Source organism: Mobula birostris, chromosome 31 (genome assembly GCF_030028105.1).
Source record: "Mobula birostris isolate sMobBir1 chromosome 31, sMobBir1.hap1, whole genome shotgun sequence".
NCBI classification, from domain to species: Eukaryota; Metazoa; Chordata; class Chondrichthyes; order Myliobatiformes; family Myliobatidae; genus Mobula; species Mobula birostris.
In genome coordinates, this window is record NC_092400.1 from 25678884 (window position 1) to 25823062 (window position 144179).

Below are 144179 nucleotides of genomic sequence, written 5' to 3' on the forward strand. Positions count from 1 at the left end.
TGGAGAAAGGGGTTGAGAGGGAAAATAAATCAGCCATGATCAATGGTGGAGCAAACCTGTTGGGCCAAATGGCCTAATTCTGCTCCTATGTCTGATGGTTTAGGAGGGCGGGCCTGAGATTTCTGTACAGAAGTGATGGTCTGCTCCTGAACTGGAGGGGGGACTAATATCCCAGCGGGAAGGTTTGTTAATGCTGCATGGTGGCGTTTAAACTAGAGTTGCAGGGGGATGGGAACCAGAGTGCCAGAACAGTTAGCGGAGAGGTTGTGGAGGCAGATGCTGGTAAGACGTCAGGCAAAGTTAGGAAGCCAAAGTTTGAGCATGGTGCAACTAATATCCTTCTTTTTTAAGCGTGTCGTACCAGACACTCAGCCATCCTTGTCTGGCACATGGCGTCAGGATTAACCGAGTCATGTTATGAATGTTCCTGACTCGACCCTTGTATTTTTTACGAGGCCGAGTGACGAACTCGACACTCAACCCGGCACAGATGGAAAGTGTGCTCAGGGGTGGCCCGACCTGGATTCGAACTCAGGAACCTTTGCTCCGGAGTCCGGCACTGATCTCACTGCGCCACCAGCTGCATATATTTCAGTACAAGAAGTATCGTAGGAAAGGTGGGTAATAGTGCTGAAGATGAGGTAGCTGGCTTACAGACAGAAGCAATGTGTAGTGAGGAGTGGCTGTTGATAGGGCAAAGTTGCGGTTAATAGGATGAGCTGTAACGTAAAAGGCAGACAAATGGAAAAGGATGAAGACAAGATTGAAGGTGCTGTATCTGAATGCGTGCAGTATACGGAATAAGGTGGATGAACTTGCAGCACAGTTGCAGATTGGCAGGTATGACGTAGGCATCACTAAATCATGGTTGAACGAAGATTATAACTGGGAGCTTATTGTACAGGAAGGCAGAGGGGCAGCGTTGCTCTGTTGGTAAAAAATGAAATCAAATCATTAGAAAGAGGTGACATAGGGCTGGAAGGTGTTGAAACATTGTGAATAGAGCTAAGGAACTGCAAGGGTAAAATGACCCTGATGGGAGTTATACACAGGCCCCCAATCAGTAGTAAGAATGTGGCCTACAAATTACAATGGGAAATAGGAAATGCATGCCAAAAGAGCATTGTTACAATCCTCATGGGGGGGGGGGGGGGCTTCAATATGTAAGTAGATTGGGAAAATCAGGTTGGTGCTGGATTCCAGGAGGGGGACTTTCTAGACTTCCTATGAGATGGCTTTTGAGAGCAGCTCGTGGTTGAGCCCACTAGAGAATCAGCTATTCTGGATTGGGTGTTGTGCAAAGAACCAGAATTGATTAGAGACCTTAAGGTCAAAGAACCTTAGGGGCAAGTGATCATTATATATGATCAAATTCACCATGAAATTTAAGAAGGAGAAGCTAAAGTCAGTTTATTAGTACTACGGTGGAATAAAGAGAATTACAAAGGCTTGAGAGAGGAAATAGCCAGAATTGATTGAAAAGGAACACTGGCAGGGATGACAGCAGTGCATCAATAGCTGGAAATTCTGGAAGCAATTCGGAATGTGCAGGATATATACATCCCAAAGAGGAAGAAGCATTTTAAAGGAAAGATGACATAGCCGTAACTAACAAGAGAAGTCAAAGCCAACATAAAAGCCAAAGAGAGGACATATAATAGAGCAAAAAATAGTGGGAAATTAGGGGTTTGGGAAGCTTTTAAAAACCAACAGAAACCAAATAAAGAAGTCATTAAGAAGATAAAGATGGAATATGAAAATAAGCTAGCCAATAGTATTAAAGAAGATACCAAAAGTTTCCTCCGATACACTTAAGTGTAAAAGAGAGGCAAGAGTGAATATTGGACCACTGGAAAATGATGCTGGAGAGGTGGGGGACAACAAAATGGCAGATGAACTGATTAAGTATTTTGCATCAGTCTTCATGATGAAAAACACTAGCAGTATGGTAGAAGTTCCAGGTGTCAGGGGGCATGAAAATGAAGTGTGTGAAGTTACCATAATTAGAGAGAAAGCTCTTGGGAAACTGAAAGGTCTGAAGGTAGATAAGTTACCTGGAGCAGTTGGTGTGCACCTCAGAGTTCTGAAAGAGGTGGCTGAATAGATTGTGGAGGCATCACTAGATCCTGGAATGGTTCCAGAAGACTGGAAAATTGCAAATGTCACTCCTCTCTAACGAAGGGAGAGAGGCAGAAGAAAGGAAACTATAGGTCAGTTACTCTGACCTCAGTGGTTGGGAAGATGTTGGAGTTGATTATTAAGAATGAGGCCTCAGGGTACCTGGAGGCACCTGATTTAGTAGATCACAGTCAGCACGGTTTCTTCAAGGGAAAATCTGGCAGAATAAATTTTTGCAAATACTTTGAAGAAATAACAAGCAAGTTAGACAAAGGAGAATCATTTGATGTGTACCTGGATTTTCAGAAGGTCTTTGACAAGGTGCCACCCATGAGGCTGCTTAACAAGCTATGAGCCCTTGGTTTTACAGGAAAGATTCTAGCATGGATAAAGCAGGAGCTAATTAGCAGGAGGCAAAGAGTGGCCTTTTCTGGTTGGCTGCCGGTGACTAGTGGTGTTCCACAGAGGTCTGTGTTGGGACTGATTCTTTTTACGTTACATGTCAGCTATTTGGATGATGGCATTCATGGCTTTGTTGCAAAGTTTACAGACAATATAAAGATAAGTGGAGGAGTACATAGTTTTGAGGAAGTACAGAGACTACAGAAGGACCTGGACAGATTAAGAGAATGGGCAAAGAAAAAGCAGATGGAATATAATGTCAGGAAGTGGACGGTAATGAACTTTGATAGAAGAAATTAAAGGGTTGACTATTTTCTAACTGGAGATAAAATACAAAAAACTGAGGTGCAAAGGAACTTGGGATTTTCTTCAGGTTAATTTGTAGGTTGAGGCCATGGTAAAGAAGGCAAACGTAATATTAGCATTCACTTCAAGAGGATGCAAATATAAAAGCAAAGATATAATATTGAGACTTTATAAAGCACTGGTGAGGCCTCATTTGGAGTATTGTGAGCAGTTCTGAGTCCTTTATCTTAGAAAAGATGTGCTGAAACTGGAGAGGGCTCAAAGGCGGTTCACGAAAATAATTCCAGGATGGAATGGCTTGTCATATGAACAGTATATGATGGCTCTGGACCTGTATTCACTAGAATTCAGAAGAATGAGGGGTGACCTCATTGAAACCTATTGAATGGTAAAAGGTCTTGATAGAATGGATGAGGAGAGGATATTTACTATGGTGGAAGATCCTAAGTCCAGAATAGAGGGGTGTCCTTTTAGAATGGAGATGAGGAAGAATTCCTTTTGCCAGAGAGTGGTGAATCTGTGGAATTCTTTGCCACCAGCAGCTGTGGAGGCCAAGTGTTTATGTATATTTAAGGTAGAGGTTGATAGAGTCTTGATTGGTCAGGGCATGAAGGGATACGGGGAGAAGGCAGGAGATTGGGGCTGAGAGGAAGAGTGGATCAGCCATGGTGAAATGGCAGAGCAGATTTGATGGGTCAAATGGCCTAATTCTGTTCCTATATCTTATTGTCTTAATGATCTAATAAACATTATTCATAGAACAGTAAAGCACAGAAACAGGCCCTTCAGCCCACAATGTAGAGCCAATCCAAATAAGAGGAGATGGCGACACGACGCAGTGCACAGCGGCCACTCCAGTGATGAGTATCTGTTATTTGTCAAGTAGGGTGCCGTGCACAATCCTGATTTGATGGAGATATACGTGAGAAGCACGGAGGAACATCTGGTGAAACTTCTGAAATATCTGTTTCGCTGCAGCTGCTACTGTGCGATCCAGAATCTCCGGAGGGGAAGGCCCCGAGTCCTCGGCTTTGCCTGTTGCTTGACGGCCGGGGCCGGGGTCGAAGCGCTCGGCAGAGATGGAGCTTGGCGTTCGGTGTTGGAGGGCTGGTCAGAAGCTCAAAGTTTTCAGACGGACTCAGAGTCGGCTGTGGTCTGGTGCTGCATCAGCAAGTTTGTGGCGCTGGAGGTTCATGGCAGGGAGAGTTTTCTTTCTTCTATCGTCTGCGTGAGATGACGGGGCTATCGGGACTTTGAGACTTTTTTTTTTTACTGTGCCCATGGTCTGATCTTTATCAAATTACGGTATTGCTTTGCAAGTTGTAACCTTATGTTATAATTATGTGTTTTTGTCAGTTTTAGTCTTGGTCTGTCTTGTGTTTCTGTGATATCATACTGGAGGAACATTGTATCATTTCTTAATGCATGCATTACTGAATGACAATAAATGAGGACTGAATGTCCTCATAATCTAATCTAATCTAATACATTGGTAATCAGATTGCCAACTAAACTAATCCCCTCAGCCTACACAATGTCCGTATCCTTCCATTTCCCTCTCATTCATGAGACCTAAGAATCCCGAATGCGTCTGCGTCTACCACCACCCCAGGCATCACATTCCAGGCACCCTCTGTGTGCAATAATAAAGAACTAAAGTTCCCAGTGTGCAATGCAGGTAGTTCACCCAGGACCATCGGTGACCTTAGTGAGCTGGTTGCAAGTGCTCAGGTCGAGCTGAAGCCACAAGCTGGGCACACGCGCTCGTGTCGGGCTGAAGCTATATTACAGTTAGTAAATATGTGTTAGCATTTTCACCTACCCTGTTTGTCTTTATTAAGAACAAACATAATATGGTGTCAGAAGTCGGCGTGACATCTAAACACAGAGCGTAAATGAATACCACAAGCAACTAAGAAAGAGACGCTAGTTCTGACGGGGTAAAAAAGACTGCACTAGAAGCAAGTGAGATCAGCGTGGCCAGTGTGGTGACACAGCACATTATTCCAGAAGACTACCGAGAGATTAAGGTGAGAGTTGCTGAAAATCCCCACAGTGGATAACCTAAAATCCTCCTGCACCTATGCAATTTACCAGCAATTTACCAGATAACTGGAAAAGGTTCAAACAGCAATTCAATATATATTTAGCAGTAAGCAGAGCTAGAGGGACAAAGGAAAAGATTAAAGCATCTATCTTTCTACATATAATTGGTGAAAATTCTTTGGACATCTACAACAGCTTTCAAATTGATGAGACAGCCTTTACATTGGACACCCTGATGAAAAGATTTTTTTTGTCCCAAGTGAAATCATCATGTCTGAGAGATATATGTTCTTTTCCTGTGGAGGTAGGCACTTCCCAAAGACGTGTCCTACTTATGGAAAGTCCTGCAATAACTATAGGAAGGAGATGTCATAGGAGATATCATATCAAAAGACGGACTGGAGCCTGACCCAAGAAGGCTGTCAGCCATTGAGAATGTGGAGATGCCCCAAAACAAAGAGGAGATGAGTCTTGTCATGGGGATGGTGACTTATCTGGCTAAGTTCCTCCCTGAACTGTTGGCACCAATTAGATCATTTCTGGAGCAGCGAAATGAGTGGATTTGGTCTCGTAAGCAAGAAGAGTGTTTGCAGAGATCGAAAATTATCCTAACTGAAGCAAGAGCCCGTGCTGGTTTTATGATCCAGAAAAGTGTACTAAGATCTTGGCCGATGCGTCCCAGTACGGCCTAGGAGCAATACTACTGTAGCAGAACAATGACACAAGGGAACCTGTGACCTATGTATCAAGGGCTTTAACAAGTGTGGAAGCCGACGAGGCAAAGATAGGGAAAGAGCTTCTCACCAGCACATATGCATGCAAAAGGTTTCAATCAATATATCTTTGATCAAGCTTTTGAAGTGTAGACAGACCATAAAACACTGGTCTGAATTATATCCAAACCACTGATTGACTGTCCCATGAGGATACAGTGCGTGTTGATAAGGCTGCAGAAATACGATGTGAAGATGATCTACACACCAGGAAAATATATGTTTGCTGCTAATGCACTGTCTCAAGCAGTCAGCAAGAAGAAAAAGAGCGACCAAGAGATTAATGCTGATATGCAGGCCGACACTGAGATGATTATCACCTCTATTCCAGTACAGGTGTCCCCTGCTTTTTGAACATCCGCTTTACGATACCTTGCTGTTACGAAAGACCTACATTAGTTACCTGTTTTCACCAACAGAACGTGCTTTCACTGTTACGAGAAAAGGTAGTGCGCGAAAAAAGCAGCGCACAATAAAAGGCAGCGCGCGCCCCGAGCAGCCAAGCTCCTCCCCCGGAACTGCATTCTAGCCGGCATTGCTTAAACACGTGCCTGTGAGCAGCCGTTAGCAAGAGGAGTTCTAAAGTATCGGAAAAGCCTAAAAGAGCTCGTAAGGGTGTTACACTTAGTGTAAAACTAGATGTAATTAAGCGTTTCAATCATGGTGAACAAAGTAAGGACAAAGTGAGTTTGGCTTGTGGAAGTTGACGAAAATGATGTTGAAGAGGTTTTGGCATCCCATGACCAAGAACTGATAGACGAAGAGCTGATGCAATTGGAAGAGGAAAGGATAACAATCAAAACTGAATGCAGTAGTGAATGGACCGAAAGTGAAGTCATCCAGGAACTGAACATAAAGCAACTGCATGAGATTTTCGCTGCAATTATTGCGGAAAAGTACGACTTTAATTTTGAAAGGGTACGTCGGTTTAGGGCATATTTGCAAGATGGTTTGAGTGCTTACAAAGAACTGTTTGATAGAAAAATGTGTGAGGCTAAGCAGTCAAGCATACTGTCGTTTTTCAAGCCTTCCACATCAGCCACAGCAGACGACAAACCTCAACCTTCGACATCGAGGCAGGCAGACATAGAAGAAGATGACCTGCCTGCCCTGTTGGAAACAGACGACGATGAGATGACACCCCAGTGTCCCACCACCCCAACCGCCGGGCTGCAGAAAGATACATTGCCGCGGAGAATGCAACAGTAGCCGGGACGCACCCAACACATCTTTAAAAAAAAAGCTGAAATAAACAAGCTAATTAATTAGGTGCCTCCCGGCATGTAAATGTCGGCCCAGATCAGAGGCGATTGTCGATTGTGTCACCTCTGATCTGGGCCAACATTTACGTGCCGGTCGGCACCTAATTAATTAGCTTGTTTATTTCGGCTTTTTTCTTAAAGATGTGCTGCGTGCGTCTCGGCTACCGCTGTACCCCTGCATGCTTCACGGACTGGTATCGGTTCGCTGCCCAGAGGTTGGGGACCACTGCACCATCCCAACCTCCGACGACTCAGCCTAACACGCTATCAGTGTGCAGGGCGCTGTCTTCCCGATTCCGGTAAGTGATACTGCACTGTACATACATTATTTCTACTTTATACAGGCTGTGTACTTTTATGTGTTATTTGGTATGATTTGGCAGCTTCATAGCTTAAAGGTTACTGGAGAGAGTGTTTCTGCCGAGAGCATCTGCGTGAGATTTTCGCTACGGAGAACAGAGTGGCATTGATCATAGAAAAGTATTTCTACTTTATATAGGCTGTGTATTTATCATATCATTCCTGCTTTTACTATATGTTACTGTTATTTTAGGTTTTATGTGTTATTTGGCATGATTTGGTAGGTTATTTTTTGGGTCTGCAAACGCTCATAAATTTTTCCCATATAAATAAATGGTAATTGCTTCTTCACTTTACAACATTCCAGCCTATGAACCGTTCCATAGGAACACTCTACCTTCGGATGGCGGGGGAAACCTGTATCTCCTGATAGAACAAAGAAGTTTGGGAAAGCAACAGGGACAGATGAAATAATCAAAGTACTCAAAGAGACAATACAGAAAGGATGGACAGCAGCTAAGAATGACTGTCCAATGTGCATTCAGGAATATTGGGCATGCAGAGCTGAAATGCCAGTCGTGGAAGATGTGGTCTTCAGAGGGAACAGGTTTGCAATTCCAGTGTGACAAGGAAATGCTCCAGAAGATATGTGAAGGGCATCTTATTGGGCAAAAATGTAAACAAAGAATTTGTGAAATGATGGACTGGCCAAGAATGAACCAAGACATCAGCCAGATCACTGCCTCATGTGAAATTTGTCTTACATACAGACCAAAGCAGCCAGCAGAACCACTTACATCACACCCTGTACGAGGCAGGTTGTATTTCAAAGTTGGTGTGGATGTGTTGGTTTGTAATGGGAAGAGTCATATTATAGTAAGAGACTACTTTTCAAATTACGCAAATGGTGCAACATTGCAATCAACATCCAGCAAAGCAGTCATCAATTTCCTGAAAACTGTGCTCATGAGGCATGGAGTTCTATGTGAAGTGGAATCAGATAATGGGCCATAATTTTCGAACTGTGAATTTGAGTTCTTTCCCAGTTATTTGGGTTTTGACATGTAACTTCAAGCCCACATCACCCAAATTCTAATGGCCTAGCAGAGAGTTTGGTCAAGGTGGTTAAGGGTCTCATAAAGAAAGTGCAAGATGGACAAGAAGGCTTCCACAGAAGTCTGATGATTTACAGAAGTGAGCCATTGCAGAATGGCCTTTCACCAGCCCAAATGCCAATGGGCCAACACATATGCACAAACTTTACAAACCATGAAAACTTGTTGACACCTAAAGGAGCACACAAGGTCAAAATGACTACAGAGAAAGGGAAAGGAAAACAGAAGCAGTAAACCTACCATTCCTGAAGCCTAGAGACAAAGTGTGAATCCAAGATCACAATTCCGGCACATGGTCCATGCAAGGATATATGCAAGAGGAAGTTGCTCCACATTCCTACCAGATCCAGACAGAGTGAGGAGTACCTCTGAGAAGGAACCATGTGGATTTATGACCACAAGCTCCAACCCAAAGCTGTGATATGTCACCTGTCTGTGCACAAAGGGGCCAGCAGATGTGAAAAATAAACTTGTTGTTCAGAATTCACAGAAAGACACAAATATTAACACACCAGGTGAAAACAATATAACTGTGGAGACAAATAGAAGATGAAAAAGGATCATCAAACCACCTCAGAGACTGATTAAAAATTGTTGAGTGAATAAGGGACTGTACTTGCTCATTACAATTGAAGTTAATGTAAATACCTTTGTTGGAAATCATTATTGTTTCTTGCAGGTTTATGAAGACATAATATGGTGTTTGGCTTTTCTTTAAAAGGGAAAGATGTGTTATTATGTGTGTACATAATAAAGAACTGCAGTTCCCAGTCTGGAATGCAGCTGGTTCACCCAAGACCAGAGTTGATGATAATGAGCTGGCTGCAAGTGCTCAGATCGAGATGAAGCCAGGAGCTGAGCACACATTCTCGTGTCAGGCTGAAGCCGTATTACTATTAATAAATATGTGCTAGCACTTTTAAACACGTTGTTTGTCTTTATTAAGAACACACATCGCACCCACCACTCTCTGTTTAAAAAACTCCTTTGAAATTACCCCCTCTCACCCAAAATGCATGCCTTCTGATATTAGACATTTCATCCCTGTGAAAAAGATATTGTCTGTCTGCTCTATCTATGCCTTTCATAATCTTATAAGCCTCTATCAGGTCTCCCCTCAGCCTCCGACGCTCGAGAGAAAACAACTTGTTTGTCTAACCTCTCATTCTAACATGTGCCCTTTAATCCAGGCAGAATTCTGCTGCACCTCTTCTGCACCCCCTCCAAAGCCTCAACATCCTTGCTACAGTGCCTCGACCAGAGCTGTAAGCAATATGTCAAGTGCAGCTTGATTAGAGTTTTACTAGAGGAGGAGAAGATGGCGACGCAACGGCAGCGTGCGCAGCCTCTCCGGTGATGAATATCTGTTATCTGTCAAGTAGGGTACCGTGCACAATTCTGATTTGATGGAGATGGACGTGAGAGTACGGAGGAACATCTGGAAAACTTCTGAAATGCCCGCTTCGCTGCCGCTGCTACTGTGTGGTAACCAGAACCTCCGGAGCAGAAGGCCCCGAAATCCTCGGCTTTGCTTGTTTCAGCAGCCGGGGCTAGATTGAAGGCGCTCAGCAGAGGATGGCGCTCAGGAGGCTGTATCGGAGGGGCAGGTCAGAGGCTCGAAGTTTTCGGACGGATGGACTCAGTGTCCGCTGTGGTCGGCTGTTTCCAAGGCATCGGAAAGTTGATGGTGCCTGAAGGTTTACGGCAGGGAGTTTCTCCCTTTTACTGCTTGCTGTCAGGGACTCGGGAGTCGATCGACTCGGGGACTTCTGAGAATTTTTTTACCGTGCCCATGGTTTGTTCTTCATCAAATTATGGTATTGCTTTTCACTGCTGTAACTATATGTTATAATTATTGGGTTCTGTCAGTGTTAGTCTTTGGTTTGTCCTGTTTTCTGTGCTATCACTCCAGAGAAACATTGTATCATTTCTTAATGCATGTATGCATTTCTAAATGACAATAAAAGGGGTCTGAGTGTTCTCATAATCTAATCTAAAGCTGCAATATAATTCCTGAATTTTGAACTTTATGTCTCTACTAATAAAGCCAACCATGTCATAGGACTTCATAACCACCCTTTCTACCTGTGTCACCACTTTCAGGAAGCTATCAACTTGGACTCCAAGCTCTCTCTGCTCATCAACACTGCTAAGGGTCTTGCCCCTACCAATGTACTGTCCCTTTACATTTGACCTGCCAAAGTGCAACACTTCACATTTTGCCAGGTTAAACTCCATCTGGCATTCCTCCGTCCATATCCGTAACTGATCTTTGCCAGTCATCTGCAAACTTATTAATTCACCTGTGCACATTTTCTTCCAGCACTGTGCAAAGTCTTAGGCACATATATATACAGTGCTGCTATAAAGTTTGTGGACCCTGTAGAATTTTTTACAGAACCTCTGTGGTAATGCCTTCTACAAAAGCTATTTGGAGTCGGGCATTCCAATTAATGAGATAAGGTGGGTTGTTAAAATGCCCTGCTCTATAAAATGACACACACAGTCAGGTTGCTGACAGAACTGCTCTTCTCAACAAAGATCTGTCTATGTGTATCATGTCTTGATCAGAACAACATTCAGAGGACTCTCGAAGAAGAATTGTAGAGATGCATCAAGCTGGAAATGGCTACAAAATCATTTCTAAAGACCTGGGTGTCCATCAGTCCACAGCAAGAGAAATTGTCTACAAATAGAGGGAATTTGGTACTGTTGCTGCTCTCCCTAGGTCACACCAAGTGCACAACATGAAATGTTGAAGGAGGTGAAAAAGAACCCAAGGGTGGCAGCAAAAGACCTGCAGAAATATCTAGAACTTGCTAAAGTCTCTGTTCATGTGTCTACTTAAAGAAAAATACAATAAGAATGGTGTTCATGGAAGGATACCACGGAGAAAACCACTGCTCTCTAAACCATATTGTTACACCTCTCAAGTTTGCAAAAGACCACTTGGATATTCCACAACACTTCTGGGACAATGTTTTGTGGGCAGATGAGACAAAAGTTGAACTTTTTTGGCGGAAATGCACACCGATATATTTGGAGGGAAAGGGGTACTGTACAGAAGCACCAAAAAGTCATCCCAATTGTGAAGCATGGTAGAAGGAGCACCATGGTTTGGGGCTGCTTTGCTGCCTCAGAGCTTGGACAGTTTGCAAAAGTTGAGGGAATAATGTATTCAAAATTGTATCAAGACATACAGGAGACTGTTTGGGTAGCAGTCTATCACCTGAAGCTTAATAGAAGTTGGATAATGCAACAGGACAATGATCAGAAAGACAAGAGTAAATCAACAACACAATGGTTTAAATAGAAGAAAATCTGTCTTTTGGAATGGCTGAGTCAAAGTCCTGACCTTAGTCCTATAGAAATGTTATGGAAGGACCTGAAGCAAGCATTTCATTCAAGGAAGTCCACCAACATCCCAGAGTTGAAGTAGTTTTGTAAGGAGGAATGGCCTAAAATTCTTCCCTACCAATGTTCAGGACTGATCAGAAGTTATCTGAAATGGTTGAATCCATTGCTTACGAGGGGGTCACCCAGTTATTGAAAGCAAAGGTTCACATACTTTTTCCAACAAATATTGGATCATTTTTCTCAATAAATAACTAAATGAATAAATATTAGATCAGATTAGATTAGATTATGAGGACACGCAGTCCTCTCTTATTGTCATTTAGTAATGCATGCATTAAGAAATGATACAATGTTTTTCCAGAATGATATCACAGAGACACATGACAAACCAAGACTGAAAAACTGACAAAAATCACATAATTATAACATATATTTACAACAGTGCAAAGCAATACCATAATTTGATAAGAACAGACCATGGGCACAGTAAAATCACAGGGTCTCTCGAAAGTCCCATCACCTCACGCAGACGGTAAACCTCCAGCACCACAAACTTGCTGATGCAGCATCCTGGAAGCATCCGACCATAATCCAACTCCGAGTCCGTCTGAAAACTCCGAGCCCCTGACCAGCTCCCCGACACTGATGCAACGAGCATCATCTCTGCCGAGCGTTTTGACCCCAGCCCCGGCAACAGGCGATACGCAAGGCCGAGGATTTGGGGCCTTCCCTCTGGAGATTTTCGATTGCGCAGTAGCAGCGGCAGCGAAGCAAGCATTTCAGAAGTTACTCCAGATGTTCCTCCGTGCTTCTTCACGTCTGTCTCCATCAAATCAGGATTGTTTTATTCTGGAAAATATAATGTTTTTTGTGTTATTTAATTTGGTTCTCTTTATCTGGTTTTAGGACTTACATAAAGATCTGATCACATTTTAGGTCATATTTATGCAGAAATAGAAAAATTCTACCAGGTTCACCAACTTTCTAGCACCACCGCAGCTAGGGTGCTTTACTTTTTTTGCACAATACTGAAATAATATTATGTATTGCACTGTACTGCTGCTGCAAAAGAAAAAAAACATCATGATAAATAAGTGATGATAAACCTGATTCTGTTATGGATCTCTATTGTGGACTGAGTGGGAAAGGGGCAGGGAGAGGGGAATCATTGTGGGAAAAGGGGAACTGAGAGGGGAGGGAGTGGGAAGCACCAGAGGGATATTCTGTGATGTTCAATAAACCAATTGTTTAGAATCAAATTAGCTTGCCTGGTGCCTCAGGCCTGGGTGTGTCTGCACCTGTGTCCCACCCCACTCCTGTCACTCCTCTTTGCCACCTGCCCCACGCATCTCCCATGGTGCTCCACCCTCACCATTCCCAACATTTGCTCCTGCCAGATTTACAAACTTGCCCTCAGCTCCATATCGACAAATACAATACTGTGCAAATGTCTTAGGCACGCTAGCTATATATATGTGCATAAGATGTTTGTACAATACTGTAAATACATCACAAACAGCAGAGGTCCCAGTACAGATCCCTACGGAATACTGCTAATCACAGTGCTTGAGTGTTTTTTGGGTTTAGGTCATTTACATTTAGCAAATGGCTTTGGCTATCAGTCTTCTGTTCCTTGAAAATGTATTGTGGATTTAATTTGGAACAATGGATTCCTAAAAGCTGTGAATCCCAGTCCAGACAATGCTGGCGTCTGTGGGATGGATGTGAATCATGAGTTAGGAAGTTTGTATGATGTTTCAAAAGAAAGCATTGCCTATACTTAGTAAACATGAAATTGTCCTTTGTGTTTAGCACATAAATATCGAGCCCCACATTCGGCCAGTGGACCTTTTCACCGAAAGCATCTCCAAATGATGCCTGCTGTACCTTGTTTTGTCGAATAAAGAAGCTGCTTTGTATGTATCAGTAATTTTCTCTGGCGATTTCATTCACGCAACAACAAACAGACGTCCAACTCAAAAATGTTCCTTCAACTACTACACTCCGTCTTCTACTGACAAGCCAGTTCTGAATTCAAATGGACAATTCACCATCAGTCCCTTGTATCTCAATCTTCTGGGTGAGTCTTTCATGAGGCACCTTGTCAACTGCCTTACTAAAACTCATGTAAACATCTACAGCTCTATTTTCATCAACTACCTACATCACTTAGTCAAAAACCTCAATCAAGTAAGACAAATATGACTTGCCCTTCACAAAGCCATGCTGGCTCTTCCTAACTAGGCCATAGTTTTTCAAATTCTCAATAATGCCCGAAGAATTCTCCCCAGTAACTTCCCTACCACAGACGTGAGAGTCACATATCTAATGATTCCAGGATTATTTCTGGATCACTTCTTGAATAACAGAACAACATTAGCTACTCACCAGCACTCCGGGACCTCTCACATCAACGTGCCCTGAGTCCCCTCAGAGTGTTTCAATATTTACATCTCTCATTCTTGTAAATTCTACGCTCTTTATGTCTAACCTACTACATCTCTGCTTATGGTTCAAATCCCCAACTCGGGAATCATAACTAAAACTGTGAATAAATCAGTCCTGATGAAGGGTCTCAGCACAAAACGCTGACTGTTTATTCCTATCCATAGATGTTGACTGACCTGTTGAGTTCCTTCGGCACATTGTGTGTACTGCTCTTGAATTCCAGCATCTGCAGTATCTCTTCTGTGTGTAAATAAATTTAGATTATGAAGACACGCAGTCCTCTTTTATTGTCACTTAGTAATGCATGCATTAAGAAACGATACAATTTTCAACTGTAAGTCAAATCTGAGGACTCAGAAGAAGATCTCAGCCCAATATGTGGAAAACAGCAGTAAACTGATTGCTAAGCAAACTGCTGGCTCATCAATGTTTAACTCTGAAGCAGGACACACAAAATGCTGGAGGAACTCAACAGGTCAGGCAGTGTCCATGGAAGAGAGCAAACAGTTGACGTTTCAGGCCAGGAAGGGTCTCAGCCCAAAACATTGACTGTTTACTCTTTTCTATGAATACTGCCTGACCTTTTGAGATCCTCCAACATTTTGTGTGTGTTGCTTTGGATTTCCAGCATCTGCAAGTGTTCTCATGTTTGTGCTTAACCCTAAAGATGTTTTTCACCTTCAATAAAAAGCTCCATGTCTCCATCCTTTACAGTGGTGCAAATGTGTCCATTTGAAATGTTTCGGCAGGTTGACTAAGAGTGGACAGTTATTGTCACGCAAAGTATTGACATGTAACAAGTTTTATTTACAGAGCAAAGGCAGGATAAAGTATTTGAGAGGGATAATAAATCAGCCATGTTGGAATGATGGAGCAAGCCAAATGGGCTGAATGGCCTTATTCTGCTCCTATGTCTTATGGTCTATAATTCCACTTCTTAACGTTACCAAGAGAGAGAGTATGATTGATTTTACTTTGCTAATTGAGAATAAGTTATATAAATACAAATTGATGTCCATAAATCAATACAAGATAGCCTGAAAGTGTGGTGAAAATGAGATGCAATATTAACTTTCAAACAGCAATTAAATATAAGCTCAAATGGAAAAATGCACAGGGCTGTGGGGAAAGGATAGGAAAGAGGTGCAGCTTCTACCAAGGACAGAGAAGATGTTTCCAGTAGTCAGAGAATCTAGGGCCAGAGGGCTCCACCTTGGAACAGCGGGACATCCATTTAGAATCGAGATGAGGAGGAATTTCTTTAGCCAGAGAGTGCTGAATCTGTGGAATTCATTGCTGCAGGAAGCTGTGGAAGTCAAGTCACTGGGTATATTTAAAGCAGAGGTTGATAGGTTCTTGATTGGGCAGGGCATGAAGGGATATGGGGAGAAGGCGGGAGATTGGGGCTAAGAGGGAAATGGAACAGACTGGATGTGCCAAGTGGCCTAATTCTGCCCCTATATCTTATGGTGTTGTGTTCGTAAGGCAAGAGAATGGGTTGAGAGGGATAATAAATCAACCATGATGGAATGGTGGAGTAGATTCAATGGGCTGAATGGGCTAATTCTGCTCCTATATCCTTTGGTCTAATCACTTCTGTGGGTACTCATCTCATGTTAAACTCCCTTGACAGCCAGGTCTTGCTTGTGGCTCCAGCGTGCTAGTTAAGCGTTAATATCCAGGGTGCATTAAAATGCTGTAAGGAATGAAGGGGCAACCAGTCTCATAGCCCTGCGACTGGCACTGAGGTCAAAGCACAGAACCTCTAATTGACATCTCACTGCTGCTCCTCGCGCCTGTTGCCAGTATTTTTGTGGGTGTTTGATTTTGGTACTGTATCATGGGTAAATGATACAATGGAGGAAACTGTGTGTTCGGAAACCCGGGATCTTATGAAATGTGCACAGAAGTAAATTCAATTCCTAGTGCACTCAAACCCTGGTATTCCACTGTCCAGAAAATTTGAATTCTTTATTGTTTCAGTAGATGCTCATCAGGAAGTGTTTGGAAAGGAAAGTACTGATCCAGATTCCAGATAACAAAAAACATCCAGAAGCACCACGCATGTTTTACATAAATGATGTATAAGTATTAACAGGTTGCATATGAGTACAGACTAATGTCTCATAACTTGAGCATAAGAGGAGTAGAAATAACAATAAGAATGGTCTACTTAACCCTTTGGGTCTTCAGAATGTTCATTCAGAATCAGAGTCCAGTTTATCATCACTGATATGTGTCATGAAGTTTGTTATTTTGTTGTGGCAGTACAGAGGAACACGTTGAAAAATTACTGTAACTTACTATATATATATGTGTGTGTGTGTGTGTGTGAAAAGAGGTTAATGCTCATGGATTCATGGACCATTCAGAAAGCTGATGTCAAAGCAGAAGAATCTGTTCCTAAAACATTGGTTGTGGGTCTTCGAGCTCCTGTAACTCCCCTTATGTTTGTACATCAGTAAAGACTCCAATAGATTTCTACAGGTGTACTGTGGAGAGTATTCCAACTGGTTGGTATAGAGTGGCCACTGCACAGGATCAGAATAAGCTGCAGAAAGTTGTAAACTCAGTCAGCTCCATCACAGACAGTAACCTCCCCAGCAATGAGGACATCTTCAAAAAGGTGATATCTATCATTAAGAACCCCCATCACCCCAGGACATGCTCTCTTCTTATGACTACCATCAGAGAGGAGGTACAGGAGCCTGAAGAGGAGCCACGCTCAATGTTTTAGGAACAGCTCCCTTCCCTCCACCATCAGATTTCTGAATGGACAATGGTCAGTTTTTTTATGCAAAGAGTGATGAGTGCGTGGAATGGGCTGCCGGCGGCGGTGGTGAAGGAGAAAACGATAGGGTCTTTTAAGAGACTCCTGGATGGCTAAATGGGGCTTAGAAAAATAGAGGGCTATGGGTAAAGCTTAGGTAGTTCTAAGGTAGGGACATGTTCAGCACAGCTTTGTGGGCCTGTATTGTGCTGTAGGTCTTCTATGCTCTATGTTTCTATGTTCTATGAACACCACCTCACTATTTGTTGCTCTCTTTTTGCACTACTTATGCTATTTAATTTTAGTATCTAGTTATTATTGTAATTTATAATTTGTTTATGTGTTGCACAGTATTGCTGCCATAAAACAGATTACACAACATGTCACTGACATGACAGGAACAGTTATTACCCCTTAGTCATCAGGCTCTTGAACCAAGGGGGATAACTTCACTCAACTTCACTTGTCCCATCATTGAAATGTTTGCACAACCAATGGACTCACCTTCAAGGACTCTTCATTGCATGTTCTCGATATTAATTGCTCATTAATTATTATTACTTTTTCTTTATATTTTTTGTATTTGCAGCTTGTTTTCTGCACACCGGTTAAAGGCCAGTTGTTGCGGTCTTTCATTGACTACGTTATGGTTATCATTCTCTGGATTTATTGGCTATGCCTGCAAAAAGGTGAATCTCAGAGTTGCATATGGTGACAATACTTGATAGCAAACTTACGTTGAACTTTAAATCCGATTCTGGTTCTGACGGTAGAAATGAGAAGAGGACACAGTATGGATGGTGAGTGCCCTTACTTGCCACCTTCTTGAAGCATTTCCCTTTGAAGATGTCCTTGATGGTGGAGAGGTTTGTGCCGATATGGAGCTGGCTGAGGCTACAGCCCTCTGCAGCCTCTTCCACATCTGGCAGTGACGTAACCAGTCGGAATGCTCTCCACAATACATTTGTAATAAATAAGGTCATATCTGATTATCTGATCCATATCAGCTTCACCCTTCACATAATTACCTTATTCTTTCATTTCTTTAATATCTAAATTCTATCATCCTCTAGTAAGTGACCTTTCAAAGGCCTCTAGAGAATTCCATAAATCATAAGCCGTATGATTGAAGACTTTTTTCTTCCCCTCAGCAGTTCAATTTACTCTTTGAGGGTGAGAGACTCATCGGTCCCTGCATTCCCCTGAGTCCATGGTTGCCTTGTCATCCTGAGACTCCCTAATCCCCATACACCCTGAAGCTTATCAGGTTCCCTGTGACATCTTTAAAATCTAATAAGAAGTGTATTGTGGAATTAACAGGAATGACATCCAAACGTCCAGAAACTTCGCTATTCCGGTACCACAAAACGTGCCATAAATGTCAGATTATTAGACTTTTACTGTAGGCACAACTTCAGCCATGAATTATCATGATCACAATCTAGCCCAGGGAGAACAGTTTTTTATGCTGATTTCCATTAGAAAGAGTACAATGGATTCAATTTTCAGTTTATAAGCTGGTTAATAGCAAATCCCTGTTAATAGCAAGCAGACTAGGTGCCTTTAGCATTGATCAAATGGCCTACCTTATAATTCCAATTAATTGTCTCAAGTTGATGTAAAAGACGTCATGATACTGTTTTGATTGAGATCAGGTGAGTTTTCTATGGAGTGTAAGGCAATACTTATCCTGAAATGAAAATCCTAGAGCAGATTATCTCATTGACATAACATTGCCATTTGCGGGAGCTTTCGGTATATAAACTGGCTGCACATTTGTTACTAGACTTCAAAAGCATTTCATTGTTTGTAAATTGTGTGGGAGTGCCGTGGAAGGTGTTAAAACTGCCCTTTCTTTCATCTGTAATTGCTTGACACTAGCACACGGTGGTGCAACAAACTATTAGTGGATACAGGAAGTCTCAGCATAACTGGGCAATGAGCAGATTCAGAATCACCAAAAGATGGTGTTTGCCTTTTGCCCTTATCACTGAGAGCCCCACACTTCGTTACAGTCAGAACCCACCAATGAAGTGTTGTAATGTAAAGGGGCATAGCAACCAACAATGTGAAAAGATACTGAAGTTCTCCTGTAATGCTATCTCTGGGCAGAAAAATATTGATCTGGATATTGATAGGATGTTTTACATAAAGTACGCAATTATAGTTAATATCGGTATTAACAGGTTGTGTATGAGTGTCGATTAGTATAAGACAACAAGTAACAAATAGCAGGACTAGAGAACTTAGCCTTGTGAAGCTTCACAATATTCATTAACATAATATCCAATTAACCTCAGATTCACCCTTCACACTATTGGTATTGGCATTGGTTTATTATTGTTGCATGTATCATGATACAGTGAAAAGCTTGTCTTGCATACTGTCTCTAAAGATCAACTCATTACACAGTGTGCATTGAGTTAGAATCAGCATCAGATTTAATATCACCGGCATGTGTTGTGAAATAATAAAAATGCAGAATGAAGTTTAAAAGCTACTGAAAAGGTGCAGTGCATATTAATGATCAAGTGGAAGATGATATGGAGGTAGATTGTGAGGCCAAGAGTCTATCTTATTGACAAGTAATCCATTCAAGAGTCTGATGTTGATGGAGGGAAGCTGTTCTTATGCCTGGTGGCAAATATGTTCAGGGTTTTGTATCTTCTGCCCAACAGGAGAGGAGAGAAGAGAGAGCAACTGGGATCGGCGGGGTCTTTGATTATGTTACTGCTTTACTGAGGCAGTGAGAATTATAGACAGAGTCCACAAAGGGAAGTTTGGCCCTCGTGATGTGCTCAGTTGTGTCCACAACTCTCTGCAGTTTCTTGTAGTCGTATGCAGAGCAGCTGTCATACCAACCCATTATACATCTGGAAAAAAAGTTTTCTGTGGTGCGTCAATAAACTATGGCTATGGTCGACAGGGACATGATGAACTTCTATTGTCTTTCCTTGTCCTTTCATTGCTTTGATGTCTTCTATCACTTGTGCTCTTGAAAATTGATGCCTCAAAAAGATGGTGTCCATCATTAAGGACACCCATTACCTGTGTCATGCTTTGTTCTCATCAGGAAGGAGGGACAGGCGCCTTAAGGCACACACTCAATGACTCAGGGGCAAATTCTTCCCACCTGCCATCTAATTTTTGAATGGACATTGAATCCTTGAACACTACCTCACTACTTTTTTAATTTCTATTTTTGGATTCCATATCTAATTTAACTATTTAATATATATATACTTACTGTAACTCATATTTTTTCTATTATTATGTATTGCATCATATTGCCACCATAAACACAACAAATTGTGTGACATATGGCCGTGATATTAAACCCGATTCTGATTCTGAACTTACACTAGAGCATCAGCTTGCAAAGACCGCTGGGTTCGAGAATTCTGAAAATCATAAACCGCCTATGTGCTACTAGTGCAGAATGTTTCAGGAAATAACAGAGAGTTTAACAATAATAAAAAGGGATTATTGACTAAAGTGACATCGGGGAACTCCCATAAAATAGTAAAAGGAGTTTATACAACTGAACAAAGTTACTGGAAGAAAATTACATAGATTAAGAGAAAGAAGAGGATTTAATTTGCTAGTCATTGTAGCACAGAGATGAGATTAACAGATTATATGAAAAATAGTCTGGGTTATTCTACTATTGGGTATATTTAAAGTGGAGGTTGATAGGTTCCTGATTAGTAAGGGTGTCAAAGGTTATGTGGAGAAGGCAGGAAATTCAGGTTGAGAGGGAGAATAAAACCAGCCATGATGGAATGGTGGAGCAGACTTCATTGGACAAATTGCCCAACACTGCTCCTACGACTTATGGTTGACCATTACAGTTTACCATGTTTCTCATGGTGCAGAGGAGGGAGGTCTGCCCCCGAGCATGCCCGCCCCTTAGAGACACGTTTAATATCACTGACTCATGTTGTGAAAATTGTTGTTGTGTAGCAGCGGTACAATACATAACAATTAAAGAAGACTGTAAGTTACAATAATTATATAGTATATGAAATTAAAATTTAAAGGTAGTGCAAAAAAAAGGTGAAAATTGTGAGTTAGCGTTCATGTATTCATTGTCTGTTCAGAAATCCAACGGAGAAGGAGGAGGAGTTCAGCACCCGTGGGTGCCATGGTAGTGTGGCGGTTATTGTGACACTATTACAGCTCGGGATGTCGGAGTTCAATTCTGACGTCATCTGTAAGGTGTCTGTACATCCTCCCCATTGATTGCACAGATTTTCTCCGGGTGCTCTGGTTTCGTTGGCCCATGAATAGGTTAGGGTTAGGTCAGGGGCTGTCGGGACTGCTGGGCAGCACGGCTTGAAGGGCAGGAAGGGCTATTTCTCCAAATAAATAAATAAATTGGCTGTTCCTGAAATGTCCAGTGTGTGTCTTCAGGCCGCTGTACCTCCATCTTGATGGTAGCAACAAGAAGAGGACTTGTCCTAGGTGATGGGGGTTCTTAATGATGGATGCCACCTTTTCAGGTATCACCTACTGAAGATGTCCTTGATGCTGGAGAGGCTAGTGACCATGATGGAGCAGACAGAATTCACAACTTTCTTCAGCTTTTTCCGAAATTGTGCATTCCGGACGGCGATGAAGCCGGTTAGAAGGCTCTCCACTGTATATCTTTAGAAATTTTTGAGTGTCCTTGGTGACATACCAAGTGTTCTCGAACTCCTAATAGACTATAAGCTGCTGCTGTGTCTTCTTTGTAGCTGCACCGATATGTCGCACCCAGGATGGTTCCTCAGAGATGTTGGCACCCAGGAGCTTGAAATTTCTCACCCTTTCCACTTCTGATCCCTTAGTGAGACCTGGTGTGTGTTCCCTCAACTTTCCTGTCCTGAAGTCCACAATAAATTCCCTGGACTTGCTGACGTTGTGGCTATAGCACATCTTAGCCAGCTGATCCACCCATCTTGCTCCTGTACACCTCCTCGTATCCATCTGAAATCTGCCAACAATAGTGGTGTCCTTGGCAAATTTATAGGTGGAATTTGAGCTGTGCCTAGCCACACAGTCATGGGTGTAGGGAGAGTAGAGCAGAGGGCTAAGCACACATCCTAAAGGTGCGCCAATATTGATTGTCAGCGAGGAGGAGATGTTACTTCTAATCTGCACAGACCCTGGTCTACCAGTGAGGAAGTCAAGGATCCAGCTGCAGAGGGAGTACAGAGGTCCAGCTTTTGAAGCTTGTTAATTAGAACTGAGGGTATGATTGTGTTGAATGATGAGCTGTAATCTATAAACAGCAGCCTGTAGTGGGTATGTAGTGTATCACTATTGTTCAGGTGAGATTGCATCTGCTGTAGTCCTATTGCGGTGATAGGCAAATTACAGCATGTCCAGGTCTTTGCTTAGGCAGGTGTTGATTCTAGCCATGGCCTACCTCCCAATGCACTTCATCACAGTAGATGTGAGTGCCACTGGGAGATAGTCATTGAGGCAGCTCACCCTGCTCTTCTTGGGCACCCATAGGAATGTCACCCTTTTGAAGCCGATGGGAACCTCTGACTGCAGCGGTGACAGACTGAAGATGTTCTTGAGCACTCCTGCCAGCAGGTTGGCACAGGTTTTCAGACCCCTACCTGGGACTCCATCAGTGCCTCCCACACTCCCGTCCAGCTGTCAGTCTGGTTGACCATCGGGCAGGATCTCACCCAAAATTGTTCAGCTGAAGCCCAGTGCAGATCCATGGGCCTGCTTTCACTGAGTCTGTGGACTACCACTGGGCCAACCTGTACCCAGCTATCCTTACTGAGCCATTGTTACCGTAACCAGCCAAGAATGGCTCCAACTCTTGGATAACAGTATGCAATTGAGATCCATGTGTGCATTCCTTAGAGTTCTTTATCAAACTTTATTGAAAAGCAGATTCAAAGGTGATCTAGAAATAAATAATTTCTTTTGCAGACACAAGATGCTGCAATCTGGAACAACAAACAACCTGCTCGCGGAACTCAGCCGGTCAGGCAACATCTGTGGAGAGAAAGGAATGTACAACATTTTGGGTCGAAACCTCGCAGGTGACTTGGTGAGTTCCACCGGCAGTTTTGTAAACGATTTGCACATCATTTGTTTGAGCTTAGTTCTTGAAGGAAACCCTATTGATTTCGGAGAAGCAGCCAGTGTTTGCATTCTGACTGCTGCCTCCTCTCCCCAACGATGGCCCCGGTTAGTATGCCAAGAGCTCCCAAAGAAAAAACTGCAACTGGAGAATTGGGTTTCCTCTCGGTAGTCACCCTTCCTGGGGCAGACTGCTCCTCTCGTGCCGGGGTTCCAACCTGGGGTTCGGGGACCTCTGGGTTAATGACAGGGTTAATAAAGGTTGGGAGTCCCAGCTCTAGTCGTTTCCGGGTGTTGGGAGTTTGATGTCACCAGTCTGAAAAAGCTGTGTCTGAAGGAAAAGTTGAGGGATTTGACAGCAATGGCTCATTCATTCTGGACATGAACCAAGCATCAGTGCACAGCAATTTACTTAGTAATGATGAGACAAGAGGCTGTAGATGCTGCGATCTGGAGCAACAAACAATCAGCTGGAGGAAGTCAGTAGGTCGAGAAGCATCTGTGTGGTGGGGGGGGGGGAAGAGGAACTTTGCTGACATCTCAGTTTTAGTCCTGATGCAGGGTTTTGATTCCTCCACCCCGCCCCCCCAAACAGATGTTGCTCGACCCACTGAGTTCCTCCAGCGGGACTGTTTTCACTTCTTTCGCACTTGGATTTTCCAGAATTTCCGCCGCCACGAGACATCGCAGCGTCATCCTGGCAAGAGACGGAGAGCACTTGGCCCAATAGGTCGGTGCCAATCCCACGCAGAGCAATCTGTACATAACGTAAACGTGTCAGACCTGCTCAGAAAACGTTGGAACTGCCTAATGGGGCCTGAGGAGATTTCTGGGATTCTGAGCACCAGCCAGGCCCACACTAATTACCAGTAATTGGTTCACACACACACACACACAGTGAGTGCCAGAGCTCAAGCAGGAGTGATTGAATTCACAATGGCAACCTCTGAGCAGGATGTACTGAGTACTACAGAGACGTTCATTAAAATTGCAAGCTTGGGCTGAGAGAAGTATATACGTGTTACTGATGAAGCAGCAGGTTCCACAGCACTGTTACTCCACATTATGGCTTCTTCCGAGGCTGCTAATGCCCTAAACAATTGTGGGCAGCACATCAGTGGTTCGTACAAATAAGCTGATGACATCACTAAACGAGACCCTTGACAGCACCTACGTGTTAAACATCCCCATTGCTTTATTTTTAACCATGCCACGGGAGGTGGGGGTGGAAAGTGCCTTGTCTGCCGAGGCACTCCCATCGCCAACCATCTGCCAAAGTGAGTTTATGTTTTCATAGAAACCTAGAGGCACAGTGGTCACAAGTTAATTGCAGTTACCTGCACAGGGGAGAATGGTTTCCACAGAATTTGAGTGAGGATCGAAGGAGACCAAAGGGTAACCTTCTACACAGGAATACATGCAGCCATCATTATCATCATCATGTGCATGTCATATGACATCATCACTATGTGCCGTGTCGTATGACGTGGGCGATCATGGTCTCCATGCTCATGATTGTTCCTGGCAATTTCTTCTACAGAGGTAGTTTGCCATTGCCATCTTCTGGGCAGTGACTTTACAAGATGGGTGACCCCAGCCATTATCAATGCTCTTCAGCAATTGTCTGCCTGGCGTCAGTGGTCGCATAACCAGGACTTGTGATGTGCACATGGAGTGGAGAGTCAAAATCTATTTCCTGTGGCAAAAAAAAACAGGAGGGTGTTACTTTAAAGACAGAGACCATAAGACATTAAGAGCAGAATTGGGCCATTCATCCCATCGAGTCTGTTCCACCATTCCATCATGGCTGATTTATTTTTCCTCTCAACCCCATCCTTTGCCTCTCTAACTTTGAAGAACCTAATCAACCCCTGCTTTAAATTTACCCAATGACTTGGCCTCCACAGCCATCTGTGGCAATGAATTCCATGATTTCCCCACCCTTTGGCCGAACAAGTTCCTCCTCATCTCTGTTCTAAATGGATGTCTCTCAAGTCTGAGGCTGTGCCCTCTGGTCCTTGACTCGCCCACTACAGGAAACATCCTCTCCCTGTCTACTCTAATGTATCCAGGCCCTTTAAGATTGAACCAAAACAATCAGATTCCCCTCCCCCTTCTTCTAAAGAGAGGGAGGAGTTCTAAAACTGACAGATAAGTTTTATTCTTTTTACAGAGAGTAGTTGATATCTGGCACTCACTGCAGGAGGAAGCCATTGGATCACTGTTTATTTTACAGTACAAACAAACATACAAATACTAAGCAAACTAAGTAAAGAGTTGAGAAACAATGCTGAGGTAAATAACAACAAACAGTGTGAAGACAAAAAAAAAGTAAAGAAGAAAAAAATAGCTCTTCTGAAAAATCCATCAATTTTATGACTGAGAAGAGAAATTCCTTAAACACGATGAAATCTGCAGATGCTGGAAATTCAAGCAACACACACAAAAAATGCTGGTGAACGCAGCAGGCCAGGCAGCATCTATAGGAAGAGGTACAGTTGATGTTTTGGGCCAAGACCCTTTGTCAGGACACAAAAGAAATTCCTTAAATAGAAATAAGCTAGTTAATAGGCTACATAATAAGAATTAAATCATGTGGGTAATATGCTAATACTTATCTAATGAAAATGAGAAAGGAGATGAACTGTCAGTTAAGCTGCTATACCACTTTCTGCCAGTGGGTGGGGATGAACCACCACATACTGTGGAAAAATAAATGAGTTTGCTGGAAAGTACAAATGTTATATTATTTAATCAAAAACACAATGGCTTCCAACAAGGTGTTGAAATCAGATCCAATCACTACATCTAAGAGGCATTTCAGTGGATTCAATCCAAATGTGGGCAAATGGAATTAGTGCCCAATGGCAAAAAGGTCAGCACAGACACAATGGGCCAAAGGGCCTCTTTTGGTGCTGTACAACTCTGTGCACAAACTCCCTCTGACAGATTTTCCATGTTGCATTCACAAGGATCCGTAACATTGGAACTATTGTTTGTGCGGGTGCTTGGTTGCCTGTTCTAAAGTGTCTCTATGGGATTGAATTGACTTTATTACCTACATCCTTCATATGCATGAGTAAAAATCCCTTACGTTATGTCTCTGTCTAAATGCGCAATATGCAATTAATAGTAATTTGTAATAAATAGTATGCACAACAGGTCAGTCAACATAACACAGAAATACAGATGTGTCAGCATGAATTAAGCAGTCTGATGACTTGGTGGAAGAAGCTGTCCTGGAGCCTGTTGGTCCTGGTTTTTATGCTGCGGTACCGTTTCCCGGATGGTAGCAGTGAGAATAGATTGTGGACGGGGTAACTTGGGTCCCCAGTGATCCTTCAGGCCCTTTTTACTCACCTGTCTTTGTAAATGTCCTGAATAGTGGGAAGTTCCCATCTACTGATGTGCTGGGATGTCTGCACCACTCTCTGCAGAGTCCTGTGATTGAGGGAAGTACAGTTCCCATACCAGGCAGTGATACAGCCAGTCAGGATGCTCTCAATTGTGTTCCTGTAGAAAGTCCTTAGGATTTTGGGAGCCATACCAAACTTCGTCAACCGTCTGACTTGGATGAGGCGCTGTTGCGCTTTTTTCACCACACAGCCGGTATGTACAGACCATATGGGATCCTTGGTGATGTGTATGCCAAGGAACTTAAAGCTGTTCACCCCTCAACCCCAGATCCATTGATACCAATAGGGGTTAGCCTGTCTCCACTCCTCCTGTAGTCAGTCCACAACCAACTCCTTTGTTTTGGCAACATTGAGGGAGAGGTTGTTTTCTTGACACCACTATGTCCACATTTAATGTCCAGTTCAGTTTATATTCTGGCAAAATAATTTTGGATACTATACTGTAGCTGTTATAGTATTTTGATGATTCTGATACCCTTCCGCAGCTGGCTTAAAGCTAATCACATCCCCTGCACAATCTGTGCCCAATCAAGTCTGTCCATGACCGTCTTACACAAGGACTGGACGACTCTTACCCTAAAGCAGAGGTTCCCCAACCTTTTTAACGTCATGGACCTCCTACCATGAATCGAGGGTTCTGTGCACCCCAGGCTGGGGGCGCCTGCGTTAGAGGATGGCACGGTGATGCAGTGAGTAGCACTGATGCTTCAGAGAGCCAGGCTGTGTCCGTGCGGACTCTGCGCGTTCTTCCTGTGACCGCGTGCGTTCCTCCTAGCCATCTCATCCTACCACATCCCAAAGATGTGCGGACTGATACTTCCATTTGCCACTGCATAATTGCCCTTATTGAGGGGTAGAATCTGGGGGGAGTGGACTAGCATGTGGGGGAAACATAAAACTGGGATTATCACAGGATAAGTGTAAAGTTGGTGGTGTAGGCTCAATGGGCTGTGGTGCCCACCAACTCCATGACTAAATTGGATCTGTGACCAATGACACAGCCACCAGAGTAATTCACGTGGCAGGGTAACAGCTAAGCTTCTTGTTTTCATACTTCATTACACAGTTATGGCTAACAAGACCAGGATTTGTCACCCAATTCCACCGACCCTAAAGAAAGTTGTGGTCACCCACCTTTTTGAACAGCTGCAGTCTTTCCAGTGATGATATTTCCACCACGTTGATTGCGAAGCTTGTGCTTTAGACTTAGTGACGACAAAGGATCAGTGATGTATTTTTAAGTCAGAATGGTGGGTAAAACGTGGAGTGGAACCTGCAGGTGGGTGGTGGGTGGGGGTGTGTGTGTGTGTGTGTATATAAAAAAAATGTTTTGTAACTTCAAACTATTACACTAATTCAAAGGAAGACACGGGGAGTCCAAAAAGCAGGTGTAACTTCCAGTTTTCTTTAAGCGAGGCACTCACACGTCCCTTGTTAGCATGCAATTAATGTATTCATACACACACACACAAAAAGGGTGAGGCCCACTCTGGCACAAACAAGGCAAGAAACTGCAGTGTATGTTGGCGATAGTACACCGAACAGTCTAAACTGCAGTGTTACCATCACAACGATAAAGATTAACTCTATCTCAAACCTACTTGAAAATAGGAAATTGTTGCATGATAAAGAGTGACATCATTGAGGGAAAAAATAAATATTTGTATTATACTGTCTTTTACAACTCCTTGTAAAACAGGTTTTTACATTGAATTGTCCATAGAGCACATTCCTGTCAATAGAAATATGATAACAACCTGATAATCTGCCTCAATGATGTTGGCTGAGATAAACACTGGCCAGAACAGGAGGAAGCTCTCCAAGAAATAAACATAAATGCTGGAAATCTGAAAAAAGTGCAGTACACACTCTCGTCAGATAAAAATCACTCTGGGGAAAGCAGAGGTAAGCATTTAGGGAAAATATCTTTGCTGAGGATTTTCCTAGTTCTGGCAAAAGGCCTTCAATTTGAAACATTAACCCTGCTTCTCATTCCTCAGATACGGCACGACTTACAGAGTTTCCAAGAATGAGCTTGTATTTCAGTAACTCTCAAGTTCTATGTTTGCGTCATATACACAACTGCGACATTTACAATCTATGCCTGTATACAGAAATTGTTGGAGTGGAATACACAAGGTGCATGCGTTTGAGCAGTTCTCCTCATCTCCTGGTGGCCTTTTTCATCCTAGAATAAGCACCAACATACATAATTGGTATGAAAAGCACAGACAAATACAATCCATAGAATTATTGTTCTGCAAGTTTAAATCTCCTCCTTGACTTCTCAATATTCTGAATTTAGTTTAAAATACTAAATTAGTTTAGTTAAAGTCTTAAGAGCGTTATTAAAACCTAACATTAATACTTGAAGGAGATTAGGGTGACTGAAATCTTTCCTTCCCATCCACAAGGTGCTGGTGGAAGAGATAGGAGGCCATTGAGTTGGTGCCCCCCCAAAGATGACCTCCTTGGAGAATACCTTAGACAGCAGGCAGGGGATATGGAAATAGATTAGGGTGAAACAGAGCCAGAGGACCAGAGGCCATGGCAGGACAAGCCACTGTACCGTCACCAGACATGAGAGGTGGCTAACATAAGAACGTCCTCCCAATGGCTGGAAACGGCAGGGCTGAGGGACAGCACAGAGGCACTGCTCGTGGCTGCACAAGAACAGATGCTGAGCTGGAAAGCAAGAGAAGCAGGGGTCTATCACACCAGACAAGACCCAAGGTGCAGACTGCGTAAGGAATCCACTAAAACTATCCAGCAAGGAGTAGCAGGGTGCAAGATGCAGGCAGGAACAGCATACACTGAACAGCACAAGCAAGTTGCAGGAATTGTGTACAGGAATACCTGCACATAATATAAATATTATATATATGGATTGGACACTCCCAAGTCCAAATGGGAAACACCGGGAAGGTAGTGGAGAACGACAGAGTGAAGATACTGTGGGATTTTCAAATGGAGACCGATAAGCAGGTACTGGCCAACCAACTGACATAGTAATACAGCACAAGGAAAGGAAGAAAGCAATAGTAATCGATGTGGCAATGCCGAATGACAGTAAGATCAGGAGGAAAGAGTACGAGGAGCTGGAGGAATAGCAGGGCTTGAAAGAGCAGATGGAAAGGCTGCGGAAGGTTAAAGCTGGAGTAATCCCGGTGGTGATAGGAGCACTCGGAGCTGTGACACCTGGACTGGGAGAGTGGCTCCAGCAAATCGCAGGAACAACATTTGATACCTCAGTCCAGTAGAGGAAAATACACATACACATCACCCATAAGGGGTGAGGAAAAGAAGAAAAATCTTATATATACATACACACATTATATATATATATATATATATATATATATATATATATATATATGAGAGAGAGAGAGAGAAAACGAGAACACGAACGAACATAGTACAGCACAGTACAGGCCCTTCGGCCCACAATGTTGTGCCAACCCTCAAACCCTGCCTCCCATATAACCCCCCACCTTAAATTCCTCCATATACCTGTCTAGTAGTATCTTAAACTTCACTAGTGTATCTGCCTCCACCACTGACTCAGACAATGCATTCCACTCAGCAACCACTGAGTAAAAAACCTTCCTCTAATATCCCCCTTGAACTTCCCACCCCTTACCTTAAAGCCATGTCCTCTTGTATTGAGCAGTAGTGCCCTGGGGAAGAGGCGCTGGCTATCCACTCTATCTATTCCTCTTATCATCTGTACACCTCTGTCATGTCTCCTCTCATCCTCCTTCTCTCCAAAGAGTAAAGCCCTAGCTCCCTTAATCTCTGATTATAATCCATACTCTCTAACCAGGCAGCATCCTGGTAAATCTCCTCTGTACCCTTTCCAATGCTTCCACATGCTTCCTATTGTGAGGTGACCAGAACTGGACACAGTACACCAAGTGTGGCCTAATCAGAGTTTAAAGAGCTGCATCATTACATCGCAACTCAAACTCTATCCCTCGACTTATGAAAGCTAACACCCCATAAGCTTTCTTAACTACCCTATCCACCTGTGAGGTAGCTTTCAGGGATTTGTGGACATGTACCCCCAGATCCCTCTGCTCCTCCACACTACCAAGTATCCTTCCATTTACTTTGTACTCTGCCTTGGAGTTTGTCCTTCCAAAGTGTACCACCTCATACTTCTCCGGGTTGAACTCCATCTGCCACTTCTCAGCCCACTTCTGCATCCTATCAATGTCTCTCTGCAATCTTCGACAATCCTCTACACCATCTACAACACCACCAACCTTTGTGTTGTCTGCAAACTGGCCAACCCACCCTTCTACCCCCACATCCATATATATTTAAATATACAAACTTGATTCTGATTCAAGTCCTAGAGAAATGTAGCATGAAGACCATCTCCTCCATGCTGACCAAAATGTCCATTCAAACTAGTCCCATTTGCCTGTGTTTGACTCCTATCCCTTTACAGTTTATGCCATGGACCCCTAACATTAACTGAGGAGTCCACGGACTCTAGTTTGGGAACACTTGCTAAACTTTTCCTATCCATAGAGTAATAATATTCAACATTATGCCTCCATGGAGAGTATCCAGTCAACATTTCAGGCCAAGACTCTTCATCATGATCAAGAAAGATCTCAGCCCGAAACATCATCTATTTATTCTCCGCCATGGATGCTATCTGACTTTTCTCAGTTCCTCCAGCATCGGCAGAATCTCCTGCTTGACATGGGATTTGCACTGTAAGGATCAGGAGACGGTGTGTGAAAGACAACTCCATCGCTTCCTGAACTCTAAGCACTGGGTTGGGGGGGATGCAGAATGCTGTTCAGAGACTGCCCAGAGGCTTCTTACAACTGGCACAATGCCACCTTTCGCTTCTCTGCCCACTCAACTGCAAGCAAAATGAATGATAGGCTGACACGTGCCGGGCTGTGTTGTATTTAACATCCCCAGAGAGGAAATGCTTTTAAGCAAGTTGATTTTCATGTCAAAGATTAAGATTTACTGCAACAGAATTGATAACTGATAATATGCTCATTTTAGATCAGTGGTTCCTAACCTTTTTTTATGCTATGGACCAATACCATAAGAAAGAGGTTTATGGACCACTTATGTCTTATAGTCTAAAACAGCAGAATCAGGCAATCTGCCACTGAGCCTGCTCTGCCATTTCATCCATTTCCCTCTCAACCCAATTCTCCTGCCTCCTTCCCGTAACCTTTCACACTCTGACTAATCCAGAACCCATCAACCTCCGCGCTACACACCCAAGGGCCTGCCCTCCATGGCCACCTGTGACAACAGATTCCAGATTGACCACCTTCTAGCTAAAGAAATTCCTCTTCAGCTCTGTTCCAAATTGACTCCACTCCTCCTCCCCACCCCCGCCACCATTCTGATGCTGTGTCCTCTGGTCCTAGACTTCCCCCAACACAGGAAACATTCTCTTCACATCCACTCTATCCAGGCCAATAGGTTTCAATGAGATCCCTCCTCAGTCTTCTAAATTCCTGCCAGTAAAGGCTCGAAGTCAAATGATCCTCATGCAATACGGCTTTCATTCTAGAATCATTCTCAGGAACCTCCTCTGAACTCTGTCCAATGTTAACAGATCCTTTCTTAAATAAGGGGCCCAAAAGTACTCATAATACTCCAACTGAGGCCTCACCAGTGCCTTATAAAGCCTCAGCATTACATCCTTGCTTTTATATTCTAGTCCTCACAAAATGAATGCAATTCAGATTGAGGACTCCCAAGATGTTTTGCACCTCAGAATTTTGAATTTTCTTTCCATTTAGAAAACATGCATGTTGACAGAATAAAAGTAGACTGACCATACACTTCCCACACTATATTCCATCTGCCACTTCTTCGCCCATTCTCCTAATCTGTCCAAGACCTCCTGCAGCCTCCCTGTTTCAACACCACCTGCCCCTCCACCCATCTTCATTATTATCCAAAACCCCAGCTACAAAGCCATCACACCAGCTCTGGGTTTTCCCCATTGGGATTTACTCCTGAAACCTCCCCCATGAGTGGGTACAGCCTCAGGTAGCGGAGGTTTGAAATTAAGAGTTTTCCTTCTCCTAGATGAGGGGCTAACCACAACTGACGAGCCCCATCTGCCCGGAGCGACTGGTTTTAAGGCTCCAGTCACCTGCATTTGCCCCTTCTCCTGTCAGTAGAAACAGTTCTGCTGGGCTTAGTAACTAAGCTACACGTGAAGGCCAGAAGCAAGACATAATTGCCACAGGCTATTTGAGATGCACACTAGTGGGCTTTCAATAGGTAGTGGGAGCTTATCCCAACTAACACCCACCCCCCACCCAAGCTATGGCAACCAGATTGTAAAACAGATTGAAGTTTTTAAAATATATGTAGCATCTCACTTGTCATGGACACCAGGGAATTTGCAGCACCTATTCATAATTAACTTGCAGACGGCTTAACAGATGTTCTTCTTCTCTAGGAATGGGGAAAAAATACAGGATGGAACACCAAAGATGACAAAAACAAAAACAGTGGAAGTAAGCAACTACATGGGCTACACCGAAACCCCAAGCACTGGGTTCCTTACAAAGAAACTGCTTCCATGAGCCACCGTTCGCAAACTAACCCCAGCGAGAACCAGCAAAGCTACTCAGTTAATCGAAGCCCTTGGGTATCCAGTTGTACCTTGTTATCAGATGACAGTACAACATTGGATCCACATTTCTGGCTGATAGTTGACACCTTGCTCCTGATAGTACCAGCCCTCAGCATCTCCCTGGATTTACAGAAAGGACCACTTCTTCTCCACCTCCCTCCCCCGCCCAATATACTAATCTGATCCAGCCCTTTTTATCCTCATGCCTCAATTTCACCCCAATCCCAAAAAAGTAAAGGACAATTTAACACCTTCCTCGGCTAGCAGGAAGAAAATTACTGTAACAGTACAGCAGATGAGACAACTGCTTAAGTGGTCCTGTCACGATCAGGCCTTGCCCCAGACTTTTAAAGAATCACTCATCCTGCTGCCGGTATTAAAATTCCCCTATATAACCTGGTGACTGAACGCACTTCTTAGAGAAAAGGTGAGCCATTTCACTGAGGTAGATCAAGAGGAATCTCCAAAGCACTGCTAGGCAGTCCACAATGCTTTATCAATTCAGATACATGAACCCTACTTCAACATGACAGTCAAGAGATAAGAGCAGCAGGTGCACTGTAGACAGTAGGTATCTGAGATGGGAACGGTTGCTTCCCCACCATGACCATCACCGTAGCCTACCTGCTTCTATACTAGATTAGAGCATTCAAGAGCTGAAAAATAAACTAAAACTTGAGGTTGGAATTTTGCTTCTCCCTCCACAGATGCTGCCTAACCGGCTTAATGCTCCCAGCACTTGATTGTCGTCCACATCTGAAGAACCTTGCAAATCGTCACACAGAGCTGGCAAGTCAGGATGTGAATTAAACCAAGTGATCCACTCTTTGCTTGGGTTAGCTCTGCCTACGTCACATGACAAGTCCTCTGGTGTTTACTTTTACAGTATCGTGCTCCAAGTTAACCGAAACGATTCATGCATTTGTGATTCAAGTGCAGCAAAGTGCTTTAATTCTGCCAGCCTGGGAGAGAAGCTGCACAGAACTAGTTCACAGGTCAGAATAGGCTGTGATCCTTTTGTGCACAATGCAAGGCCTTAACTTTTGAGTACAGAATGCAGGCCTGATTTGTGCAGAATGCAGGCCCGATTTGTGCAGAATGCAGGCCCGATTCTGCTTGCAGTTACATCTTGATTCAAAATTCAAACATTTCACGTAATAGAATCTGAGGAAATAGCAATTACTTAGTCCATTACCAATGCTGACAGCCGGTGCTTGGTAATTATATACTGTATAAACAAATGTATACTTTATACTTCAGTCATGTACATTTCAAATGGAGAATGCTGTTTGCATGGCTTTGCACACAGCAAACAGCTTGTGAAATGCCCTTGGCATTCAGTCCATAATCTACATCTCGTTTTAGAAACCACTGCTGCTTATAGAAGAATTATGAAAGGTTCCCCCCGCCCCCATCAAACAGTGGAGCCCTCTTGCTTTCCCTGACAAGTATAATACATTAGAGAATGGGGGCTACCTGCACAAGACCAAGATGGCAAACAGCCATAGTCAACTTTTCTCATATTTAAAAGAAAACCCTGAAAAGTGATTAAATTTATTTTTTTTAAACCATAAACTTTGTTTGAGGGGCAACCCAATACTTTGAATAACCCGAATCGAGTCACAGAACCGCACTCCCTTCCCCACACCTCCGAAGCGTCACATGCAGAGATCACATAAACTCCTTGCCAGCGGCCGCCCTGGAAACCCGATTCCACGGGTCTCTCTAAGAGACGGGGCTGAATAGTTCTCCCTTCACGATCCTGCGTTTCAGTTCATCCCACAGGAGCTGCCGTTCCCGCTGGGTTCCCGCCACCATGCCCTTGTTTTCCTGGGCGCGTCTGGACAGGTAGGGAATAACTTCCTCCACTGGACCGTAGGGGACGTACTTGTACACAGGGTAGCCAGCATGGCCTGTGAGGGAGAGATAGAGGGTTAGCTTATAATACGGTTCCAAAGCCACAGTTTAACACTTCTCACATTATTAGCAGCACTTCATTCAGAATCAACTAAACCTGGCAAAGGAAATGCCTTAAGTTTTCAACGTATCAATCCTGGATGCTGGAACACGCCCCTGCAAATATCACGGACACACAGACCCAACAGGAGATCTGGCCAAAACTGAAATTAAAAGAGACCCTATATGGTGTTGTGTGACACTGAAGAGACTCGGGGTGTCTGTTACGAGAATATTACCTGGACTGAGGAAAAAAAGATTTGCATAACATCATTCTCGCCCTCAGGCCTGTATTGGAATATCAGGCTAGATCTAATGGATCCATGTTATCAACCTAGGGTCCACGTGCACAAGTTTCTAGGGTAGGTGTTGAACCGACAACCTACAGACTTACAGTAGGAGGCCAGGTCATTAACATCTGAGCTATATGAAAGTTTGCATTATCCCATAGTGGGTTGTAGGTTCGCAGATTTAGAGCTTACATACCAAGAGGGAAACTGATCTGATCAGACATGCCCAGCAACTGGCCGAAGTAGATTTTCCTCTCTGATGGATGAAGGCCCAGATCATGCATCCTAGGAGGAAAACAACTTGGAATTAGGAACTAATGGATGGGTACACACCAGCGTAGCGAGCTCCAGTGTCTGGAGAAGCTGCATGCACTGTGGCTTTACAATCTCCAAAGATTCCCTCCAACCACTGACACTTTGATTATAGATTCCATTAGCCAAAATCATGGGTGCACTGCCAATTTTACATCACAGCCTAAAGCATCACACACAATGTGAACACACAGCAACAAGAATGGCAACACGAGGAAGTGCAAGCTGAAAAAATATATTTTTCACATTTACCCAGGGAGAAGTACCAAGGAACGGCAACGAAAGATAAATCTCCAGCAATAACTACGCTGCCCAAAGCAAACACCACGAAGGTCTCGCTCCAGGCAAGAGCTGGAATTCCATTGGAAACAAGGTGGGGCAGCGGAAACCTGATTGGAAGAGGACTAACCAATCAGGAGGGATGGACGATGGGGATATAATACCATCGGACTAGACATGCCCAGGCATCGTCCCTGATGAAGATGGCAGAGTTTACCAGCAAGAAGTCAATTATAAATCAATACCTGTACCTGACTGGAAGCCTGAGAATTTTTATTTGTCAAACACTGCTTGTTCTTGAAAGCTCCTGTAGAATTGTGTAAAGGTTAGCGGGGGGAAAAAAACTATATTTAGAGATAGAGTACAGTTACAGGCCCTTCCAGCCCAACAAGTCTGCGCCACCCAATTACACCCATGTGACCGATTAACCCAATAACTCTGATATCTTTGGAATGTGGGAGGAAACACACATAGTCACGGGAGAGATTGTACAAATCCCTCACAGAGAATGGCGGAATTGAAAACGCGTCAGGGGCTCTACAATAGAGTTACGCTAACAGCTATGCTACTGAGCCGGCCGAATTTTAATCACGTCACCACAGCACATGAAGAATGAGACTGCACAGAGGGAGAGGGTGGGTACAGTGCTTTCAATGGAAAAAGAAAGCATGCGGATTGTTCTTTTAAACAAAAGAGGCAGAGTGGAGATCCTTTGGATGTTTATAATTGTAAAAACGAGCTGAGAGGGATCAACAACCACGGAACACAACTTTTGTCTCAGAAAACAGATGCAACAAGTTGAAAGGAGTTGAACAAAGGTCTTGGCACTGTGGGAGTGGTAAGGGTCTGGCAGAGATTGTGTTGCCCTTAAGGCATTTATTTGACTTTGTTGGGTCTACGCTTTAAAGGATTTGATTGCAACTATTTTCTAGTTAAAGTTAAAGGTTGATAATTAAATTACAGTATCACAAAGGAAAATTCATTGTCTGCGGTATATCGCGGTAGGTGATGACATCACCTCCGGTTTCGCCGCGTCCCGGTTCGGAGAGGGTGCAAAGGTGGGTGCCATGCGTGCAACATGATCGTGAAGAGCTCCGTTTCTACCCACAAAGAAACATTATAGAAGCAACGCCGTAAGTTCATAAGAATGTATTTGAAGTAAAAATATTAACGCGGTTTCTGTTAAGGAAGCAGCGGTTGGGGCGGCACGCGTGCCGGCTTTTCAATTTCAAACGTGGGGTGGGCTCAGTCCCAGTGGTGGTTTGACGGGACCCCCTCGCCCGCTACTCGGGGTGGCTGGAGACACTCGCTAAAAGAAAAGAGCGCGCCTGGTCTCCAGAATGAAACAGACGCTGTATATGTTTGTATTTTTTTATCAACTGTTTTCACCATACAATGTTAATGTGGAAGAGTGAACAGTAAATGGTTAACCTTACTACGACTCTGTCTTCATTGGCTCCGGTTTAACTTGGTGTTTGGTCAGAGTTTCAACACACTGCACGAGAACACTATAGAGATATCAAAAGGTAGCCCTCACCACAATTAAAGTATTTGAAGGGATAATCTGCACTGACCAGTAGTGAATTGGGTCTAACTAGCTCTCTTTCACAGCTGGCATGGGCACGAGGGGAAGAATAGCCAAAACTTGATGCATAAGCTGTGATGATCCAATGGCCGATATCTGTGATCTGTAGTGAGGTGTCCAGAGAGAACACATCCTGAAAAAGCCAATGTCAATGTGGCTGAAATGCCAAGAATCTCCCGTTCCACTGGAGGTTAAATCATGTTGGGCACAGATAAAAATAATCCCACTCCGTTTGCATGTTATGAATGCAAGTCGTGTTACTTAAAGACAGGATGCCCACAAGGGGTTTCCAACCTACTGTCCACAGAGCAACCCCCTTGAATAATGGTAAGGGTCTGTAGCAGAATAAAGGTTGGGATTCCTTGCCTAGAGGCAAAGGAACCAGAAGGGGTGGGGGTGGGGATACAGGCAGATAAAAAATTTTTCAGCCATCAAGTCTTCAATTCATGTTGTATGTGATTCTGGGTTCTGATTACTCCTTTTTTAAAATTGCCCTTTTGCGCAATTTTGATCCGGTTGGACTGGCTCTACGGCCTACACTCAATGAACGACACAGCACTAAACGGAATTGAACTGAACATTCCTGGACAGCTTCTGTGGTTTGAAAGTTAATATTCTGCATGCCATTCTCTTGTTTTTTTTGCCGTTTGCCTGATTTGTTCGGTGCTCATTTTTTGCAATTTGAGTGTTTGGTGTTTCCACGGTGGTTCTTTGTTTCGTGGCTGTCTGGGGGGAAGACAAATCTCAAGGTTTTATATTGCATATATATTTTGATAATAAATGTGCTTTGAATCTTTAAACTTGCCTCAGCGAAGAACAGAAAAGAAGAGGGAACAATATATCAATCACATATTTTACACGATCGCCAGAACAGAGGGTTGTTAGCTCAGCAGCAAAGCAATGGAGGAGGATTTATTGCACGATGAAGTTAGAGCACCTGCGTGGCTCACAACCATACCTCTGCAGCGTGTAGGTGACCGTCTGCTCATTGTGGGACGCCACCATCACACTGGCCTGTCTGCTCCCTTTAATTTCATCCAGGATGTAATCCAGGCACCTGCAATGCGAGAAGAGCAGGAGCCTCAGAAAACCGGGAGACACGGACACACGGGCAACAGAAGTTACATCACCACCCCAAAACTTCAGTTGGTGGCGGGCTACAGTGAAGTTTGATTCTACTCGTTCGAGATGGAAACCTGTGTTTTTTTTCTTTGGATCGCCAGCTTGCAGCCCACACTGTGAAAGCATGAAGGGGGAGGCACGGAAGCTAGGCAGAGGGATGTCAGCCCTTTACTGTGCCCCATTTATAACCCCATGGACATCCGGCACTGCCTTTCTGGTTAATAATTTTTATTTTTTATTTAGAGATATAGGTGGAACATGCCCCTCTGGTCCAATGAGCTACATGCCTATTTAACCCTAGCCTAATCACCCAACAACTTACAGTGACTACACAACCTACTAATCTGCATGTCCATGGTCTGTAGGAGGAGATCGGAGCACCCAGAGGAAACCCACGAGGCCACAGGGAGCACGTACAAATTCGTTACAGGTAGTGCTGGAATTGAACCCCGAACTCTGACCCCCCCCCCTCAAGCTGCAACAGCGTCGTGCTGACCGCTACGTTACCATGGTGCCGCGATGATGGAATTCGGTCTCCAGCCTGAAAGCTGGGCGGTACGGATGAACCAGCCAAAGGAGCTGCAGTTACCACCCCAGCTTCAGCTGACAGTTTCTTTGAATCTGAGAGTACAACAGCATTGTCAGGAGAGGCAGGACATATGCCACCAGCTAAGGAAATTCATGAACTAGCCTGACTGCCTGTTAGTGATTACGGAGAATTTCTAAAAAAGAAATGGCACTATCACCCATCGATTTACCCAGAGGATCTTCTCTCTGTGGGGCCAAAAGCAACTTCAGCTCTCCTCCTCCTCTGATTAATGAACATACACAGACAATACCTGTGGTACATAGCATTCGTTGTCTCGTAGTTTTTGTTGATGGGATCTTCGTATCCTATCTCTTTAGCACGCTTTCGTTCCTGGTCCATGTATGCTCCCCTCACCAGCTTTGCCCCAAAGTGCCAGGTTTCTCGGCGAGACAACTCCACGTCCACTGTCACGTTATCGTAAGCATCCTGGGAGCAGGCGGGAAAACAAGGACAGTGGATAAAGCATCACGGCCAGCCCTTTTCGCACAGAGAGTATGGATTAAATAAGGCACTGGATGTTAACTCAGTGACACAATTAGTCCTGTGCAGTGAGTTTCTCAACTGCTCCCCCCCCCAACCCCTGTGATCTCTGCAACCTTCCCTTTCACCATGTGCTCATCCAGACCAACCTATCCTTCCTGGGGGAACACGTCTTTGCCATCATCTTGTACCACATGGCTTCCACGCCAGTTTTCAAGCTTCCCTCCAAGGACCCCACTTACTCGCTTCTCCCGCCACGCCATGCTTTCCCCAATGACCATCTCGTCTAACAATCAAATTCTCAGCTCTTTATTTCACTCTCTCCTGGTTTCACCCTTCACCTACTACCTTGTACTTCTTCCTCCCCTCCCCCCTTCTCCTCTTCTTCCCCCCAGTACTGATGAAGGATCGCGGCCTGGAACGTCGACTGTTATTCCATAGATGCTGCCTGACCTACCGAGTCCCTCCAGCGTTTTGTGTGTGGTGCTTTGGATTCCCTGCAACTGCAGATTTTCTCGTGTTTGTGAACCTCTCTATCTATTTCAGTGACTCAAGGGATTCTGCAGATGCTGGAAATCCAAAGCAACATGCACACAAACTGCTGGAGGACCTCAGCAAGTCAGGCAGCGTCTATGGAGGGGAACAGACAGTCAGTGTTTCGGGCTGAGACCCACTGCCAGTCTTGAAGGGTCCTGGCCCGAAATGTCAACTTTTTAATTCCTCTCCATTGACGCTGCCTGCCCTGCTGAGTTTCTCCAGCATTTTGTGCATGTTGTTCATTTCATTGGGCAGTTAGCAGCCAATCACATTGATCCATCAGGGAGTCACACGTCGCTAAACCAGGCAGAGCTATCTTTCAAGTTTCACCATTAGTGAACAAAATCGCTCTTTATAACAGCACAGTAGCTCATGTTCTGGAACGCTATTCCAGTTATCTTAATTAAACTCCCAGCTACAGTGAAGGGATTAGAATACCCTTCCCAGATCAAAGCCGATAATTTAATCATTGCAGCACTGTACCCCTACAATAACCATGCTGGATAGGTATGGGGGATGGCTTTCCTTCTGTCAATCTCCTTTGTGCATGTATGTAATGATGAAAGTATGAGCCATCAGCATATTGTGCTGTGCAGTACCCACAAATTAATCCACACATCCAACAGTTCTCTGGATGCTTCCATCTCCACCATTGCCGATTGCCTCCATGGTTCACATCCCTAGCCGGTGTCCTAATGCTGTAAGCTGTAGTCACACCCTAGCGCTAGGTAACGTGATGCAGACTGGCACAGCTCCCAGAAGTTGATACATTGAAGAGGTCTCAGAAGTCCTATCTGAAGCTGACCGCCTGTCTCCTAGGGGTCTTGGGGCGTTGAAGGTCGAAGTTTAATTCTGTCTGTAAGGAATCTTTGAACATTCGCCCTGTGCAATGCATGGGTTTTGCCCAGGTGTTCCAGTTTCCTCCCACAGACCAAAGACGTACCGGGTAGGATAACTGGTCATTGTGAATTGTCCCATGATTATGTTAGAGTTAATCGGGGCTGTCGAGGGTTGCTGGGACGGTGTGGCTTGAAGGGCAGGAAGGACATTTTCCACGCTGTTTTGCTAAAGTAAAATAAAAATTGAAGATTTCACAGTGTGGACGGGGAGCCGAGAGTTGCTGGCCGACGTTCATCGCTGTTTGAGGCAGCTGCCGGAGACTGACCTGGCTGTCACGTTTCTCACGGTACAAACACGTTTGTGATTCACATGTACATTGGCTGTAGAGCTCGCAAGGTACACCGCAGTCACAAAAGGTATGAGATAAGGACAAGTCGCTATTCTGCTCTCAAGTCTTGCCCATTGCCAAGCTGGGTAATTTACTATTGTCGATCAACATGATCGTCACTGCACAAGAACCAGGAAGTTCCTTTGGACATCAGAAAGGCCTGCACCAGAGGCCTTGGAGAAGGTCAGGAAACAGAAGGTTCTGAACAGTAGGAAAGGGAAACCTGGGATGCAGCTTCTGAGCTTACCTTCAGGTAGCACTGGTAGGTGTTGAAGATGACAGGCTTCTCCGTGTTGAACTTGCGTTGCATCTCCAGGGTCAGCCTGCTGATCGCTGGCTGGAAATAGGTCTGCTCGGCATCAACCATGAGGCACACACCCATCTCCATGGCTTTCTGTAGTAGGCACAAAAGGTTCATCATTGTTGACCCTGCCCAAAAGCGCTGCCACATTTCCAACTGACTCCTGAGCCCAACTTTACCGGTGCCACAGCAAGGGTTGGCAACTGTCCCGTATTAGCCGGGACATCCTGTATCCATACAGGACCACCCTTGTCCCGTATTTCCCCCGCTAAGGTAGAGCATTCCTTTGAAACCTTTCACGCCGAAATGGCGTAAAGCAAAGAACCAGTTACCATTAATTTATATGGGAAATATTTTTGAGCATTCGCAGACCCAAAAAATGACCCACCAAATCATACCAAATAACAAATAAAACCTAAAATAACACTAACATACAGTAAAAGCAGGAATGATATGGTAAATACACAGCCTATATAAAAGTAGAAATAATGTATGTACAGTGTAGTCGGGAAGATTAAGCCACAACCGATTTGTGGAAAAAAAAATCGGCATGTCACACATGCGCACACAGGTGCCCGCGCAAGGCTTCATGGTCATGGTAGTCTTTCTCGGGGTAAACACAACTGTCCTGTATTTGACTGCTACTTTTCTCCCTTATTTGGGAATGAGAAAGTTGGCAACCCTAGCCACAGGGCCTTTTAGTGTCCTCTCTCACTAATCGTAGCAATTGGTTTACTGAGATCAGGCACAAGCTTCGTGAAAATGAACACTTCCGGGCATCAGAAATATAGTCACATGTCCAGGGATTTATAAAGTCAAAGGGACCTGTATAAGGATGGCCACAGGCAAGTTCCCCAGCATATGATAGTCCAAAAACTATAGTCTGCCACAAGCAAGACTGCCCAGCGGCCAAACATTTTAATTCCCATTCCAACTTGGCAGTCAATGGCCTCCCCCTTGGGCCAAAATGAGGCCACTTTCAGGATGGATAAGTAACAGGTTCTCTCTGGCTGGTCTCCAACCTAATGGCATGAATATTGATTTCTCCTTCTGGCAAACAGACTTCCTCCCCACCCCCTCCTCTGTTCCCCATTCTGCCCTTCTACCTCTTCTCACCTGCCTATTACTTTCCCCCTCCCCCCAGATCCACTCCTCCTTCCCTTTTCTCCTATGGTCTACTCAATTTCCCATCAGATTCCCTCTTCTCCAGCCCTTGATCTTGCCCACCCACCTGGCTTTGCCTATCACCTTCTAGCCAACCTCCTTCCCTTCCACCCATCCCCAATCTTTTTTATTCTGGCATCTTCCCCCTTCCTTCCAAGTCCTAAAGAAGGGTCTCAGCCCAAACCGGTGACTGCTTACTCATGTCCATAGATGCTGCCTGACCTGCTGAGTTCCTCCAGCATTTTGTGTGCTACAATAGGACATACATTTAAAATATGAATGGAAAGGGTGTTGCCCTTAAGGCATTTATTTGACTTTGTAACTATTTTCTAGTTAAAGTTAAAGGTTGATAATTAAGTTACAGTATCACAAAGGTAAATTCATTGTTTATGGTATATCGCGGCATGTGATGACGTCACCTCCAGTTTTGAAGCGTCTTATGTGTAACCTCCGGTTTGGAGAGGGTGTGAAGGTGGGTGCCAGGCATGCAGCACAATCATGAAGAGTTCCATTTCCACACACAAAGAAACATTATAGAAGCAACGCCGTAAATTCATAAGAATGTATTTGAAGTAAAAATATTAACGCGGTTTCTGTTAAGGAAGCGGCGGTTGGGGCGGAGCGTGTGCCGGCTTTTCAATTTCAAACGCAGGGTCAGCTCGAGCCTGATGGTGGTTGGACAGGACCCCCTCGCCCGCTACTCGGGGCGGCTGGAGCCACTCACTAAAAGAAGAGAGTGCAATTGGTCTCCAGAATGAAACAGATGCTGTATATGTTTGTATTTTTTTTATCAACAGCTTTCACCATACGATGTTAATGTGGAAGAGTGAACAGTAAATGGTTAACCTTACTGCGACTCTGTCTTCATTGGCTCCGGTTTAACTTGGTGTTTAGTCAGAGTTTCAACACACTGCACGAGAACACTACAGTGAAAAGGCGAAATGATTAGACGTTTCGACAAGTGGTATGATGGCTTCGCGATCAAGCATCAAGTCACTTGCACTCAGCGCCAAGAGCAGTAGGACGTCAACAAGTGTGGCTGCGCTCGCAGGAGCTAAAGCAGAAGCTGCCAAGGTGTCAGTGTCATACACTAACCAAGAAGCAAAACTGAAAATGGAAAAGGCTGCCAGAGAAGCGGAAAACCAGTTGGAAAAGGCAACGATGGATATAGAGTTAGAAGTGCTGACGCTACAATGAGAAGCTGATGCGGGCGCGGTGGAAGCACAAGTGTTGGAAAACACTGAAGAAATGCACGTTCCAGATGAAACAGGAAAATCTGTGTCAGAAAGGGACAAATTGGAATGCACCAGTGAACATGTCCAATCTCAAATTGACCTGCAGGTTCATTCTCCCTCTCCATACTTGCCCGTTGGCGTCCCGTCTCATGTGAAATCACAGGGAAGCTTTGTTGCATCGCGTCCACCTGGGGAAAACAACTCACAATTGCACCTTGCCACAAATTCAAGTATGAAAGGGCTGACTACGAATACTTCCCGACACCAAACTTACCAGATCCGGCGAGATCAACGACAAAGGCTGAAGTCAGAACATCAAGTCACATCATGAACGTACACACTCGGTCATATGTCCCCCAACATATTCCCTCAGCCTGCACGCCACTTGCAGCAGAACTCTTGGCACAGTACTGAGCATGACCAGACCTCGTCAATTCAGGACTGTACCAGTTTGACAATAAGCCTGAAAATTACCGTGCGTAGTACTCCTCATTCACCAGTGCCACTGGCGGAGTCCAGCTCACAGCAACCCAAAAGTTGGATCTTATGACTAAATGGCTGGGAAAGGAATCAAGTGAACAGGTGAAACGCATACGCTCAGTGTACATCAACAACCCCAAGCTAGCTAGCCTTACGCAAAGCATGGGAAAGACTACGGGACTGCTATGCGGCCCCTGAAATTATTGAGAAGGCGCTGTTTCAACGGCTGCACAATTTTCCTCGGGTGTCAGCCAAGGACCACACTAAATTACAAGGACTCGGAGATTTACTCATGGAAATTCAAAGTGCTAAAGAAGACGGCTATTTAACTGGCCTGTGGTATCTGGATACCTCACGCGGAGTTGGACCAATTGTGGCTAAGCTTCCATTTGGGCTGCAGGAAAGATGAGTGTCTATTGGCTCAGAGTACAAGGAAGAGAACCGTGGTCGATTCCCTCCCTTTGAGTATTTTAGTAGATTTGTGTGCAAGGACGCGAAGAGGCGAAATGACCCTAGCTTCATGAATCAAGGCAGCACCACCACTCACACCAACCCAGTCAAACACATTTCGAACAATTTTGTCATCAATAAACCTGTCTCCGTGCATAAAACCAAAGTCTCTGCAATCAACGATCACTCTTGCAAGAATTGTCCATTGCACAACAAACCCCACTTCCTCAAAAAATGCAGAATGTTTCGAAACAAACCCTTTGATGAAAGAGAGGCCCTTCTCAAGGATAAAAGAATATGTTTTAAGTGCTCTTCCTCTACCTCCCACCTCGCTAAAAAGTGTACATTCTCCGTAAAGTGCTCGGAATGTACAGCACTAATCACGATGGGGCCATGCATCCCAGCCCGTCACTACAAACTGCCAAGGCTCCTCCACTCCCACAAGAGGATGGCAGAGAGGGAGATACAATTATTGTCAGCTTGAGCTGCACAGAAGTTTGCAGTCCAGGTCCGTCAAGCCATTCGTGCTCAAAGATCTGCCTCACTAAGGTATACCCTAAGGGAGGCAAAGACAAGGGCATCAAAGCCTATGTAATTCTGGACGACCACAGCAACCACTCACTAGCGAGACCATAGTTCTTCGAGTTGTTCAGCGTAAAGGGTAATCCATTCCCATACTACCTCAGAACTTGCTCTGGCATCACAGAAACCTATGACAGGAAGGCCGAAGGCTTCCAGATCGAGTCGCTGGATGGCAAAGCCGTCATCAGTCTCCCTCCACTCATAGAGTGCAATGAGATCTTGAATAACCGATCCGAGATTCTGACGCCAAGCGCAGTGCTACACCAGCCCCATCTCCACCACATTGCCAAGCACATCCCAGAACTGCATCCAGAAGCAGAAATACTCCTGCTACTCGGAAGAGATGTTCTTAAGGTGCACAAAGTCAGGCAGCAGGTCAATGGACCACACAACGTCCCCTTCGCCCAACGTCTGGATCTGGGCTGGGTGGTGATAGGAGAGGTAATTAAGTTACAGTATAACAAAGGTAAATTCATTGTTTATGGTATATCGCGGCATGTGATGACGTCACCTCCGGTTTCACCGCGTGTTATGTGTAACCTCCAGTTCAGAGAGGGTGTGAAGGGGGGTGCCATGCGTGCAGCATGATCGTGAAGAGCTCCGTTTCTACCCACAAATAAACATTATAGAAGCAACGTCGTAAGTTCATAAATAGTAAAAATATTAACGCGATTTCTGTTAAGGAAGCGGCGGCTGGGGCGGCGCGCGTGCCGGCTTTTCAATTTCAAACGTGGGGTGGGCTCGGTCCCAGCGGCGGTTTGACGGGACCCCCTTGCCCGCTACTTGGGGCAGCTGGAGACACTCGCTAAAAGAAGAGAGCACGCATGGTCTCCAGAATGAAACAGACGGTGCATATGTTTGTATTTTTTTTATCAACAGTTTTCACCATACGACGTTAATGTGGAAGACTGAACAGTAAATGGTTAACCTTACTACGACTCTGTCTTCATTGGCTCCAGTTTAACTTGGTGTTTAGTCAGAGTTTCAACACACTGCACGAGAACACTACAGAAAGACTAAAGAAAACTAGATCGGAGAGGCTATCTTTCCTTGCTCAAAGTGGATGGTGAGTATTTGGAACGAACTGCAAGAGGAGATGGTAGAGGGCAAGTCCAATTAGGGCTCATTTAAAAGAGATTTCGATAGGAAAGTTTTCTAGAGCAGGGAAATGGAATTTGCTCAGTTAAGACAGTTTTGTCAGCACAGACAAGTTGAGCCGAAGGGCCTGTTTTCCATGCTATATATTTTAAGACTTTGTTCTTTTGAATAAAAGACACTGCAATTTAGATACCCACGCTTCACAATAAAATTCCTTCCCTGATTTTATCCCTGGCACCAAAGACTTGATTGGGGCCTTCAGAAAGGGTAAGATGAGGGAAAACACACCAGTCATCATTAGGGATCCGAAGTGGAAAGAGTCAGCAATTTCAAGTTCCTGGGTGTCACCACCTCTGAGATTCTATCTTGGGTCCAACATATCGATGCAGCTACAAAGATAGTATAACAGCAGCTACATTTCATTAGGCTTTTGAGGAGATTTCGTATGTCACCAAAGGCACTCGCAAATTTCTACAGATGTACCATGGAGAGCATTCTAACTGGCTGTATCACTGTCTGGTGTTGGGGGTGGGGAGGGGTGTGGCTACTGCACAGGATTGAATTAAGCTGCAGAAAGTTGTAAAATGAGTCAGCTCCATCATGGGCACTGGCCTCCGTAGTATCAAGGACATCTTCAAGGAGCGATACCTCAAAAAGGTGGCTTCCGTTATTAAGGATCCCATTACCCAGGACATGCCTTCCTCTCATCACTACCATGAGGAAGGAGGTACAGGAACTTGAAGGCACACGCTCCGCAATTCAGGAACAGCTGCTTCCCCTCTGCCATTCAATTCCTGAATGGACATTGAACCCATGAACACTACCTCACTACTTTTTTTAAAATTTCTATTTTTGCACTACTTACTTACCACGTGGCCAAGTGGTTAAGGCGTTCGTCCAGTGATTTGAAGGTCGCTAGTTCGTGCCTCGGCTGAGGCAGCGTGTGTGTCCTTGAGCAAGGCACTTAACCACACATCGCTCTGCGACGACACCAGTGCCAAGCTGTATGGGTCCTAATGCCCTTCCCTTGGACAACATCGGTGGCGTGGAGAGGGGAGACTTGCAGCATGGGCAACTGCTGGTCTTCCATACAACCTTGCCCAGGCCTGCGCCCTGGAAACCTTCCAAGGTGCAAATCATGGTCTCATGAGACTAACAGATGCCTAATTTTACCACACATAAAGATATATATAGATACACACACAGTAATTATTTTTCTATTATTATGCATGCATTCTACAGCTGCCGCAAAGACAAATTTCATGACATATGCCAGTGATATTAAACCCAATTCTGATTCTTCCTACCTTTGCCAGAATATCCATTCTCTGCAGCATCCTTTTCATCTGCAGCTCTTCCTCCTCTGTGAACTTCAGGAAGAGTGGTTCAACCTTGCCTGTCTGCAAAAACACCACAGATATTACCTCCGCCCCTCCCCAGAAACACCCATTCTTCCTCAATGCAAGTTACCCAGAACAAATGCACAGTAAAGTGAAGCAATTCTGCAGCACCCAGCCTAGCTGGTCAAAGCACAGCGACCAGTTGTGGAATGAAGTGGGAGGCCCAGAGCCCAAAAGAGTACTGGAGCCCTGAGTTTGGAGACCACAGCGACAGGGAATAGCAAAGGCATGAAGAAATCAAACACAAGAACGAAAATCTGACTAAAATTTGGTTTTGGTTGTCAATCTTGTCTCAAATGTTGAAAGGCGATTGTTTTTAGAAGGTCAGTAAGGAAGGCCTCAGGTGAATAAATACATCCCAAATTTATTTAATCTAACCATCATTTAGTCTACATGAGCTGTTCAGGCAATTCTGTTGGACTGGTGCAAATTTACACCTACTTCAAATCAAACCATATTTAGGAGTGCTTGAAGGAAAATTGTGATGGGCATTTGATTTTGCATTCAAAACAAAGACCAGCCAGGGAACTGGAGTGAAAATAAGCAAAGTGAATGCAGAGACAACTGAAGAAATCTGAAAAGGGTATGGAACAGCACTATTCAGGCATTGGTTTTGAAGAGCAAATAACCCTATGTTAACTACAAAGCCTACTGGGATTTGGTCCCCTCTAATTGTTGATTTGTAAATTCAGAGATTGTCAAAGGCCACCAACTTGCCTTGTCCAGTATCAAGACATGGGAAAGAGGTGACCTGGAGGCCTGGGGAACTTGTGCCAAGAAGATTCTGGGCCCAGGAAAATGCACGTCCAACATTCATGACTGCTCTTACCTGCTGTTGGCTTAAAATATGAAAATTCAGACTATTCTCCTTCCGTTTTAAAGTCAAAAATATTTTTGCTTGTTCCCTTGAAAATTGTTCTAAATACTGACAACACTGGTGACCATATTACCTTCATAAATATTACTATTCTTTCAAAAATAATCTGAACCTAATACTGGTCCTTGTCAAACTTTTGTTCAATTTCACCGAATAGCACAGTGTGTTATGACCACTATTACTTAGATGCTCCATCTTACAAATACAACACTGATTCATCATAACCTGAAGACAAATCCTCCTCCATCAGAATTAATACATGCTGTGTGGGACGCGCCTTACAGTTAATGATATCTTTACCATTATTAATACACAATATTCCCAAATATTTATACCCATGAGCAGGTATGCGTCACTTAACGCCCACGATACGTTCTGTGAAATCGGACGTTATGTGATTTGGACGTTGTGCGAACACCATTATATACTTAGCAAACCTATATGGAGTACTGCAGTGCACCTGAATTGACTAAATCCATGTTATTAGCAATTTCTCCATATCCGATTATAGGTCCCTCTCGCGTTTTTGTCAGCCTTGTAGTTTTCAGTGAAGCTGATCCTTTAACAGCTTCGAGAATTTTTTTCTGTTTTTCAGGATCGTCGTGATTGTCGAGTGCGACATGCCTAAATCCCGAGCAATAGCATTCACTGGTTTTCCACCTTCATATTGTTTAATAACCTTTTGTTTTACTTCCAAATCAATACTTCTCCTTTGCCTCCTGCTGCTGCTATCACTAGGAGTGGTTTTGCTGTGTTTGGAACTCATGATGTACTTTTTTTTTTAAATTTTATTTTTATTTGGATAAGGAATTCACAAATATCATGTACTTTTTTCACCCATATAACCTTTTCTATTTTTTTTATATGTATAAAACTACAATTATTTATACATTCTTAAGTACACATTGAGATGATATAAAAGGAAAATAAACATTTAAATAGATAATTATGTACTGTGGTAAATCTAACCTATTAGGCTAAGTAATGGAATTAGTTGTTAAGAAAAATGGTAATAATAGTTTCCATATAACCCTTCTGGACCATTTCCACTGGTCCAAAATGTTGTATATAAGCCTATGTATCAACCATTGTAGGTGTTTATATCCTAATTTATTCATGCTTGCTCCTGCCCGCAGACATAATTATCCAATCCCTATGTACTTATTTACTTAATTTTTTCATTTTTTTAATCCCTTTCCCAAATCTTTCCCTTTACTTGTGTTAATTCTCTATTTTCCAAAAGAAAACAAAAAAAATAAATAAACATTTAGACTAGGGGTGCTTACGTTAGCAATATTACTGTGTTGATGAGAAGAGCAGTATAAATCATTAGGAAAGTCATCTAAAGTCTGCTTGCATTGGGGTTATATATTCAATCCATTTATTCCAGATTTGATAAAATTTTTCTTTGAGTTCTCAGGGAGTAAGTCAACTTTTCCATTTTAAATATTTCCAAGATAATTTCGTACCAATCTTCTAATGTAGGTGGTATTGGATTTAGCCATTTTCTAGTGATTGATTTCTTACTTGCCGCTAAGAGGGCCTGCAGCAACTTTATATTTTCCTTCTGTTCAAGAAACAATACATGCCCCAAATAGAGCGTCTCAAAGTTCAGAGGTATCTGGGACCTAAGTACCTTAACTAATGTTCTATGAATACCTTCCCAAAATAGACTTAATTTAGGGTAATCCCAAAAAATATGAAAATGATTTGCCTCCTTGGAGCCACACCTTCTCCAACACATCACATTTGTGTCTTTATATTTTTCCTGATATGGGGTCTTGAAGTATCTTATAATGTTTTTCCAACAATGTTCTCTCCAAGTCAAAGAATTAGTCGAGGACCATTGAAAGCTGCAAATTTTCTCCCAAGCCTCCTCTGAAAGTACCAAGCCCGCTTCTTTCTCCCACTTCTCTTTAATATACAGTGTATTTACATTTTTAGCATGGGAGAGTGCATTATATAATCGAGAAACTGATTTACTAGGTATTGAACTGCAAGCCAAATTCAGAATCTTGAAAAATTCTAATTCTACTGTTGATAGGTCTGTATATCTACAACTCTGGTTAACATAGTTTCGTACTTGAAGGTACCTAAAAAAGTCATTATGTTCTAGGCCATGTTTGTCCTGCAGGATTTGGAAACTTTGTAATACTCTTTTATCTATAAATGAGAGGTAGGTTGTAAGACCTTTCTTTATCCATAGCTCAAATCTTTTGTCTCCTCTGTTGGGAAGGAATTCGGTATCATATGCACACCATCTAAAGAGTTTTAACATGTTATTAATTCCACATGAATTAACCACCTTCTGCCATACTTTTAATGTAAGATTTATCCAAGCGTTTTTAAATTTTTCCAACTGGGCCATCAATCCTTTGTCAGCTATTGAGGCCTGAAGAGGAAAACTGTCAACCAATCCAAATTCCATTTCCTTCCATCTAGCCTTATATTCCCTATTACACCAATATAACAGAGGGGTTATCTGTGAGGCATAAAAATAATTTCTCAGGCAAGGAAGAACCATACCTCCTCCTTCCTTCCCTAACTGTAAGGTGTTATATCGAATTCTAGGTTTCTTTCCTTGCCAAATGAAGCCGGAAATCCATTTGTCCCATTCCCTGAATTGATTATCATCCACCTCCACCGGTAAAGTACGGAAAAGATACAATAACCAAGGAAGAATATTCATTTTTATAGTATTTATCCTTGAATTTAAACTTAAAAAGGGGATAAAATTCCATCTATGCATATCTGCTTTTATCTCTGAGATTAATGGCCCATAATTTACCTGTGACAGTGTTGAAAGATCCTTCGGCAGGGTTATTCCTAAATATTTTAATGATTTAGCTTCCCACTTAAGATCATATGTATCCTGCAATTTTTTGGATGGTGTATAATTTAGGGACATAACTTGCGTTTTCTTTACATTTATTTTATAACCTGTTATTTTCCCAAAGTCATCCAACAGTGTAAACAATCCTATAAATGATTTTTCTGGTTCACTCAGATAGACCAAAACATCTGCGAATAACGCCACTTTCTATTCAATCCCTGCCACCTTGATACCTTTTACGGTTTCGCTCTGTCTTATTAGTTGGGCAAGCGGTTCAATATATAGCGCAAAAAGGAGAGGAGAAATTGGGCATCCCTGCCTAGTGCCTCTCTCTAAGATGAAGGAGTCAGAGAGGTCCCCATTTATCTTAATTCAGGCTGTAGGGCTGTCATATAGAGTCTGAATTACTTTAATAAACTTTTCTTGAAAGCCAAATCTTTCTAACACTCTGTATAGGAATGCCCAACTAACCGAATCAAAAGCTTTCTCAGCATCCAATCCTACTATCATTGTCTCTGTCTCGTTCTTATTAACCTGTTCTAATATGTGCAGAGTTCTCCTTATGTTGTCCTGTGTTTGCCTTTGTTGAATAAATCCAGTCTGGTCTAAGTGGATTAGGACAGGTAAAAGCTTTTCCAATCTGCGCGCTAATATAGATGTAAATAGTTTGTAATCTAAATTAAGAACACTAATTGGCCAATAATTGCCACATTCTAGTTTATCTTTACCCTCTTTAGGAATAACTGAAATATCGCTTCTCTCCAGGAAGGTGGAGTTTCTCCTCTCTGCAAGATCCAATTAAAGGTGTTAAGTAGTAATGGGGCTAACTGTGTCTTCAGGGACTTGTACCACTCTGAGGTAAACCCATCAGAACCTGGGGACTTTCCAGCCTTTAACCTAGAGATGGCCACGTTCAGTTCTTTGACAGTTACTGGTTCTAATAAACTTTCATTTTGTAAATCTGTAAGTTTAGGTAGATCTAAAAAATTCAATACACTGTCTATATAGGGCTCATTGGGGGCCCGGGGTTGGGAGTACAGCTCTCGATAATATGTTTCAAAACTCTCTTGAATTTTCCCTATTGTACTCTCCACAAGCTTTGTCTTTGGATTCTTTATTTTATGAATTGTATTGTCTGCTTGTTGTTTTCGTAATTTATATGCTAATAATCTAGCTGATTTACCTCCTACTTCATAATTCTTTTGTCTCAGGTAAAGAAAATTTCTTTGAGTTTCCAACGTATAAATATCGTCAATTTCACTTTGCAATTTCCTAATTTCCTGTTTTCGATTTGGATTACTTTTGTCGCTATCTACAACTTGAAGTTGTTTTAATTTTCCTTGAAGGTCTGCTAATTTTTGTGCATTGATTTTTTTTCATGTGAGTGGTAATGGAAATAATTTTCCCTCTCAGTACAGCTTTCAATGTATCCCATAAGATCACTGGTGATGTTTCTCCCGTGTCATTAAGGTCTAGATATTCTTTGATTTCTCCCCTTAATCTCTCCATTACTTTCGGGTTATTGAGTATATGTGAGTTTAGCCTCCATAGTGTTTTCCTCATTTTCCTTTCCAGGATTAGAGACATAGAGACTGGGCTATGATCCGACAGATCAATTATTGCAATATTACAGTTTTTTATCCTGAGTCTATCTGTATTAAAGATAAAGAAATAGTCCATCCTTGAATAGGCTGAATGAGGGAAAGAGTAATATGTATAATCTTTACTACTAGGGTGTAATTCCCCCCAGACATCTATAATTCCCAACTCCTCCATCAATGAATTCACTTTCCGAGTCAGAGGTTTATTCTGAGTAACTATTCTTTAAGAATCTAATATAGGATTTAAATCTAATATTAAAATCCCTTCCACAAATTACTACCCCTTGAGAACTGACCATTAGGTCAAAAATGTGTCTATAAAATGTCCATTCACAACCTGGAGGAGCATAAACATTCAGCAATGTTATTTCTGTACCTTCTATTCTTCCTGTGATTTTTACCAACCATCTTTCTTTGTCTCTAGTCTCTGAAATATGTTTATAATTAAGAGTACTTGATATTAAAGTAGCTACCCCTCTTTTGTGACTCAATTTATATGATGAATAAAATACATGCTTAAAGCCCATTCTTTTTAATTTTCCATGTTCAGATTGGCTGATATGTGTTTCCTGGAGGAAAGCTATTTGTGCCCTCTCTTTTTTCAATTTAGACATAATCTTATTTCTTTTAATTGGATTCAAAACCCCATTAACATTATAGGAAATTATTTTTACCAATTCAGTTTGCATTTTTCTCTAGTAGAAAAAAACACTCTCCTTTTCTAACCAAACAGTAAGCAATCCCTTCTCAACAGTAAACCAAGACATATAACCACACCCTAGACATTTTTGAACGTGTAACATTTGAAAATTTTTCCCGACTTCCCACAGTGAGGCCTGAGCACCGACCCGCCTCAGTTCAGAGGGATAACCTCTATCTTCACCCTGTGTTAGAGGGCCCTCAGCAGTTTGAATAATAATAGAGAATTTTCTCCTATTTATGTCTCGACCATATTGCTATCATTCAAGTTATTCCGTCTAGTTTATTTTCAGTTACCAGTTTTCATTTTACCTTTAAGTCCGATTTACTCTTTTCAGTCATTTCTCTTAATTAATCTGTGTTCTCTGTACATTCGCGTCTGAATATTTGCAGCTTTTCCTTGTAGTTTGACACTCCGGTTCGTGTGGAGCGTCCTCGCCCCACTAACTGCCACGACTTCTGCCGAATCCTCTCCAGTAGCGACTCCGGTTGGGTGATAACTTTAATAGGTAGTCCCCGGTCCGCCAGGTCCAACGTTGCCTCCTCCACCGTAGCGCAAGTTTTTGTCCCTTCGTCGTAAAAGACCCTCAGCCGAGCTGGATACAGGGTCTGGAATCTGATGTTGTTTTCCTTCAGGACTCTCCGTGTTTCTGTATATTCCTTCCGTCTGGCAAGAATCCCCGGTGCGTAGTCGTGGTCTAAACTGATTTTACAGTTGTTCCACATGAAACCTTTCTTTTGCCATGCCCTTTTAAGCACCTCTTCCTTCGTTCTGTAACTGAGAAATCTGACCAGAATCGATCTGGGCTGGGCGCCTGCTGGAGGCTGTGGTGCCAACGCGCGGTGAGCTCTTTCTATCTGTAGGTCTTTTGCGGCCGGTATATCAAGGTTCTCTCTAAGTAGCTTCTCCACGAAGGGAATCATCAATCCGGGTTTACCTTCAGTTCCTTCGGGAACTCCGTAAATCCTCACATTTTCCCTTCTCCAGTGGCCTTCTTGATCTATTAGTTTCCACTGGAGCTGGTCTTGCAGCTTCAGCACTTCTGCTATCACCTCCTCTGCGTTTTGTAGCTTCTCTTCAATTCCAACAATCCTCGCTTCGGCTTCATCTATCTGCGAGTTAGTTTTTACTATTTCTCCTTTAATATCTTCCAGCTGTTTGCTGTTATCTTGTCGGAGCTCGCGAATCTCTCCGAGAATCAAGGACAGAGTCACCGATTCCCCCTCATTATCTCCGTCCTGGCTTGCCATGGGGGAGCTAGGCCCGTCGCCTTGCTGCGTCTCTTTATGTTTATCAGCCTTCGGAGCGGACTTTTTAATCTTGTTCTTAGACATCATCCTTGCCCCTTCTATTAATATAGTTATGCAATATTTATTTGCCTAAATTCGATTATGGGGCTGTTTACCTTCTTTTTTGTCGAGAGACCTTTTCCTTACGCCGCTATTCCCTTGATGACCCGGAAGTCCCCCCGGAACTCATGATGTACTGTATGGTAATATTTTCCAAAGAAAATTAAACAGAGAGATAACCCTACTACACTCAAGAGACGCACGATACATGAGATTGATTACGTCCGCTACGTCACATTCTCCGATCGGGACTACGGATGTATACGCAACCAGACGTTGTCCAAATGAATGTTAAGCGGCGCACACCTGTATTCATATACCATACAAAATAAGCCCCATTATCTAGACACGTCCAGCAATCTAAAGATATCCCACACAAAACTCTGCACTTAGGATTTCTACCTTCAGATTTGGAAACACAAAGAGCTTGGCAACTTTCGTTCGGTTGTCAATCAAATTGTTCCAGTCCAGGAAGTCCACAGTGCTGAAAACAAAGAAAGAGCAAATAAAGGTTAATAATATGCTGTTGGCCATACCCAGGCCAAATCAGTCCTGCAAACCAAGATTAAAGGACATGCAGGTCTTTAACTTCCCCATAGGAGATGGTCCTCCTTCGACCAGATCAATTTCCATAATTCGCAGCCTTCTCTGCTGCATGTTCTTATAATGACACAGAGCACAGTTATTCAGCCCACTGAGTTCATGATAGCTTCTCAGGGACCAATCCCATTTCCTCTTCTCTTATTAACATAACAATTCTCTCACACAAGCCTATCAACTGCCCTTAGATTCTTTTTGCCAAATGACCTACCAACATTTGTTTCGAAACCAGAATGCTCAAGGGGAAAACTCACGAGGTCACAGGATAAACATCTTTTCCTGCAAGTTCCAGCAGTGGTTAGCAGATATCAGCAATGGGGCATCCATGTAGAAGATTAATGACTGAAGCATGGAAGAAAATTGGGCGACGTGGAATCAAATCAGACACAAAAGAAATAGAAAAGACAAAAAATGACTGAATAATGAAAAAAAAAACATGAAAGAAAGAAAATCAAAATTTTAAAGTAAATAATCTCTAAAATCCACTTAGCACCTGTAGCATTGAAACTCCAGAGATTTAGCAATAAAGACCATAATATATACAAGCAGAATTCAGCACTAAGTTTGCTCCGCCATTCCATCGTGGCTTGTGCCTTCTCCCCACAAGCTCTGACGCTCTTACTCATCACAAACGTATCAATCTCCATTTTATATACACTCAACCACGTGGCCTCCACTGCCGTTACTAGCAATGAATTCCACAGATTCACCACCTTCTGGCTAAAGATTATCATAATAGCGTTCCCCCTCATCCCTGCCCTAGAGTTAACTCCTTCTATTTTAAATTGTGCCCTCTGGTCCTTAGACTCCACCGCTATAGAAAGCAAACTCTCTCTATTTAGGCCTTTCAATATTCAATAGAATTTTTAAAAGGATAAGATAAAACTCAGCGCATGCCAGAGACACAGAATGACAGAGCACTAATATCGACGTACTTACACTTGAGTTGCTCTACCTTCCTTAGATACATGTCAATTACTGCGGCAGCTTCCTGGAAGATCAGAGACGACCCGCCATTTACACCGGTACAATCATCAGAGGAGTGCAAACCGCCCACCAGCTCTTTGCAATTCACCGGGTATTTCTCCACGTTTCAAGTTTGGGGAGAGTTTGCACTCCGACAACAGACATCAGAAGCTCACTGTTCCCCTGGTACCAAAGACTTGGGCATCATAAAATCACTTGTGACAAAAACTCATAATAAATGCAGTTTAAAAAAGAAACTCTGCAGCAGGCCGCTTTGTTAAATTTTTAACACAGCCAGTGGGTTCCCAGATGGTGGAAGCTGCACAGCAGATGTCACCCAAATCCACTGCGTCCTCCAACTGCAGAGTAACTACGAGAGATTCACCAATCACAAAAACTCAGTGCAGCAACCCTCAAGAGCGGGGGTGCTTTAGTAAGAGGGTTGGAGGTCAGGTTGGGGTGTTGAGGAATAGGGTGAGGTTATCACATGCAGGAGTGTAAATGACCATCATGTTAATAGAGTTCGACCATAGCTGTCAGAATACCTGGATTCTGATTGGATGAGGATACCCCTTTACGCTGGAGGAACCCCTCAGGCAACTGATTGATAAAACTCGCCCATGCATTACACTTCCTGCACTCGAAAAATCACATGTCCCCCACCAGCGGCTTTTGCTTATGTCCCAGACAGGATCTGAGTAATTAATCTTAATGTCAGCGCTGGAGGGCTACCACCCAGAAAACGGCCAGAGAACAATCTGAAAAAGCAGAGAATGTCAGCGAGCAGCACGCAGACCCGTACACTGAGCAAGATGCAGAGAAATTTGCCTCAAACCGGTGCCTACCCAGACAGTCCAATCTTCTCGCCGTTGAACCAGTGAGTGATTTCGGCCAAGGTGCCAATCCCAAGTCTAGCCAAAGACTCCTGAGTCAAAGAACAAAGAGAAAGTGGTTTAGATTGTGGTGTACGAGTGAATCCTTTCTTTGACATCCCAGAAACAAACTCATTGTAACCATTCTGATGGATTTAAAGGTGCTTGACCCCGAACTTGACTGAGGTCCTAGCAACTGGCATTAATAAATGGCATGGTACCAAACTGCTTTTATGCCTCTCCTGATACTCACACTTTAAAACAGAGTAGGGCAACGTGGTTAGCGTAATTGCTTTACAGCACCAACTGGAAGATCGGGGTTCGATTCCCAACGTTGTCTGTAAAGAATTTGGACATTCTCCCCGTGCCGTATAGGTTTCCCCCAGTACTCCAGTTTTCTCCCACATCCCAAAAATGTACAGGGTAGGGTTAGTAAATTCTGGGCATGCAATGTTAGTGCCAGAAGCATGGTGACACTTGCAGGCTGCCCCAGCCCTGTCCGAACCGATAATCTGATTTGATGCATTTCACTGTATGGTTCAATGTACATCTGAGAAATAAACTTTTAAGATAATTTAACATAAATTTTCATTGAACCTCAAAACCAAATTATGTTGCAATTGACTCTTGCTTTTCAGAAACCAGCACATGATCCCACTATCTGCAAGCTTGTTATTGGCTGTGAGAAGCTAATTGACTTGTCCACTTGATTTTATCCTGGTGGTGTGACAATGGGATTGAGAAGCAAGAGCCAGAGGTCTGGAAGTACAAACTAGACCCACTGTACAGCAATAACTCTCTACAATGCCTCCAAACGTACTATAAGTGCACTGGAGTTTCATCTCATCATGGCCCAGTTGCTGATAAACAACCCGTTTTCTTCACCATCCCCATCCAGAACTCGTGAAACTCTCGCCAGCCACATACTAACCCGCAAATGATCCAAATCCAGCTTCGTGTCCAAGGCATCCTGGCCGCCCAGTCCTTGCTCAGCAGCGAGCTGACGGAAGAAACCGCGCCATTTTACCAGCACCTCAGAGAACTGGAGCTACCGGGGGTGCAAGAGACAGAAAGAGTCAAGACTTGCAGTTATAATGTTAGACCAGAATCAGCTGCCAATCAACTGTTGCCACAGCAGGCCCCACCCTCAACAACAAGCCACCCAATCCCTATAAACTAGGTCAGTCCCAACCAAACAACCAATCCCTATTTAATTGGCAAAAGGAGGGGACAGCTTAATGTTAGTTCAGGAATGTTACCAGAAGTGGATAAGAGAACATGCCCTCCCCACTTGGGAAGACTGTGCCAATCACCGGGTGGTTTTATTTCAATCCAAAATCAACTTTATTCATAATTTTTTTTAAAAAACAAAATTACAAGAGTAAACCAGCTTTTCATTCTTATGTTCATAGAGGATGCATTAAGTAGTGTTAAGTTAAATTTTAAAAAACAATATGACTACTGCCACTCATGTGGTCGCCTGGGGAGGTACAATATTACAATAATTGTGAAGCCTTCTCGACAACCAAGCTCCACCCCCGCCCAACAGTGGAAGAATAGTGATCCTTCCCGCCGAGCCCTTGTGTGACCTGGAGAACCGCCCACAGATAAGAGAGTCCTCGGTCACGCAGCCACTTGTGATGAACTGTGATAACGGCCCTTGCACCTTCCTCCACACCCACATGAACTGTCTGAACAGGGATTTTAAAGATCAACGTCAGTCAGTGGACATTCCCTGATATAATCCATTCAGAAACATCAAGTGCTACCAAACTGGACAAAATATTTAGTCACATATATATAGCTGGGGTGCCCAAGACTTTTGCACAGTACTATACTTGTCAAAGTGGAGCAAAATGTCTGTGATCTGGTGGGAGCAAAGGATATTGGGAATGGTGGGAGTGGAGCACCACGGGAGGGGTGGGGGGTGGTGGAGAGAAGGGGGTGGTGCGGATGCAGACACAGTCCTGAGACACCAGGCAAGGTCATTACAGAATGTCTCTCTAGTGCTTCCAGCTCCCTTCCCATTTTCTGAACAAAGATTCCCCTCTCCCTGCCCCCTCCCCACTCTCATATTAGAATCAGGTTTATCATCACTCGTATATCATGAAATTTGTTTTTTTTTTTTGCAGCAGCAATACATTGTGATGAATAAATTTACTACAGTATTGTGCAAGTCCTAGGTATGTAATTTATATACTTATATATATCCAAATATAATATGCCCAAGATTTTTGCATAGTACTGTATAATCCACATGAGGATCCATTTTATAGAGGGTGGTTGGAGCATGATATGATCTGCCTGAAGAGGTGGTGGTGGGGATACTCACATTTGAAAAGTGCTTAGCAGGTACTTGAATTGCCAAGGCATTCAAACCTTCGGACAATGTGGATAAATGGGGTTAGTGTACATAGGGAATATCTCTCTCTCTCTCTCTCCTCCCATCATAGTTCCGTTACAGTCCCTGAAACAGTGAATGAATCAGTGACCTAACAGCCCTCCAACTTTTGGAAAAAGAATCTGGGGTCCTACCAGAAACTGTGGCCTCCCAAGGGCTGTCAACTTGATGGCAGAAAATCCATCCTCAGAGCTGCCACCTAGGGAGTACATTCAACAGTTACGATCATTTGTTCCAGAGAAGTCCAAGCAGCAAGAGCTACCGCCAGGAACAGAGGCCACACGGCCAGCAAGGAGCAGGGCACCTGCTACAGGGGCAACAACGATCCAGGCGGAAGGTGCCTGGTACACAAGCAAGAGTATAGCGAACTGTGAGCTGCACACTGTAAACTACAGGGGCAAAAGTAACCCAGCTTCCGAGTAGCAGGTTGTAAACTATACAGTTGAGAGTAAAACAGCCAATGAGGAGCAAGGCATGTGGTCCAGGACGAGAGCAATACAGCTTGTGAGAAGCAGGTGATAAGCTGCAGGGACAAAAACAACCCAGGTTATATGCTAAAGAGGTGCTTAACTTGTCCAACCTGCTTCACAACAGAGGAGTTATTTATTCAAAAGGTTGCACTCAGTATTAATTTAGCAACTACCCAATACACATTGGCTTGGAGTTGTGGAAATACATTTGACACTTTGAAATGTTTAATGTATCTAATCTTATAATGTGTACAAAATTGAACCGGTATAATCCCAGATTGCTTCGCTATATGCTAAGTGTATACATGACTGAGGTACATAATGTTCTGATCACTGTGCAGCCAAGGGGAGATTGGTACATTGAGGTCTTGACTAGAAGAGAAACAAGACTACAGTTGCTAAGTGGGGGGACTGAGCCAGGCAGAAGAGATAATAGCCAAAGAATTGTATAAAATTCTTGTATAAATTGCAGCTGGATTTACCCCTGCAGTTATTGAATCCTGTTGACATTTTCCGGTTAAGGTGGTGCTACTGAACGTGTGCAACAGCTTCCTGGTTGTCAGAAAGCTAAGAAGTCCGACTAAAAGCTTCACTAAAAATATCTTTCTGGGGTAACTTGTGCTAAATTATCATCGTAAACAGTGAAAGGCAAGCAATGATGAGGTGAATTCAGGGGATGAATTGATGCAGATAGAGTTCCAATGCCCATACAGCTGGCTTACTCTGGGCGTCACAAGGAAAACTCGGGGCCCAGGCAGAGAAGATTCGATTTCAATGCTGATACGGGTGGCCTGGGAGCGAGGCTGGATCGTTCTGGGTGCTGAGCTGATTTGAACTTGAGCGCGGCTTTGGGTAGGGCAATGAAATCCATGCCCGGAGCGAGTCACTGGGTAGTGTGGTCTAAAGCACACTGCGTTTCGCAGGAGTGGCGCCTGGGTCCAAGTGCAAAGTACAACGCGCTGTTTTAGACAATTTAAACACTGGCCCAGATCGGAGGCGAGAGCCAATTTCACTCCCTCTCTGCAATTTCCACTCCTCTCTCCGTGGTGCCAGGGCCTTTCGCTGTTCCATCGGTGGGTCACTTTAAACGCCAGCCCAGACAGACTGAAAGGACAGGGTGACAGTCTCGATGAAAGCTGATTTCGCTCGTTCTCTGCAATGGTCAACTCCAAGTTGCTGAGGCTATGAAGACTCCCCCAACTGCTGTGCTCTGTGCCCGCTAGTATGATGAATTGATAAGCGAGGCCATGGGCCTACTCTGGGCTGCTCCCGCATTCGGATTCAAGGACTTATTTTTGGTTCACTTCAGTTGTTTGCATGATTTGTATTTTTTTTTTTCTCTTGCACTTTGAGTGCTGTTTATTCTTTACTTTTCTTTAAATTGGGTTCCTTTGGGTGTCTTGCTTTGTGGCTACCTGTGAGCAAGCAAATCTCAAGGTTGTAAAATTTATACATTCTTTGAAATAAATGGACTCGAGTTGAAAAGTAATAAATGTGCGTTTCAAAAGATCCACTGTTGCATATATCATTCTTCTCTAAAGGCCTAGCAAAAGGACATGACAGAGTGCTGGAATGGGGAAAATGCTCTCCAGTACATAGGGACAGAAGTAATTTATTTGCACAGCTAGCTCAAAGGTATAGAACATGTTTAAACTAGAGGTTATTTTGTCCATTATTCATTCTGTATTAATATACCAAGATTATTTTGTACCTGAAGCAATGATACACTTCAAGAAGGTCTCCATGTACTGATCACACTTGGACTCATCTGCGTAAAAGTACGTCCGAGCACTGATGACACTTTCTCTGCGGTCCCCAAACTGCCGATGAGGTTGGAATTTCTTCTCTCTTTGAACTTCTCCTGCATAGAAAAGAAACATCAGAGCAGCCTGGAAATACTGCCATCTACAATAAAATGCAGACAGTGCCTCGATCTAATCTACACATGGCAAGTACAAACTATATAACAAGTCTATAATGCAGCTTTTATTGACTACAGTTCAACATTCAACACTATCATCCCACTGAAATTCATCAATAAGTTCCCAGACCTGGCCCACTATACCTCCTTGCGCAATTAGATCCTCCAGTTAGTACAGATTGGCAAAAACATTCCCTCTAATCACCATCAGCAGCACAAAGACGTGTGATAAGCCCCCTACCCTCACCACTTTACATGCATGATGGTGTGGCTATGTACAACTCCAGTGCTGTGTTTAATTTGCTAATGATACCGTTGTTGTCAGCCGAATAGGTATATAGGGGGAGACTGAAAATTTGGTTGAGTGATGCCACAACCACCACTCACTCAACGCCAGAAAAACCAAAACGCTAATTACCGACTACAGGAGGAGGAACTGGTGGTCTACGAACCAGTCCTCATTAGAAGAGCAGAGATGGAGAGTGTCAGTAACTTTAAATTCCTTGGCATCATCAGAGGATCTGTGCTGGGACCAGCACATACGGATTGATAGCACCTCTACTTTCTTGGAAGTTTGTGTAGATATCATGTCAACAAAAAAGAACCTCTTGGCAAACTTCTATAGATGTACAGGGGAGAGTAACCCAACTGGTTGCATCTTGGCTTAGTGTGGAAATACCAGTATCTAGGAACAGAGAAAGCTACAGAGAGTGGGAAATGTGTCCCATTCCATCACACGCAAAGCCCTTGCCACCATTGAGTACATTTGCAAGCAGCAATGCCACAAGGAAAGAAAACTTCCCACGCACCTCCCACCACCGCAACCACAATCCAGGTCATGTCTTCTCACAACTACTATCAGGCTAATGAACCACATCAGGTTCAGAAACAGTTATTACCTTACAACTATCGGGCTTCTGAATCACTCACCATTACTCTGAACTGATTCTACGACCTGCAGTCTCACTTTCAAGGTCTCCTTGCATCTCATGTTCTCAATATTATTTTTATTTTAAGTTTGTCTTCTTTTGCACATTGGCTGTTTGTCAGTCTTTATGTATAGATTTTTGTAAAATTATAGCATTTTTTCCTGTAAATGCCAGGAAGAAAATGAATCTCAGTGTAACATACGGCAATAAACTTTAATAAGTTTACATTGTTTGAGTCATAGTTCATTACTTGTGTCACCAAAAGCAAATCAGATAGTCCAATATCTCACCCTGTTGTCACTTCCCTCTTCTGATTTACTTAATTCCCCTTCGAAGACTTTTCATAAAATCTTTACACCTCATCTTCATGTGTCAACATGTTCCAAAACTAACTACTTCTATATAACAATTTCCGCCTCACATAACCACAAATTATTTTAAGTTTATTGACCTTACAGCCATTGGTAATGTCTCTTTTTGTTCATTCCACAACCCTTCTTGTTAGTGCACATATCTTAGCCTTCTCTGCTGAGTACCCCGGCCACTATTTCATCAGTATGGCAGTAAACAGAAGATAAAACCAGAAATCAGTCTGAGAAATCTTGTCCAAAATAGTCATTCTCTTAAAAAGTGGGGTGCCCAGATGGACTCACTGATTGGGACCAAACCAGTGTTTGCTGTGGATTCTATTAAATGGCTTTAAGCCCATGAATTTCTGTATCTTGATTTTAAACAACCCATCCCCTTTCACAGAAAACAGTGACTCATGCCGAGTTGAAAAACCAAAGAGAACAACATTACAACATATCTGAACCTTAAATGCTGCAGGCAATTTGAATATAATAAGCAGCCAAGCCGGTGCTGTCAACCACATACAGCTGACAATATTACTATCCTGGATAAAAGGAAGCACACCTCAATTTATAATGTAAGCACACATCATCCTAAGCATTGGAAATTATCAAATGTATTTCAAATAAAATCAGAAAATACTGAAAATACTCAACAAGTCAAGCAGCATCTGTGAAGAGAGAAGCTTGTTGTTTCAGGTTTGGGACCCGTCATCAGAACATTAGTTAATTGTTTCTCTTTCTATAGGTGCTGCTGACCTTCTTAATGTCTCCAGCATACTCTGTTCCTATTTCAGATCTGCAACAGCCGCATATACAACCCTGAGATTCTTATCTTGTGGGCATCACTCAACAAATCTATAAAATAGTAACTATAACATGATCGATGAAAGATCAACCAGAGTGCGGAAGACAACAAACTGTGCAAATGCAAATATAAATAAAAAGCAATAAATAATAAGAACATAAGATAATGAGATAAAGATCCTTAAAGTAAGATAATTGGTTGTAGGAAAATTTCAATGATGAGGCAATTGAGAGAAGTTATCCCCTTCTATTCAGGATCCTGATAGTTGAGGGGTAGTAACTGTCCTTGAACCTGGTGGTGAGTCCTGAGGCTCTCGTACCTTTTTAAACTGATGACAGAAGCAAGAAGAGATCATGACCTGGGTGGCGAGGATTTCTGATGACGGATGCTGCTTTCCTGCAACAGTGATTGATGTAGATGGGCTCAATGTGTGGAAGTGGTGGACTGGTCCAAATACTCAGCTTTTAGTACTGAGTTTAGTTATACCTACTTGGTTTCATTCCATTCCCCCCCTCCCCATTATTTGTCCATGTCAGTCATAGAAACAGCTTTTCACTCAAGGATTCAGTTGCTCTTCTGGGAAGTTCGTGGTTGAAGCTATTGATTTGAGCCTGCAAGCATTTTCTCTTGTGGAGTTAACCAGAAAATTAAGTGTCAACTGCACATGCCCAAAGAACTCCAGGGACTGACCAGAGGTCAGTACCATCATTAGCCATCTTTCTTCTCTATCCACGCACCGAGTTTGACCGTTCCCTCTACCGGGGCCTGGAGCCTAATTACAGAACCAGCTGACAGCAACCAAGAATGCCATTTACCTGAGAAATTTCTTTCACTTACAGGAAAAATACAATCAAGAACACAAGGCAGGAATAACTCAGTTAACAAAGTCATTCTTGTTTTGAAAGAGTACATCTGTTCTTTGTAAGCTCTGCCACTCTCACAGCACCACACATTATACTGGTGATTTGCATCAGCGGCAGACATCAGGTGCTAGCACCAGTATAATATTTGGCCAGCTGTTGATTTTAAACAAGCCAATTCCCCAACACGCACATCTTCTGACCACCTGCACATACAGAGAAGGAAAGGTATCAAAGCAAACAGTATTCGCCTTTACTGCAAGGAGGTTGGACAGCAAGTATAAAACTGAAATTGAATATGGCTGTGGCAAGGTACACTGAGCATGCTGTGTACTTTTAGTCTCTTTAGAATCCAAAGAACTTCTCAGAGTGCAATAAAAATCCACTGGGGTGTATTCCTGGAAATGAAATGGTTACTGTGGAAGGAAAAATTGAGAAATTGAGTAGAGTTGATCTCCACTTTCTGAAGACCAGAAGAATCCCAGCAGGGGTTTAGAGAGGTGTTTCTCCTGGCTGGTTGGTCCAAAATTTGGGAAGTAATAGTTCTGGGATGAGCTAGCTATTATTTGGGGCTGAGATCAAGTAAAATCTCCTCACTTCAAGTTACAAAACAGTGGAATTCTCTTTTCAATCTTTATATTAAGTGCACTCAAGGCTGAATCTGATCTGTCTTTAAAACACCAAAGGTATCAAGGAACGTAAGAATAGCACGTGAAGCCAGACGTTGTATCTTGTCACAGCTTTACTTAAAAGTGGAATAGGTTCAAAGGCCAAATCGTGTTGTTCTCAAGATTTACTTACTTCTCCACCCTACATACCAAACAATTAACTTAGATTAGAGGCTCTTCTGTTTAGGTAGGCAGCTCAGGAACCTGCACTCAGAAGTTGCCTAGACTTTAGGGAAAAGCACTATGCAATTTTAAATTTGTAAGAGGGCTCACAAATTCCCAGTAACAGCCTCTATAAAATATGCATCAAAATACTAATCAAGAAGTTAATACATGTCTTATTTAACGGTAATGGCAGCCCCTGTTCCCTCTAAGCTGCCCGGGTGCACGGCTGCACAGTAACTCAAATGCTCCCACGCACATAGCCTTTGGTGCCTTGCAGCTGGAATTTTCTTTTTGATAATGTCTTATTAAAGTGCCGTGCAGTTTTCAGTCCATGTAAAAAATTTCCTACTGAGAGCAACGGTTGGTCCACACAGCTACACATAAGAAGATTTAGAGGGAATGTTGATGACTGCTAATGATCTTGGGGCTGGCAGGTCTTGCCTTTAAACAGGGGTTCCCAACCTGGGGTCCACTGACCCCCATCAATAGCAGGAGTCCATGGCATAAAGCTTGGGAACTGCTGCCTTAAACCAGTGGTCCCCAACCTCCAGGCCGCGGACCGATATATTGCCGCGAAGAATGCAGCGGTGCAGCGGTAGCCATTACACACCCAGCACATCTTTAAGAAAAAAGCCAAAATAAACAAGCTAATTAATTAAAGCAACACACATCAAAGTTGCTGGTGGACACAGCAGGCCAGGCAGCATCTCTAGGAAGAGGTGCAGTCAACGTTTCAGGCCAAGACCCTTCGTCAGGACTAACTGAAGGAGGAGTGAGTAAGGGATTTGAAAGTTGGAGGGGGAGGGGGAGATCCAAAATGATAGGAGAAGACAGGAGGGGGAGGGATGGAGCCAAGAGCTGGACAGGTGATTGGCAAAAGGGATACGAGAGGATCATGGGACAGGAGGTCCGGGAAGAAAGACCGGGGGGGGGGGGGGGGGTGGGTGGAGGTCAGATCAGAGGCGATAGCCGATTGCGTCGCCACTGATCTGGGCTGACATTTACATGCCGGGCGACACCTAATTAATTAGCTTGTTTACTTCGTTTTTTTTTCTTAAAGATGTACTGGGTGCGTTCTCACTACCACTGCACTGCTGCATTCTTTGCGGCAATGTATTGGTCCGCGGCCCAGAGGTTGGGGACCACTGCCTTAAACTATTGACTTGGAAACTATGTCAAAAGGCAATCTCTAGTCTAAACCCTCCTCAATGCAACATTCAGACAAGCTGCAGAGATCCAGACTTACCTTCAACATCTTTCAGTCCAACAGACTCACAAGATCTAAAATAAAATATATAAGGAGAATAAAATTAGCATTTTAAACAAGGATAATGCTGAACAGGGAGCCCAGAAAAAAAAAAGCAAAGAAACAGGTCTTGGAGTGGAAATAAAAGGAACATTATGCAGTGGAGGTGACCTTGTCATTACACTGTGACCAGGGAAAACATAGCAGTCAAACTGGCAGCCAATGGGAATATATGCCGTTCAGTAAAACAGTGGAATTAGGGGCAAAGGATTCAACAGGCACTCTATTTTAAAAAAAAGAAATCAGAAAGTGTATGAATTACTGGGATGCACAGTAGAACCAGCAGCTGGCACTGAAGTAAATGCTGCAAGACAATTAAAGTGTTTTTCAAGCCGTTTCAAATGTTCCGCAAAGCAAGACTACAACAGGGATGTGTAACGTTATTATCAACTGTCTCCTATTTATTAGAAAGCTGGAACAAAAATTACTCTATTCCAGTTATCCATGACCTTTCTTGCCCAACTCAGATTTCAAGTCACAAGACGGCGCATGTGACAGGCCACGAGCACCAGCAGGCACAAGATTACATTCCAAACTTATCAAAGGTGGAACCATCCCAAAGAAGTGTCTTGGAAGAAGTGGAATGGGGAACATTAACACAGGACCTGGAAGTTTTTCCAGTATCGATACTAACACTAAACTACTTACAAACCAAGAGACTGCAGCCATGATCCAATTCACGTAATTAATACCCCCTGAATGATACAAATTTAACTCCATTCGTTTTGGTTGCTTGACTTTGTAAGAAAAACTGTAGAATTTTTCCCCCTATTGCTTGGTGTCACGCACTATTCCAGTGGGAAATACCCAACATCCAGCAACCAGAGTACATTCCTACCAAAGAACACCTAGCCATGGTATGTGTAGCTGGGGGAACTTTACACACAAAAAATAGGCTTCTCTATTTCAATCACTGGTAATAATAGAACACATGCTCAATAACTGATCAATGCAGACAAAGATAAAACGGTGAAGTTCCTGTTCACGCCTTAATTGGCGCATTGGACGGCAGTCCTCCCACTTCTTTAGCATTTGGGTGGTGACGAGGCCAAGCTGCCAACTCAACACCCAACCCAGCACAGATGGAAAAGCTGCTAGGAGCTGGCCAGATTCAAACGCAGGACATCTTGTTCCGAAGCCAGACATAGAAATGACTACACAACCAGCACAGACAGTACACACAAAACACCTCAAGGTAGGTATTCAAGAAAGTCTCGAGTGTTAAATTCTCCAGACTACAAACAAAGCAAAAAAAAAACACACAATATTGCTCAAATTTCAGTGGTTAGATGGTTGAATGTTTACATCCAGACTCTGCTTCAGAGTGACTGGTTATATAAACTGCATAACTTACCATGCAAATCAGTTCTATTCAAAACTTTACGCTCACAGTAACAAAAATAACCAGTGTGGAAATGTTGATACAGACAATCATGCTCCACATTTTAGGTATTGTCTTTTTGCCAGGCTTCTCAATTAAGTGCACTATTTGCAGTCTTCTCCACATGCAAGAATCAAGTGCTGTACAGTTGATTCTGAGTACGGGAAATCTATTTTAATGGCTGGCTCTCACTTGCTAAATATAAAAGAAGCCACAAGAATTGCCAAAGTTATTAAATTAGTTTATAAATGGGTCAAGGAGGTCACAAGAGGCAGACCTCAACTTCACCTGCAATAAGTAAACGTTAAGAAATTACCATAATCAGAACAGAGGGAAAACAGGAATAGTCTGCACAGCCCCTCAAACTCCTCCACTGAATAAACTCATGTGCCTTGTCTACCTTCCCTTGCAGATCTCCACATGCTTGCCTACTTTCTTCCACTGATCTCCACATCATCAAATTCCCTTCGTGCCAGTAAACCTAATGGCCCAGACCAGTGACCGAGCAACAAAAGATTTTTAAAAAAAATTGTAACATCTACACAAACAAAAGAAAACTGCTAAACTCAATCCCAAATGGCTGCTCCTTAACCCAAGGCCATACCCTCTGCTTCTACACTCATTAGCCTGGCAGATCCATTTCTTAACATCTATTCCGCCAATTCACGAGATCTCTCAAAGAAACAGTGCCGGATATTGAACCCCCATCTTTCAACCTCTGGTGCTGTGAAATGCTACACTCTTTGCTACAGTGCCACTTTCATTATCTTTACTAAAATTGTTTCTTCCCCATCACCCTTTTTTCAGTGAATAACATGACTTTTCCACCATATACTCTTCCTGGTGCTGTCATACGTGTTATAGACTTTGAACTCCAAATAAAAAAAGAGATCGAGAAAAGAGCTATTACAGGATTCAAATATACCAAGCCCCCTCAAAACCTGAGGACAAGGTGATGAACAGTTGTAGAGCTAGATGTATACTCTGGGTTGAATGGCTTCAAAGTTCAAAGTAAATTTATTATCAAAGAACAAATATGTCCCCATATACAAACCCGAGGTTCATTCCTTTGCGGGCATTCTCAATAAATCCTTAATAGAATAATGACCATTATAGAATCAGTGAAAGACCACACCAACTGGGCGTTCAACCAGTGGGCAAAATACAAGGTCTTTTATGGCCTTGTACTTACCTCAAAATGGTTGCCATGGAAAAAAATCAGGTGAAGGCAAAATTAATTTCTTCAATATAATAGTCATCTTTTGTAGACTTAATAAGCTGGAAGATAAACTTCGAGACCAGGGGTTCCCAACATTTTTTATGCTACGGACCAATACCATTAAGCAAGGGGTCCATAGACCCCAGGTTGGGAATCCCTGCTTTAGACAGTGGAAGATGGTATTGTGTTCCAGAGGGCTGTGACAACAACCAAGGATTTCTACTAAACTGACAGCAGGAATTAAATAGCCATGCCATCATAGCACACAGCAACAATGTTCAAGGAAATAGTGAAACCTGTATCAAAAATGATGGCCACCGTTTAACAAGCTGCAGTAAAGGTCAGAAGCTTTAACAGTGTCATCCCATTAGCTCTCAGGCCCATAACTACACTTGACACTAGACAATCAAATCTCCCACACAACCAGCCGCATATACACTCGTAAACTCAATCTGCTCAATTCATCTCACCAATCAGAGCTTGAAGGTCTCCAAACTGCAAATATACACAAGGCTTTAAGAATTAAAAATGCTTTCCTAGCCATCACTCTCATTAATGCCACCGTCTATGCTGGTCAATTAGCCAGAACAACAATTTCCATCTCCTGAAATGGCTTACAATATGTATAATTTATTTATTGAGGAAGCAGCAGAGTAGGCTCTTTCAATCCTTCGAGCCACATCACCCCAGCAACCCCCAACAAACCCAATTGACCAGAACCTAATCCCAGAACAATGTACAATGATCAATTAACCTACTCCGTAAGACTGTAAGATATAGAAGTAGGCCATTCGGCCCATCGAGTATCCTTCGCCATTCAATCATGGGCTGATCCAATTCTTCCAGTCATCCCCACAACCCCTGCCTTCTCCCAATACCCTTTGATACCCTGGCTCGGAGAAATTCCAAACATTCCACAGGGAGGACTTATTGTTGTCTTTCCTTTATGCAGCTTGTGGCACATCAGGCAGCATTTTTGCCATTTCCGTAACATTAGACTTGTGTTTGTTTTTTTTAATACGAGGCCCAGTTGCTAGCTCGACACTCAACCCAGTACAAACGTAAGGAAGCAAGGTGTCGGCTGGATTTGAACTGGGAACCATTCGCCTCAAAGTCCAGTGCTGATACCACTACACCGACTGGCTGGCTAAAAGGAAGGACTTACAAAGGCGCCTTACAGAACAGCACTGGAATCGAACTCCGAACTCTGGAATGCCCCAAGCTGTAATAGCGTCATGCTAACCGCTAAGCTCCTGCGGCGCCCAGGCTCGAACAATTACTGGGAGTATCTGTCCTTTGAGTCTACATTACAAGTAGGTTAGGTCTGATAAACAACAGTTACCTCCAAATAGTTAGTGCAGGTTTCAGCATTCAACAGGGAACTGCGCTGGGATGGTTTGCAAAGAAGTCTACCTCCCACGGCAAGCAGGGTTGAGTGCACAGAACCATCCCCAACTGAAGTGGTGTAGAGAGGGCTTACATCAGTGATGACCTACATCAACAGGCCCTCAGCTCTTGTGTGCCTTCTGCACCAGCAGCTTAGAAAATTAAAGAGAGGTAGAACCTTCTCATTTGGTGTTAAAACCAGGGATTGTGCAGCTCTCAGGTACTGGCCACCATTGAAAGCATTACTGCTCTTCACCTGGCTTTTCCTTCCTTCCTGTCCCCCTCCCCATGCCAAAACAATCTCCCCTCCTCCTTCCTATCATTCTACCATCTGCCAACCCATTTCTGGCCAGATAATGAATTAAAACTGCTCATTCCCAGCAAACCTGAAGAACTTCTCCTTTTCAAAACAGATTTGCATATCCAACATGAAAATATTTTTTCCCCAAAGCCCTCCTCCCTTCCTCATTCCATCACGCCTCAGCGTTTCTCCGAGCCTGACATTGTTAGCTTACCAGGGGGACATGTCAGCATTGCAAACCCTACCTTGTCATCCCTCAGATCACAATGAGATTGGAAAAACATCATTAAAAACCACAGTAATTGTCAGGTAATTCATAATTAAACTCATACAAACCATCAACAGGTCCTGACAGATTTTTGTCTGCGAGGCGGCAGCAACAAGTGCTCGTCTTTAGAACCCATCAAAGATGATGTGAGGCTTGTGCCAAATTAGAGCCCAACTAATCCAACTGCAAAAAACTAAGGGGACGATAAAACACTCCACAACTTTCAGCACACAAAAAAAACATTCTGTGCACGTAATATACGTTTAGCAGGTGATGACACTGCCTTAAAGGCAAGTTTATTGGCAAAATTCACACTGAGATAAGCAGCACAGTGGTTAAATTATTGTACCAAAACCTGAAGTTCCAGATCATTGATCTGGAGGTGTGAACTTAGAACTCTTCAAAGCAGTTCAAGAATTTAAATTGCAGTCAGTTATACTTGGACTTTTAGTCTAATTACTATTACAAATTTATAATGTTTTTTTCAAAATACATCAGTAAAGATGATCTGCCAACACATGCGAAACACTGGAAGCTCAGGAAGTCAGCCAGCATCTATGGATGGGAATAAACAGTCTTGCGTTTCGTTCGGGTTGAGACTTTGGGTCACAGTTCAAAACATCAACTGTTTACTTGCCTCCATGGATACTGTCTGATTTGCTGAGTTCCGCCGGCATTTTGTGCGTTGCCCGAGATTTCCAGTGTCTGCAGAATCTCTTGTGATTAAACAGTCTGCCAGCCTTGGAAAGCAAAATGATCTGTAGATCTGAACAGGAAAATCCAAAAACAAAATGCTGGAAGCCTATGCAAAGAGAAATAGAGTTAACATTTCAGGAGAAATATGCTTCACCTGAAGCGGGTCTTCAGCCTGAAATTTTAACTGTTTCTCCTTCCACAGATGCTGCCAGACCTGCTGAGTGTTCCTGTCCTTATTTCAATTTGCCAGCACTATCTGGTGACCTATGACCTCTGCGTTGCCACTCTACTGCCCTCAGAGTCCACAGGCAGTCAGAGATCCACAGTAAGTACTAACATTGTCAGCAACTCCCACATCTTGTGAACAAGGAAGAGACAGAGAGAAAAAAAATGCAGGCTGTTAAAGCAGTGAAATCATGTATCAAAAATACTGTTGTGACGAAAGACCAAGTTATCAGAAGATTGATGCCGATGAGAGAGATAAGAGATTAACGAAAAGAGACACAGTTCCGAGTATTGACAGACTGGTTGCTTTGAACCTGAACTGTTTGAAGTTTGATGGACAGGCGATACCCCAGCAGGGGGATAAAAGGAACAGGTTCGCTAAGGCACGACAGACACCACGAGATCACAAGATAACGAGACCCTGGAAGAGCGGTGTGCTCCCACAAGTTGGTGGGAGTTTGGAGGTCTGGTCGCAGGACCGACCATAGACGCACAGGGTGAAAAGGTACGATTGGCAGGAACCTGGTGTGTGTGTCCGCCCTTGCCTGGGTGCCGGGTTCACCGCGGAAGAATGATCATATCCGGAACAGAGGGGTCACAGTCGGTGACCTCAGAAGACATTACAAAGGGCTCGCCCGACAGCTAACTGCGAGGAACATCAAAGGTCTGTTTGAATCAGCAATTTGCATATTCGCTCTCTCTCTCTCCAACGCAACAGCACAACAGCGATTACTGTGAACTGTACTCAGTTGAACTGAACTCTGCGTCACTTGAGACTGATCATTTTACCCCTAGACTGCGATAGAGCTTGATTGATTCCTATTATCCTAGTTCTGTGTACGTGTGTTTTACCATTGCTAACCTGTTGCATTTATATCCTTACGATTAGAGTACTGTGTTACTTATTTCTTTAATAAAACTTCCTTAGTTCCAGTAGTCCAGACTCCAACTAAGTGGTCCATTTCTGCTGGTTTGGCGACCCAGTTACGGGGTACGTAACACTGTATATTCACAAGTAGAGGAGACTAGAATTACTCAGTATTAAGAACACTGAACAAGGTAAAGATGCAAAAGTATTCCATAAAATTATTGATTTATTTTATATATAGAGCTGCTCCAGAGTTATGCTTACATAACTCTTTATACAAAAAAAAGAGTAAAATATCAATCCTGCACCTTAATAACTTCAAAATTTCAAGTCGGAATCACATATAGTATCACTGGCATATGTTGTGAAATTTGTTATCGGAGTAGCATATTGAAAAGCATAATAATAAACAAAATTACAGTAAATATATATAATAAAAAGTTTAATTAAGTAAGTAGTGCATAAGGAAGGGGAAAAAGTAGCGACCTAGTGTTCCTGAGTTCAACATCCATTCGGAAATCTGGTGGTAGAGGGGAAGAAGCTGTTCCTGAATCGTTGAGTCATTTTCAAGTGTAAAGATAGACAGAGGGAGAACATAATAGAAAGCAACTTGGGTAGGGTAATAAAAATGAGCTTGGAAAAATCTGCAGTAAAATAGAAATATAATGGAGATGATGAAGAATCGAGAGGTGTTTGATGAGTTGCCAAAAGAAAAACCAATGGAATACATCCTATTTGCAAGGTGGTTAGTATTGCCTATGAGGAGTTACAGATGCTAGCAAGGACTGACTACAGACACCCCACCCTGCAAAAACTCATTTCAGGGAGGTAGCACCATCAATTTGCGGGAGACTTCCGGGAGAGGTGGGATGTCTGCAATAGAGTAGCTCCTTAGCAGCTGGCCAGCTAGTTTAAATAACGTTGGCTATGCTAATGAATGAATGGCACCTGTTAAACTCACCTCAGCATGTCTTTTACAGTCTTAACCCACCATGGGCAATAGAAAAGTCATTGTTGCAAACAGTGCAGCGAGCAACACTGTCATTATTTTTGACCCCTATTAGGCAGAGGTGCACTTTAGTGTAGACCGGGGTGACGTACGTTTTATATTTTCTTTTTTTGGAACATCCTCCCATGGCACCCGTGCTCTCTCTCCTGGTCGCTCTCTCTCATGGTCGCTCTCACGCGCGCGCTCTCTCTCTCTCTTTCACGCTCTCTCTCTCTCTCTCAGAAAAATTGATTTCCGGGATATTGTATATAATTTGCGGGCATCAAGGAGCCACTATTAATATGCGGGAGACTCCCGGAACTTCCGGGAGAGGTGGGATGTCTGTGACTACTGGAAACTCTGTGCATATAAATGATATGCTCTTGATGTGTGAAAGAGAGGCTAACATGTATTTCTGTAAGGTCGCCCAGAATAAAAACTTCACAGAATATTTACAGAATACACAGAGAAAAGAGGCATCATGGCAACTGGAGTGTAATTTTAAATATGCCCTAATTATATCAGCACAATGCTGCCACACCAACCAAGTCCCTAAAGACCACAAGATACAGGAACTAAATTAGCCCTCTTGGCCCATTTTCCCTCTCAGGTCCAATCTCTCCATATCCCTTAATGACCCAACTAATCAAGAATCTATCAACCTCTGCCTTAAATATACCCAATGACTTGGCCTACACAGATTCACCACTCTCTGGCTCAAGACATTTCTCATCTCTGTTCTAAAAAGGACATCTCTCTACTTTCAGGCTGCATCCTCTGGTCTTATACTCCCCCACCATAGGAGACATCCTCTCCACATCCACTCTACAGAGGCCTTTCACCATTCAATAGGTTTTAATTAGGTCACCTCTCCCCTCACCACCCCATTCTTCTGAATTCCAGGGAGTACAGGCCCAGAGCCATCAAACACTCCCCATAGGACAAGCCTTTCAATCCTGGAATTTTGTAAATGTCCTTTGAACCCTCTCCAATGTAAGCACATCCTTTCTTAGATAAGGGGCCCAAAACTCCTCACAATACTCCAAGTGAGGCCTCACCAGTGCTTTAGAAAGGGTCACCATTACTTCCTTGCTTTTGTATTCTACTCCTCTCAAAATGAACGCTAACATCGCATTTAAATGAATGCCAACATTGCAAAGGCAGACACAAAAACCAGTTTGTCTTTTACTCATCTCCCTCCTGCTTCGGGTGCTTCTTCAGACCCCTCTTCTTCTTGGACATGCCTTATTCTTGATTATTCTTCAGCAGAGGATCACTGTTATATGTTTAAAATGTTGAATGATGCAAATTCAACCTTAACCAATTTAAGGGACCCAGCTAATCCACATCCGTTGCTCCCACTTCCACACTAAACAAACTTCAAATAATCTGTTTAGTCTTTAAAATTCATCGATTTATTGTGGAACCTCTCAATATCTGTTCACCTCCTGCTCCTCAGAATGTAGCCTCCTCTGCATCAGGTATTAGCACATCAATTCCACTCTCCTTTAAAGCTTTGTTGTACGATTAGCTTATAAAAACTTCCCAATTTCTATCACAACATTACACACTTGGGTTGAGTTGCTTTCCAAATCTTGACAAATTACTTGCAAACATTTTATCACCATGTGTAGAGATATCATCAGTTGCACTCTTCATTGTAGTGCGTCCTCCAAACGTTTTGCCTTCATATACTGATTGGTCGTCACTTCAGAAACTCAGTTGTGACGTGGGGAGGAAATCTTATTGCTGATGGGCTGTGAGGCGATCTTTTGTGTGCTTTGCTCTGGAATCTTTCCCGCATCAGCTCATAAATGGGATAGAGGTCTGCGTGTTTCCCAAATTGTTTGCGGAAAACCGCGCTTCTAAAAATTCACTTGTATGCTGCATTTTTGCTTACGCCACGACTTCAAATATTGCCCAGTCGAATTTGTGCCCCTCTCGGTCTTCATGGGCCAATTTATAAGCTGATGCAGGCAAAATTCGTGACAATGCATGAAGTTCACCTCACAGCCAATCAGCGACGAGATTTCCTCCCCACATCACAATTGAGTTTCCAAAATGCCAACCAATCAGCTGTCTGGTAAGTATTCAAAAGCCAAGCATTCAGAGGACACACTAGAAGAAGACACACCACAATCAAAGGTGCACTGACGATATCTCATGGCATAGTGACAAAACATTTGCAAGTAAATTGTAAAGTTCAGACAGCAACTCAACCCAACCATCAATCACCCAAGCTACACATCTTCCAAATTATTTCCAACAAAATTACATGCTTAGACAACCTCTCCTCCAGCAGCAGCTGTTAATATGTACCTGGCCTTGTGTAGCATAATATGACACGCTACAATCCTGAAAGCACTGCATGAAGGGAATTGCTTTGTTCTTGTTTGGATCTCAGACAACATAGGAAGATCAGCCACATCTAGAAAGGGTAAACAGTAAGATCAATGATAACAGATTAATGAAGTAATGCTTTTTGTCCAAGGTACAAATGTGAGAGGAAGAGACAGGGTTGATGCCAGAACACTCCAAATGGCTGACTCCATTTCAGGTCTCAGGGAAGGAGAAATTACCTCAGAATTATAAAGATTTGCAATTATTATTACTACAGAAAGCCGATGATGCTCAGAAATTCAGTGTTGAGATCAACGCATTTATCGCAGTCAAAAGAGATGGGCGTCAGATGGGAAGCTGGGTTTGAGACACAGAATCTGCAGTTATGATACTGAACTACACAGATGGCTCAAGACTCTATGAGACCCTCTCCCACTTCTTGTGTTCATGATTAACAAAGTAGTGACTGAAAAGAAAAAGTTGCGAACAAGATGAAAAGAAAATCAATTTGCTTTAAAATTTCCTTCCAACCTCATCCTTCCAGCAATAAATAGGACCAATTACAATCCCAGAATCTGTTGTGGGAAAGGATCAAGAACTTCAAGAGCATTAAAGATTGACCCTTATTTTTAATAGAGTTGCACTTAGCAAAGTAATGAAGCTAACATTGATTTAGGGATACTTCAAAACACCAAGAGCAAGAGGCAGATTTTTCAATGAGGTAGCAAAGAAGATGCCCAGCTCAAGCAAGGCTCAGGGAACTGAGAACAGGAACAAAATGTGAAAACAAAGCATCATCCTGCACAATGAACAATGACCTCATTTGTATTCCAAGTGTAGTTGAAGAAAGTATAAAATGAGCAAAGAATACCCAAAAGATCAATGCTGGTGTATTGATGACATAAGTTTGCAACTCACCCTTGCTTTGATTGTCTTGAAAGAATGGTACTGTTGAGAATGTAAAAAAAATCAATATTACACAATTACCACAATTAAACCTAAAAGTCCCTTCAAGAAGTAGTACTTACTACATTGCCTGCTAGGTATGCACACGCCACACTGGAAGTCACACCTAAGGTAGTGTTGCAAAGGCAAGTAGCTTGTTCTTTCCAGCACCTCAGCAAAGAACCCTTTCTCCCTATCCCGGGCCCCCAGTTCTATGCTGAATGAGTTCATAAAGTTAATTGCACCAAATGTGCAATAATTTATTATTATTTTTATCTATTTAAAGATACAGCATCGTAACAGGCCCTCCCAGCCCAACAACCCTGCACCACCCAATTACATGTACGTAGCTAACTAATTTACTAATCCGTAGGCCTTTTTAATCTGGGAGGTGATCAGAACACCCAGAGGCAACCCACATACAAGCTCCTTGCAAACAGTAGCAGGAACTGAACTTAGGTTGCTGGCTCCATAATAGCATTACCGCGATGAACGAGATTCTATTGTGACAGGTGTGATGAAAAACCAAGTTATCAGAAGATTGATGTTGATGAGAGAGGTAAGAGAGACAAATAGAGAAACGTTCAAAATGTTAACGGGAGAGGAGAGAGATAACGAAAAGTGACACAGTTCCGAGTATTGACGGACCGGTTGCTTAGAATCTGAACTGTTTGAAGTTTGATGGATAGGCGATACCCCAGCAGGGGGATAAAAGGAACAGGTTCGCTAAGGCACAACAGACACCACGAGATCACGAGACCCTGGAAGTGCGGTGTGCCCCCACAAGTTGGCTGGAGTTTGGAAGTCTGATCGCGGGACCGACCATAGACGCACAGGGTGAAAAGGTACGATTGGCGGGAACCTGGGGTGTGCGTCCGCCCTTGCCTGGGTTCCGGATTCACAGCGGAAGAACGATCGTATCCGGAACGGAGGGGTCACAATCAGTGACCTCAGAGACATTAAAAGGGATCGCCCAAAAGCTAACTGCGAGGAACATCAAAGGTCTGTGAATCGAAGTTTGCATTCGCTCTCTCTCTCCCCAACGGCACAACAGCGACTGCTGTGAACTGTACTCAGCTGAACTGAACTCTGCGTCACTTCAGACTGACCATCTTACCCCTAGACTGCGATAGAGTTTGATTGATTCCTATTATCCTAGTTCTGCGTACATGTGTTTTACCATTGCTAACCTGTTGCATTTATATCCTTACGATTAGAGTACTGTGTTACTTATTTCTTTAATAAAACTTTCTTAGTTCCAGTAATCCAGACTCCAACTAGGTGGTCCATTTCTGCTGGTTTGGCAACCCAGTTACAGGGTACGTAACACAGGGTTAGAGCGTTCTTCCATTTTCCAACAAGCCCTTTGGGAAGCAATCCAGGAGGTTATAAACTTGTTATAAAATGACTGTGTGTTCACAGGTTAAGGTCGCTCCAACCTGTTCCTACCCAAGCTCTGTTCGGTCTAGAATACAAACAAAACATTTCACATAGTTGACTGACTGCAGTCCCAGAGGCTACTGGAAGGTACACAATCTGCTTGCTCTTCCCCAGTTATCATGTTGTTTATCATTGAACCAGAAAATCTGGAATAACCTAGCCTGATGGCTGTCTTTGAGCTAGCTTTTATCCAAATAGAGCACCTTTATTTTGTGCCTGAAACTTGCAGAATGGGAAGTTTGCAACTCAAAGAGTTTTGGAACTCAAAAGTGTATAAATCTCAGACTGGATTTTGCCAATATTACTCTCTTTAGCCACAGAGTGGTGAATCTGTGGAATCCATTGCCACAGGTGGCTGTGGAGCCCAAGTCTTTATACACACTTAAGGCAGAGGTCGATAGATTCTTGATTGGCCAGGGCATGAAGGGATACGGGGAGAAGGCAGGAGACTAGAGCTGAGAGGAAGAGTGGATCAACCATGATGAAATGGCGGAGGACTCGATGGGCCAAATGGCCTAATTCTGTTCTTGTACCTTACGGTTTTATTATCAATTTGCTTTATAAGATTATATAGAGACATAAATTGGCAGACTAGATATTGGCTCTTCCCTCAATTGTTCCTTTCTACATAGGGAAGCGAGGATGGAGAGGGTAGCTGGATTCAGATACATGGAAAACATCACCAGGCCACATATCCTTTCAATGGTGATGAACACTGGAAAAAAATCACAGCACTGAAAACTACACTGTGGTGGAGAAAACACATCAGGAAACCCATTTGTAAAGTGTGGACAAGAACTGCTAGTTCCTGAGACTTGTGCCTTTTCTTGTGGTCCCCTCAATATTTCAGATTTTTTTTTTGTCCTCATGCACCAAACCTTCCCCCAACTGGTTTCCTTCAGAGCCAGCAGACAGCCCAATAGTTTTGCCCTTTGTGAAACTGGAAGCAGCACAAAAGAAAGCGAGGAGAACCTGCTAGAGTTCAGCAGGACATCTGCAAGTCTGACCTTGGAAATTCTTCACCCAATTTCACTTCCCACCCCACCGCCCCCCTCAAATACTGGGGTTTGTTGGTCGTCAGATGCTTGATGAAATACATCAGGTATTCATGTTAGGATATCCTGGATTTCAATGAATACTGCATAGAAACAGGCCCTTCGGCCCATCTTGTCCAGGCAAAAACTATTTAAACTACCTACTCCCTTCGACCTGCACCAGGGCATACCATATATAGTATGGACAGTACCTATCCAAACGTTGAAATCGAGCTCACATGCACCACTCGAGTTGGCAGCTCGTTCCACACTCTCACGACCCTCTGAGTGAAGTAGTTTCCCCTGATACTTTTCACCTTTCACCCTTAACCAATTACCTCCGGTTGGGGAAAAAGCCTGATTACATTTACCCTCTCTATTCCCCTCATAATTTTGAATACCTCATGGGAGAAATAAGGACAGAGTTAACCATTCAAAATGGCAAATAGTACAACCAAATTGTACCCTGATCTCATCAGATTAATTAGTGACCAACCAGATGGCACAGCCATAGAATTTCACTTTAGTTAAATGTAATGCATACTAGAGCACAGGGTTTTGGTCCTATTTTGAAATCGTTAGCAAAGAATACAGCTGCCGCTATCAACCACTCACTGTAACTTTCCATTCAAAACTGGTCATCAAACACAACACTCTACAAGGGCACTCATCTGAGGTCATACTTACTATGCAGTACACATTGCCGATCAAATTTTCATTCATTCTCGCACACAGGAATGAAGGTTATATAGAGAGTTTTGGAAAGGTGACTTTGAGGAGTCTACTGCTTGGAAACAAAGGAATCTGTATATTGCAGCCCCAATGGCAAGGAATTCATTGACAGTGAAGAATGAGCGTGTGAAATGTACTTTAGCATTCAGGCTTTTTTAAACATTATATCTGCCTGTGTTTTCATTCGGAGGAAGATCAAGTGTGTTAGGTCTAAGGCAGGAAAATCCTACAGTCACTTTGGAGGGGGTGCCACTTAAATGAAATAAATATATATTTCATTTCAGACAAATTCCATTACAACACACACAAAAAGCTGGAGGAATTCAGGACAGGGAGCACTTGTGGAAAAGAGTAAGCAGTCAACATTTCAAGTCAAGATCCTTCACTTCGATGAGGAACGTGAAATAGGGAGGGTAGCAGAAATCAGAAGAACAAGTTAAACAAACTCCCACACAGCTAGCATCTTTTTCCCAGGGTAGCAATGGCCAGTAGCAGGGGGCATACGTATAAGGTGAGCAGAGGATTGTTTAGTGGAGCTGTTTAGATAGGTAGATCTAATGATCCCAAACGAAATTAAAGTGTCACAGTAGCATTACAAGTACACCAAAATACAAGTAGTAGAAGAGAAAGAATAAAAACAAGTTCCCTCAAACAGTCTAACAGGAGGGGGTCATCACTTCCCCAGCTATAGATTGACTCATTATAGAGCCCATGACTTCATATAGCACTCTTTAGAGCAGCACAGTTGTCTTAGTCTATTACTAAAAGTGCTCCTCTGTTCAGCCAAGGTGGCATGCAGAGGGTGAGAAACATTGTCTAGGATTTTCCGTGGGGTCCTTTGTTCTACCACAGCCTCCAGTGAGTCCAGTTTGACTCCTATAACAGAGCCAGTCTTTCTAACCAGTTTATTGAGCCTGTTGGCATCACTCATGCTGATGCCATTGCCCCAGCACACCGCCGCACAGAAGATTGTACTGGCAACAACAGACTGGTGGAACATGTGAAGGAGAGGCCTGCATACTCCAAAGGACCCCAGTCTCCCCAAGAAGTAGAAGTGACTCTGGCCCTTCTTGTACACAGCCTCTGTGTTGATGCCCCACTCTGTCATCCAGGTGCACCCCCAGAGGTAGTAGTAGTTTTTAAGTTTACACAGAGAGTAGCGGGTGGCTGCAACATATTGCCGGGGGTGATGGCACAGACTGATGAAAAAGGAGAATTTAAGACTCTTAGACAGTCACAGGGACGTATGAAAAATGGAGGGTTATGGGCTGAGTGGGAGGCAAGGATTAAATTGATTGTTGAGTGAGATAACATTGCCAGGTAGAACACAGTGGGCTGAAGGGCCAGTATTAAGCAGCATATTCTATGTTCAGCCTGTTAGTGTCTTTCTTGACCACACATGGTCCAATGCAATTTTAACCTAACTTACTCCATTTCCTTTTTCTCCGCTTCCTCCTGGGTCAGGTCCTCTTCAACACTATAATCCAGAATGGAGCCCACACCAAATGTCCGATTGCGGTGAATCAAGGGTTTGATGTCTTCTTGGTCCTCTCCTGCTACAAACTGTCCGTAGAAGGTCATCTTCATGAGCTTCCTGAAGAGCCATTTTCCCAGCACAATTCTGCTGAGATTGATAAGCTGTAAAATTAAACCAGTACATCATGAGCAACTCACAGTTCACAGCCCAAACAAATAGCTCCAAGATGACCAAACTTTATACTCCAGTGAAAACTATCAGCTTACAGCAGGCATTTACAAATCTGAACTTCAAAGTTCAAAGTAAAATTTATTACCAGAGTACATACGTGTCACCACATTCAACCCTGAGATTCTTTTTCCTGCAGGCATACTCAGCAAATCTATAGAATAGTAACTGTAAACAGGATCAGTGAAAGAGCAAGAGCAGAGAAGACAACAAGCTGTTGAAAAGCAACGATAAATAAATAGCAATAAATAACAACAGCATGAAATAAGAGTCCTTAAAGTGAGATCACTGGTTGTGGGTACACCTTAATAGAGGAGTGTAGTTATCCACTTTTGTTCAAAAGCCTGACGGTTGAGGGGTAGTAACTATTCTTGAAGCTGGTGGTGAGAGTCCTAAGGCACTTGTACCTTCTACCTGATGGCAGCAGTGAGAAAAGAACACGGACAGGGTGGTGAGATACTTGATGATGGATGCTGCTTTCCTATGGCAAAGATTCATGTGGATGTGCTCAAAGGTTTTACTCGTGATGTACTGGGCCAAATCCACTACTTTTTGAAGGATTATCTGTTCAAAGGCATTGGCATCCCATACCGGGCCATAATACAGCCAATACACTTTCCACTATACATCCATACATGTTCATCTAAAGAACATAAAGACAAACTAGAACTCAGGAAAACGATTCTACATATGACTTCAATGAAATACCATTTTTTATTAAACAGGCCTCTCCTTATGAAAAATTTATGACATTTCAACGATCAGAATATTTTACTGTTCAGTTTGGAATTGCCTTGCCAAATGTCAACTCCAGATTAATGAAAAAAATGGTTATGTCATTTAAATTCAACTAACACGCAAAGCTCTCTTGCTTCTAGGAGATCTATGCGTGCTTCCTGTTGTCTGATCAGTGTCCATTTCAATGAGCAAAAACAGATCCTCTGGATGTACTCCGTGCAGGTTTACCCCTTTTATTGTTCCAGTGTTGTACAAAAAGCTAAATAAAACTTAAGTGCAAAATCCAGCAGTGCCATTTATAATTTTCTTTCACACTGTGGGAATGGGGGAAATGGATCACTCTGGAGGTTTCAAAAAGAAATCCAGAAGCTGAAGGCTGCAGTTTTCAATTTTGCAAAGCAAAGAATGCTGACAATTGCAAGATCCACTGCCTGCTGGGTGGAAAATGTATTAGTGGTTTTGGTGACCAGATGTGGGTTCATTTGCAGTGACACATATATGGTGGGTACAGCTCCACTGGTATTGCTAAAGTACTGCAATGTTTCCAGTGATCACAAGACCTCTGGTCCCCCTCAGAACACATTCTGCACATCAATCCTTGTCAACGGTAGTAATAGTGCGATCGAGTCGAGTACGATTTTCTCCTAAGGGGTTGTCTATTGCTGGGTCCCCAGATGGTTGTAGAGGACAGTCCTGGATCCACATATTCTTGGTGCAGCTTGGGCCAAGAGTAAGTGGTGTCAATGCAGGTATCCCAGCATGAACGACGTGCCATAACCTCAGTGGCAGCACCATGCACCGGAAGAACATTCTTAGTAGACACACCAACGCAAGTGGAAATGAACAGTCAAGAGGAATAACAAGCCCAAACACATAAATGAGCATGAATGGAACCAACCCCCCCCCCCCCAGCTATCCCTTGATGGGATGGCGGGGTGATGATTCATCTCTAACAAAGGTCACCTGCAAGTCACCCTTGGGCAAGGTGTAGCACCTGTTTAGGCCCCGCCCCCCCCCCCCCCCGGATCAGGGTCACGTGAAGCCATGCGAGCAGGTGGTGGATGGTCATGTGAGCAGCCGGTGCACGTCACAAGTCCTGGTTATGCGACCGCTGACACCAGGCGGGCAATCGGTGAAGAGTATTGATAATGGCTGGGGGCACCAGTCTTATAAAGACACTGCCCAGCAGGCAATGGCAAATCACTTCTGTAAAAAAATTTGGGCAAGAGTGATCATGGTCACGGACAAGACCATGATTGCCCACATCATACGTCACGGCAGATATGAATGATCCGCAGACCTCACAGCCAACGCCCAGCATAAATGTACACCCCTCCAAAGAAGTCTTATGTTTAAATCCATTTTGGGATGTTGGTGTAAAGTTGGATTTATCCTTAAATGCACTCAGGAAGGTGGTGGTGGTGAGCCAGTAGAACTAAACCAACCGTGACGATACTAATGTAACTAACCTTCCTCCCCCCCCCCAAGTAATCACCAAAAACACTGCCAGCACAGCCTCATTTACTACTGAACGATTACTCCAGCATAACCATTACTTCAACCAGAATCACAGCTCCAGATTGCCCCTTGTGTGTTTTGGTCTACTTCGACCACAAAATCATTGAACTGACTTTGAAAGCACATGCGAATGGCAGTGACGCGATAATTTCATATGGCAAAATACTCAGCTGCACCCCGCCCCCTCCCCTCCCCAGGAAGGGCAAATACTGAGAGGAAGCCAACTCCAGTTGCTATTTTCTGCCCTCTCGGCATGAATACAGGGATGTGGTCATGGAGAGGCGGCACCAGAGGACAGTAAATCAGCGGCCACTTCTCCAAAATCCTTAAACCGGGGGGGGGGGGCAACAAAAGAAAGGCGCGCGCCATATCATTTACAACGCAACAAAATCTGCCGGAGATACTCGTCGGGTCGAGTATCAGGGCTTGTGAGGGGCTTCGACCGGAAACGTCGACAATTATTGCTCCTCCACAGATGCTGCTCGGCCCACCGAGTTCCTCCAGCAAACTGGCTGACGCTCCCGATTCCAGCACATCCAATGCAATTTCGCGTGTAGTTTTAAATGTTAACAATCACGTTGAAGGGCGTCCCCTGAGACTCTCCCCTACCTCCTTTTGCCTGTTCACCAAGATGTCGTAAGAGCAGAGACGAAACACCAGAAGGCTCCGCACCACCTCGGCACTGGTCTTGTTGCGATAGGCTTCCTGGTAGTTATTGAAGTCCGGGATATCAGGTGAGACCTGGGCTGGAGCCGGATGCACCCGCGGGATGTCCCGCAAACGGCGGCGACCGTGTACTCGATCAGAACCCTCTTCGGTGGGCGCCTCCTTCGGCTTGGGTGAGGCGGCGGTGGAGCGGAACCGGGCACGGCGGCTGCCGACTGGGGCTCGGCCGGTCAGCAAGAGCAAAAGGAGGGGCGAGCGAAAGGCGCAGCTCGCCATCTGCTCAGGAGCAAGTGACTACTAGCTACGAGACACCGGATTCTGCAACCTAAAGCCGCACGCTTCTCATTGTATCCATTTTCTGCCGCTGCGACCAATCAGATGCGAAGGCGCGGCTCTTCCATTCACAAAAGCGGGGAAGCCCACCCATCACAGGCGAGGCTAAAGAGGTGGGTCGTCCGTTTGCCCGCGAAGCCAATAACGTTTGATATATGAGGTCTCCAATGCACTTACTCTTTAAATCTGGGACATTTAAAGTTATTTAGGTGCAGCGCGAGACAGGCTCTTTGGCCCGCCATGTTCATGCTGTAATCATCTTCCGCTACTGGACAGATTTGGTGAGGAAGACCCTCAGTCATTGTCCTAGTGCACCCACAGTAGTGGGCCACATGAGTGGCAGCAGACCTATTGGTTTTTTAAGGAATGTAATCGAATACCACTTAACGTATTGACCATGAATGAAAGGGCGTTTTAATTCCTTTAAAAATGTTTATTGTTGTAAATGTGTTTTATTCCGAATAAAGTTTATTTTGATATATTTTTTTAAAAAAGCTGACATTTTCCAGCACTTGGCTTCAATTGTGTTCCATCAGCATCTTCCTCTTCCCCACTCATCCAGCTTTGAGTCCTAGATTTCAACCACCCTCCGGATGGAAAAGATCTTATTTCAATCTCCTAGCTTTTACTTTAAGATTTGTGTTCTTTGGTAATGGGAATAGTTGGCCAATATAACTCTATTCACCCGCAGCTTTCTCTGTATCAAATAAAAATAAGGAAGCCCAGCCCCGCCATGTGGCTGAAACACTCCAAACCAGGTAACAAGTCATTGTTGCAATTTTCTTTTCCTCCTCAATTATGTTAGAACATAGACCATAAGACATAGAATCAGAATTAGGGTATCCGTCCCATCGAGTGCTCCACCATTTCATCGTGGCTGATCCAATTCCCTCTCAACCCCATTCTCCTGCCTTCTCCCGATTACTTTTCCCACCCAGACTAATCAAGAATCTATCAACCTCTGCCTTAAATGCACCCAGTTACCTGTCCTCTGCAGCTGCTGGTGGCAACAAATTCCACAGATTCAGCACTCCCTGGCTAAAGAAGTTCCTCCTCATCTCTGTTCTAAATGGACGTCCCTCTATCTTGAGTCCTATAGTTCCCCCACCAAAGGAAACATCCCCTTCACATCCACTCTATCGAGGCCTTTCAACATTTGATAGATTCCAATTAGATCCCCCCCTCAATCTTCTAAATTCCAGCGACTACAGGCCCAGAGCCTTCAGTCGTTGCTAACGTGATAATCTTTTCATCCCCGGAATCATTTGTTAATCCCCTAACAAATGAAAGCAAGTATCCTGTATGCTTTCTTAATAACCTTATTAACCTATTGCTGTCTTCAGGAATTTTCAGATTTATATTCAAAGTTCCCTCTATTCAAATTGAATTGGATTGACTTTATTCTTACATTTTTCATATACATGAGGAGTAAAAATCTTTACGTTATGTCTCTGTCTAAATGTGCAATGTGCAATCATAGTAATTTATAATAAATATTTTGTACAACAGGATAGCCAGTATAATATAGAAATACAGTTGTGTCAGCATGAATTAATCAGTCTGATAGCCTGGTGGAAGAAGCCTGTTGGTCCTGGCTCTTATGCTGCGGTACCGTTTCCCGGATGGTACTTACTTTATACTTTATTGTCGCCAAACAATTGATACTAGAATGTACAATCATCACAGCGATATTTGCTTCTGCGCTTCCTGCTCCCTGGATTATAAATCGATAGTAAATATTAAAAATTGAAATTATAAATCATAAATAGAAAATAGAAAAATGGAGAGTACGGTAGTGCAAAAAAACTGAGAGGCTGGTCTGGATATTTGGAGGGTACGGCCCAGATCCGGGTCAGGATCTGTTCAGCTGTCTTATCACAGTTGGAAAGAAGCTGTTCCCAAATCTGGCCGTACGAGTCTTCAAGCTCCTGAGACTTCTCCCGGAGGGAAGAGGGACGAAAAGTGTGTTGGCTGGGTGGGTCGTGTCCTTGATTATCCTGGCAGTACTGCTCCAACAATGTGCGGTGTAAAGTGGTAGCAGCTGGAACAGTTTGTGGTTGGAGTGACTCGGGTTTCCAATGATCCTTCGGGCCCTTTTTACACACCTGTCTTTATAAGTGTCCTGAATGGTGGGAATTTCACATATACAGATGTGCTGGGCTGTTCACACCCCTCTCTGCGGAGTCCTGCGATTGAGGGAAATACAGTTCCTATACCAGGCAGTGATGCAGCCAATCAGGATGCCTTCAGAAAGTTCCTAAAACTTGGGGGCCCATACCAAACATTTTCACCTCACAGCCGGTATGTGCAGAGCATGTGAGATCCTCCGTGATGTTTTTGCAGAGAAACTTAAAGCTGTTCACCCTCTCAACCCCAGATCCATTGATATCAATTGGGGTTAGCCTATTCCTCTGTAATTTCTGGAGTCCGACCATTAACTGTGCACATCTCAATTTTGTTTAGTCTTCCCAAAGTATTGCCTATTTTTCAGTATTAAATCCCATCTGCCATTTCTCTGCTTTCTTGACCAACTGATTAATATCATTCTGTAACTAAAGTGTATCTTCCCTGATTATTGTAATATTGATGTGACTCGGACACCGCTGTAGATTGAACAACCACATTTATTTAACAGACTTCCATTTTTTACTTCTCTACGTCCTGATGTCATATGCACTCTGACGCTACGAATAATCACACAATACATGACATCCTCTTTCTCAAGATTTTTTTTTCTTTTTACAACACTGTGAATTACCAAAACAATGCCTCTAGGTATGCCCCTCTTACAGTGCAACAACCATGACATAAACTAAAAAAATCTTAACTTGTACTGTATTCTGCATTGTATCTTACAATACTAACAGCAGTGCATTTTCTTTTACTAACATAGACTAATAAACCTTTTATTTCACACCTTGGAACTTATAACATGTGGGACTTTGCCTCAAACTGTGTGAGACTGTATATATGTCTAATCTCTGTATCTAGCTGGAAGTTTGACTTGTCCCCCAGACCGTGTGTGATACAACTGTGACTGTGCTTGTCCTTCATCAGTGCCAGTCTCTCGAGAGACTTCTGTGTCTTTGCAGTCAATAGACAATAGACAATAGGTGCAGGAGCAGGCCATTCTGCCCTTCGAGCCAGCACCGCCATTCACTGTGATCATGGCTGATCATCCACTATCGGTATCCAGTTCCTGCCTTATCCCCATTACCTTTGATTCCACTATCTTTAAGAGCTCTATCCATCTCTGTTTTGAAAGCATCCAGAGACTTGGCCTCCACAGCCTTCTGGGGCAGAGCATTCCATACATCCACCACTCTCTGGGTGAAAAAGTTTTTCCTCAACTCCATTCTAAATGGCCTACCCTTAATTCTTAAACTGTGGCCTCTGGCTCTGGACTCACCCATCAGCGGGAACATGCTTCCTGCCTGCAGCGTGTCCAATCCCTTAATAATCTTATATGTTTCAATGAGATCCCCTCTCATCCTTCTAAATTCCAGAGTATACAAGCCCAGTCGCTCCAATCTTTCGACATATGACGGTCCCGCCATCCCGGGAATTAACCTTGTGAACCTACGTTGCACTCCCTCAATAGCAAGAATGTCCTTCCTCCAATTTGGAGACCAAAACTGCACACAGTACTCCAGGTGTGGTCTCACCAAGACCCTGTCCAGCTGCAGAAGGACCTCTTTGCTCTTATACTCAATTCCCCTTGTTATGAAGGCCAGCATACCATTAGATTTCTTCACTGCCTGCTGTACTTGCATGCTTGCTTTCAGTGACTGGTGTACAAGAACACCTAGATCTCGTTGTGCTTCCCCTTTTCCTAACTTGACTCCATTTAGATAATAATCTGCCTTCCCGTTCTTACCACCAAAGTGGATAACCTCACATTTATCCACATTAAACTGCATCTGCCATGCATCTGCCCACTCACCCAGCCTGTCCAAGTCACCCTGCATTCTCATAACATCCTCCTCACGTTTCACACTGCCACCCAGCTTTGTGTCATCGGCAAATTTGCTAATGTTACTTTTAGTTCCCTCATCTAAATCATTAATATATATTGTAAACAGCTGTGGTCCCAGCACTGAACCCTGTGGTACCCCACTGGTCACCGACTGCCATTCCGAAAGGGACCCGTTAGTCGCTACTCTTTGTTTTCTGTCGGCCAGCCAATTTTCAATCCATGTCAGTACTCTGCCCCCAATACCATGTGCCCTAATTTTGCCCACTAATCTCCTACGTGGGACTTTATCAAAGGCTTTCTGAAAGTCCAGGTACACTATATCCACTGGCTCTCCCTTGTCCATTTTCATAGTTACATCCTCAAAAAATTCCAGAAGACTAGTCAAGCATGATTTCTCTTTCGTAAATCCATGCTGACTCGGACACAATCCTGTCTGCATCACTCTTGGTGTCGTTTGTTTCCATGTCTGTATCTGTGGAAATGTCCTGTGCATCTGTACGTGGAAACTCCTTCTCGCCTGTCTTCAGCAGATGCTTCCTGTTCCTCCTGTAGACTCTTCCATCCGGCATGCAAACTATGAAGGATCTTGGTTGCAGATGTCTGTTCATAACCACAGCTGGTTTCCAAGTGTCTCCTCTCTGTATTCTGTCATTTTCACCTGTATGCAGATCTGGCAACTGTATTGTACGTCTGTCATAGTAGCTCTTTTGCTTTGTTTGCTTGTACTTTTGCTTGTCATGTACTTGAACATTACCTTCAGGAGTCAGTAGATTTGTGGATGTAGGCAGTTGGGACTTCAGATGACATCCCATCAACAGCTGCGCAGGAGAGAACACTCAATCGGTGTGTTGCGGTATTCAAGCAGAACAATGTAAGCGTCACCGTTGCTGCTTTGTGCCTTCTTGAGCATGTTCTTGACAGTTTGTACAGTTCTCTCTGCTTGTCCATTAGACTGAGCATGCCCTGGACTCGGAGTAACATGTTGAAATTCCCAGCTTTCCGAGAACCCTCTGAACTCACCACTGGCAGATTGTGGACCATTGTCACTAACGACAATATCTGGAATACCATGTCTTGTGAATGTCGACTTCATTGCGGTAATGACACCTCGACTGGACGTGTCACTTAACTTGATGACCTCCAGATATTTTGAATAATAGTCCACACAAAGCAGATATTCTGCACCGTTGTAGTGAAAGAGATCTGTGCCAATCTTCTCCCATGGTCTTCCTGGTAGTGGGTGGGAAGCAGAGGCTCTCTTGGATTGCTGTTTTTGTTTTCATTACAGACAGCACCCTGAGACACAATGTCCTCCATTTGAGTTGACATGCCTGGCCAATAGAGAATATGCTTTGGTCTTTCTTTACATCTCACTATCCCCAGGTGTGACTCATGAATTCTGTTGAGCATTTCCTGTCTTATTTGGAGTTTTGCCATTTTGAACATTAGTCCTGATGCATAGCTGATTTCCTCTTAAAATGTCCAGTATTTCTGCATTTCCTTTGGAACATCTTTTCTTTCTGTTGGCCATCCATTCATCGTAATGTCTCTTAGCATTTGCATTTCAGGATCATCTGCAGTCGCTTTCCTGAACATGTTCAACTTCTCCACAGAGATGGGTAGCTGAGGTGTAACCCAGTTGACCTCCAGCTCTCTTCCTAACAACTCTTCCTTTTGCTCTTTGAGGTAAGCACGGCTCAAAGCATCAGTGATATGCAGTTCTTTTCCTGGCTTATAGGTGACTGTGAGAGTGTACCTCTGTAGCCTGAGAAGCATCCTTTGCAGCCTCATAGGGGCTTGATGGAGTGGCTTTTTGAAAATGCTCTCAAGTGGTTTGTGATCACTCTTAGCCTGGATTTCTTTGCCATACACATATTGGTGGAACTTCTCACACCCTTAAACTATTGCGAGTAATTCCTTCTTGATTTGAGCATATCGGCATTGACAGTCCATAAATGCTCATGATCCGTACGCCACAGGCCTCCCATCCTGCAGTATAACAGCTCCTATTCCCTCCAAACTAGAATCCACAGGCATCGTCACCGGTTTATTGACATCATAGAACTTGAGTGCTGGTACATTGGTAACCAACTGCTTCAATGTGTCAAAGCTTTTCTTTTGTTCGTCCTCCCAATGCCATTCAGTGTTGCTCTCTAGTAGCTTTCGGAGTGGAGCGCTGACCTCTGATAAGTTGGGAATGAATTTGGCAAGATACTGTATCATGCCCATGAACCTCAATAGTTCTTGCTTGTCTTCGGGTGGTGATAGCTGTACCACAGCTCTGACCTTTTCATCTGGTTTTAGCCCATCAGCACTGAGCACATGACCTATGTATTTGATCTCTTCAACCGTGAGCAGTGGATAGTGCTCTCTTTTGATGGCTTGGTTGAGATCTTGTGAATCCATGCAAATCCTCATCTTTTTTTCTGTGATCACTGTCACCATACTATTCACTCAGTCGGCCAGTTCTATTTGTCTTGTTATGACTCCCATCTGTTCCATTCTGTGTACCTCTTCCACTGCTTGATCCCTAAGAGCTACTGGAATCTTTCTCGGGGCATACACGACTGGTACAATAGTTGGATCAATCTGGATATGGTGTTTCCCTGGTAAACATCCTAATCCAGAAAACAAGTCATTAAAGTCTTTATGAATGTCATTTTCTTTTTCAACATGATAGATTCGCTTCACCAGGCCTAGCTTTGTGCATGTTGCTTTGCCCAGTATTGCTGAAACATGTTAATGTACTATTTCAAACTCTATCTTGTATTTTTGTCCTTTGTACACGCAGGTGAGTGTTTTTTTTTGCCCAATGGCACCGTTTTGTGGCAGAAATATGCAACAAGCTTACAGGTGGATTTTCTCAGTCTTCCTCTAACGTCCTGTGAGTTGAATGTTTTTGCAGGCATTACATTGCAGTTTGTCCCAGTGTCAAGCTTAAATGTCACATTCCTCCTGTTTATTATCAGATCTTTTTTTTAATAATTTTTTTATTCAATTTTCAAACTTGATTACATGGAATAATAATATCTACCCTCCCTCCTCCCCTTAACCCTTCCCCCGATACATACCCCTACCTAAAAGAAAAGAAAGAAAAAGAAAAAAAAACAGAATAAAAAGAAAGAAAGACTGCCTGGATACTGGAAGGTCTCCACATGCTCCATGGGATTTGAAATAAATTTAATATATGTATTTGTTTCTTTCCCCAAAGGACCAACATCTTTATCATCGGAGCACCTATATACACAATCCTATCTTTTGTAAATAAGGGTGCCAAGTATTCAAAAATGTATCATATTTATTTCTTAAATTATAAGTAATTTTTTCAAGTGGAATAAAAATTTCATTATTCCAACGATCCATACTTAAATACGAATTCGATTTTCAAGTAACTGCAATAGCCTTTTTGGCTACTGCCAATGAAATTTTTATAAATTCTTTCTGACATTTATTCAATTTAAATTTCATTTTTCTCCCTTCAATGTCACCTAATAAAAATAATATAGGGTTATGTGGAAGTTGAATTCCAATAATTTCTTCCAATAAAACTCTTAAATTTATCCAAGAAGGTTGAATTTTGGAACAGGACCAAGTAGAATGTAAAAAAGTACCAATTTCTTGATTACACCGAAAACATTGATCAGATAAGTTTGAATTTAATCTATTTATTTTTTGTGGTGTAATATATAATTGATGTAAAAATTATATTGTACTAATCTGAGTCGAACACTTATTGTATTTGTCATACTGTCAAGACGCAGTCTTGACCAACTTGTTTCGTAAATATTAATATTCAAATCCATTTCCCAATTTTGTCTTGACTTACGGATTCCTTGTTTAAGTGTCTGTTTTTGAATCAGATTATACATAAAAGAAGTAAATTTTTAAATTTTTCCTTTTTGAATTAGAGTTTCAATTTCATTAGGTTTCGGCAATAACGTTGTTTGACCCAGTTTATCTCTTAAATAAGCCCTTAATTGAAAGTAACAAAAGAAAGTGTTATTTGATATTTTATATTATCAGATCTTGAGTCCAATCATCTTCATCCTCCATCTCTGCATGGTCAATATTCTTGATGCATACCTCCTGTTCCACTTCAACTGTGCCAGTGAACATGTCATTGTTGCACTCACTCTGTTCCACAGTGTGCATTTTCCTTGCATGCTCCTTCGATTTGCACATCTTTGCAAAGTGATTTCTTTTCTGGCATAACTTGCATGTCTGACCAAAGGCTGGAGATTTTCTGTATCCATGTTTATAACCACATCTGTTGCAGTTAACTTCCTTTTGATCATCCTGTGGAGCTGGCTTGGTCCTACTCTTGTCAGTTTTCACAGTTTTTATTTTGTGCACTTCAATCTCCTCATTGAGCACTTTAACCTGACTTGACGTGATCTCGCTAGAACAGCAAACATCAATTGCCTTTTCTAATGTAAGATCCACCTCTCTCAAAAGCTTGCCTCTCACTTGATCATCTCGTATGCCACATATAATCCTGTCACGCATTAAAGAGTCATGCAGTTGTCCGAACTCACAGTCTTTTGCCTTGTTCTTCAAATCTGTTACATAGGCGTCTACGGTCTCTATTGGTCCTTGAGCCCTCGTGAAAAACATGTGTCGGATGTACGGTAGGTTTTTTCTCGGTTCGCAGTAATCTTGAAACTTTTTCCTCAACACTTCAATTTTATCTTGCTCATCATCTTGGGAGACAAACGCATTGCAAACCTTTATTGCCTCTTCTCCCTGCCACATGCAGAAACGTAGCACATTGCACTTTCTCTGTCTTTTCAGCTACGCTACTAGTGATGCAAAACAGCTCAAACTTCTGGATCCTTATTTTCCAGTTCTCAGCAAGATTACCTTGTAGGCTTAAACTTGATGGTGGCTGTAACTGTGACATCTTTTACATGTCTTCTCTTCCTTTTTCTCGCGATTTTTTCTGACACCGTGTAATATTGATGTGACTCGGACCCCGCTGTAGATTGAACAACCACGTTTATTCAACAGATTTCCATTTTTTACTTCTCTACATCCTGACGTCATATACATTCTGACGCTACGAATACTCACACAATACATTACAATTATCTACAACACCAACCATCTCCGTATCATCTGCATTCTTACTCATCCATCTTGCATTCACACCCGGATGACTCGGGTATATTCAAAACCGAGGATTCGTAAAACTAGCCCTTTTTCACATCACAGGTCGTAGGGTAATTATCACGAGATAAGCCTTTGACCATCAACCTCTGCTGGAAGCAAGTTTCTCATTGTCTGTGCACATAACAATAAACTCAACTTGTCTGCTTCAGCTGTCATTCTGCACCTTGCCTCCAATAACCTTCCAGTTAGAGTGAAGCTAATCTATAGAAGAACAAAAAATTGTCCAATCTTCGTCACCTTCACTCTCGAATCAGTTCTTCCATCGTCTCAGTTAAAACAGTTTTCAGTATGTATACACACTTTCTGAATGTGCACACTTAGTCTGACCACTAAGTCACTGTAGACTCCTTCACTGAAGCCAACAAATGGATAAACATTATAATATTACAACATAATGTAATTTATTTCATGTTTTATTAACATTAAACAATTAAAAATAAATTGTAAAAAATCACACAGCTCTAAAAAAAATTGAGTTAATTGATGCCTTAATTGCATTTAAATGATATAATGGCAAAATTGTGTAAGGGGAAGGTACTTTGTCTTTGACAGGGAGGGAGGGAGAGTAGTGGGGGAGGTGGGGAGGGAGTGAGGGCCTTGGAGAGCCCCATGACCAAATCAAGTTGAGAACCTAAGTTGGGTCTCCTCCTCCCTCACTCCCCTGTGTCCAATTTTTTTTTTCTCTTCCTGCTGCCTTCTCTCCATTTAAATGTTCTAGAAAAGTTCTTATTAAAAATAATCAATGGAGGGTACAATCATTAAACTCCAAATTAGTGGTAAAGCTAAATTAATAATGATTGCATGGAAGTATAGCAATGTTGCCGGTGTTCAGTATGCATTCTGGTAGAGACAGGTCACAGAGTGATTCTGGCCCAGGTGTAGATGGCACCAAGGGAAAAAGGCATCAGTGGAACTGAAGGCCTTGATTATTCCCGCTCTGGCGGGACCTGCCAATATCATTCAGGTCTGATTGCTGAGTAAGTCCTTCCATTTTCATGTTACCTCCTTCCATAAGATATAGGAACAGAATTTGATCAAATGAATCTCCTCCACCATTTCATCATGGCTGATCCGTTTCCTTCTCTCAGAATCCTTTCCAAATACCCAATGACTTGGCCTCCACAGGCACCTGTGGCAATGAATTCCACAGGTTCACCACTCTCTGGCTGAAGATATTCCTCCTCATCTTCATTCTAAACAGATGTCCCTTTATTTCTCTGGCTGTGTCTTCTGGTCTGATTGTACAACCCAAAATGTACCAGGTGACCAAGACCAGGTTATGGAGCTGAAGTCTTGTTGGAAACAGGCTGCCGCCCATTTGAACAGAGGAAGAAGGCTGCAGCTTATACTCACCATATAAATGGAGTTCAGCAGGAAAGAAATGGCAAGCAGGTGGCAAATGAAAAATACAGTTTCACATGTACATTTATTTTGAAGAATTGAACTACTCACATAAACAAAGAAATCCTAGGGGAAAGCTTGATCAATAATCAAATTGCTATTGTCATCATGTGATCCATCCAATTATAATTGTGTTGCTAATTGATCATTGTAATTTATATCTATCAAATGTTATAACCTTATAAAAACAGGGAAGCAGCATGATGGGCCAAATGGCCTAATTCTCTTCTGCCTTATGGTCTTATAGTAGCACAGTGGTTACCGTAATGCTATTACAGTGCTAACAGCCTGGATTCCATTCTTCGCCACTCTCCGTAAGGAGTTTGTATATTCTCCCCATGACCGCATGCGTTTCTTCCTGGTGCTCTGGATTCCTCCCACCTTCCAAAGACATCAGGTTGGTAGGTGACTTGGTCACATGGGTGTAACTGGGCGGCATAAGCTCGTTGGACTGGAAAAATCACTGAATAAATAAACACGGCAATTGCCTGAACTACACGTGCAGAATTCTGGAGGAACACAGCAGGTCAGGCAACATCTATAGAGGGGAGTAAACATTTCAGGCCAAGGCCCTTTATCAGAACACCTGAGCCAGATACCTGCCTCAGTCAAATCACAAAGTGAACAAGGAAGAAAAAGAGATTGTAAGTACAGTAGCAGCAAACGAAGATTCTTCAAATGTGAATCCCGCACGGTGTAAGCAATTTGGTTCTTAAACAAACTAACAGAAATGAAGAATGTGCAGCTGATGTATCCTTGTGCATTTTGAAGTCAGCTGATAAAATTAACAGGGGTTCCCAGCCTAGGGACTATGGACCCCTTGCTTAATGGTATCGGTCCTTAGTATAAAAAAGGTTGCGAACCCTGCATTAAAAGGACAACATCAAAATGGATAACATATTGGACAAGAGACAGAAAACAAAGCAATATTGTTCAGACCAGAGTGAAGTGTTTTGGATATTTTTGATGTAAATGATCTACACTTGAGCATAAAGTACATCATGTCAGAGTTTGCCGATCATACAAAATGTGAAAATGCAATCAAAAGTGAAAAAAACATTGGTGGAACAGGCAAACAAATAGCTCAAAGTGAACGTACCATTGTAAGAACATCGAGAAATTATAAACTGGTAAAGTTTCAAAGGCATGTAAGTACAAATTTTGAAGTGGTTCATATTTTAGTATTCTATTAAAATGCAAAATGGAGTAAACGCGAGGAAATCTGCAGATGCTGGAATTTCAAGCAACGCACATCAAAGTTGCTGGTGAACGCAGCAGGCCAGGCAGCATCTCTAGGAAGAGGTACAGTCGACGTTTCGGGCTGAGACCCTTCGTCAGGACTAATGGAATGCCCTCCCACTTTCAAATCTCTTACTAGCTCTTCCTTCCATTAGTCCTGATGAAGAGTCTCGGACCGAAACGTTGACTGTACCTCTTCCTAGAGTTGCTGCCTGGCCTGCTGCGTTCACCAGCAAATTTGATGTGTGTTGCAAAATGGGGTTTTGGTTTTATAAATTGTAGTATAGAGTTCGCTAGGATTGTTATATCGGGGGAGGTAGTGGGACTATGCTCCCAAACGGCATGTGCCTCAAGTAGCCGCTGACAACCAAGACCAGCTCCTGGCCTTCACATGTGGCTTAGCTACTAAGCCCTGCGGAACCGTCGCTACTAACAGGAGAAGGGGCAAAGGCGGGCTACTGGCATCTTAAAGCCAGTCGCTTCGGGCAGATGGGGCTCGTCAGTCGTGGTTGGCAGCTCATCTAGGAGAAAGAAAACTCTGATCTGGCCTTGCGGCTATACCCACTCATGCGGAAGGCTTTGGGAGTAAACCCTGAAGGAAAAATCCGGAGCCGGAGTCCCTAAGGCAGTGCTGCGTTGATTTCAATGCTGACCGGCAACTTCGGCAACGCTGCTGGTGCCAAAATGTATCAGTCCCTGCCATTCCTTTGGGCCCATCTGATGCACAGAGAAGGGCAGCTTGCTCTCCATATCGTGCTGCCCGGGCTTGTGTGCTGGCTTTCATATCACGTAGACAGCTGGAATGCAACATCCACGGTCGACCGGGACCAACAGAGGGCCACACAATAGAGTGCAAAGTTAAGGAAGTCAAACTAAATATTTATAAATCTCGGGACTCGGGAGTCGATTGACTCGGACTTTTGAGGCTTTATCTACATGCCCACGGTTTGTTCTTCATCAAATTATGGTATTGCTTTGCACTGCTGTAACTATATGTTATAATTATGTGGTTCTGTCAGTGTTAATCTTTGGTCTGTCCTGTTTTCTGTGATATCACTCCGGAGAAACATTGTATCATTTCTTAATGCATGTATGCATTTCTAAATGACAATAAAAAGAGGACTGAGTGTTCTCATAATGTATGCAAAAAATTAATCTATAAATCATGTGTATTGTCTCTATTTTTAAACATAAAGGCGTTGGAGAGTGTGCAGAGATCTATTACAAAGTTACCAAAGATCATTGGCTGCAATTAAAATGGATAAATTTGAAAATCTGGGATTACAGCAGAGTATGTTTTGGGGTTATTTAATAGAGGTGTTCAAAAGTAAGTGGGTATTTTACAGAGTAGAAAAGGAGGACCAATAATCAGAGACAGATTTAAAATAATTAGCAAAAACGATGCCAATTTTAAGAAATAGGACTGAACAAATTGTTGGGAGACTCAGTCATGTGACATGGGCCTGTTATGCCAAATGGCCTATTAAACGGCATTAAATTTTATGATCATCGAGGCTACAATAGACCCGGAGGTGACAGAAAGAAAACGCCAGTGGTGGAGTCTTTGGAGAACCAAATATGCATTCCCCATTTCCCTTAACACTTCGCGATGTCACATTTCAAATTGTTCATGAGCTTCACGCAGAATATTGTTTCCTGAAAGTAATCAATTTAGCTTTGCATATGAATGAAACCAGCTGTTTCTACTATCTCCCAAGGGTGTTTGTTGCATAGACTATCACCAGATGAAGAAGTACCATGGGAATTCATTAATCTTAAATGCCAATAACATATCACTTGCAATTTAAATACATTTGCATAAATATTCACAGGTCCAAATTAAAATTGCTAACTCCAGAAAGGAATCACCAGTAAGAAATAAAAATTGAATTTTCAGCAAACGAAAGCTGAAGGACATGGAACTATTGAAGAGGAATGTCACACAAAGGGGGGAAAAACGTAGGGACAAAAAATGTAGGGACATTAGAGAGCCTTAAGCGACACATTAATCCTTCAGCAAAATTTGGAAGAGTGATGAGAAAAGCATTCAGAAACTGGAATGTCCAAGAGACCATAACATATAATATTCAATCGCAAATGTCGACAGATGTACCATGGTACCGTGGAGAGCATTCTGACTAGCTGCACCACTGTGTGGAATGGTGGAGGGGGGGGGGAGGGACACTGCACAGGATCAAAATAAGCTGGGGAGAGTTGTAAAATTAGTCAGTTCCATTATGGACCCTCCATAGTATCCAGGACATCTTCAAGGAACGATGCCTCAAAAAGGCAGCGTCCACCCTTAAAGAGCCCCAAAACCCAGGGCATGCCCTGTTCTCATTGCTACCATCAAAGAGGAGGTACAGGAGCCTGAAGGCACACACTCAGCAATTCAGAAACAGCTTCTTTCCTTCTGCCATCCAATTTCTGAATGGACATTGAAGCCATGAACACCACCTAACTACTTTTTTATTTCTGTTTTTGCACTACTTATTTTATATATATATATATTTACTATAATTCTCAGTCATGTTCTATTATTATGTATTGTATTGTACTGCTGCCACAAAGACAACAGATTTCATGACACATGCTGATTCTGATGAGGCGGAAGTACCAATGCGATACACACAAAATGCCGGAGGAACACAACAGGTCAGGCGGCATCTATGAAGATGAATAAACAGTCGACAACTCAGGCCGATAACCTTCATCAGGACTGGAAAGGAAGCGGGGAGAAGCCAGAATAAGAAAGTGGGGGGAGGAGAAGGAGCACAAGCTGGAGGGTGATAAGTGAGGAGGAATGTGGATGAGTTGAGGAGAAGAGATGAAGTAATAAGGTGGGAGATTATAGCTGGAAGATGTAAAGGACTGAAGAAGATTTATGATAGGAAAGGGCAATGGATCATGGGAGAAAGGGAAGGAGGAGGGGCACCAGAGGGATGTGATGGGCAGGTGAGGAGAAGAGAAGGGATAAGAGGGGTCTAGAGAAGGAAATGGATAAAGAGAAATTGGTAGGGGGAAGAAATTACTACAAATTAGAGAAATCTACGTTCATGCCATGAGGTTGGAGGCTATCCAGGCAGAAGAGACGTGTTAGAGCTTCGGCCTAAGTGCGGCCTGAAACCAATGGCTATGCTGCTTACCTCTTGGGCTCCACTCTGACACCCGGAGAGAATTTCTTCTATGGTACCATCACTGAACAGAGAGTGATTACAGGTAAGGCCATGCTTAGGGTCACAGCCAGCTGCACACCAGTTGAATCTGTGCTGTTGGCTGCCACTGGTATCTTTCCATTAGATGCTTATGCTGAACGCCCTCCACTGCTGGACACATTGAGCTACATACAGCTAGTTCTCAGAGTATCTCCCAGAGTCTGCAGAAAATGTCAGTGCGACCTAACATGTTCAAACAAGCATGAAAAACAGTGAACCATCCTTCATGCACTCTCAGGGAAAGAACGATAGGGTGTAGTGGAGAGGCTTCTGAAGATCATTGTATCCCAAAAGCCATACATGTCTCATTGTGGCCTAGCACGAGCCTGCTAGCATGCCATCAATGTCTGCACTCCTTGTCTTCACTTCTTGAGGTCCATTGAAAGCACAGGATGACTGCCAGGCTTGGAAAGAGCCAGGGGTTGAATAACCAAGGTGAAAAATCTGTTAAGAAAGATATGGGATGCTTGAATTTTTAAAAGTAGAGACATGGGGACTTTGAGTGCTACCAAGATCAATTTACTGGGCCATGTGAATTACTTTGAAAGTGCTGCAGCACTTGCACATGGGAAATTGAGTACTATCGAACTTGGATTCAACACCAGGAAACTGCGCTGATCCGGTTAAGCTTCCGCAAGGGCAGATCGCTCATCTCTGAGCACCAGGCTTGGAGTAGGACGTCAAGGTCTTAAAGGAGGTATACTTGAGTTTTACCTGAATGTGTGCGGGATGAGTGACTTCAGAAGACAGGAAAGCCAGGAGAGCTGTCCTTAAGCTGAAGATTTGGCAGAAGTAATCACACTAAAGCTGAGTTGCATGAGATCTATAGGAGAAGCAGTTTCAAGTGAGAATTGAGGATCTGGAGAAATAGTTTATTTCTACCAAAGATCTGGCACCATACACAATACCGCAGATGCTGAATTACATACTCTGATTCTATGGCCTGATTATTCGAAGGAGAAGTAACTGGCGTCGGGAGGCAGGAAATCAGGAAATCCAGACACCTCATACTTTGTGAAGCTTTAACTCAGCACTGTGTTTCATTGGACTTGATGTGTCTTCTCAATGGAAGTCAGTCTGATTGACAGAAATAACTCTTAGTTGGGTGAAGTGATCTCCACAGCAGACCGCAGGAGGACTTAGAATTAATCTGGAACAAAGAAAGAGTGTGAGGCGTGATTCCAACAGGATTGATCCTCAAACCTAGGGGACATTTGCATTGTTGTAATGATTAATGTTGGTGGGTGGAGACCGATAGGAAACTCACTCCTGATTCTCTTGTGACCTGAAGCCACTCTCGCCTTGCTACAATGCCAACTTTCTAGACACTTGGGAAATCTTGCATTGTTAACCTTGCAATGCTGGTTAAATCACAGTCAGGATCAACTTAAATTGCTGAAGTGACATAAATGATTTCCCCTCCCTAATTCTCTCCTGTTTCCTTAAAACTCGGGTGACACAGTCACGTAGTGGTTTGCATAGTGCTCTTTCAGCACCAAGGACCTGGGTCCAGTTCCACGGTTGTCTGTAAGGAGTTTGTATGTTCTCTCTCTGACCACATATATTTCCACTGGGCGTTCTGGTTTCCTCCCAAATTCCAAAGACCCGCAGGTTAGGGTTAGTGATTCCTCCCAAATTCCAATACCTGAAGTGACATGACTGTGGGCATGTGATTTTGGCGCCGGAAGCATAGCAATGTTTTGTGGGTTGCACCCAGCACGTCCTCAAACTGTGCTGGTTGTTGGCACAAACAATGCATTTCTTTGTATGTTTTGTTCTTTCGGTGCCATCATCATCATCATTATGTGTCATGTCGTTATGACGTAGGCAATCATGGTCCCATGACCATGATGGTTCCAGGCAAATTTTTCGTCATTGCCTTCTTCTGGGCAGTGTCTTTACAAGACGGGTAAGTCCAGCTATTATCAATACTCTTCAGAGATTGTCTGCCTGGCTTCAGTGGTCGCAAAACCAGGATTTGTGATGCGCATCAGCTGCTCATACGACCATCCACCAGCTGCTCCCTTGGCTTCATGTGACCCTGATCGGGGGCTAAGCAGGTGCTACAGATTGCCCAAGGGTAACCTGCAGGCTAGCAGACGGAAGGGGTGCTTCACATCTCCTTTGGTGGAAATGTGTCTCCACCCGCCATCCACTGTTTCAAGGTATATGTGATATGTACAGCGAATTACTTTAGTTAAATATTTAACTCAAATGTGGGTAGGATGGAGATAGCTTTGAACTTTTGAAAATGTTAGCATTCATTAACAATTCTTAGACCTCTTAAGTACCTGTTTGACTGCCCATTGAATGCCAGGCTTCCCAACCAGAGTTCTTGGGCGTATTGGAACCTTCATGCCCTGTTGTCAATATTGCTGATGCACCTTTTCATGTCCCACTTAGAATACATTAATGAAGCACCTGCCTGCTTCAAGTGTGAGATTCAGGTGCGCAACTAAATTTATTGGCAAGGGACCACAGCCAGTTTAGCAGCAACAAGAGTCAAACTAGCAGAGTGACTTACACAGTTAGTAAGACCAATCTACCCCAGTTATTTCTGAGTGTGAAAATGGAAGTTGTTATATCGCATAAGCAGTAAATGTAGCCTTAGTTTACTGAACTCAAAAATAATAGCAAAGCAGAATTGAAGACTCATCAGTGTGAGATATTAAAGCAACAAACACAAAATGCTGGAGAAACGTAGCAGGTCAGGCAGCATCTATAGAAAAGAGTAAACAGTCGACGTTTTGGGCAGAGACCCTTCTTCAGGACTGAAAAGGAAGGAGGAAGATGACAGAATAAAAATTTGGGGAGAGTACAAGGAAGATAGCTAGAAGGTCACAGGTGAAGCTAGGTGGGTCGGAAAGGTAAAGGGCTGGAGAAGAAGGAATCTGGTAGGAGAGGAGGGAGGACCATAAGAGAAAGTGAAGGAGGAGGGGATAGGCAGGTAAAAAGAGGAAGGAGGCCAGAGTGGGGAGCAAAAGAAAAGGGGAGGGGGAGGGAAATACTTTTTTTTTACCAGAAGGAGAAATCGATATTCATTCCATCAACCCAGACAGAATATGTGTGAGATATTAATTCTATTTCTCTCACCACAGATACTGCCTCATCTGTTAAATATTTTTACCATTTCTGTTGATAGTTTACATTTCATGTGTTTTTCTTTTTGGGTTCAATTTCAAAATGAGGTGCCTAAATTAAATATTGCACAACCAAAATAACAGGATCAGGTAAAATGTTGAAATATGCCACTTTCAAAATTAATTCTAATTGATTAAGAAATATCTTTCTTTGTCTTCAATTCATGAACAATACTGTAATGACTGTGATTGACATTTTAATGTCAGTAGAACCAAACCCAGCCTCTGTTATATTGTTTTGGCAGTTTTCCTCTTGGGCCTTTCTCTCACAGTGATAACCTCCCAGCTTCATCGTCCTCTGTTCTGAGCCAGTTTCTCGAAGGTGGACCAGGAGTGACCTTGACTAACTTCGGCCTTGACGCCTCTCCTCCATGTTGTCAGTGACTGAAGATAAATTTCTTCCCAAGTATATTAATTAAATTGTGGTTTTATTAACCACAAATATAAAAGTTGTTAATAAATAGCAGTCTGATGATTATGTGAAATTTGTCTTCTTAAATATAAACAGAAATATTTAAATGAATAAATTGAAATAGGATTATCCATGTGTAGAACCAAAACAAATGGGGGAGACCTTAAACAAAAGTTTTGCATTTGTATTTACTCAGGAGATGGACATGGGTCAATTGCAGTGAAACAAAGCAGCATCGACTTTGTGGACCCTACATAGATTACAGAGGAGGAGGTGTTTGTTGTCTTGAGGCAAATTAGAGTGGATACATTTCCGGGGGCTGATAAAGTGTGCCCTCAGACCCTGTGGGAGGCATACAGAAATTGCAGGGGCCTTAGCAGAGATATTTATATCATCCTTAGCAATAGGTGAGGTACTGGAGGATTGGAGGATAACTAATGTTGCTCTGCTGTTTAAGAAAGGCTCTAAACATAAGCAAGAAAATTATAGGCTGGTGAGTCTGACTTCAGTTGTGGGAAAGTTATTTGAAGGTATTCTAAGGGACCGGATATATAAGTATTTGCATAGACATGGACTGATTAAGGATAGTCAGCATGGAATCGTGTGCAGTTGGTCATGTATAACTAATTTTATAGAGTTTTTTGAGGAAGTTCCAGGAAAGTGAATGAAGGCAAGCCAGTTGATGTTGTCTACATGGACTTTAGCAAGGCCTTTGACAAGGGCCCGCATGGGAGGTTGATCAAGAAGGTTCAGTTGCTTGGTATTCAAGATGAGGTAGTAAATTGGATTAGACATTGGCTTTGTGGAGGAACCCAGAGTGTGGTAGTAGATGGTCGCCTCTGTAACTGGAGGCCTGTGACTAATGGTGTGCTGGAGGATCGGTATTGGGTCCATTGTTGTTTGTCATCTGTATCAATGATCTGGATAATAATATGGTTATCTGGATCAGCAAATTTGCGGATGACACCAAGATTGGGGGTGCAGTGGACAGTGAGGAAGGCTATCCTGGTTTGCAGAGGGATTTGGATCAGCTGGGGAATGGGCTGAAACATGGCAGATGGAATTTAATGCAAGGTGTTGTACTTTGGTAGGAGCAACCAGTGTAGATCTTCCACAGTGAATGGTAGGGCACTGAGGAGTGTGGTAGAACAAAGAGATCTGGAAATACAGCTCCATAATTCATTGAAAGTGGCATCACAGGTTGATAGGGTCGTAAAGAAAGCCTTTGGTACATTGGCCTTCGTAAATCAAAGTATTGAGTACAGGAGATGGGATGCTATGCTGAAGTTGTATAAGACGTTGGTGAGGCCTAATTTGGAGTATTGTGCACAGTTTTGGTCACCTACCTACTGGAAAGACATAAAGAAGATTGAAAGAGTACAGAGAAAATTTACAAGGACCTGTGTTATAAGGAAAGATTGAATAGGTTAGGACTTTATTCCATAGAATAGAGAAGATTGAGAGGAGATTTGAGAGATGTAGACAAAAGTATGAAGGGTATAGATAGGGTAAATGCAAAGAGGATTTTTCCACTGAAGTTGGGTGGGACTGCAAGCAAAGGTCATGGATTAAGGATGAAAGGTGAAAAGTTTTACAAGGAACATAAAGGGGAACTTCACTCAGAAGCCGTAAGAGCTGCTGGCACAAGCGGATGGTAGGGATTTGAAGGGTAATGATCCCATGCAGATCGATGGGAATAGGTAGTTTAAATGGATTTGGCATGGACTAGATGGGCCAAAGAGCTGTTTCTACGCTGTATTGTTCTATGATTATATTTAATGGACAGAAAGTGTCCCTTTTTTACTGGAAATTTTCAATTAGCTGATTAAAAAATAAGAAACGTCCTCCCAATGTTGACCTGGAAATTGATTTTTCTTCCAAAGATTCAAAGTACATTTATTACCAAAGTACATATACAACCCTAAGGTATGTCTTCCTGCAGACAGCCACAAAACATAGAAACACCATGGAACCCGATCATCGAAAATATCCAACACCCAACGTACAAAAAAAGAACAAATTGTGCAAATCAGCAAATAACGCGCAGCATATTAAACATCAAACTGTAAAGTCCTTGAAACAGTATAAGGAATGTTTGATTTAGTTCAGTTCCATTTAGCCTTGTGTTGCTCGTTGACTACAATTGATCTATGGCATAGAGACAACTTAATTATCCCAACCTGTCCAAGTTGGTGATTTTGTTACATTCAAGTAATAATGTCAAAAAATATCAGCAACAAATATCTCAATCAAAGCCAGGACCATAAATTATCATTAATTATATTATCAATTTAGACTGTGAACCATGGACAGGATTTCTGATTTGGCAATAAATGCAACTTTGGAGGATCAGTATGGATGATGAATCACTAATAAATAAATAATAAATAAAGACACTAATAAATCTGACTGGTGTCTATTTGGCAAATCAATTTCAATATGATAAAGTGTAACTTCTTACACTTTTGTAAGAAAAATAACAAGCTATGTTTTATTCAGAAAATAAGAATTTAAATGAAGTTTATATGAGAAGGGCACCTGGAGTACAAATTAAAAGTTGCAATCTGAGTAAATAAGGACATAACAGAAGCAAAAAAAGTATTCGGGTTAATTACTAGAAGAAGAGAATAGAAGAACCAATGAGTAATTATTCCTAAATCAGCATCTAAACAATGATGTACAATCACTGGAGATGGTGTAACAGATGGGTTCCCAAACTTTTTTTTAATGCAATGGACCAATACCTGAAGCAAGGAGTCTGCGGACCCCAAGTTTGGAAACCTTGGTGTTAAAAACACATGCAGCAATAATACGTGGACTGTGGTGTTATATATGATGGACTCTGTTCCTTTCCTCTTTGCAAGGAAAGAATGAGGCATGGCTCATGAAATGTCTAAATTCCCGACAGGTTTTGCTGGAGTATAGAAAGAAGTGTTGTATTTTGAAGAGAGCTTGTGGAGATATTTTTGGCAAGTCTTCCTTTATTGTCCATCCCTAGCTGGGAAAGCAAACCATTTAGTGAAGGCACAGACTAGTTGTGAAATGCAAATCCTCTTCCATGTAGGGCCTAAGTGGAGCCAACTATTTTTAACGGTGGTCTGTTTTTTATAGACACCATTAATAGTGTAATTCTTTAATTCCAGATTCCATGTTTATTTATTTACTTAAAGTTAAATTTCCCAGATACTTTGATGAGAATTTAACTCTTATCTCTGAATTGATAAGCTAGCCATGCAGATACTAGTTCAGTAAACATTTCCATTTTTCTTTAGCTACAGAATAAAGACGCTCCATCTTGCCTCAGGTCATCTGCTGCTGAAACCCTTTGTTAACTCTCACTTAACTATTCCAATGTGACTGGCCTCCCTTATTCTACCCTCTTTAAATCTGAATCTTTTAAATCTTTGCTGCCTTGGGCTAACAATGTGACATGACTTATACAATTCTATATTTATGGCCTGGATAAGTTTTGATCAAACATGCTTCAGTTTTAAAGTTTTCGTTCGAATCAGGGTTGTCCCCAACTGTTATTGTGTGAAGGAAGTCACCAGAGAAAAGAACGGGTAGATATGAAGCAGTTTCTTTATTCAACAAAACAAGATACAGCACGCATCATAGGGAGACGCTTTGGGTCAAAAGGTCTGGCCTGCCCAATGTTGGGTTTGATATTTGATGTGCTAAACATCAAAGGACAATTCCATACTTACAGTGTATCCACAATGCTTACTTTGAAACTACACACAAACTTCACACCTCTCGATTCGCATGCAAATGAATTTTAGTCATCGAAATGAATTTTGTCAGCAATGTCTAGAATTGAAGGTTGGTTGCTGAAGTCATTTGCTAAATGTAAATGTGCTGAACCCAAAAGTTGCTCTAACCCCCACAATGCTTACAATTCCATCAACTGAAAGACAGCCACTGTAGAGCACTGAGTGTAACGTCAAGATAGGCAAAGATGTACAGAAGATAGGAATTGGGAAAATAGTCAACATTTTGATGGAACGTTCCGGTGACAATACCAAAGGAGGAGATTCAATCTGTCAGATACATGCTGACTCTCAGGGAAACAATTCCATCAGGACACACAAGAGTGCAGATGCTGGAATCTGGAGCAGCAAACAATTGGCTGGAGGAACTCAAAGCATCAGGCAGCATCTGTGTAGGGAAAAGGACTATTGACACTTTAGATTCATCTGGACCTTGATCTGAAACGTCAACCATCCCAGAAATTCCATCAGTTCATCATTCTATTCTTCCTCTTTATATCTTCTTGTGGCCATCAAACTTTACAACTCCTCCCTTGGAGGGTCAGACACCCTGAGCCAATAGGTTGGTCCTGGGTGACCAGCTGAGTTATTTCCTGGCATAATTTACATATTATTATTTAATTATTTATGTTTTTATATTGCTATATTTATACTCTGTTCTTGGTTAGTGCAACTGTAACGAAACCAAATTTCCCTCCTGATTAATAAAGTATGGCTATGACTATGACTATGAATATGACTATGACTTGTACACCGGTTTGCTGCCGCTGCTACTGTGTGATCGAGAATCTCTGGAGGGAAGGCCCCAAAATCCCCGGCTTTGCCTGCTGCTGGCGACTGAGGCTGAGGTCGAAGCGTTTGGCAGAGATGGTGCTCGGTACTCGGTGTCGGAGGGCTGATCGGAGCTCGAAGTTTTCAGATGACTCAGAGTCGGACTGTGGTCGGGCATGGCAGGGAGAGTTTTCTTCCTTCTCCCGTCTGCATGAGATGTGGAACTTTCGAGAGACTTTGAACTTTTTTACTGTGCCATGGCCTGTTCTTCATCAAGTTATGGTGTTGTTGCACTGTTGTAACTATATGTTATAATTATGTGGTTTTGTTAGTTTTTCAGTCTCGGTCTGTCCTGTGTTTCTGTGATATCACACCGGAGGAATATTGTATCATTTCTTAAAGCATGCATTACTAAATGACAATAAAAGAGGACTGCGTGTCCTCATAATCTAATCTAACCCCTGGAACCTCTCCCGCAAATGCTCATTGTCTCTCTTTTGATGCTTTTTCAAAGTTCAAAGTAAATTTATTATCAAAGTACATATATGTCACCATATACAACTGGAGATTCATTTTCTTGAAAGCATATTCAGTAAATCCTTAATGGGATAATAACTATAACAGAATCAATGAAAGTCTGCTCCAACTTGGGTGTTTAACCAGAGTGCAAAAGACAACAAACTGTGCAAATACAAAAAGAAAGAGATGATAATAATAATAAGTAAACCTATGTGGGTTTTCTTTGGTTGTTCCGCCTTCTTCCCACAGCAATTGTAATTTGTCCCATGGTTAGATTAGGGTTAATTAGGTTTGCCACGGGTTGCTGGGGCAGCAGGTGCTCAAAGGGCCAGAAAGGCCTACACCACACAGGATCTCTAAATAAATACATGCAGAAATGGGTCTGAATAAAATGTTACCTATACAATATTAATTTTTGGTGTTAGGGTCCCGACCCGAAAAGTTATTCTTCGCAGTGGGATCTTGGGGTTCATGTCCAAAGATCTCTCAAAGTTGCCATACAAGTTGACAGAGTGGTTAAAAATGCCTATGGTGTGTTGGCCTTCATTGGTCAAGGGATTCATTTCAAAATCTGGAAGTAATGTTTCAAAGTTTCAAAGTAAATTTATTATCAAAGTACACATATGTCACCCGAGATTCATTTTCTTGTGGATATACTCAACAAGTCTGTACAATAATAACCATAACAGAATCAATGAAAGACCGCACCAACTTGGATGCTTAACCAATGTGCAAAAGACAACAAAATGTGCAAGTTCAGAAAGAAAAAGATAATAAACAAGCGATAAATATCGAGAACATGAGGTGAAGAGTCCTTGAAAGTGAGTGCATTGGTTGTGGGAACATTTCAATGATGGGACAAGTATAGTTGAGTGAATTTATCTCTTTTGGTTCAAGAATCTGATGGCTGAGGGGTAATAACTGTTATTGAACCTTGTGGTGTGAGTCCTGAGGCTCCTGTACCTTCTTCCAGATGGCAGCAATGAGAAGAGAACATGTCCTGGGTGGTGGGGGTCCCTGATGGTGTATACTGCTTTCCTGTTGCAACGTTTCATATAGATGTGCTCAGTGGTGGAGAGGGCATTACCTGTGATGGATTTGGCCATTAACCTCTCACTAAGAGGTAATTATTTGCAGCAGCCAATTAACTTACCATCCTCACTGGTGGGAGGAAACCTGGGAACCCAGATGCAGCCCACCCATTCACAAAGAGAACACACGGGCTCAGTACACAGAGCAGCCAAGGTCAGGATCACATCTGGTTCCCTATAGCTGGGTGTTATGAGGAAGCAGGTTCATGGACTTGGTGAGTGAGACAGAAGGAACCGACTACAAATAAGCATATTAATCATTTATTTACAAACAGTAAAAGATTCGACCAAACATCTAAATTACACAAACTAAATATTCAACAAGTAGATCCTTAGCCAAGAGTGCGTGTGGGCCTTCTAAGTCTGGAGCATATTTTCCCAATGGTCCTCCAGTGCTGGTTGTGACCTCAGTGTGAAGCAGACCTTGGAGACAAAAGAAAAGAGAGCAAGTCTCCTGCACATACCCCCTGAGGGGCCTGAAACCGGATCCAGTGCCGTGGCACCCACGGCAACCAATGGGAAAAAGCTGCTGCATACTTTAAATGGACCAATCGATGACCGGCACGGTAGGAGCAGCTTTCGATTGACAAGTAAACTAACCCCCACATGACACTAGATCACATGTAGTTTCCCATTCTCTGCCACTTTACCACCCGCTGTGGTATTGTTTTGATTTATTAAAAAAAACTTTGCAATATTAATTTTGGATAACCTTTTAATTTCTCATCAAATAATGTCAAGTGTTGCAGATCACAGGAAAGTAGATGCAGATTCATGGATGATTCACTGTATGGCAGTCAGTGAGCTGCTCACAGAAACCCTGTGTCAAAACGGAACATCAACCTGTCATGGTCCGGTCCATGAAGTCCGTATTCCGGTTCATGGTCCGGTCCATCAACCCTTGCTCCAGGTTTTCCTGTCTACCCTGTTTCTGTCCTTGTTGAGCTAATTGAGGTAGCTGATGCTCGTTGGGGCTGGCTGCATAAATACCTCCAGAGACCAGGTGTGGCTGCTGGAATGTTCTTGTTCTTACTCCTTGTATCCCTTGCTCTGCCTTCTGTTTCCTCGTCTGAAGCCCTGCCTTGTCTTGGTGGTAATTCTCGCCTCACCTGAAGTTCTCGTCTCACCTTGCTTTGCCAGAAGCCTTGCCTTGTCTTGCTGGTAACTCTTGCCTCGTCTCGCCTGCAGTCTTGTCCTGGAGCCACCCTGTACCTAGCTCCCTTCCTGTCCCTTGCCTCCGGCCAGATAAGCCAGGCCGTCTTGCTGTTACCTGTGGTTGGTTCTGTCCCTTCCTGTCCCTTGCCTCTGTCAGGTGGTGATCCGCGCCCTGCCCTGGAGGAGCCTGCCTAGCCTCCTGCCTAGCCTCTAGCCTGAAGACTCCGGCCTCCTGCCTAGCCTCTAGCCTGAAGACTCTGGCCTCCTGCCTCCTGCCAAGCCTCGCCTCAAGTCTCCGGCCTCCTGCCTCCTGCCAAGCCTCGCCTCAAGTCTCCGGCCTCCTGCCTCCTGCCAAGCCTCGCCTCAAGTCTCCGGCCTCCTGCCTCCTGCCAAGCCTCGCCTCAAGTCTCCGGCCTCCTGCATCCTGCCAAGCCTCGCCTCAAGTCTCCGGCCTCCTGCCTCCTGCCAAGCCTCGCCTCAAGTCTCCGGCCTCCTGCCTCCTGCCAAGCCTTGCCTCAAGTCTCCGGCCTCCTGCCTCCTGCCAAGCCTCGTCTCAAGTCTCTAAGACTCCAGCCTTGTCTTGCTTGCCAGCCAAACCTCGTCCTTGCCTAGTTCTGGAGTCTGAGCCAGAGGCGAGACCCAGGTACTGGGTCTTTGTCCAGTCTCTGGCTCGGAGTCCAAGCCCAGGCTCCTAGCTCTTTTGTCCAGTCCTGTTCCAGGTTCCTGGTTTTCCTGTCCATGACCTTGCCATCGCCCTGTATCCTAGTCCTGTCCCTAGTACTTCAGTGTCTGTGTCTTGCACTTGGGTCTGTTCCCAGCCACCACCTTATGACATAACCTGAGCTTCCCACTTTCACCTTCTCTTCCTCATTTCATCCAGATCTTTCTATTGGATGGTTTCAAGACTCCTTCCTCACTGGGGGCGGCACCTGTGCCAGCGACCCACGTTCAGTTCTGCTGCTGTGTGTAAGGAGTCTGTGCGTTCTCCCTGTGACCACATGGGTTTCTTCCAGGTGCCCTGGTTTCCTCCCATATTCTAAAGAACCATAGAAACTACAGCACAGAAACAGGCCCTTTGGCCCTTCTTGGCTGTGCCGAACCATTTTCTGCCTAGTCCCACTGACCTGCACACAGACCATATCCCTCCATACACCTCCCATCCATGTATCTGCCCAATTTATTCTTAAATGTTAAAAAAGAACCAGCATTTACCACCTCATCTGGCAGCTCATTCCATACTCCCACCACTCTCTGTGTGAAGAAGCCCCCCCTAATGTTCCCTTTAAACTTTTTCCCCCTCACCCTTAACCCATGTCCTCTGGTTTTTTTCTCCCCTTGCCTCAGTGGAAAAAGCCTGCTTGCATTCACTCTATCTATACCCATCATAATTTTATATACGTCTATCAAATCTCTCCTCATTCTTCTACGCTCCAGGGAGTAAAGTCCTAACCTATTCAACCTTTCTCTGTAACTGAGTTTCTCAAGTCCTGGCGACATCCTTGTAAACCTGCTCTGCACTTTTTCAACCTTACTTATATCCTTCCTGTAATTTGGTGACCAAAACTGAACACAATACTCCAGATTCGGCCTCACCAATGCCTTATACAACCTCATCATAACACTCCAGCTCTTATACTCAATACTTTGATTAATAAAGGCCAATGTACCAAAAGCTCTCTTTACGACCCTATCTACTTGTGACGCCACTTTTAGGGAATTTTGTATCTGTATTCCCAGATCCCTCTGTTCTACTGCACTCCTCAGTGCCTTACCATTAACCCTGTATGTTCTACCTTGGTTTGTCCTTCCAACGTGCAATACCTCACACTTGTCAGTATTAAACTCCATCTGCCATTTTTCAGCCCATTTTTCCAGCTGGTCCAAGTCCCTCTGCAGGCTCTGAAAACCTTCCTCACTGTCTACTACACCTCCAATCTTTGTATCATCAGCAAATTTGCTGATCCAATTTACCATATTATCATCCAGATCATTGATATAGATGACAAATAACAATGGACCCAGCACTGATCCCTGTGGCACACCACTAGTCACAGGCCTCCACTCAGAGAAGCAATTCTCTACTACCACTCTTTGGCTTCTTCCATTGAGCCAATGTCTAATCCAATTTACCACCTCTCCATGTATACCTAGCGACTGAATTTTCCTAACTAACCTCCCATGCAGGACCTTGTCAAAGGCCTTAATGAAATCCATGTAGACAATATCCACTGCCTTCCCTTCATCCACTTTCCTGGTAACCTCCTCGAAAAACTCCAATAGATTGGTCAAACATGACCTACCATGCACAAAGCCATGTTGACTCTCCCTAATAAGTCCCTGTCTATCCAAATGCTTGTAGATTCTGTCTCTTAGTACTCCCTCCAATAACTTACCTACTACTGATGTTAAACTCACCGGCCTATAATTTCCCGGATTACTTTTCGATCCTTTTTTAAACAACGGAACAACATGAGCCACTCTCCAATCCTCCGGCACCTCACCCGTACAGAGCGGCATTTTAAATATTTCTGCCAGGGCCCCCGCAGTTTCAACACTAGTCTCTTTCAAGGTCCGAGGGAACACTCTGTCAGGTCCCGGGGATTTATCCACTTTAATTTTCCTCAAGACAGCAAGCACCTCCTCCTTTTCAATCTGTACAGTTTCCATGATCTCACTACTTGATTCCCTCAATTCCATAGACTTCATGCCAGCTTCCTTAGTAAATACAGACGCAAAAAACCTACTTAAGATCTCCCCCATTTCCTTTGGTTCTGCACATAGTCGACCACTTTGATCTTTAAGAGGACCAATTTTATCCCTTACAATCTTTTTGCTCTTAATATACCTGTAAAAGCTCTTTGGATTATCCTTCAAAGACTTAAAGGTTAGCAGGTTAATTGGTCACAAGGGTGTGCGGGCTCATTGGAATGGAAAGCTCCACGACTGCACCGTATCTCTCAATAAATATAAAAAGTTTCTCACTGCTGAGGTCAGAAGTTCCTACCTGCTTCAAAAGGGCAACGATTATACCAGTGCTCAAGAAGAGCAGCGTGAGTAGCCTCAATGATTATCATCCAGTTGCACTTGATTCTACAGTGATGAAGTGCCTTGAGAGGTTGGTTATGGCTAGAATCAACACCTGTCTCAGGAACGACCTGGACCCACTGCATTTTGGGTATCGCCACAATCGGTCTACAGCAGACACAATCTCATTGGCTCCCCATGCCGCCTTAGATCGCCAGGACAATGCAAATACTTATGTCAGGATGCAGTTTATTGACTATAGCTCAGCATTTAACACCAAACTTCTTCCAGAACTGATTGCAAGGCTACAGAATCTAGGCCTCTGTACTTCTCTCTGCAACTAGATCCTCGGCTTCCTAACTGGAAGACCACAATCTGTGCAGATTGGAAGCAACATCTCCACCTTGCTGATTATCGGCACTGGTGTTGCTTAGGGCTGTGTGCCTAGCCCACTGCTGTAATCTCTTTACACCCGTGAATGTGTGGTTAGACACAGCTTGAGTGCCATCTATAAACTTGCTGATAAGACAGCCATTGTTGGCTGAATTTCAGATAGTGATGAAAGGGCATACAGGAGCGAGATATACCAGTTAGTTGAGTGGTGTTGCATCGATAACCTCACACTCAGTGTCAGCAAGGCCAAAGAGCTTATCATGGACTCCAGGAAGAGTATGATGAGGGAACACAAACCAATCCTCATAAAGGGATCAGAAGTAGAGAGAGTGAGCAGTTTCAAGTTCCTGAGTGTCAATATCTTTAAGGACCTAACTTGGACACAAAATATTGAAGCAGCTATAATGAAGGCAAGACAATTGCTATATTTCATTAGGAGTGTGAGGAGATTTGATTTATCAACTAAAACACTTGAAAACTTCTCTAAATGTACTGTGGACAGCATTTTGACTGGCTGCATTATCGTCTGGTATGGTGGGGGGGGTGGGAGTGGTTGATGGCAGGGCTACAGCACAAGATTGAAATCAGTTGCAGAAACTTGTAAAATTAGTCAGTTCCATCTTGGGTACTAGCCTCCGTAGAATCCAAGACATCTTCAAGCAGCAGTGCCTCTGGAAGGCAGCGTCCATCGTTAAGGATTCCCACCACCCAGGACATGCCCTCTTCACACTGTTACCATCAGGAAGGAGGTACAGAAGCCTGAAGGCACACACTCAATGATTCGTTACCATCAGGGAGGAGGTACAGAAGCCTGAAGGCACACACTCAATGATTCGTTACCATCAGGAAGGAGGTATAGAAGCCTGAAGGCACACACTCAATGATTCAGGAGCAGCTTCTTCCCCTCTGCTTTCTGAAGCCTGAATGGACGTTGAGCCCATGAACACAACATTGTTACTTCTTATTTCTTTTTTTCTGCACTACCTATTTTAACCGAACTATTTAATACACACACACACTTAATGTAACTGAGTTTTTTTCTATATGTATTTATTATGTACTTCATTGCACTGCTGCCGTAAAGTTAACTAATTTCACAACATATGCCAATGATTCTGATTCTGAAATGAAAAAAAGATACTAAGCCCTTCATGGCTGTGACCTGACCAATACAGGTTTACTTTTTAACATTGATTTATAGTCCAATAAATCCCTTTGTGTCTTCTCTGTCCCCCTCCTTTGCAAACCTGTCCAACTTCTCAATCCACCAATTACAATGTCTGCAATCCTCCAATTCTGACCTGTGGTATATCTCTGACCTTCATTACTTCCATCTAGCAAACACACATTTCAAAGCCTTAGCCCAAGGCTTTAAGATATTCTCCCCAAAGCCTTTTCACCTTTCATTTCTTTTTCTTTGCTTTTAAAGGACTCCTTAAAATGCATTTGTAAATGCTTTTGATCATCTGGCTTGCTGTCAAATTATCATTAATAACACTCTGGTGAAGTATCTCGTGAAATTTTACTGGCCTAAATCAATTTGAGTTTCTGCTGGAACAGATTTACAATTGCGCAATAACTTTGTGATCTAAAGATAATCAAAAAATATAGCAGCTGTTATTGCAGGCCGTCACTTCTCAAGGTTATTCCGTGGGCTTTTGCTCATGCAGATTTTAAAAAATAGCTCTATTTATCACATGTACATCAAAATATTAAACCATAGTGAAATGTATCATTTGCGTCAATGACCAACACAGTCTGAGGATGAGCTGGGGGTCAGTCTGCAAGTGTTGCCATGCTTCCAGCCCCAACATAGCATGCCCACAATTTACAGTAGGATTTTGTAAATAAAACAGTGGAGGTGTTCTCAGTTTAAGGAAAACCGTAACAACTCCTTTATTGGTCTCCAAACACAGAACATAAAGCGTGGTGAAAAAAAACTTCATGTGATCACATCATCATGTCAGACCTGCCTCTTAAAGTAAACCCCGACTCAATTTCCACCCATTACATTACCCTACATTACGGCTATTTCTTTGGCATGTACGTGGGAGGAAACCAGAGTATCCGGAGGAAGCCCACATAGTCAACATACTCGTCATTGTGGCTATCCTTCGAGGTCAAAGATGATGGTCTTCATTCTGTTGATCTACTTATGGGCTCTTAAGTGGCTTATGAGTCCAATCTTGGCTTTGAAAGTTCTTCCCCATTCAGGACAGGTAGTTCCAGATGGCAGATCGGGTTTTGGTTGTTGCTGCCTCTCTTTCCATTTTCTTCTCTTTTCTTCTAATTCTGTACATCTGTTGGCTTCAAAAGTTGCTGTTCCTTCTCGGAGTTTCCTGTCCTTGGCATTGGTTTCCCAATTGTTGATATCGATGTTACATTTCTACATGTTGGCTTTCAAGACGTCTTTGAATCTCTTCTGTTGTCTGCCATCACACTAACCAAAGCCTTTTAGGGAGAACTTTAAAAGAAAGAAAATGAAAGGTAGAAAGGCCTTAGGGAGAGTTCTCTATACCTTGGGTGAAGACTTTGAAATGCTTGGCCACCAGTTGAAAGTAAAGGCAGGGATACACCATCGGTCAGGATTGGAGATTGTAGAGATATCGATGGATTGAGGGATTTAACGGAATCGCGAAGGAATGGAGGAAAGGGACACAAAGGGGTTTACTGGAGTGGAGACTAATGTTAAAAAGTAGGTCTGCATTGGTCAGGGTACAGCCATGAATGACTTAGAATATTTTTTTTGACTTAGAGATATGGCACAGTAAGAGACCCTATAGGCCCAATGACACTGAGCACCATGTAACCAATTAAACTACTATCCCGTACATGTCTGGAATGTGCAAGGAAAACAGGAGTCACGGGGGAGAACATACAAACTCCTTACTGACAGTGGCGGGGATTGTATTCCGCTCGCTGGTGCTGCAAAGTGTTACGCTTACTGCTACGCTGATAAGATCTGAAATTAAGCTGAGAAAAAAAATCTTGCAGATGGTGAATGCACGTGCTTAAACTACTGAGGATTAAAATATTTGGAAGTGATGCATTTAAACTGCAGTAATGTTCACGGACCCCACTTGAAGGGTTGATTCCCTTCCTGCAGTTTTAATTGTCATCATGGGCTGTTCCAGTCCTTCTCAAAAATATTGAGCTTTCGGAGATGGAAACTGAATAAGTAACACATTATCTCTTGAGGTCTCTGTTGCTAGGTAACAAATTAATTTGAAGGTCATCCAACTCTTATCTGAGGAACCAGATGATTGAAATTCATGGGAAACTCTATCTCTAACTCTGTGTTATATAACTCCATAATAGCTGCACCCTACAGCTTGGCCCCATTTCTTCCGTCTCAGTTACTGTTTGACAGGAACAAGGTCTACTTCTTTGAAGCTATTTCTTCCCTTTGGTTCAGTGACTCTTGCAGCTCCATTTCTGTGCGCAGCCACCAACTCTAATCACATTACCAGCCTTACAAACCGAGAGCAACAGTTCTTCAAAATCCACACACAGGCTTTACTTCCTGCTGGGTATGATCAGCAGTCAGGAACCTTGCTGGCTTCTCTTTTGCTTGCAAACCAAAATGTTAATTCCTGTCTTTGCACTTCTATTAGAGTACCACATTAAGCTGAAATGACAGCTATTATTAGGCAGACCCAACATGCCACTGAATGGAGAGGAGAACTAATCCAAGACAAGAAATGAAAATCTTTCAGCCAAGTGTGGTAAATGGAGAAACACTGAAACTTAGATATCTGCAGGCATTGGAAACAGATCCCTCTTTAGTGCCATCCCTGGCTGTCAGATCATTGAATATAATTTGTTTGACATTTTCCTCTGGCAAACCCAAGGATTGGAATGTCATCCAGCAGAATCTTAGAGAACAGGACAGAATATATCATACTGGCAGTAAAACTCGGTGCTTTTAATTGAGGAAATGTATGCACTGCTACTAATATTACGTCGACACAGGCCTAGGGGGCCGGCGTCGGGCACGATGACGGACTCTCCACTTCTCCCTCTCCCTCATCAGTGTGTTCAGTTCATCTACATTAGCTGTGCCGTTGTCTTCCAGGAGCGTGTTGACTATAGTTTTGAGAGGGCGCCCAGGGTTCATCCTCCCGTGCTTGGGCTCCCATATGATGACTAGGCTGGCAGGTAGCTCGGGGTGGCGTAGACAGTGTCCCGCTAGTTGCAGTCTTCTCGCCTCGATTTTAGTGGCGAGCATCGGTAGGTGGTCATAGAGCTCGACGTTCGTCATGTGCTGTTGCCAACTCACATCAAGAGCCATCCGGAGCATTCGTGTATAGCAACCATCTAGAGACTTTCGCATAGTCTTGGTGAGTGTCCACGTCTCACATCCGTACGTGAGAATGAACTCTATGACTGCTATGAAGATTCTCTTTTTAAGCCCTCTGGTCAGGTTTGACTTCCAGATTTCCTTCATGTCGTTCATAGCCCTCCACGTCAGCGCCTTCTGTATCTTTATGTCTTTCTCTGAACTCATCACTCTTGGCCCGAGGTACTTGTAGTCAAAGACTTTCTTAATGGTATCATCCTCCATGGTCTTGAGAGTACCTCCGTTGCAGTTAAACGCCATGTACTCTGTCTATTTAGCGTCTAGGTGAAGTCCAACATTATGGCACTCAATTTCCACTTTTGTCAGTAGCTGCTGTGCTTCCTCCATCTGGTTAGAGAGCAGGACTATGTCATCTGCAAGATCGAGATCTGTGAGTGTAACTGGTCTGACTCTTTTTGTTTGCCATGGTCTTATGGTAAAGCCAAGCTTGTCATGCTCTTTGGTAGCTTGACGCAGAGCATAATCAAGGACGATTATAAAGATGTAGGGTGCCAGAGTGTCTCCTTGCAGCACACCAACTGCAAGTTCTTTAAAAAGATGCTGGATGATTTCAAAGCCATATTTTAATGTATATAAATCAGTCACATTGGATTGTGAAGTAAAGAGCTGTCGAACCCTGTTAAAACATAATCTCCTTGTCACTGTTTCCTCTAAGCTGCACGGGTACATAGCCGCACAGTAACTGAAATGCTCCTGGGCACATATCCTTTGTTGCCACACAGCTGAAATAAAGACAGGTGAGAAAAAAAACCTACGAAACGTGGAAGATGTTCTTAGTTGCACTGTATTTCATTATACTCTCCATTAATAAATAAAATCAATAGTATTTTTCAATTTCATTCTGAATATTCATAGTTTGCATATTACAAAGCAGAACATTTAAAGTGCCGTGCAGTTTTCAGGCCTGTAAAAATTAGCTGCTCAGAGCAAGGGTTGGTCCGTACAGCTGTAAAATAAAATAATAGGGAACTTTGCTCATGGCCTCCAATAGAAAACGGTTTTGGGTGGGTTACATAGCAGGTGACTAGTTTGTTTTAAACACAACAGGGGTTTGGTTATATGGTCTGCAAGGGCATTTTGGAACTTTAAGCCTTTGAAGGATGTTAAAGTTGCATCCATCCATCCAAGTAACCTTGTAAACCATTGTGCTTCTATTACTTATGGAATCACAGACATGACTTCAAAACAAACGGACCCATAATATCGATTTCATTTCTCAATGGAGCCTTCTAAGCTAGGGATACATTCCTTATGACACCATGCAAGATCATTTCAAAGATTCAAAGTGCATTTACCATCAAATTGTGCATGCATTATACAACCCACAGATTCATCTTCCCCAAAGACAGCCACAAAGCAAAGAAAACCATGGAACCCATTCAAAGAAAAACATCAACACCCCTTCCCACACCACATTTCAGGAGGAGACTCTGGAATACCGGCACACTCAGATGTAGAAGGATTTTTCATCGCTGTTTCCATATCAATTTTGGTTTTTCTTGTCAGGATTGTTAGCTCTGAGCCAAACCCCTGAACCTAGATGTCTGATGGACCGTGTTTAGTCTGGCCTCTACCCTTTGACCTTTTTGGCATGGGTGACCCTACCAAGAGCCAAAGCATAAAGCCCTGACTCCAGTCAACATAGCTCTCTGGGTCAATGAGGCACACAAGCTTCCAAACCACGACAAGGTTGTGGCCCTCCTGGACGATGTTGCTTCTAGTGAAAATCATTTTGTTTTCTCTAACACAAAATTAAATGTGAAATAATTTGGTTCAAAATGTCTGGCAAACAAAGTAACAGAATCATTCCCAAATGGGAGACTCAGTATTTTGGAAGGAGAGCTACTTATCAGCACCAGAATGAGTTGTGTTTGTTGCCCCGGAGACCAGAAAAGCAAGAGAACTTTGGCAGGACGCTTGTTATTTCTGCTCACAGCTGCCGATCTGGCAGAAAACTTTGTGATGTTTTTGTGTGATTAGCCTGGTCTGGAGATCAGTAAATGTATTTTTGCTGTCTCTGTGATGTGTTTATGAATAGCAGATGAGATAAACCATTTTATAGAGTGATCAATATAGAGACATACGGCATTGAAAGCAAGCCCTTCAGCCCATTTAATCCATGTTGAACTTCAAACATCCATTTACACTGATTTCTACATATTTCTTCTTATTCTCCCCAACTTCATTATCATAACTATGTGTCATATCTTATGACATGGGCAATCATGATTGTTCTTGCAAATTTTTCTGCAGAAGTGGTTTGCCATTGCTTTATTCTGGGCAGTGTCTTTACAAGAAGAGTGGTCAATACTCTTCAGAGATTGCCTGCCAGGCATCAGTGGTTGCATAACCAGGACTTGTGGTATGCACTGGCTGCTCATATGACCATCCACCAATGCTTCCATGGATTCACGTGACCCTGATCGGGGGACTAAGCAGGTGTGACATCTTGCCCAAGGGCGACCTGCAAGCTAGCGGAGGGGAGGATTACCTTACACATCTTTTGGTAGAGATGTATCTCCACCCAGACTCCAGAACTCTCCGTGTATTCCCATCAAATCCACCCAGGTTCTACCATTCATCTCCATCCATTGTTATTTACAGTGACCATGGGATCTGGGAGGAAACTAGAGCATCCTGAACTTGCAAACCCCTCACACATGACTCTGAAGGTCAAGTTTGAACCTAGGTCACTGCAGCTGTGAGGCAATGACTCTATTATTGTTTCTTCTGCATCCTTTCAATGTTAAAGGAGAGAACAAGACTGTGTTAAATTTAAAGCCAGAGAAAGCAGGATCTCCCAGTGGCCACACATTTTAATTCCATGTCCCATTCCCATTCTGACATGTCTATCCACGGCCTCCTCTACTGTAAAGATGAAGCCACACTCAGGTTGGAGGAACAACACCTTATATTCCGTCTGGGTAGCCTCCAACCTGATGGCATTAACATTGACTTCTCAAACTTCCGCTAATGCCCCACCTCCCCCTCGTACCCCATCCATTATTCACTTATATACACACATTCTTTTTCTTTTTCTCTCTCTCCTTTTTCTCCCTCTGTCCCTCTGACTATACCCCTTGCCCCCCGCTTTTCTTTCTCCATGGGCCTCCTATCCCATGATCCTCTCATATCCCTTTTGCCAATCAACTGCCCAGCTCTTGGCTCCATCCCTCCCCCTCCTGTCTTCTCCTATCATTTTGGATCTCCCCCTCCCCTTTCTACTTTTAAATCTCTTACTAGCTCTTCTTTCAGTTAGTCCTGATGAAAGGTCTTGGCCCGAAACGTCGACTGTACCTCTTCCTAGAGATATTGTCTGGCCTGCTGCGTTCACCAGCAACTTTGATGTGTGTTGCTTAAATTTAAAGCATTGGATTAGGTCATACCTATTTAATTGTGTCAGCTTACTAAGTGAGTAAATGCAATAGAACTTTATCGTACCAACATCCGGTGCTGCTGGCAGATCATCAACTCGGTGAAAGACGCTCTTTGGTCGGCCCGAAACTTGATGATCTACCAGCACATGGAGATGTCCGTGGGAGAATGCTGCCGACTGGCACATTCTCGGCTGCAGGAGTACGTGCTGAGGGACGCACTGAAACTCGGTGCAGCCACTGTAAGGACCCGGTGAGGAAGGACCACAGTATAGGTTTCTTCACCCGCGGGAGTGGGAGGAGTCGGGTGGCGGGGAGTATACCCCTCAACAATGATATGGTAAGGTGAACAACTGGAGTGCCACGTGGGTGCCATAAGTATGGATATGTACTGACTATAAGGGAGATTGTGTAAAGGATGGAAAGTTATTGAATGGTTTATCGTATATAATTTTATTTTTGAATAAAGTATATTTTGAAATAAAAAGAATTTAAAAAAAGAACTCTATCGTCATTGCTTAAGACAACGAGATTGTGATGCTACTTCAGTCTGTGAAAAAACAGATATTTACAATGCATGCAGTGTAGCATAATTTTAAAAAAATCCAATATTTACGTGCAATGAGTGACTGATTATCTATAACACTCAAAGGCCATAGCCAAGCTGTGGCTTAGCATCAGCAAGCTGGGGCGGGGGGTGGTGGTGGGGAATGGTAGCATAGTGGTTAGCACAATGCTTTACAGTACAGGCAACCCGGGTTCAATTCCTGCCGCTGTTCGTAAGGAGTTCGTACGTCCTCCCCGTGACCGCGTGAGTTCCTCCGGGTGCTCCAGTTTCCTCACACAGTCCAAAGATGTACCATTTGGTAGGCTGAATGATCATTGTAAATTGTGCTGTGATTAGGCTAGGATTAAAATCAGGAGTTTGCTGGAGGGTGTGGCTCAAAGGATCAGAAAGGCCTATCTCATGTTGTAGTTCAATAACTAATTAAATTAATAACTCAGCTGTCCAACAGCCATCAGGAAAAATAAAAACTGCTTTTCATTCTTACTGTCTGTGCTAGGCTGTTTCTGTATTTCCTACCAGATGGCAGGAGAGTGGAGAGACTGTGTCCGGGATGGGACGGATCTTCAATGATGTTACTAGCGTGCCGTAGGCTTGGACAATTGTAGTTTGTCTCCAGGTGCATTAGTTGAGTCCCAGAGCTGTCCCAATCGCCCCTTGGGGTGCTTTGTGAATGCCAATTTCAGCAGCAGCCACTTAAAGGCTTGAATGCAAGTTGAAATGTGTGCAAGTGTTACTTAATGTGGATCCAAGAATTCCCGCCCTAACCGCCTAACTATGGCTGTTTCAGAATAAATGCAGTGTTGATTTTGATTTCCAATTCCATGGAATGAAATGCCCACCCTTTAAAGGTTAACCTTTCATGGTCTTCACCGCAGAACATATTTCTGAAGCATATCAGGAGATGCCGCAAGCCATTTTGTCAAGACCTCAGCAGCAGTTGGACAGTATATATCTCGTAGAATATCTTCTGAATGGTATGTTAGCCAGCAATTACTGCACATGTTTTCGGGGGAATCCAGAGCAAGAGAATGTTTGCTTGCTTACCTGTGACGTAGCATGGGAAGAGGAAATAAAACTGTGCGGGCAAGTATTAGTTGCCAGTGCAGAGGTGGTGGTTTTGGAAAGCAAAGAACTTCCACTTCGATTACAGGACATCCCCTTTCAAATGAGTCTCCCAGAATTCTAGTTCTTGAACCATCCTTCATTGTGCCTTGCTGTGAGCCAGACATTCCGCACCATCAGTGGGAGATGGTGAAAGGGGTTCACAGTTTTTACTCTGCTCAGTGAGTAATAAGACTTACGGAAACTTGAGTGGCCAGACTGAAGGTACCTGTTCGACAACTGTAGGTTGGAGGAATGGATCCCTACTTCCAGCAAAGGATGCTGAACAATGTTGAGGTCCACCTATACTGATGACCATTCACTGTCAGCACACCAATGTATTCACAAGTTTGGCATGCCATCCAACTTTTGCCAAGCAGGTGCAACCACACTATTGTGTTTGTTATTGAGGGATGGTACAGAGCACACCAATACACTGGTATGCAGGATACTCCAGCATTTTGTTTTTATTAAAGAAAACCATTGAAAGGTAGTCAAAGATCAGAGCTCTGCTAAATAGTTCATGTCTTGTGACTCACTGGTTATTTCCTCAGCTGAGGGCTGGGTTCTTCACAGGCACCCAGTCGGGTTGGATGAAAACTTAATAATAAAATTCCAGCTGCTGTCAGGAATTTCTAACCTAACTTTCCCTGCCTAACGATGCTGTATCCGAACACTGACATCACAATTTTCATCCGTATCAAAGCTCATGGCTCTGCATAGTGCAACAAAGTCCAAGGTTCAAAGTTCAAGGTACATTTATTATCGAAATATGTATACTTTATGCAATCTTAGATAAGGTAGGTTAGATTACGAGAACACTCAGTCTTCTTTTATTGTCATTTAGAAATGCATACATGCATTAAGAAATGATACAATGTTCCTCCGGAGTGATATCACAGAAAACAGGACAGACCAAAGACTAACACTGACAGAACCACATAGTTATAACATATAGTTACAGCAGTGCCAAACAATACCATAATTTGATGAAGAACAGACCATGGGCACAGTAAAAAAAAAGTCTCAAAGTCCCGAGTCAATCGACTCCCGAGTCCCCGATAGCAGGCTGCAAAAGGGAGAACTTGCCGATACCTTGGAAGCAGCTGACCACAGCCGACACTGAGTCCATCTGTCTGAAAACTCCAAGCTTGCAACCCGCCTCTCCGATACAGCCTCCCGAGCGCCATCTTCTGCCGAGCGCCTTCGACCACTCTCCAGCCGCTGAAACATGCAAAGCCGAGGATTTCGGGGCCTTCGGCTCTGGAGGTTCTGGTTACCACACAGTAGCAGCGGCAGCCAAGCGGGCATTTCAGAAATTTTCCAGATGTTTCTCCGCACTCTCGCATCTATCTCCATCAAATCAGAATTGTGCACGGTCCCCTACTTGACAGATAACAGACATCATCACCAAAGTGGCCGCGTGCACTGCCGCTGCGCCACCATCTTCTCCCCCCTCCCGGGAGGTTTCTTTGTCCCCTTACAGGCAGTCACAAAACAAAGCCAATTGAACCCATTAAAACAAAAGACCATCAAACACCCAATGTGCAGGAGAAAAATAAGCAGATTGTGCAAACAATGAAAGTAAGCAAATAACATTCAGAACTAAAGTTCACGAAAGTGAGTTAGTTGCAGGCCACAGCCTCAGTGCAGTGCAGAGATGAGTAAACCTCGCGTGGGAAGCAAGCTGGATGCCAGTCTGACGCTCGCCTCATTGGCGGGCTTCAAGCCAACAAAACACCTGGATTTTGAAAAGTGGGATATTTAGCAATTTGCTGGCTGTGCTCTCTTACTCTTTGGACTAATGGGAGGAGGAGGAGGTGTGGGTGACTAAATCTGCCATTGATGCCATGGTTCCAGGTTGATATGAAAGAACAGAGCAGAGGCGTGCAGTGGTTTATGATGCATCTGCGGGGTCTGGCAATAGACAATGATCAAAGTGAGCAACTTATGCATTGAATGAAAGAAATCAGGCTGCAGGTATTCACAAGAGATAACTTCAAACCCGATTAAAGAAGCTATTTCTGTTCATTATTTACTGATCAGTCTATTAAAAATGATAGGAAAGTTCTTCCAGAGTTTCTGAAAAGATTGCTTGAGGTATTAACTCAAAAATTTACAATTTACAGCACTGTGCAAAAGTTTTAAGCACACATGTATAGCTGTGTTTGTCAATGTGGAGAGTGAGTTTGTAAATCTGGTGGGAACGAAGGTTATTGGGAATGGTGAGGGTGGAACACTGTGGTGGTGGTGTAGGGTAAGTGTCAGAGAAGGAGTGCCAGGGGCAGGGGGATGGCACGGGCACAGACACACCCAGCCCTGAAACACCAGGCAAGGTCATTTAATTCCAAACAATTGGTTTATTGATCATTAAAGAACGTCTCTCTGCTGCCTCCTGCTCCATCCCCTTTTCCCAAGCATGATTCCCCTCTCCCTGCCCTTCCCATTCTCAGTCCACAATAGAGACCCATATCATTCACATACGTCATGAAATTTGTTTTTTTCTGTTGCAGCCTTAGAATGCAATGCATTAAATCACTACAGTACGGTGCAAAAGTCTTAGGCACCCTGGCTATATATATATGTGCCCAAGACTTTTGCACAATACTACATTTTAAGTGCCAAGTAGTGATATAAGACAGAGAAACTGTAGTGTAAAGATGCGTTATTTACATATAAAATTATAAATGTGTGTTGAAAAATATCTGTAAACAAACAAAAATCCACTCTAAAAACAATATGAGGTAAGACCAGGTTAAGGCACACACAAAATGCTGCAGGAAGTCAGCAGATCAGCCAGGACCAGAATACAGAGAGATGCAACTACAATCTGTCAGGAGGTCAATGGCTATAATGAAGCACTATTTGCTGAAGGGTGTGGTGTGCGGCTAAGTGATTAGGGCATTGGACTAGCAATCTGAAGGTCGTGAGTTCGAGCCCCAGTTGAGGCAGCGTGTTGTTTCCTTGAGCAAGGCACTTAACCACACACTGCTCCAATCCACCCAGCTGAAAATGGGTACTGGCAAAATGCTGGGGGTTAACCTCGTGATAGACTGCCGTCCTATCCCGGGGGAGTCTCGTACTCTCAGTCGCCTCACGCCACAGAAACCGGCATAAGCACCGGCCTGATGAGCCTATAAGACTCGGGACAGACTTTAACTTTAACTTTAATTAATTTGCTGAAGGCAAAGAACCCTCCAGTTTGCTGTGTATGGGAGACTGGGCCAGCAGCACTGAAAGGTGTACCAGAGACAGACAGACAGGTTGTGCCCGCATGGTTCTGTTGCTGTCTGTTTAGGCTTAGAATAAAATAGTATTTGCTGAAGGCAAGAAAAAGAAATTAAAGTTGTTTGTTTCAATAAAGCAGTCAGACCTCGCTATCACAACCGAGTCCTAAATCATATTTGCCTGCAACACTTGCATGCATTTGACCTACAGAAATGAATCATGCACACATTAGGTTGGAGCTGGAGGGCATTACAACGTGTGTCTCAGGCAAAGTAGGTGTCTCCAGGATAAGCCATCCTTTCTCTACAATTGAAAACATGTGATTAAAATCCAAAACTGAGACAAATAAGAAAAAGATGATGAGTTAGAAATAAACCCCTAGGTAATTAATTCAAATGAAAATATAAGCCTATATTATGTTTCTCTGTAATGTCTAATATGATTCTAGACTTTTATTAATAGATTTGAAAAGTGATGATGATAAAACCTCTCTCACTGAGTAAGAAGGAAGAAAATATGTGAGTGAGATTGTCATCACACTGGAAGATCGAGTTATTTAAATATGTATCAGAACATATCTGGGAACTCTATATCTGCATGGCAAAAAACAGCTCATCCATTAATTCCACATTGAGTTCTTCTTCGTCTTAAGCCCATCGCCCCTAGTGGGACATAGGCCGCTGACAGCAGGTCACCAGAGTCCTGGGCCCATCTTTCAAGTTATCCCAGGTGTAGCCCATCTCCTTGGTATATCCTTTCTCTCCCAGCGATGAACAGAAACCTCAGGTCTCTGTAGCTCTGGGTTTTTATGGAATGGGGTTGCTGGCCCCATTACCAACCCTACTCCTTTCGCAGCCGGGCTTGGGACCATCTGCGAAGTTTCTGCATTGAATTAATGTTGGCAAAAGAGAATCAGTCAGTGATGTGTTGACGTGATACACAGGAGGCTGTGAGGGAAGAATTGGAAAGGAAACTCATGAGAAGCAGAATCATGGGATTGCCATCAGCTACCAATGACCTTGCTTCACCACAGCCTATCCACATACAGATATCCCCCGATATCCGAAAGCACAGCGTTCCTATGAAACCTTTTGTAAGCCAAAATGGCATAAAGCGAAGAAGCAATTACCATTAATTTATATGGGAAAAATTTTTGAGGGTTCCCAGACCCCAAAAAATAACCTACCATTCATTCATTCATCCAGGTACCTTGCCATTCAGCGTGAGCAATCATGTCTCTCCATCCATCACAGTCCCTGACCCTCCGAATTGTAGTTGTTGCCTCCCCTGTTTCTAACCATGATGTTATTCCATCTATCGTTTTCATTCTCTGTCTGCCTCTGCTTCTTTTTCCTTCCAGCTTTCCAGTTGTAACTAAATGTTCTCATGTCTCTCTTCGCATGACGTGTCCAAAGAATTTTGATTGCTGTTTTCTGATTTTTTTAAGTAATGTATGTTTTGTTTTCATTCCCTGTAGAACTTCTTCGTTGGTTATCCTGTCTGCATATGATACGCATAGCATTCTTCTGAGGAACCACATCTCTGCTGCGTTGATTCTTTTTTCCATTGCATTTGTGATGGTCCATGACTCGCAGCCGTACATCAATATAGGAAGAACGTAGCAACTGAGAGTTCTAAGAGGGATGTCAATTGCTATTTTCTTGTTCGTTAGGATGTTTCTCATTTCTGTAAGTGCTGTTCTTGCAATTGCCATTCTTGTTTTTATGTCTGTTTTGCATTTGCCATCAGATGTTACCCATGATCCAAGGTACTTGGAGTTGTGAACTTGTTTCAGGATTTTATTTCCCAATATGATCCTACAGTTTGGGATATCAGGTTCCTTTGATATTAACATTACTTCAGTTTTCTTTTTGTTTAAGTTTAGGCCAAGTCTTTCGCTCTCTGTGTTGATGGTAGATATTAGTTTCTGTAAATTTAATTCACTGTTTGCTACCAGTACTGTATCATCCGCATAGCGGAGGCTGTTGATATTGTATCCTCCTATATTTATTCCAGGTAGGTCTTGTATGGTTCTTATGATGTTTTCATTGTACAGGGAGAACAGGTCTGGTGATAGAACACAACCCTGTCTGACTCCTCGCTTTATTGGCTGATATTTACCAATCTCGTTGTCTATCCGCATGGCTGCACTTTGTTGCCAGTAGAGATTCTTGATTATTCTTTGATCTTTTCTGTCGATATTAATATCTTCAAGCATTTTCATGATGACGGTGTTTCACTGTGTCAAAGGCTTTTGTGTAGTCAATGAAACAGAAGTATAGGTCTTGTTGTACTTCTGTTGACCTTTCGATAATATTCCTGAGAACATAAGTGGCGTTTGCTGTTCCCTTGCCTTTGACAAAGCCACACTGTTCTTCACTGATCTCTGGTTTAATTTTGTTTCTCATTCTGAGCATGATGATTCTAAATAGAACTTTTGTGAAGTGGCTTATTAAACTAATTGTTCTGTGTTATCCACACTCTGTTACATCTGGTTTCTTTGGGAGTGCAATGAATACTCTCTTTAAAAGATCTTCTGGCACTTTCCCACTGTTGTATATTCAATAAGATTGTTAATTTCTCTACACCAAAATCTTCTAGTGCTTCATACAGTTCAACTGGAATGTTATCTGGTCCTGATGATTTCCCTTTTCGCATTTTCTCCATAGCATGTTCTACTTCTTCTTTCAGTATTGCTGGGCCCTTGGTGTTGTTGCCAATATCAAAGTTGTCCTCTCGGTCTTTGTCGTCGTATAGATCTTTGATGTATTCTGACCATCTTTGCATTATTTTTCCATTTTCCATAATTATAGAGCCGTCTTTTGCTCTTATACATCCTGTTGTTGCCCCACTTTTCTTCCGATTTGTGACCTCTTTGATCTCGTCGTGCATACGTTTGCTGTTGTTGGTCTTCTGCGATTGTCCTATCAACTCACATTTGTCCTTAAGCCACTTTTCTTTTGCTTCCTTATGGTGTCGGTGCTGCGCAATTGCTCAGCAAAAGGAGGTATAAGGCGCTCCTTCCGTCCGATAGCCTACAGGTCATTCTTGGGCAAGGTGTAGTACCTGTTTAGCCTCCAAATCAGGGTCACGTGAAGCCATGGTTTGCAGGTGGTGGATGGTTTTACAAGCAGATTCTACAATTGGAACTTATGGCTGTGAAACTAAAAACACTGGGCGAATGAATCTGCTGATCAGTAGCCATGGTTACCTGTCCAGTATGGACTCTGCAACTGAAGAAGGCAACAGGAAACCACTTCAGTATTCCTCTCTTGTACAATCGTGAACTGAAATCAACTACGGTCTCAGCTCAAAGATGTGAATGGAGCCTTCACTGAAGGAGCCTCACCCGGCAGAGGGTGAGTGATCATGCGCCACAGGTGAACCTCGACCGTTATCCAGCGACCGTCAGCAGATTAAAAGCAAAGAAGATCAACCTGGAATGTAAGAACCCTTAACCAACCCGGTAAACTAGACAACATCAAACAGGAAATGGAAAGATTAAAAATCAACATCTTGGGAATGTGCGAGATGAGGTGGAAAGGAGCTGGTAAAACAGGCTCAGAGGGATATACCGTCATTTACTCAGGAGGAGAAATACATGAAAAAGGTGTTGGAATTATGTTAGGTGAAGAACATGCAAAATCAATAAAAGGCTATTGGACAATATCAGATCGAATGTTACTTGTGAAACTACATGCAAAACCTTTTGACATTCGCCTCATTCAAGTTTATGCCCCAACAGCAGACAGCAGTGAAGAAAGCATCGACCAATTTTATGACGAAGTAGAAACAGCATTAAGACAATGTTAAAGCTCAGAAAATACCATTATTCAAGGCGATTTCAACGCAAAAGTAGACAAGACCAGGGATGAGGACAATATTGGGCATAGGTGAGAGAGGTGAACAACTAGCTACATGGGTCACAGAAATATATTATATAATTGGTATACTGTCTTCAAGCAGCACTCAAGAAAACTATGGACATGGAGGAGCCCAGGGGATAACATTAGAAACCAGATTGATTACCTGCTTATAAGGAGAGGGTATAGAAATGCTCTGAAATCATGCAAAACATAGCCGGGTGCAGACTGCTACAGTGATCACGTACCAACAATCAGCGTGATGTACCTGAGACTCAGAAAGCTTAAAAGACCGAGAGTAGAGCCAATGCTGAATTTGGGACTTTTGAGAAAAAACAGTGACATCAAAAATGAATTCCAAATAACAGTGAACAACAAATTTGAGGCTCTACAAAACATCACTATTATAGAACAGCAATGGGAAAACCTCAGAGACAGCATAACACCAGCAGCACAAGAGGTGATTCCCAAACAACAGAAAAAAGCTAAAAAGAAATGGATGACAGAAGAAACTCTGAATCTTATAGAACAAAGAAGAAAATGTAAGGAAAACGAAAAAGCCTATGTATCCTTGCATGCACAGATAACCTAGCAAATCATACCAAATAATACATAAAACCTAAAATAACACTAATATACAGTAAAAGCAAGAATGATATGATAAATACACAGCCTATATAAAGTAGAAATAATCTATGTACAGTGTAGTTTCACTTACCAGAATCTGGAAGACGGTGAGCACTCAAAACATCCTGCAAACCTGCCCTAAACCTACGTGCCCTTTCAAAATTAAAGCCATACTTTTTTGCAATCATTGCAGCACCGTCAATCGTAGCGCAAATTTCACGCAAGTCCTTCACGTTCAGTTCCTTGGACGACTTCACTTTTGGGCCATTCGCTATTGCGTCATCTTCGTCAACTTTCACACGGACACAGTTCAAAGCTATGGCGGCTTGATGCTGAGATGCTGAGTGTAGTTCCCGGGCAAGGAGCTTGGTGGCGCTGCTCGGGCTGTGCGCTGCCTCTATAACGGCTCGCTGCAAAACAAACGCTGAACGCTATTTTCGCTTTTCACCTTTTTTGTAAAAGCAAAAATCCTCCACGGATTTCTTTCGGTTATCAAAAGCAGGTACTAATGTAGGTCTTTCGTAAAAGCGAACTGGCGTAAAGCGAACTTTCGAAAAGCGGGGGATACTTGTACACCACTCTGGCTTAACAAATCAACATTCCTTCTTCACCTGTGGGTTAGAGAGTTGTAACTGCTTTCCTGACACTACCGAGGGATTATCATCGATATTTTATCAAGGTCTATGGTGGTAGGGTGGAGATGAGTTCCAGTCAAGATGGTGCCAGCAAACCATGCTTTCTTGGATGACGCCTTCTAGATAGTCCACGAAACTGTTTATTTCACTTCTTCTGCACCTTCTTTTCATTTTTGGTACCGTTAAAGCCTGCAATTTGCAGCTTGGAGATTGATTGAGTGATCTAGCGCTTTGGTGTCTCCGAGAAAGTTCCAGGAGGCAAGCAGCCTCGAGGCGAAGAAGCTTAGAAGTGGGGCAAGAGCCCATGATCGGCTTCATTTCCTGCCGATTAAAGCATTGAGGAAGATTGAAACATCGAGGTGGATGCAGAAGTTGAGTGAGAGTTCACCGCCGACTACCCGCCTCTCACTCGCTGCTGCCAGAGAAGATGCCTGTGTGTGACAGTGTCTCACTTGCTTTATCTGGAGAAGACTTCTGCATGTTTCAGTTTCTGGGAAGACCTCTGTGTACATTCTCTCTCGTTCTCTCTCTCCCCCTCTCCCTCTCCCCCTCTTCCTCTCCCCCTCCCCCTCCCCCTCCCCTCCTCTCTCTCTCTCCCTGTCTCTCTCTCTCTCCTCCTCTCCCTCTCTCTCCCCTCTCTCCCTCTCCCCTCCCCGCTCTCCCTCTCTCCCTCCCCCCTCTCCCCTCTCCCTCCTCCTCCCCTCTCTCCCTCTCTCCCTCCCCCTCTCCCCCTCCCCTCTCCCCTCCCCTCCCCCCTCTCCCTCTCCCCTCCCCTCCTCTCTCTCTCTCCCCCTCTCCCCATCCCCCTCCCCCTCCCTCTCTCCCTCTCCCTGTCCCCCTCTTCCCCTCCCCCTCTCCCCCTCCCCCTCCCTCTCCCCCTCTCTCTTTCTCCTCTCTCCCTGTCCTCCTCCCCTCTCCCTCTCTCCCATTCCCCTCTCTCCCTGTCCCCCTGTCCCCCTCTCCCCCTCTCTCTCTCTCCCCCTCTCCCCCTCTCCCTCTCTCCCTCCCTCCCTTTCCCTTGATGCTGTCGGAAGATGCTACCGAAGTTCTGCAATTTATGGACTGGACTGTGGACTGGGATTTAAAGGACTCTTTCAGTTTTATGTTTTTATATTCTGTGTTTTCGCCTGTTTTTTTTCTTGTTGCAGTTCGCCTGATTCTTTTTTTGCTGGGGGGGTGGTGGTTTGAGGTTTGATGTTTTTGTTTTTTCGAGCAATTTGCTTTTTGTTGCATGGGGGTGGTGTTTGATTTTCCTATTGCTGTTTGAATGATTTGTTTTTTTTATATGTTGGGGGGCATTGATCTTTTTCTTTGAACAGCTTCCATTGTTTTTCTTTGTTTCATGGCTGTCTGGAGAAGATGCTGTATGCTGTGTACGTACTTTGATAATAAATGTACCCCTTTGAGATACATCTCTACCAAAGGATGTGTAAGGCGCTCCTTCCCTTCGCTAGCCTGTATGTCACCCTTTGGCAAGGTGTAGCACCTGATTAGCCCCCAGATCAGGGTCACACTATGCCACGGGAGCAGGTGGTGGATGGTCAGATGAGCAGCTGGTGCATATCACAGGTCCTGGTTATACGACCACTGATGCCAGGCAGACAATCTCTGAAGAGTATTGATAATGGGTGAAAAAACAGAGCCCAGAAGAAAACAATGACAAACCACTTCTGCAGGAAAATTCGCCAAGAACAATCATGGTCCTGAGACCATGATCGCCTACGTCATACGACGTAGCATGTAGTGATGATAATGATGATGGTGCTTCTCAAGGGTACTTGATCTGATCAATGTATGTACACATGCCAGCATTACCCACGTTCCGAGGACTAATTCTAAAAAATTATTGTGCCCAAAATGTGTAACACTAATCTGTTCCTGGGGATAGCCGTTACTGAAAAAGACCATGCATTCATGCAAATTGGACAGGTTCGAATACACTGGAGTTAGAAGTTAGCATTCAGAGCAACGCTTTCTCTAGATAGACACAGCCACAAACAACTAGTAGTTGCAAATAGAAACTGCTGCAGGAAGTCCGTGGATTGATCTGCACCAATGGGGGCAAAGGTATAGTTAATGTTTCGATCATGATCCAGCTTCAGAACTAGATAGGGTCCAGATGCATGGTCTAGACCCAGACCACGAACAATCCCTTTCCCTCCACAGGTACTGAGCTGAGCACTGTTGCCTCCTGCACTTTGATTTTCAACTCCAACTCGAGGGGTAACTCCCTGCACTGAATATTCACACTTTCTTGGAGGAACACTGCAGAAAGTGCATCATCGTGTTTGTGATTGCGGGAGGAAAATGGAACGTTTGGAAGTCAACAACATATCAATGCAGTTACAAAGAAGTCAAAGCAGGGGAGTTTGAGGAGATTTGATGGATCACCAAAGGCACTCACAAGTTTCTACAGGTGTACCATGGAGAGCATTCTAACTGGCTGCATCACTGTCTGGGATGGTCGAGGGTGCGAGTGGTGCTACTGCACAGGATCAAAATAAGCTGCAGAAAGTTGTAAACTCAGTCAGTTCCACCATAGGCACCAGTCTTCCCTGCATCCAGGACATCCTCAAGGAGCGATGCCTTCAGACGGCATTATTAAGGACCTCCATCACCCAGGACATGCCCTCTTCTCACTGTTACCATCAGGAAGGAGGTACAGAAGCCTGAAGGCACACATTCAGCGATTCAGGAACAGCTTTCTCCCCTTTGCCATCAGATTTCTGAATGGACATTGAACCCATGAACACTGATTCCAGTCACAGGCAGAACACAGAAAATCTGTACAGACAGCACCCAAGGTCAGGGTTGAACCTGGGTCTCTGGCACTGTAAAACGATGGCTCTTCTAGCTGTACCACTTTGCTGGCAAAATGTCCATGATGAAAAATGCATTACCTGTTCAATGGGATAAAGATTGTGTGCTCCGTGAGTTCTTAATTACAGGCAATGGGCACAGCACATGGAGGAACTGTGCAAATCATATGCACACACACAAGTGTACTCCTGAGTTATTCACAGACTGATGGCATCTCCAAAACTTCCTGCAATGCACTGTTGTGGCCGGAGATCAGTTTTCAAAGGGGCTGATTGCCTTAAAGGAACAAGACAGCTCATAATCAATTAATTAGTTGAAAGATCAAATTAAAACTTCCAATGCCACAAATCCAACATAGGCAAAAAAAAAAACAGGAATTGCTGGAATACTCAGCAAGTTGGGCCTTACCTGTAGGAAAAGTTAATGTTTTAGGTCAAAACCCTTCATTAGAAAACTTTCAGAATTCAACAAAGGAGAAATATTTTTTCTTTATATTTTTATTTTCAATGTTTGGCATCACTGACAAGGCTAGCACTTATGATCCATCCGTAAATGCCCTTCAAGGTGGTGGTGTTTCACAATCTGGAACATGATTTCTTCTCACTATTACCATCAGGGAGGAGGTACAGGAGCTTGAAGAGCCACACTTAGAGATTCAGCTTTTTCCCCTCTGCCATCAGATTTCTCAATTGTCCATCAGCACTATCACGTCAGGCATCTTTTTTTTGCACTATTCATTTATTTTTATAATTTTTATAGTAATTCTTTGTCTTTGCAATGTATTGCTGCCACAAAAGCACAAATTTCCCATTATCTAAGTCAATAGACAATAGGTGCAGGAGTAGGCCATTCAGCCCTTCGAGCCAGCACCACCATTCACTGTGATCATGGCTGATCATCCACAATCAGAACCCTTTTCCTGCCTTCTCCCCATATCCCTTCACTCCGCTATCTTTAAAAGCTCTATCTAACTCTTTCTTGAAAGAATCCAGAGAATTGGCCTCCACTGCCTCCTGAGGCAGAGCATTCTACAGAACCACAACCCTCTGTGTGAAAAAGTTTTTCCTCAACTCCGTTCTAAATTGTCTACCCCTTATTCTTAAACTGTAGCCTCTGGTTCTGGACTCCCCCAACATTGGGAACCTGTTTCCTGCCTCTAGCGTGTCCAATCCCTTAATAACCTCATATGTTTCAATCAGATCCCCTCTCATCCTTCTAAATTCCGGTGTATACAAGCCCAATGATAATAAACTGTATTCTGCTTCTAGCCAGCCAACTACCTGAACTACTGCATTCTTTTGATTCCAGGATTTGATAAAGGAAGAAAAAACAGAGCATACGAGATCGAGTACAGTGTTCAGCATGAGCCAGTAGGCTGAAAGCTCTGTTTCTGTGCTCCATGTTTAGTCTAGTGTGAAATAGAAGAAACACACCACAAGAGAATAACTGGACTGCACTTTGTTTGCATGTACAGGTTTCCCCCGCCATCCAAGGGTACAGAGTTCCTATGAAGTGGTTCGTAAGCCGGAATGTGGTAAAGCAAAGAAGCAATTACCATTCATTTATATGGGAAAAATTTGTGAGCATTCGCAGACCCAAAAAATAACCTACCAAATCATGCCAAATAACACACACAGCCTGAAATAACAGTAACATATAGTAAAAGCAGGAATTATATGATAAATACACAGCCTTTATAAAACAGAAATACTGTACTTTTCTACAATCATTGCTGCACTGTTCTTCGTAGTGAAAATCTCACGCAAGCACTCTCCGCAGAAACACAGTGCAAGCGCTCTTGGCAGAAACACTCTCTCCAGTAATCTTTAAGTAATGAAGCTGCCAAATCATACCAAATAACATATAAAAATACACATAAAGTAGAAATAATGTATGTATAGTGTAGTATCACTTACTGGAATTGGGAAGACAGCGCCGAGCACACTGATGATGGGGTGTTAGGCTGAGTCCTCAGAGGTTGGGGTGGTGCAGTGGTCCCCACCCTCCAGGCCACAGACCGATACCAATCCGCGAAGAATGCAGCGGTGGCTGGGATGCACCCTGCACATCTTTAAGAAAAAAGCCGAAATAAACAAGCTAATTAATTGGGTGCCGCCTGGCACGTAAATGTTGGCTCAGATCAGTGGCAACGCAATCGGCAATCGGCTCTGATCTGAGCCGACATTTATGTGCCGGGCGGCACCTAATTAATTAGCTTGTTTACTTCGGCTTCTTTCTTAAAGATGTGTTGGGTGCGTCCTGGCTACCGCTGCATTCTCCGCGGCAATGTATCAGTCCACGTCCTGTGGATCAGGGTGGTGGGACACTGGGGTGTCATCTCATCGTGTTCTGTTTCCATCAGGGCAGGCAGGTCATCTTCTTCTATGTCTGCCTGCCTCAATGTCGAAGGTCGAGGTACATCCTCTGCTGTGGAAGGCTTGAAAAATGACAGTATGCTTGACTGCTTAGTCTCGCGCATTTTTCTATCATACAGTTCTTTGTAAGCACTCAAACCATCCTGCAAATATGCCCCAAACCTAAGTACCCTTTCAAAATTAAAGTCGTACATTGCTGCAATAATTGCAGTGAAAATCTCACGCAGCTGCTTCACGTCCAGTTCCTGGACGACTTCACTTTCGATCCATTCGCTACTGCATTCGGTTTTGATTGTTATCCTTTCCTCTTCCAATTGCATCAGCTCTTCATCTATCAGTTCTTGCTCATGGGATGCCAAAACCACTTCAACATCATCTTCATCAACTTCCACAAGCCAAACTCACTTTGTCCTTGCTTCATTCACCATGTTCGAAACGCTTAATTATGTCTAGTTTTACACTAAGTGTAACACCCTTACGAGCTCTTTTAGGCTTTTCCAATACCTTAGAACTCATCTTGCTAACGGCTGCTCACAGGCACGTGTTTAAGCAATGCCGGCTAGAATGCCATTTCGGGGAGGAGCTCGGCTGCTCGGGGCACGCGCTGCTTTTTATCACGCACTGCTTTTTTCGTAACAGTGAAAACACCTTCTGTTAGCAAAAACAGGGAACTAATGTAGGTCTTTCGTAACAGCGAGGTTTTGTAAAGCGAAAGTTCGAAAAGCGGGGGACGCCTGTATCGAAGAAAACATGATCAAATGTGGCATGTTTACAAACTTTATATATATTTAATCAAAACACTGATTTTGATGCCCTCTGTGATCTTCACAGTGTGCTGGGGTTACTTGTGTTGAAGTCATAGAGTTGTTCGATGCTCTCTCTAATTTGCAATAACCAGTGTGCATGAAAATCCTGTGCAGTGCAATTTTTTGCTGCATGACAACAAAATGTGTGCACTGAATTTTTAAGTGGAAGTGAACCTGAAGCTATTCTAAGATAATAAGCCATTTTGCTTTAAATCAGCTAGCAGTTATTTTGCCTTCACGCCCTTTGCTTCTTTGGAATTCGACAGAGTGAAGCAATAATTCCTTCAATAAAAACAGTATAAATAAGCCACTTCTACAATCTGTGATCCAGTGATCTATCATCACCAACTCCATGTTGTCAACGCCATCCGCATCGGAAACTGGAAAGGGAAATGTGATTGTGTAAGGTCATGAAATATACTTGGCATGCCAACGAAGTAGAGGGTGACAATCTTTTGTGTGCAGCTCAAATTCCTGTGTGCTAAAGTAGCAAAAGATGTGTGTGCACATACACGTGCACACCTTAGAGGGAAAATTGGAATTATCAGGGTATCATATACCTTCGAACTTTGCAAGGGCATCTCATCTTGATTCTTATGGTAAATCCTCTTGAACAACATTTGGACTCACTTCAGAAGCATCTTCGGTATCACAGTCTTCTTTGACTCTTTTACGCCCAAGTATCATTTGCTAAAAATCAATATTTCAGAAATATTGTGAATATATTGTTGATTAAGCGTTCTGTTTGTTTACATAATTCATTATGGGTTATATGTACAAGTACGTGAATGGCATACGTCATGACGTTACTGAGTCATAAGTGCGAGTCTCGCTTAAAGTATAAACTAAGCATACCCATTCCTCTGGACTCCCCATGTTTTTCTCTTGATTAGTTTTATATTCTGGAGTTACAAAACATAACATGGACTTTTTCAAACTTCTCTGCATTTCATAGACCCATACATCTCCAGACTCTCTCCTATGCCATCTCCTCACCATCAACCTGCTTAGAGGTCTCAGTCCACAAACTCCGGTGTGCAGATTGAATCAATTCTCCTGCTGCCTTACATCCTGATACATTCCTAGTTTTAATTGTACTTCCTCTATTGCTCCTTCAAAAGCTGAGCTAATTAAAATTGTGTTTTGTATGTTGAATGGCAGGGTGGAGATACATCTCTGCCAAAGGAGGTGTAAGGCGCTCCTTCCCTCCACTAGCCTGCAGATCACCCTTGGGCAAGGTGTAGCACCTGCTTGACCCCCCCTCCCCCAATCAGGGTCATGTGAAGCCATGGGAGCAGGTGGTGGATGGTCATATGAGCAACTGCTACATATCACAAGTCCTGGTTATACGACCACTGACACCAGACAATCTCTGAAGAGTATTGACAATGGCTGGGGTCACCCGTCTTGTAAGGGCACTGTCCAGAAGAAGGCAACAGCAAACCACTTCTATAGGAAAATTTGCCAAGAACAATCATGGTCATGATCTCCCACATCATTCGACAAGGCACAAAATGATGGTGATGATTCTGATTTATTGCCATTTCAGTAGGAGTAAATACTCTCTTGGAATGTACTGTGGTCCCATAAGTTAGGTGATACATCACAAGCAGCCTGCTCCAGTAAAGATACCATTTTCATTCTTTCCACCACTCCCCCTTCCCCCCACACTCAGCAACCTACAACTGACTGGTTTTCTCACTTTCTCAGTTCTTCAACCTGAAACTTTGACTGTTTCCCTTTCTACAGATGCTGAGTGTTTCCAGCATTTCCCATTGTTATTTGTTGCTTCATGGCGTTATTCAGCTGGCCTACCATAACCTCCCTCATTGGTAGGATTAAAACAGAATTGCAGGGAGAGCTCAGCCCATCAAACAGCATATGTGGAGAGAGAAAAAAAAGTCAACATTTTGGTTGAGCATAGTCATATTCCAACATCTGCATTTATTAGTTTTCTCTTAGTGTTTTTATAAGTTTGGACGCTTGACTTCATCTTCCTACATCATGTTGTTTATCCACACTTCACTTTCTCTGTAGCTGTGACACTTTGTGACGGAGAGCAGTCAGTAAACCCACTCAGTATACACACACACACACACACACACAGACACACACACAGACACACACATAGATACAGATACAGACACACATACACACACATAGATACAGATACAGACACACATACACACACATGCGCGTGCATACACACACATAGATACAGATACAGACACACATACACACATGTGTGCACATACACACACACATAGATACAGATACAGACACACGTACACACACACACAAACATACACACACATAGATACAGATACAGACACACATATACACACACACAAACATACACACACATAGATACAGACACACACACACACACACACACACAGATACACACACACACACACACACAGATACACCCACACACTTGTCATTCTGCTGTCGTTGAGCTGAGCATGCACACTTCAATGTCTTAATAAAGGGTTTGGTTTTGTGTTGCCTTTCCCGCCATACACTTCTGAATATTCCATTTCTTTAGTAATGAGGATGAGTATGTATTGTTTGTCTACAGTATTTAGGGTAGCTAGTTCTGTTTATTTTGCAATATGATTGTAACTACATTGTGTGGTGCATCAGATTCTCTTTCATGTGTTAACTTTGTGGGTAATTAAAGATGGCATGCCTTGGTGCCTAAAACAAAACAGGCCGGATCTTTCTTGGTAGGGGAGATCAAGCTGCCAGCAGTTCACACTGGACAAAGTATGGAGCTGTAATGGTGTTTTTCTGGCAGATATCTTTTAGTAAATATGGGCAGTTTTCTTTTTGCAATTTTCGCTGAGTTTTGTAAGTTTGATTTTTTTGACGCACGGAAGTGCTAAGCGACTCCAGCCGTCTTTTTTTCCTTCGGTCTTTCTCTTCACCATTTACACCTCGGACTTCAACTATTGCACAGAGTCTTGTCATCTTCAGAAGTTTTCTGATGACTCTGCCATAGTTGGATGCATCAGCAAGGGAGATGAGGCTGGGTACAGGGCGACAGTAGGAAACTTTGTCACATGGTGTGAGCAGAATTATCTGCAGCTTAATGTGAAAAAGACTAAGGAGCTGGTGGTAGACCTGAGGAGAGCTAAGGTACCGGTGACCCCTGTTTCCATCCAGGGGGTCAGTGTGGACATGGTGAAGGATTACAAATACCTGGGGATACGAATTGACAACAAATTGGACTGGTCAATGAACACTGAGGCTGTCTACAAGAAGGGTCAGAGCCGTCTCTATTTCCTGAGGAGACTGAGGTCCTTTAACATCTGCCGGATGATGCTGAGGATGTTCTACGAGTCTGTGGTGGTCAGTGCTATCATGTTTGCTGTTGTGTGCTGGGGCAGCAGGCTGAGGGTAGCAGACACCAACAGAATCAACAAACTCATTCGTAAGGCCAGTGATATTGTGGGGATGAAACTGGACTCTCTGACGGTGGTGTCTGAAAAGAGGATGCTGTCTAAGTTGCATGCCATCTTGGTCAATGTCTCCCATCCATTACATAATGGACTGGGTGGGCACAGGAGTACATTCAGCCAGAGACTCATTCCACTGAGGTGCAGCACTGAGCGTCATAGGAAGTCATTCCTGCCTGTGGCCATCAAACTTTACAACTCCTCCCTTGGAGGATCAGACACCCTGAACCAATAGGCTGGGCCTGGACTTATTTCCTGGCATAATTTACATATTACTATTTAACTATTTATGGTTTTATTACTATTTAATTATTTATGGTGCAACTGTAACGAAAACCAATTTACCCCGGGATCAATAAAGTATGACTATGACTATGACTATAACCCACGGTAGCCGTAACACAATTTATTCTGCACTGTTATTATTTTGCTTTGTTCTACCTCAGCGCTTTGTGTAATGATCTGATCTGTATGAACAGTATGCAAGACAAGCTTTGAAATGTAACTCCATGCATGTGACAATAATAAACCAATTCCAATACGGATCCGAGTTTCTGTGGTGGCTTTTATTTACTGTAAAGACAGTTACTTCTGCTTCTCCATCTGAAGCAGTGTGGTAAGATGTGAGGCAGTGTATGTTTCCATTGCTCTTTACGAAACGTTGAAATTGGAAAAAATCTAAGCTGTAGCTCATTTACTTCAGGAAGTCAGGGTGCAACAAGGTTGGATCTTGACAACCCAGTCTTCTGGGGGAACTCTGTGCTTTGACCAGCATTTGTGGGAGGGAGGGAGCTGCAGATATATTGGATTGAAACCTTGTATCAGAATCAGTGTGCCACGGTAACACGTCTGTTAGCGCGACACCATTACAGCTCTTGGGGTAGGGGTGGTTCGGAATTCAAAATTTCTTCAACTGTTTATTCCTTTCCATAAATGCTGCCTGACCTGCTTAGTTCCTCCTCCAGTATTTTGTGTGTTTTCCTTTGGATTTCCAGTATCTGCAGATTTTTTTTGTGTTTTTAGTACTATGTGAGCTTATTTGTCTGTAGGGATAGTCAGACGTCAGGCGTTAACAACCTGGTGGTCTTTCGCCCATTGTAGGACA

General features: G+C 43.1%; 1 protein-coding gene across 1 annotated transcript; it reads right to left on the reverse strand.

Annotated features, from left to right (window-relative positions):
* Positions 1–34572: 34572 nt before the first annotated feature.
* On the reverse strand, positions 34573–86617 carry LOC140190923 (proline dehydrogenase 1, mitochondrial-like). Its single transcript, XM_072247884.1, has 14 exons — positions 86192–86617; positions 83051–83259; positions 67739–67773; positions 62503–62652; positions 60456–60520; positions 58852–58968; positions 57894–57973; positions 55885–55966; positions 48030–48122; positions 41660–41806; positions 39418–39593; positions 38415–38513; positions 35477–35565; positions 34573–34947 (listed from the first exon to the last, which is right to left on the reverse strand). Exons 1-14 carry the CDS (start codon positions 86522–86524, stop codon positions 34760–34762), a joined length of 1863 nt encoding a protein of 620 aa, XP_072103985.1. The 5' UTR covers positions 86525–86617; the 3' UTR covers positions 34573–34759.
* Between the last annotated feature and the right edge of the window lie 57562 nt (positions 86618–144179).

What these genes read in the sequence shown, in the direction of transcription:
- LOC140190923 (XM_072247884.1), bottom strand. Translation starts at nt 86,524, where the DNA reads ATGGCGAGCTGCGCCTTTCGCTCGCCCCTCCTTTTGCTCTTGCTGACC. An exon ending in CCTACCAGTGCTACCTGAAG is followed by an intron (nt 39,594 to 41,659) that starts GTAAGCTCAGAA and finishes GCCTGCTCCCAG; the next exon opens with GATGCTTACGATAACGTGAC. An exon ending in GTCACCTACACGCTGCAGAG is followed by an intron (nt 35,566 to 38,414) that starts GTATGGTTGTGA and finishes TTTTCCTCCTAG; the next exon opens with GATGCATGATCTGGGCCTTC.